Source organism: Felis catus, chromosome D4 (genome assembly GCF_018350175.1).
Source record: "Felis catus isolate Fca126 chromosome D4, F.catus_Fca126_mat1.0, whole genome shotgun sequence".
Taxonomy (NCBI): Eukaryota; Metazoa; Chordata; class Mammalia; order Carnivora; family Felidae; genus Felis; species Felis catus.
In genome coordinates this window covers 79966554-80071427 of record NC_058380.1, presented here as the reverse complement: position 1 = coordinate 80071427, position 104874 = coordinate 79966554, and the positions used below count along the sequence as shown (strand labels likewise).

The following is a 104874-nucleotide window of genomic DNA, read 5'->3' as shown; positions in this document are numbered from 1 at the left end:
CCATCTGATTAAGCCATCATTCATCTCTCTCCATCCCTAATGACAGCCCAGCCATCTCTCTATCTCATCCCAGCCTCTCGCCACCCCCTGCAACATTCCCATCCCTGTCCACCACATCCTTCATTCCTAAGCCAGGGATACCTGGGATGCACTCCACCAATTTCACAAGGGTGAAGGACATTATTCTTAAAAGGGAGAGCTAGGATGCTAATACAGGCCTTCTCGCCAAGTGCACTTGAAGCTACATCCCATGTGGCACCCGGGGCTGGGGTTCCAAGGACCCTTGGGGAATTCTGAGAGACAATTCCAAGCCCAAACCATGGTCTTAGCAGTTCTCAAGGTGCCCCTTACCCATGGCCTGTGCCAGGGCTTGGTGCACAGGATCCCCCCCTTATGTGGCAGAATTAGCCCTCCCTCTTTCCCAGATCCCTATGGTCTCAGCCCCAGGTTCTGTCCCACAGTAGCTGGCATAGTAGCTGCTCAGATGAGGAAACCTGTCCAAGCAAGTGAAGAGGCCACCAGAGATGTCCACACTGAACTGCCTTTCTTGCTCCCCTAACAGAGTAGGGAAAAGCTTTTAAGAGGCCCTACCCTCACCCCAGCCAGATCACATCCATCATCCCCCAAGATCTTATTTTCTTAAGGGAAAAGTGCAGAACTCCCAGAAGTGAATCTATGTGGTCTAGAGGCAAGATGTTATTAAATGCTGAGTACATGTGGTATAGGATTTGGCATCTACTTCTCCTTGCTCATATTATATATGCCTCAATTCTGATCTTTGAATGTCTGCCTCCTCTCTGGTCTTTCTTTTTTCTTTGCAGCTTAAAAAAATTATAGTAAAATATATATAACATAATATTATTTTAACCACTCATAAGTATACAACCCAGTGGCATTAAATACATTCACAATGTTGTGTACCCTTCAATATCATTTATACCCCAAACCTTTTCATGATTTGTAACAAAAACTCTGTGCCCATTAAATGATGACTCCCCCTCCTGGTCTGTTTCTTGATCAGGGACCCTGCCTCCATCGTGGCCATCCCCTGACCTCAGCCGTGTAGTTAGGTAGGTCCTACCTATTTGCCAGTAGTCCATCTTAATGTGATTTTCTGCCTGGCCTCTTGAGGAACACATCCCAACATGACCTACCTGTTAAGATATCACTTTCTTAGACCCCTGATACTGGCTGCCTCTCTTTTACCTCGTTTTGAAAGTGCCCTGTAGATGCTGGCTGCCGAAAGGAATGCTTTCTAAGCATTCTACAAGCTAGGACACTGTCTGTTCCACCCTTGTGGGAGCTGGCTTGCCTCCAGGTCATATCTCCTAGCTCATGCCAGTCTGTACGTCTGCCTAAAGTAACTGAGCTATTGTGTCCTTTTGACAACCATCTTCCCAAACACTTCTCCCTCCTTATCATTCTCCTCCCAGATTGCAATCCCTTTGCTACTTGCCCTGTGTTATTTGAAGAGACTCCATGTGATGTTAAGAGACTTTGGAGTCATATATGGCTCTGCTCCTGGCTTCGCTACTCCAGAGCTGGCTTCGTGGACATGCAGCTTGTGCAGTCACAGAGGGCCCAGCACTCAGAAGGGCCCACACTTCTGAATTTATTAATAGTTATATCTTTGAACCTGTGTCTTATAAGTGTGATGGGGAAATGGAGCATGTAGGTGAACAGAGGAGATATGTGCAAACACATGTGCCCACCGTTCCTTTTCACCCCATTCACATAGAGCATTCACGATACCCCATGAACACAGAATACCAGTGGACCCACAATGCAGTTTAGGGAGACTCAAAGTGAATACAAAGTAAGCATGTCATGTCTATGACTCAACAAGCAGGGTGCTGACAGCCTTTAGAGGCCATATATTCCTTTGGAGCCAGAACTTGGTTTGAATGCAAAAACAAACAAACAACAACCACAATGGCATTCTAAGAAACACAAATGACAGAGGAAACTCATCATATTCTTTCTTGTTCATGTTATTAGCCAATGACTTGAACTAAATATGATGACACAGAAGGAAGGGGAAATGCAGGATAACCCATAGCTCCTTTTCCATTCAGGCTTTTCTTACTCTTCAGTAAGCAAAGGTAGAGAGTGTTGGTAGAATACACACATGTCAAAAAGTAAAATAACAATTGAGTTTGTTTTGCACTGCATTTCCAATGTTCTGATAAGAACAAAGTATACATGCATGTATGAGATCTGAAAAACAAACTGCGTGGTCTTGGTGATTCTACATATGAATTAAGTGCCCTTGTATTAGCATTTAAAACTAGCATCGCACTAAATGAAGATGAATGGTAAAATTCACGCCATTAATTTAAACCTTTGATTTTCCTTGACTTAGAATGACATTAAAAATAGCAAGTAAAAAACACCATTGCAAGTTGAGGAAAAGACCACAGAAGAAATGAAAAGGTTTTTATGTTTTAATACCACACCTTTTCTTAGTTTTTGAATAAGCAGGTCTACATTTTCATCTTACACTGGGACCCTCAAATTGTACAGGTGGCCTTGGCTACTTCTTTCTGTGTGATTCTAGGCTCCCTTCCTTCCTTTGAGCCCTTTCTGATCATCAGGGTCTTTGTGTGTAAAATGAGAACAATGCCAAATCATGCCAACCAACATCAAGTGGCCTCTGCTGCTGAGCAATCATTTTATTCATTCCTTATTTTCTTTCTAAATAACTTCCATGAAGATATCTGTGCAGCAGTCTGGTGAGGGGGAGTCCATGGATAAATGGAGGAAAAGAAAATTCTAAAAAGGGAGCAGACTAAGCCTTTGAGAGGTTTAGCAGTGATTTTTGTAGAAAAATCCATTGAAAAGTTCTGTGATATTTGGCTTTTTTTTTTGTCCAATTAATGGAGACTTCTTCATGTTTGCAGGCAGAAAGAAAGAAGTTGATAAAGCAGGAGAGATAAGATGCTTAAAAAAATAATCATAAGAAGTCCTTACATGTTTGTATGATTTCCAATGCTCAGGGATATCACATTTCAGCATTCCTATAAGAAGGCAAAGTAGGCATTGCTCTCTCCAGGAACTGAAGAAACTAGTTCTCAGAAGGGACGAGAAAAGGGAAGTCTGAGTCTACCTTGGAGAAAGTGTTATGTGTTAGCACTGGCCATCAGCACAGCACAAATTACTCCAGTCTGCTTTGGGATGCGGTTAAGTTACTACCAGCAGGTGGCGCTTTCAAGGAGCTGTCTGAACCTGCTGCTCTTTAAGAACTTAAAGCATGCTTGGAAATTTTTATTTTTTAATTTTTATTTATTTTTGAGACAGAGACAGAGCACAAACGGGGTAGGGTCAGAGAGAGAGGGAGACACAGAATCCAAAGCAGGCTCCAGGCTGTCAGCACAGAGCCCGATGCGGGGCTCGAACTCACAGACCCCGAGATCATGACCTGAGCCGAAGTTGAAGGCTTAACCGACTGAGCCACCTAGGCACCCCAAGAGTATGCTTGGGAATTATTGACTGGTAAGCAAGTGCCCATTAGTGGTGGTACTGAGCACAAGGAGCTTTCCCCAGCATTATATCTTTAGAGAAACAGCTATTCTAGTGTACAAGTTTAGTGTTGCTAGGTAATGGCAGGGATTCAGGGATGCCTTAGCTGCGTCATTTTGACTTGGGTTCTCTCAAGGACCTAAATACAAGATCATCCATCCTTGGATTTGGATCGCCGTGTTCCCTAGGGTGTGGCTTACCTGGTTGTTCTCTGGCTGTGCCTACCTCTAGCCTTGTCAGGTCATCTCCCCAGTCTACCATCTGCCTGGTTGTCTGATCAGCTAGTCTTACCTCAGCACCCCGTGAGGAAGAAAGAACCGGACAGAAGTCAGATTAGTCCTTCACTTAATGTCATACCTATTCCCATGTAGTACCTTTGAGCCTCTGTCTAGAATTTACAATGGTGTGTAAATAAAAATCAGAATGTGTGGATTAGGCTGTATAAAGTATTATAGAGTTTATAAAATGGAGAATCAATTACAAATAGCTGGAGGAGGGGTCAAAGAGAAGCTAAGACTGCAGCCTGGTTTGGTATGTCTCTCTTCTTTTTCCTACTGACCCTACCACAATCAAATCCCCATCTCTGCTAGTTATTAGATGTGTTCCCTGAGGCAAACCACTATATTTTTCTGAGCCTCAGTTTCTTCATTGGTGACCTGAAGGTTATAGCACCCTTCAGAGTGGTTGTGCAGATCAGAGACCATTTGTGTAACTTCATTATCGCAATAATGGATACACGTTAGGAGCTAGTAATTGGTGGCTATTACGTTGTCATTATTTGGATAAGTTCTTTAAAATTTGAGAACATGTCCTCTATGTCTGGCTCTCACAAAGCACCTATTAAAATTCACTAGAGTTCAACAGGTCTTGTTGAGATGGTGAATTAACATTTATGCCCTTCCTTCCTTTAAAAAAAAATATTTACTTATTTTGAGAGAGAGAGAGAGAGAGAGAGAGTGTGCATGCTCACAGGTGGGGGAAGCGCAGAGAGAGAGGGAGAGAGAGACATGAAGCTCTATCTCATGAACTTGTTAGATCATGACCTGAGCCGACGAAATCAAGAGTTGGACACTTAACCAACTGAGCCACCCAGGTGCCCCTATGGCTTTCCTTCTTAATTACTAAACCTCCTCCTGCGAAATAAGAAAATGCTTCAAACAGTATCTTATTCATAAGGGTCAGAGTGAGGAGGACCTTTTTGAGCAACGACTTCTTATGGTTTATAAGGAAAATAGTAGGGTACACATAATCTGCTAATGGAAATCAATGTCATAAACAAAAGAAAATTTTCTTTAAATGCCTTCTAAAAAGGTTCTGGTCCATGGAAACCTTTTTGTGCTCCTTTGCTAAGTTAGGCTATCAGACTCTCAGGATGTAGCAATTAGATAGATTCTTAAGATGTTAGTCATCTAATCCCAGACCTTTAATTGACAGTTGACAAACAAAAGAAGTGGGAAGCAAAATCTGCTGGGTTCGATGATAAAGATAACCTTTCATCCTGAGAGTCATGCTACCATTGGTGTTGTGGTCTGCCCAGCAGCGGCCAGGAAAATAAAACTGTATCAAATACAGATTGCCATGATGCTGTGCACATATTTCCAAAAAAAGAGTAGAAGGTCATAAGTCTGTCCTAGCCAATAAGAAGAACAGTGACCATTCTCAGATTCACACTATGTGTCAAGAACTACATACATGTTTCATATCATTCTCCCATCAGCTCTATGAAGAATTATCATTTGATTTTATAGACAATGAAAGTGGATCTTAATTTGGCCAAGATCCCATCCCTAGATAGGCAGTCAGGATTTGAGGTCGAGCCTGCCTCACTTCAAACCATCCTTTCTTTTTTTTCAATGAAATATTTCAAACTTTTAGAAAAGTACAGTGAGTGATGTATCAAACACCAGTATAACTACTGCGAAACTCCCCTGAATTATTTGTAAAATATTGCCATACTGACTTCAGATCTTCCTTTAAAACAAAACATAAGGGATACAGTCTGTGTACCTTTTTCCTACCCCTTCCCCCATTCTCCTTCCCTTCCCAGACATTACCGTTTATCCTGATGCAGTATTTATCTTTCACAATCATGTTTATGTTATTACTACTGATGTAAATGTCTATAGGCCATAACATTGCTTTGCATTTTTTTTAATTTATGTTCATGTTATTATGGTCTTTGTGTCATTTTGCAGGTTGGTTTTATCAGCCAACATTGCTTTCCATTGCATGAAAATACAGTCATGTATTTACCGTTTTTCTATTGTTCTAGGTTGCTGCCAAATTTTGCTATGACAAATAATGCTACAAAGAGCATTCCCGTGCTAGTCTCTTTAGGCAAATGTGTGCACATTTTCTGGGGTATATACCTAGAGTTTCGACCTTTCCATTATCCTCTTCCAGGCCTCTTGGAGCTTGTGGTGAATTGCTGAGCAATGTTGGGGTAGTGGGGTCTTGGCTGTAGGATACAAGCACAGGATTGTGAAGGAACAAGGGACTTATAGAGGACTTGGTGTTGACAGCCCAAGTCACTTGGGAGAGGAATTTTAATTTGCAGCTAAAGCAGTGGCTCTTGGGCACGAAATGAAAAAGAGATTAGTTTCTCCTTTGGCCTGATCAACTGAAAAACTAATTTCAAGCTGGACTTGGAGATGTTAGTAGAAGTAATGGGAAAGGACCAAGTGAAGCAAGAACGCTTGGAAGAGGTTGTTGGTACTTCAAGTCAACAATTTTTAAACCATGTGCCCAGGGACCCCAGAGTTCCCATTAAGCCTCCTCAAGGGCCACCTGGGGGTGCACCTGGGGGAGACAGGCAGACAGCCTGCACCCCACTGTGCTTCTCTCAAAGCACCTCTACTCCAACTGTTGTACACATTGGAATTTTTGTCAAGACTTTGTTTCAGTAAACTATTGTAGCTAAGTGTTTTTTTTTTAATCCATTTAAATAGGAGCACCTGGATGGCTCAGTCAGTTAAGTGCCCAGCTCTTGGTTTCAGCTCAGGTCACGATCTCAGGGCTTGTGAGTTCGAGCCCCACATCTGCTTGGAATTCTCCCTCTCTTCCTCTCTGCCCCTTCCCCACTCATGCTCACTCTCTCTCTTTCTCAAAATAAATAAATAAACTTTTAAAAATCCATTTAAATATATAGGAAGACAAGTGACTAAGGAGGGATATTTATATATGAGGTTCCCAATTAGTTGTAGTTTGTACCCCAATATTCCCTCTCACGCGGCTGTTATAAATAGACTGAGTGGGCTGCATTCTTCAGTGCTGGTAGCACTAACCCATATATATCCCATATTTCTGATGACACACCAACTTGAGGATATAAATAAGTTAAGAATAATAGTGATAGTATTGGGCTGACTATTTAGGTGGTAGGAACACCTTCATATCATGGTGACTTCCGAGAATAATAATAAGGAATTACGCTATTTGACTGGAGTGAAGAAGGGCAACATTGAGGCTGAAGAATCAAGTAGAATCCGGATCAGGAGGGGCCTTGTGAACTAAGTGAAGTCATGTGGGCTCTGTCCTGAGGGTAGAATCAACATGACATTAGCAGGAAGGCCAGATGACCAGCAAAGTTTCTGCCAGACTTGGATTCTCCTCTTTTAGAGTTGCATATTTGTATAAAAGCTAAAAACTACATGGGGCGCCTGGGTGGCGCAGTCGGTTAAGCGTCCGACTTCAGCCAGGTCACGATCTCGCGGTCTGTGAGTTCGAGCCCCGCGTCAGGCTCTGGGCTGATGGCTCAGGGCCTGGAGCCTGTTTCCGATTCTGTGTCTCCCTCTCTCTCTGCCCCTCCCCCGTTCATGCTCTGTCTCTCTCTGTCCCAAAAATAAATAAACGTTGAAAAAAAAAATTAAAAAAAAAAAAAAAAAGAAAGCTAAAAACTACCCCCGAAAGTCAACATTGTGAAGAAGAATCCACCTCTGAGCCATGTTTAAAAGGCAGTTAAAAAGTTTCAAACACACTTGAAAATCTGTGAATTTAATTTTGGTTTTAGTGGGGACCTCTGAGATCCATTATTTTAAAAAGTGTTTTGGGGGTGCCTGGGTGGCTCAGTCGGTTAAGCGTCTGACTTCGGCTCAGGTCATGATCTCACGGTCCGTGGGTTCGAGCCCCGTGTCGGGCTCTGTGCTGACAGCTCAGAGCCTGGAGCCTGCTTCGGATTCTGTGTCTCCCTCTCTCTGACCCTCCCCCGTTCATGCTCTGTCTCTCTCTGTCTCAAAAATAAATAAAGGTTAAAAAAGATTTTTTTTTAATTAAAAAAAATAAAAAGTGTTTTCTTTCACAGAAATATGCCAATATGTTTGGAAATGTTTGCAAATGTTTGCAAATATCATTTATCACTATTGATTCTATAATACAAGCAAACTTCCTTGGGCTTAAAACACAGATATCTACGATGATTTGAGTATTCTTGCTTTCTCCTAAGTATCTTTTCCCGAAAATGATGGCAAAAGGACTTTGTTTGTTTTAACTTGACCCATCTTTCGTAACCCAGTTTAATCATTTCACAGATTCCCTTTTGAAATAAATGTACTAGATTGTCAGACAATCATGGAAGATTTTTTTTATTACCTCAATAACATGCAAGAAATATTTGTAGTGAAATTTGTATATCAAATTCTCTTTTGTGTGACATTTTTCTAATGAGTTTAGTACTTAAATGTTGGTAAGGTTAAAACCTTATTTATTCAAAGCAAGGAATGCCAATGTGACCCTAAAACATCTGAATAATTGAAAAATGTCTAGAGAAATTGGTTCTGTTACTTTAAAATAAAGTACCTATTAGGAACTAAGGTAGATGAGTACAAATATAAGGAAGATTGTACATAAATTTTTTTCTAGCAAACATAAAACATACAAATCTCAAGGATAAAATTTTATTTCATTCTAAGTTAATAGACTTGTTTGTTATAGGAAGATTTTTTTTTCTTCAGCTCTTCTATTAAAATTATTAAAATCTTCATTGAAAGGTATAAACATGAGTTTATTTTTTAAAAAAGATATTCTGCATCTGAATGAATGCAAATTTGGAATTTGTGTCATATGAATTAATAGATATTGGAGGATATCCATTCCCTGCTAAATAGAAAAGTATTTGATGGGTTATTTCCTGGAAAACAATGCCAGTGTCCTCAGCATGGCATTTTCATTGCCTATCACAATCTTTCCTCTACCTAATGTTCAGCATCTTCTGTAGACTGGGACAGACCAAGGAACAATTCCATAGAGCTTCTCTGAAGATCTGTCTTATCCTTAGGCCATTTCCAGTGCCAATGACACGACCACTCAGGATTTCTCTAGAAAGATTACTTCATGAGCCTTGTCTAAACCAGACCTATCCTAAAATCATCTCATTTTGAAATTGAATCCTGGTGGGTCTCTGTCAGTATCAGAGTATATAGATTTATCAGAGGCATGCTCACAGATTGATACAACTTCAGAGCAGGTGTCCTGGTCAAAAGAGATAAGGCCAAAGGCAAAGAGATCTACTGGCTTCTAGCTTTGAGCCATTCATTCTACTGTCAAATTCCCATGTTAGAATCTCCTTATTTGTATTAATCAAACTAAATCTCTAGGTGTAAATCCCTTTCTAAAAGATCTCCTACCTCTGCATCTGGGCATTAAAGGGTGTTTTTTCAGTTCTGATTTTAGTTTTCCGACTTAAAAGTCCCTCTTTCTGACATTAATAATTAACCAGTAAACTAATGTACCCAAATTCTTCAATCTCAGTTTATTTAAAAGGAGAGTAGCTTCAAAAAGGTTATATCCATGGTTTACTGATACCTCCAGCCATGGGCCTTTGGGGCATACTTGTTTTTTTAATCTTCCTGGGTAAAAGTTGGGGACAGGAACAAACGTAAGTAAAAGAACCCATCTTCATTTATCAATGCATCTTAGTTGTGATGAGTGAAAAATAAATTCAGTAGATGGTGCTAATTTGAAAATAACTTTCTACTTCCTAGAGCACCCGGTGAATAGTCTCACCTCTGAATGAGAAAGTCATGGAAGCATTTTGATTTGAGGAGTGGCTTACAACACAGCAGCTTTATGGGATTGTTATTTATAAAAATCTACATAAGTGATTGTTTGAATTCCTCTTCAGAAGAGCAGAAAATAAACTCAAAATAATAAACTTTCTTGCCATTGATTGCTTATTTCTATTTGGTTCATAATTTTCTTTGTATATTCCATGTACTTATTGTACATAGTAAAGCACATGTTACTTTGAGGTCAATTCTAATACTGTGATTTGAAAACCTATTGTAACTGTTTCTAAATTTATGAATCAATTCTTCACAAATTTTGGTGTTATAGAAATATTGTGCATTTTAAAGTATTTCTTAAAAAATACTGGCTTGGGGGCGCCTGGGGGACTCATTCAGTAAAGCATCTGACTTTGGCTCAGGTCACGATCTTGAGGTTCATGCGTTCAAGCCCCATGTCGGGCTCTGTGCTGACAGCTCAGAGCCTGGAGCCTGCCTCAGATTCTGTGTCCCCCTCTCTTTTTTCCCCTCCCCTGCTCATGCTCTGTCTCACTCTGCCACTCAAAAATAAATAAATGTTAAAAAAAATACTGATTTTGGGGGCACCTGGGTGGCTCAGTGAAGCATCCAACTCTTGATTTCAACTCAGGTTATGGGTCAGGCTCTGCACTGACAGCGTGGAACCTGCTTGGGATTCTGTCTCCCTCTCTGTCCCTCTCCCGCTCGTGCTCACTCTCACTCCCTCTAAATAAATAAATAAATGAATAAATAAATAAATGATTTTGTATCTAGAAATAGCATTTTAGTACTGAAAAGGAACTGGAAAGTATCTAATTGAACCTACTTATTTCACATATAAGGCTAAACCCAGACAGAGGGGAAAGTGACTTGCCAAAGATCATGCTGCTGGAGGGAGACAAAAGCAGGGCTTGTATTAAGGATTCTTTTTTTTTTTCCACTTTGGTTTGCTTTTTCTTTTTTTCATTTTGTCATAAATGTATACATAAATATCGAAAATATAAATATAGGGGCGCCTGGGTGGCGCAGTCGGTTAAGCGTCCGACTTCAGCCAGGTCACGATCTCGCGGTCCGTGAGTTCGAGCCCCGTGTCAGGCTCTGGGCTGATGGCTCGGAGCCTGGAGCCTGTTTCCGATTCTGTGTCTCCCTCTCTCTCTGCCCCTCCCCCGTTCATGCTCTGTCTCTCTCTGTCCCAAAAATAAATAAACGTTAAAAAAGTTTAAAAAAAAAGAAAAGAAAATATAAATATAAATGTATACTCAAGATGTCATAAATTTACAACACTCTCCCACCCCTATCTGATTTTCTCACATGGCCACAGTCTTACCCCCTTCCCTCGGTAGTTTTTATATACTCGCTTTTGAGAGGCAAGTGGCAAAAGTTCAGGGACATTGAGATTAAGTGACTTCAAATTAGTAGTAGAATTAGGACTAGAACCTGGGTCTCATGATTCTGAATTCTTTCTACTACACCGTACTGGCCCTTAATAAGCACCTCCTCTCTTTCTCTGAAAAAATGACAGTGTGCTGTTTACAGCATAGCGAACAATATAATTAATTTGACTGATTGATTCAACAAAATTTATCGAGCACCTACCATGTGATAGGCACTGGGGATGTAATAGGTGGTATAAAGCTTGCATTCTAGTGTGAGAAGCAAATGATGGGTGGATGAATGAACCAATGAATGAATGAATAATATTAGGTGGCTATCAGTACGAGGAAGAAAAAAATAGAGTCAGAGGATAAAGAAATGATGGGGCCTTACCCCAAAGTTGTAGAAAGTGAGAGGAAGCAAATTGTGCAAATATCTGGGGAAAGAGTATTCCAGGTAGACGCCAAAGTCATATTTTTGCCTCTCTGCAAGCTCAGTGGCCTGATCTTCTTTTCTTTTTAAAATATTTTTAATTATTTATTTTGAGAGAGACAGAGAGAGCGAGTGGGGTAGCGGCAGGGGAAGAGAGAATCCCAAGCAGGCTCTCCACTGTCAGTGGAGAGTCCAGTGTGGTGCTCAAACTCACAAACCATGAGATCATGACCTGGGCCAAAACCAAGAGCCAGACACTTAACCAGTTGAGCCACCCAGGCGTCCCTGGCCTGACCCTCTTAAACTGTTGAAAGAAAATAAGAAAAGTAGGATATATTTTTTTAAGAATGGTTTTTTTTATGTAAATAGATTGTGGTACTGATAAGCCAATAAAGACCAGAATCTGTATGAAGGGTGATTCCAAAGCCATCTTTTAGGGACTTCTAAATACTGAATACTTTATGTTTTATCACCACCACCACCACCACATGGACAATTCAAAATTACAACAATATTAAACTGAAAAAGATAAAACTTACGAGAATGCTGAAATTAAAATAGCGTATTTTTCTAGATTTTTCAGATTGCTTGACTCTTGCTATCTAGTTTAGTATAGCAATTGAAATTGTTAACCCAGGAAACGGGCTGCTTGGGTTCAATTCCTAATTCTGTAACTTAACTGTGTGACCTTCGGCAAGTAAATTATCAGTTTCTTCATCTGTAAAATGGGAGTAATAATAAGATCTTCCTCACAGAGTGGTTGTAGCACAAAGTGAGTATATCTATCTACCTATCTATCTATCTAGTTGTTAAAACAGTACCTGGCACAGATTTCAGGAAATGTATCTTATTATCAGCAAAACTTAACTTTTCTCATTTCCTCCTCTTCCTGGGTAAGCATTTGAGGAATTCAGATGATGGTTGGAAATCTGGAGATCTTTCCCCTCTTTTACAATTTGTTTGCTGCCAGATGCTTTAAAAGGACTTAATTGCTTCCAAATTAATTTCATTTGTTACCAAAGACTTCCTGACTTTTTTTTTTTTTTAATTTTTTTTTTTTCAACGTTTATTTGTTTTTGGGACAGAGAGAGACAGAGCATGAATGGGGGAGGGGCAGAGAGAGAGGGAGACACAGAATCGGAAACAGGCTCCAGGCTCTGAGCCATCAGCCCAGAGCCCGACTCGGGGCTCGAACTCACGGACCGCGAGATCGTGACCTGGCTGAAGTCGGACGCTTAACCGACTGCGCCACCCAGGCGCCCCAACTTCCTGACTTTTTAAACGTCATATTGTTGACAGGGGCCCGCAATAATTCTGCCAGGTGCCGTGGCAGGTGGCCTCCAGGCCTGTTCGGCCACTTGAATTAGTCCGTCACTGTGACCTTTTGGGTTGGAGCACACTTTTCTTTTCCTGTGTAATCACACATATGGCTCTCACTATCCAAATTAGCCACTTTCATGAAATATAACTAAGAGTTTATATTTATAAGTGTTCTTTTAATAAACCAATGAAAACACACACATTTAAAAAATTTATTTCAAAAACCTATATAGACTCATTTGCATTCTTGTATAAACCATGTGAGAAACAATACTGGGAATAGCTTTTAACTCATTTTAGTCAAATTAAGGAAACTTAACATTTATCGAGTACTAAGCACGCTAGGTGTTTTCATATACATATTCTCATTTAGTCCTTACTGCAAGCTGGTAAAGAAGGTGATATTTTCACAGGTAAATTATTTTGGTCTTAGAAAGGGTTAGTGACTTTACCATGGTCACTCAACCAGTAGATGACAGACTGGAATTCAATCCCTGGTGCCTTTGTCGCCTTCTTCTTCATTCAGTAAATATATTGACCTTAGGTACATATTCCAGTCAACAGCATTCAGAGTCTCTCTTTGGTGCCGCGGCTCAGGGAAAGTGTTATTAGTAACTTTCTAAATGCTAACTAAATCTCCAGCTCTGTTTCTCAAGTCTTAACTCCAAGCTTCTTCTTCTTGGAAGCCAGGCCGAAATTATCATAGATCACTAATAAACTTTGATTTAAAAACATCACTTCTGAGAAAATGTGCCTATTTGAATTTCTCAAGTGAGATGAAAAAATAAGAAACACGATGAAATGCAATCACCTAAAGATAACGGCCCTTTTTTTATCCTGTTTCAACAGGTATGTCATTTCAGCGCCAAAAATATTCCGTGTGGGAGCATCTGAAAATATTGTAATTCAAGTTTATGGATACACCGAAGCATTTGATGCAACAATCTCTCTTAAAAGTTATCCTGATAAAAAATTTAGTTACTCTTCAGGCTATGTTACTTTATCCATGGAGAACAAATTCCAAAACTCTGCAGTCTTAACAGTATGTATTTATTCTTCATTTTCTTTATACATACAGAATATTCTCAACAAAATGTGTACCAACTTTGAATGTTGTAGAGATTTGGCCATTTATTATCACTCACCACTGTGTAATTATTAAATGATGTCAGTCACCCCTGATAATATGGATGAAACAGAAAACTCTAAATGGAAGAATTGTATCTGCTTTTTGAGCAATGTATGTAAATTGTAATGATCGTATTGAAAAGTAAAATTGTACTAATGCAAAAATATTTGGAAATGAAGTGAAAATACTAGCTAACTGTGAAAATTACCATTACAAAGAAATTGAAAAATATGAATATGCATCTTGATCTGTAATGCACCGCCTACAAAACCCCAACGATGCTATAGAACATTTGTTAGCTTGAATTCCAATATTCTGCAATTATAGCTTCCCAAACTAATAAAATTATTGGTTACCTGAGTGAACAGCTCCCATTGACAAACTGTATCATTCTGGATCAAATAACTTTTCCTTCTATGAAGATATTGTAGTGTACCTTGGTTAGAGTAGTGTTTGCAGCCATTTCTTATTTAAAATTCTCACTAAAAATTACTTCCTGCTCAAAATGCTGTTTTAAATTCTGATATAGATTCAAAAGTAAACAACCAGAAAATCAAAGACAACTAGACGTGGAAGGGGCTCTGAAGCTCATTTAGACCAGTGTTTCTTTAAAATGAGCTCCTTAGGGGCGCCTGGGTGGCGCAGTCGGTTAAGCATCCGACTTCAGCCAGGTCACGATCTCGTGGTCCGGGAGTTCGAGCCCCACGTCGGGCTCTGTGCTGATGATGGCTCAGAGCCTGGAGCCTGTTTCCGATTCTGTGTCTCCCTCTCTCTCTGCCCCTCCCCCGTTCATGCTCTGTCTCTCTCTGTCCCAAAAATAAATAAACATTGAAAAAAAAAATTTTAAATGAGCTCCTTAAAAAATAATTTATATTTGAAATTTTAAAAGAGCTTAAGATTAGAGGGGTGCCTGGCTGGCTCGGTCGGTAGATTGTGCACTTGTGATCTCGGGGTTATGAGTTCAAGCCCCACGCTGGGTGTGGAGATTACTTAAAAATAATAAAATTAAAAAAAAATAAAAATAAAAAACAAAAGAGCTTAAGATGAGAATTATATTGATTTTCAGTATTTTGAATTTATTTCATAAATCTGTTTTGGTTTTATAATTATATAAAACTCATAAGCATAAGAAGATTACACTGGTCTGAGGTTTTACATATTTAAGTAACATTGTAATAAAAATAAATTTTTATTATATTATAAACAATAAAAAGTCAGCACTGAGAGTCCTCCAGAACATTTTATCCATTATAAAATTTTTTAAGTTTATTATTTATTTTTGAGAGACAGAGAGACAGAGAGAGTGCGAGGGGGAGGGACAGAGAGAGAGGGAAAGAGAGAATCTCAAGCAGGCTCCACACTGTCAGCGCGGAACTCGATGTGGGGCTTGAACTCACAAACCATGAGATAATGACCTGAGCCAAAACAGAGTTGGATGCTTAACTGACTGAGCCACCCAGGCACCCCACATTTTATCCTTTAAATGGAGTCTGTATATTATTCAAGTTTGAGAAACACTGATCTAAATAAATTGTAACCAAATGTAGGAAGTTTTTCATTAATGTTCTTGATTGCAAATCCTCTAATCTCTTAAATACTTCCAGTTACTAGGTTTATTAAGAATTAAAATTAATTTCCCAATTAATTTCAGTAGACACTCTTATATCTGATGTCACTGGCCACACATGTGTGGCTGTTACCTTTAAATTTAAATCAATCAAATTTAACTGCAATAAAAAATTCAGTTCATCAGTCACAATAACCACATTCCAAGTGCTCAAATAGCCACATGTGACTGGCGGCTACCATATCGGACAATGTAGATATTGAACATTTCCATCATCACAGAAAGTGCTCATGACTTGACCAGACTTAGATAGTTAATTGAAAGAGTAGATTAAGTAGGCAATCATAAAACTTGATGCATATCTTCGGCATTTAATTTTACATTGTAATGTATCTTTGTTTGCCAATTGTTTGATGTTGTGCCAAGGTCTTTTCTTTAAGCATGGCACCCTGGTTGGAGTGTCAAATCTTATTTATTATGCATTGCACCTTTAACAAATCATCTTTGTTTATAGTTTCTGTTTCTTTAAAGCGGAGAAAGAATGTAAAGACACTTGTAAAGCAATCTGAGTGCAGAGTCTTTATAGGTTTCTACTGTCTTCCAAACTTTGACAGTGATCTCACAGATTTAATTCCACGGCTGTTGGTTTTAGGGATTAACTTTTACCCCATGTTTCCAAAGCCTGAGTTTTCATAGAAACACTTGTCTTTCTTTTATTACTCTTTATGCATTATATTTGCATATCATGCAAACATAGGTAAAGTAATTACAATTACATACACCAAATGAGAAAGCAGGCAGGTCAACCCGTGGGGGCAGAAGGATAGAGAGAGTACAAAGTGATCTGAACATCAGGCAGGATGTGGCACTGAGGGAGTGGAGAGCATGGGCTAATCCAGTGAGCTGATGAAGTGAACGTTTGTTAAGAAGCTTCTACAGTAGCAGCTTTATTAAAGGTATATAAAATTTAAGAAACATGGAAACCAAAAGACTTTTAATTGCTTAAGGCTAAATCCTGACTATGATATTTGACAGTGACACACTTTGGGTAAAATTTATTCAGTATTCTGGCTCCTCTACGACTTTTAAATGGTTAAATACTCATACCCATTTTTTTGTTCTATTGAAATGACAGTAGGACTCAGAAAATCAACAGTTTTTATAACCTAAAAACTATAGTCCATCAACATTTTCTTTAACAGGTACAACCCAAACAGTTGTCTGGAGGACAGAACCCAGTTTCACATGTGTATTTGGAAGTTGTATCGAAGCATTTTTCAAGATCAAAAAAAGTGCCAATAACCTATGACAATGGATTTCTCTTCATTCATACAGACAAGCCTGTTTACACTCCACAACAGTCAGGTAGGGTATAAGATGCCTCTTCCTCTGTGGTGGAGAGGGGGGGATTAACATTATACTGTAGAGGTTTTTTTTACACTTGAAATTAAATGGACACAAGTTTCCCACTTGATCAAAAGAGTCTCAATTCCCAATGACTTCTATATTTATAAATAGCATTTTAATCTAAAATTTATATAGAAATTACTAAATACGCCATTTAAGTATAAATTTTAAATTCGTATGGAAAGTACAAAATGAACCATTATATAATCTGCCCCATTAATTGTTTCCATGGAGAAAAAAGCTTTTTTAAAAATTGCGAAATATTTGGTTATATTTTATTTATTAAACAAGTAGAAGATGTAATCGCAAATATAATTTTGGAAATGAGAAAATAATTTATTATGGAGCCATGTTCATTTTTTAAAAAGTTCCTTTGACTTTGGAGCTATTCCTCAAATTCAGAAAACAAATCCAACCCTAGGGAATCAGATGACTCAGCAAAGAATAAATTAGATAACAGATATATGAATATTAATTTTCTGAGGGACTCTACTTAAGAAAGTTTCTAATAGAATATTGCTTCACATTCGTGGTTCCTCTGTTAGTGGGAGAAAGGGCAGGATAGCAGGCAACATTCTATGACTGATAGATGACTGGATTTATTCCCAGTGAACCAAAAGTAAAACTCAAAAAAGTGTAGGGGTGCCTGAGTGGCTCAGTCGGTTGGGTGTCTGACTTTGGCTCAGGTCATGATCTCACAGCTTGTGAGTTCAAGCCCTGTGTCAGGCTCTGTGCTGACAGCTCAGAGCCTGGAGCCTGCTTCGGATTCTGTGTCTCCCTCTCTCTCTGCCCCACCCCTGCTTGCGCTCTGTCTCTCAAAACTGAATAAAGGTCACATGTCTGCAGTCAGTTGACTCCTCTGTATCTTCTTCTCACCATCGTTAACTTTTGAGTACATCAAAGATAGCATTATAAGAGAGCTACATGTGGGAGGGGAGTTTATGGACTTTCAATAATGTTATTGTTGGTGAAGGACAGGGGGAAGGGTAGAGGGACCAGCCAGCTTTGTGGAAACGCTTTTCACACAGTGCATACTTGCTAAATGTTGGTTGATGTTGGTGATGACAGTAGTAGGAAGGAACAGGCCTAACCATGGCCACTGCAGCAGGAGTTCCTGTTCAGACAAGCTCAGAAAGGAAAGGCCTAGAAAGGGTGGGATATTGCTGTCAACTTGGACAGATTGTCATTGGCAGAGTAATAGCATCTCATGACTCCAGGAAGAGGACTTAGTATGTACATAGAGCCCATAAAGCTTGGGCCCTTTAAAACATAATCATACCTTGGGGTGCCTGGGTGGCTCAGTCGGTTAAGCGACCGACTTCAGCTCAGGTCATGATCTTGAAGTCCGTGAGTTCGAGCCCCACATCTGGCTCTGTGCTAGAAGCTCGGAGCCTGGAGCCTGCTTCGAATTCTGTGTCTCCCTCTCTCTCTGCCCCTCACCTGCTCTCTCTCTCTCTCTCTCTCTCTCTCAAAAACAAACATTAAAACATAATCATACCTAGAAACAGACATATCTTTGCCCTTGTCCTCCTCTTATATCAAAGGACTAATTTAGGAGATTAGACACTCTGGAGCCAGATTGTCTGGGTTCAAACCCCAGCTTGGGCTGTTGTGAGCTCTATGACCCTGCACGTGTTACTCAACCTCTCTGAGCCCCACTTTCCTCATCTGTAGAATAGAGATAATACTAGAACTTACCTCACAGAATCGTTGTAAGAGATAAGTGAATTCATATGGATAAAGCACTTAAGACAATGCCTAGCTCAGAGTAAGCACTAGGGAAGTGTTTTCCATTACCATTTGATCTGTGGAATAGCACAAAGCCTCATTTACACAGAAGAAAAAAAATTACTTAAAAGTCATTCTCTTAGAACTGATTAAATCTTGTTATTTCTAGCTCTCATGTCTTGATCCACACATTTAATCTGAAGATCCTTGAGGGATTTAGTGGAACCATCTTTAAGGCTAAAGGCTTAAGTCTTCAAGGCTTTGTAGGTTAAGGACTTCAGAATATTAGCCAAAATCCTTCAATTCCATACAACCTGTGTCCTGCCTTCCCCTCCAGCTTTATCACCCACCATGCTCCCCCTCATCTGTGGAAACCAGTCAAACTGACCTCTTTCTAGCTGCTTTCTCACACTACGTTCCTGCCCATATTAAAGCCTGTATATCTCTGCCTGGTACACGCATGCCCCCCCCCCCACCGGCCCCGCCTGACTTATTAACACCCACTCGATTCCCACATGTCATCCATAGAGCACAGCCTTCTCTGACCTCTATGACTGCTTCAGATCTCCCTCTTCTATGCTCTGAGAAAGCCAGGCAGTGTCTTTGTATGCTTCTCACCCTGGATTGCACATACACTTGTGATATCACGGGTTCGCTCTCTCCTCCACTCCGTGTCTGATTTGCTTACCGCCCTATCTCCAAGTCTAGCATCATGTCGACACATAGAAGGCATTCAATACGCTTTTTTCAAAACCTAAGAAGCCATTATCTTTGGTACTAAAGAATTATATTGATCTTGCCTCCAATACACTGTTGCCGTAAAGACAAGATTAATTTTCTAATCTAGACTCCAACTGGGTAAAAAGTAGATATGTAGCAGTTGTAGAAATAACAATACTAAAATAAAAGTAATAAGCACTCGTTGAGTAGTTATGATGCGCCAGGCTGTGTAACAGCTTTGTCTCATTTGGCCCTCACAATGCTACAGAATGGATACCAGCAGTTCTGTTTTACAGATGAGGGAACTAAGATTTAGAGGGATTAAGTCTCTCACTCCGGGGCATGCTAGGAAGCAACCTTCCCAGGAATGAAACCAAAGTTTTGGCCTCCAGAGTCTCCAGGGCCTGAGCTCTTAACTTTGTGTGACATACTGCATCTGGCAGCATCCCAGTGACACTCAGTCTGAACTGGGTATGTCCCTAATGCAGAAGGGAGGACACAAGGCGGAAGGGGGATGAGGGCAAGGGGGACAGCAGAGTGTGCATGGTGGGGGAGGGGAGTGGGGGGGGCAGATTTACTGAACATTTTTTACCTTATTTTTTTTTTTAATTTTTTTTTTCAACGTTTATTTATTTATTTGGGACAGAGAGAGACAGAGTATGAACGGGGGAGGGGCAGAGAGAGAGGGAGACACAGAATCGGAAACAGGCTCCAGGCTCTGAGCCATCAGCCCAGAGCCCGACGCGGGGCTCGAACTCACGGACCGCGAGATCGTGATCTGGCTGAAGTCAGACGCTTAACCGACTGCACCACCCAGGCGCCCCTTGACCTTATTGAAACCAATTTTAGAGAGCTTAATGTGGCTTCTTTATGTAGAGCTTTGCATAATACTAACCCTTTAAAAAGATTATGGCTCCACTTCAATTTTATTTTGTGGCTAAAGTTTTGGCCATGAAATGATTTGAGCATCAGTAAATGAACATCGGGGAAATTACAATATGTCATATTGGAAGGAACTAGATCAGCAGGTCTCAAGCAGTTAAGAGTTCAATTCTAAGCAGATGCATTTGTTTAAAAGGCAGGGAGGGATCTATTAGCTGGCGGAAACAAATGAAGAGAACTAATTGTTCCTGAGCCCTTGCCATTACGCATTCAACAATGACAGAACAATGGTAGGATCTGGCTCAATGAATCTAATAATACCACACAATTCAAAGCTGCCATTAGCAACAATAAGGAATACTTTGGGGGCCTTGCTGGTTTTTATAAGTGCAAAAGTGTATAATGTTGAAATCAAACTACCTAATTTTCCACTGAAATCTTCAACTCTTATACGAGACATTATAGTCCCATATAACCATATGGTAGAGATCACTATGAAATTCTTTTTTTATTTACCACGAAATTCTTGATAAACAGTGGCCTAATGTGTGTTCCCCAAAAAGTTGTATGGATATATATTTTAACAAAATGACCTATACTTTATTTTCACTAAGAAAAGTAGCTCTTTAAAGACATCCAAGAGAATTCTCTTTAAAAGAAAATAATCTTCAGTAATGTATATGTCTGTAAACTAACTTTTTCTTTCTTCTAAATATGGATTTTTTCTGTGTAGATTTTTGTGATTGAGTTTTTTTTTAATTATACTCATCTCTTTTAAGGATGATTATTGTAAAAAAATCAAAATACTCTTGTGTTTAATGGAGGTTTTGATAATATCAATTATTCTTACAGTAAAGGTTAGAGTTTATTCACTGAATGATGACCTGAAACCAGCCAAAAGAGAAACTGTCTTAACTTACATCGTAAGTATGTTATTTATTTAAATAATAATTTAGCTCATCTTCAGGATTAGGTGTGTGGTTCCATAACTCTGCCCTAACCCCACACTAACTCATTCAATGTTTGGTAAACGGTTATTGAACATCTTCTGTAAGTATAACATTGTAAGTCTATACCTCGACAATAGATATATGTAAAAAAAACTCATGAAAATTAACTTTCAGCAGTTATGACTTTGAGCTAAACGCTTTAAATATATCCTTCACGATTCCTTTCTTAAAAAGCATCAATCAACCACTAAGAGTTGGTTGACTATTAATTGAATATTACATCTGAGATTTTTTATTTGTACCATTCAAGATAAAGAATTATAATCTGGGCCACTTACACTTAAGAAACTTAGAGTTTAGGGGTGCGTGGGTGGCTCAGTCAGTTCAGCATTCAACTCTGGATTTCAGCTCAGGTCATGATCTCTCGTGGTTTGTGAGATCGAGCCCCACGTCAGGCTGTGCGCTGGTAGTGGGGAGACTGCTTGGGATTCTCCCTCTCACTCTCTCTTTGCCTCTCCACAACTTGCTCTCTCTCTCTCAAAATAGGTAAACATTAAAAAAAAAAACACCTTAGAGTTTGGTAACATACTAACACATGCAAAAAATAGTGTTAAAACATGAGATAAGTAAGGATCAGTAGTTATCAACCCTTTATCAGCCATAACGTGCATAATAGAAGACATGCCTCCTGTGGTCTTACCAGTTTGTGTCACAGCCCTATAAAACTTTTGTGAGGAAGTAACACTCACCCATTAACAGCAGGTATATTAGTCATGGTCTTTCACAATAGGCTGCACGCCCTTTTCTCCTACTAAAAAACCCTGTAAGATGAAAACCTTACCAGAACACAAGAAGGAGTGAACTACAGGGATAACTTGGAATGCTGTATAGCTTACAAAAATCATAAACCTTTAACAAACTTTAACCTCTGACTATGTTATAATGATTTACTTGTGAAACATCAGAGTGTGCCAAGACTGTGGCTGATAACTATTGATATAGACTGTAAACTCCAGCAGTCCAGAAAAGAGTTTAGGATGGCCAAGGGATGGGTCAAGGAAGAAGTGAGATTTGGACTAGGCCTGTAACAATTGAGCCAAATTGAGAGTGGTGGAGAAGACATGGGCAGGTTGCTAGAAAGGAACAACCGAGAACAGAATCAGAGGTGAAAGGAATTGGACAGGAAGAAAGCAATCTGATTCCAGAGCAGAGGCATCCCTGGGAAGAGAGGGGTCAATAAGATCTGAAAGTTAGAACAGGGCACCAGAGGCTTGAATAACCAGACCTGGAAGTTGAGAGTTGATGTAGCAGGTTGTAGGGAGGAACCCCTGTGGATTTACTGAAGAGACCAGGGAAAAGAATGGAGGGCAAATGTGTAGTCATGAGCACCACTATAGTAGAAGTGAAGGGATGTGCAGTAAGGGAATCCCATGCTGGGCTGCTGCAGAAACCTAGGTGCAGGGAGAGGTGTGGTAGCAGCAGCAGCAGCAGAAATGCAGAGAGAGGCCCCTCAGACTGCCTGAATGAGGGTGAGGAGAGGAAGCCAGTGAGAGTGGCATTGACAGCCACTAGGAAGCCGATGTGAATTTACCAGTTTATAACGGGTCTGTGTGGGCTGGCTTGTCCTAAAACTATGAGCCTTTTCCTCTGGAACCAAGACTTGAGTTGAGGAATAGCTCTACATACTGGAGTAGATACTATAGGACAAAACCACACTGAGTATAAACCAAACAAATTATACAGTAGGGCCAATGGCACATGAGATCAGAGGGAAGGCTAAATGGAGGTGAGAGGGAGGGCTGAAGCGATCCTTTTCTGGAATAGAACAGGTTTCAATTAGAAGAACAGACACAGAGGGGCGCCTGGGTGGCGCAGTCGGTTAAGCGTCCGACTTCAGCCAGGTCACGATCTCACGGTCCGTGAGTTCGAGCCCCGCGTCAGGCTCTGGGCTGATGGCTCAGAGCCTGGAGCCTGTTTCCGATTCTGTGTCTCCCTCTCTCTCTGTCCCTCCCCCGTTCATGCTCTGTCTCTCTCTGTCCCAAAAATAAATAAACGTTGAAAAAAAAAAAAAAAAAAAAAAAAAAAGAAGAACAGACACAGATTTGTAAAAGTAGTGGAGAACTTCCTATGTAAGGAACAGGATGAGTTTTCCAATGGCAGCAGGAGGGAGTAAGAAATGAGATCGCAAATACACTGGCCAAGTGGTATTGGGAGTCTGGGAGGGGACAGAGTGAGGAGAGGCAGTGTCAGCTCAAATGCCCTTTTTCTGTCAGAAAACACAAGAGGATGTGGACAGATGCTTTTTATTTTATTTCTCTCAGTCGAGCTTCAGTGCTGAAAAATCCTGGCACAAGGGAGACTGGATGCCAGTCATCCCATGTAGGAGCTGCCCCAAGAAGAGAGGATTGAGGAATCTGATCCCAGAGCCACAGAGAATCTGTATACAGGAAGTGTCCCGAAAATAGTGCTCAAGAGAGATCACATGGAAGCACTGGGTGGGACGAACTCCAGGGATAAAGAACAGCGAAGAAGATATTTAGCTGCCATCCTGACTCTTGTTCAGAATAGGCCTTTGTACCTCGAGGGAAAAACACCTTAAAATCCTGGCTGTGAATTTCACAGTCATGGCACATGGTGGTAAATTTCTGGATTAAGGTCAAAATGGACCTCTACATGTAGTCCAAAGAAAATAAAAAAAAAAACAAAAAACCTCCTTTCAATAATTTTCAAACCCACACATAGAAGGAAATTTATGGGGGAAGCTTTACGAAAACTTTCAAGTTTGATTAACCATTTTGGGTGTTTAATCAAGTTCAAAATGTCCATAGGGCACAATTCTACAAATGTCTTGCTAATAAAAGCATTTTATAGCATGTTTGCCTTGGAAAACTTCACATGAACAGATATGGAATTTGGGTTGTGGTACCTATAAAACCTGTAAGTTCACATTTGGTTAGTGATAACATCAGTTATTGTTACACTTCTTTTTTTAGTTATTACAACAGAAAGTTGAGTGTCTTCCAGATCATTGAGACTAGGATATGCCGAACACCAATATAAACCTCTTTCTCTCTCTCTCTCTCTCTCTCTCTCTCTCTCTCTCTCTCTCTGTCCCTGTCCTCCCTCCCTCTTCTTTCCCTCCTTTCCTCTCTCTCTTTGACTCTCTCTCCCTCCCTCTCCCTGTGGCAGGACATGGAGGAGAGGTTAAAAAGAGGGAGCTTAAACGAACCATATTTGCCTTTCACAACATTTAAGTGATCTTCCTCCTTCATATTTAATTTGGAGACATAGATATTCGTTAGTAAATATTTCCATAAGTCAAAGATAATATAAATCAATTGACTTGTTTAATGTGGCTTATGTGATTTGAGTTTGTTTGTTTTTATTCAAAGGATCCTGAAGGTTCAGAAGTGGACATTATGGAAGAAAATGATTATACCGGAATCATCTCTTTTCCTGACTTCAAGATTCCATCCAATCCTAAGTACTTTAAAATATTTGTTAATATAAGTTTTCTCTAAAAAGCACATCTGGAACTTTTGGTTGTGAGGCAGATAACCAGTCAAATGGAGCCACCTAGTGCTAACAAATGGCGTAAGCGTGAAAGAAAGGAGGCTGTGCAAAACAGTGCCCTTGTCATGAGCACCGGGTGATGCATGGAAGTGTTGAATCACTATATTATACACTGAAACTATTATAATGCTGCATGTTAACTAACTGGAATTAAAATAAAATAAATAATTAAAAAGTAGAAAGACCCTAAAAAATGTTCTTCAACAAAAAGGGCACAACGTAAGTTTGAAACAAAATGTAAGTCTAATGAGAAGTGAGGCTCAGTTTCTGGCAAACAAAAACCTCCCACTTCTCATCAATCCTCTTTGTATATAGAAATAAAAACTTGGGAGAGACAAAAATAGTCCCTAGGATTTTTTTTTTTTATTAAAACCATCAACTCTCTATCCTTCAAGGAACCTAAGAGACTATCAGTCTAAAAGGCTGGTATGGTCCCTTGCCTTGCTCTGAGAGTTATAAAAATATTGGTCCTCCATAGTCTTTGTCTGTGTAGACTACCAGAAGACAGATTTCAAGAGGGAGAGTGTTCTCAGAGCCATTTCTTTTATTTTTTCTTTTCTTTCTTTATTTAGGCCTCATGTGAAAAGGATTTAAGGTGGCGCCTAGGTGGCTCAGGTGGTTAAGTATCTGACTCTTGATTTCAGCTCAGGTCATGATCTCATGTTCATGGGTTCAAACCCCATGTGCAGAGCCTACTTGGAATTCTCTGTTTCTCCTTCTCTCTCTCTGCTTCTCCTCCCATGCTCCCTCTCTCTCTTTCTCTCTCTCAAAATAAATAAGTAAACATTTAAAAAATGGATGTAAGAACAGTTTAAACTGTTCAGTGTAATAAAATGAATTCAATGTAATAAATATTTAGTGAGCATCTTCCTGATATGTGCAAAGCACATAAGGAATGAATACACAAAATGGAAATGAATAATCCACAGTCCGGGTCTTCATGGAAATTATAATAGAGTAAGACAAATAAGTGTACTTGTATCTACCCTATGACCCAGCAATAGCACTGCTAGGAATTTACCCAAGGAATACAGGAGTGCTGATGCATAGGGGCACTTGTACCCCAATGTTTATAGCAGCCCTTTCAACAGTAGCCGAATTATGGAAAGAGCCTAAATGTCCATCAACTGATGAATGGATAAGTTGTGGTTTATATATACAATGGAATACTACTTGGCAATGAGAAAGAATGAAATATGGCCTTTTGTAGCAACGTGGATGGAACTGGAGAGTGTGATGCTAAGTGAAATAAGTCATACAGAGAAAGACAGATACCCTATGTTTTCACTCTTATGTGCATCCTGAGAAACTTGACAGAAGACCATGGGGGAGGGGAAGGGGGAAAAAAAAGAGCGGGAGGGAGGCAAACCATAAGAGACTCTTAAAAACTGAGAATAAACTGAGGGTTGATGGGGGAGGAGGGACGGAGGGGAGGGTGAGTGATGCGCATTGAGGAGGGCACCTGTTGGGAGGAGCACTGGGTGTTGTGTGGAAACCAATTTGACAATAAATTTCATATTAAAAAAAAAATAAAATCAATTTGAAAGTTAAAAAAAATAAATGGCTAAATATAACTTTAAAGCAAAATCTCCTTATAGTCATTTTTCTGACCTCTAGAAGGGAGTTTGCAGTTAATTTGCTGTTTGCAATTAATTCACTGAAGATGTTCTAGAAATGTGAGTGAAGTTGGGGATTTAATTTTTATAATGCATACTTCCTTGAAAATATTACATGCTCTATCACACGGAACTGATCTTATTATTTTATAACTATTATCATTTCTCCAACTTCATCTTGTGCCATTTGCTCCCTAACAGATTTTATTTATATCAGACATGGTAGCCCCTCACGATCACTACTTTTCTACCCCAGTACCTTTGCACATGGTGTTCCCTCTGCTTACAATGTGCTTCACCTTGCTCTTCACAAGGCTGGCTTCCTCTCATTCTTTGGGACACAAAGTAAATGCTCCCTTTTCAAAGAGGCTATTCCTGGATGCACCATCTAATGTAGTCCCTCTCTCTTTCTCTTTTTTTTTTACTCTCTTATTTATTTACTTCATGGTACTTACCTCAATGTTACATTTATTTATTTGCCTCTTTATTGTCTGTTTTTGTCCACTGTTGCATCGTTAGCACTTCAACATAACAGGCACTTGGCAAATATTCATTGAATCGATGATGATGATGATGATGATGATGATAGTCACAATATTAAGTATATTGATTGCATAACCAACATGCAAGATAAATAGCATTTTTCTCATTTCACAAATGAGGTTAAGCAACTTGCCCAAATCCAATTTGCCAGTAAATGGAAAAGTGGGAATTACAAATCTCTTGGACTGTAGCTCTATGAAGACAAATTCTTCCCTTTTGTTCATTTTTATCTCCAGTTGTTTCTCCAGTGCTCAGTAAATATTTTTAAATAGAGGTTGTTAATTAAACCCAGGTCATTTTCCTCTTTAAATGAACCATGCTTTGTCTCTAACCATAACTTCTTTCATGTGAGGTGTGTGCGGTATCATCTGGGTAAGCTCGACTTGTATCTTTCTACAAACATTGTCCTACTATAGTGCGGATTTTAGTATTATGTTAGTATAATTATGGTCTAGATTAATTCAGTTAATCCTCAAGTTTCGCAAGCTCTTCAAATCAAAGCCATTGACTAGATTAAGACAAAATTCCTGAAAAAAATAACAATATATGAAGAACTAATTACCAAACAATTTCTATTGTCCTGAAAATGCTCAATTATTTGTTTGTTACTTAAAGTTCTACACAAATAAAATACATTACGTAGGCTAAATGCATCTCTACTTACTTTCTCCTCTTCATTTTTTTTTTAACATTTATTTATTTTTGAGACAGAGAGAGACAGAGCATGAGCGGGGGAGGGTCAGAGAGAGAGGGAGACACAGCATCTGAGGCAGGCTCCATGCTCTGAGCTGTCAGCACAGAGCCCCATGCAGGGCTCAAACTCACAAACCGTGAGATCATGACCTGAGCCAAAGTCGGACACTTAACTGACTGAGCCACCCAGGCGCCCCATTTTCTCCTCTTTAAAACATGAATCGATTGGATTTCCTGTGGGCAAATTAAAACTACTTGATGACTTTCATAATTTTAAATATTTTGCTTCCACAGATACGGTGTGTGGACAATCCGAGCTAAATATAAAGAGGACTTTTCAACGACTGCAACCGCATATTTTGAGATTAAAGAATATGGTAATTTGTGATAATTAAAAGCTTACCTGTAAAAAAATTAGTGTTTGTGCACTAATGCTTTCCATTAGTGAACTTACGGCAGAATCAGTCCCAGATGAAGAGGCAGCCCGGCTGGCATGGTTGTAAACAGTGGCTGGGGGGGGGGGGGGGGGGGAGGGGGAGGGGGGGAGGGGGTGTGTGCTCATTGTTGGAAGGCCTAGGCTCTGGCTCTAGCATGCCTTTGTTACCCTCCAATAAGCTCACAAACCTCTCTGGACTTGTGTTCCTCATCAGAGAGCCAGAAGAGACCTAGTCCCCCAGGGAGCTTGACTAATGACGGTCAAAAATTATGATTTTAGGAGAAACTTAAGTAGGCTGAGATGAAGTGAGCAGAACCCAGTAAGACGAATGATTTACTCAACTCATTAAAACCAGCTGGTGCGAGGACGAGAGGAATTGGGTTTGCATCCCCCAAGTTCAGTGCTATTTTCCTTCTGGCTCACTAATCCCTAATATATTTATCTGAAAACTTAAGATATTCTTATTTCGGAATCAATCGTATTAATGGACTAATAATTAACATATAAATAGCTTATCTTTCCATTCTTAGAGTTGTTTACTAGAGTATTTATGTGCTTTGATATCAAATTTAACTTTGTTTTGCTTGAAGTCATTTTTTATTCCTCCAGGAGACTCATAATTATATGGAGAGTAAATCCACAGATGTTAACGATTGGCAAACAAAACAGTGACAAAAAATAACTTGTTATGCTGAAACAATTTCAAAGGTTCTAGCCTCTCAATAACCTATAAGCCTACCTGATCCCACTCCCTCCGAGTATGTTTGCTGCTTCTCGTGTATATCTAGAATTCATCCACCTCTTACCATCTGAGGCCATCCTCATCCATTCATCACCAGGCTCCTCCCCCCACCCCACCCCCCACCCCTCCCAGACTACTGCAAAAGTCTCCTAATTGCTGTCCCTTCTTCCAAGCTATTCTCACTTGGTATTGGCCAAAATAATCTTGAAATGCAAATCTCATCATGTTGTTTCTCTATTGAAAAGTCCCCAATAGCTCCTCGTTCCTTTGCTAATCGAAATCAAAATCCTTATTTTGAGCTGGCCCCTGCCTACCTCCTCTGCAGCCTCATTTTATACCATTCATCCTCTTATTTCCCTCCAGCAGTGGTGACTTTGGACACAATGTTCCACCTGCCCAGAACACTCTTCCCCTCCCCCACTACCTAGCCAACTCCTACTCATGTTTCAAGTCTCAGCTGAAAAGCCATTTATTCAGCAAATCTGTTCCTAACTTCTCTTTCCTGGGAAGGATTCCTTGTAATGTATATTGTTTTTCATAACTGTGGTATAGGTGTTTTTCTGTGTAATTATTTGCTTACCACTGTCTTTACTGCTTGACTAATGAGCTCATTAAGGACAAGGTTTGTATCTTTCTGTTCACTGGGATATCCTTGTCAATAGGAGCATGCCTGCCACATAGCAAATAGGTATGAGATGAAAGGATGAAATGTTTTCCTCCACATCATATCAGAGAGAACACACCTGCCTTCATCTTTGGTAAAATAGGGAATGCACCCTAGAGCAACAAAGTGCATTCCTCTTTATTTCCATGTTGTCAGCACAGAGCCCAACGTCAGGCTCAATCCCATGAACCATGAGATCATGATCTGAGCCGAAACCGAGAGTTGAACACTTAACTGACTGAGCCACCCAGGCGCCCCAATTACCCAATTTTCTATTAACAGTTTCACTGGTTAATAGAACTAGAATCTATGGGACCCCTGGGTGGCTCAGTTGGCTGAGCGTTGAACTCTTGATTTTAGCTCAGGTCATTATCTCATGGTCATGGGATCAAGCCCCACACTGGGCTCTGCACTGGGCATAGAGCCTACTTGGGGTTCTCTCTCTCTCTCTCTCTCTCTCTCTCTGCCCCTCCCCCACTCGAGCACTCTCTCTTTCTCTCTCCCTCAAGAAAAAATTAATAAAGAATCCATAAGCCCTGGTACACAGCTTTAGTATAAAGAGAAGGCAGTGCCCTTTTGACAGGTGAAATTCTTTTTTCTTGAGCAATCAAGATACCAGAGAGAGACAGAGAGAGACAGAGAGAGGGAAAGAACTCCTTCCTGTCTACCCTAATTTTAAATTTTGCATGAATGTTCTTTCTTTTAGCTAATTATAAGCTTTCTCTTCTTGACTAAAGTCAAAGTTTTATGTTGGAATTTGGAGACTGGATGGGTTTATCTACAAGACAAAAAAGGGAACTGTTAAATCAGCCAGAATTTTCCTCTTCTATTTTAAACTTAACAAAACTCATGAAGCATATACTATGTTTAAGACTCATGAGAAGCGTGGGAGGGGGAGAGATACAAAGATACATAGAGTATAGCCTTTTTGGTTTTCAAGGACCTTATACTTTAGTGAATAAATGCTGTAATCAAAGTATAAGCAAAGTGCTTCTGGTACACAGAGCTGGATAAACCTCTGATGGGTAGAGTAGGAGGTGTCCCAGAGATATTGCTGATAGTGATGAGAAGGAGGATGATGATGGCAAGATGGATGTTGTATTGATGTCACAGCTTGTCTAACTATACCGGAAAGAAGGCTTCTCTAATTTAAACAGTAAAATTGCCTCTTTGTTTTTATTTTCAGTGTTGCCACATTTTTCTGTCTCAATAGAACCAGAAAATAGTTTCATTGGCTATAAGGACTTCAATGATTTTGAAATTACTATCAAAGCAAGGTAAGAAAGTTTTCTTTTTTCTTTCTTTTTTTTTTTTTTTTTTCAGATTATCCAGTTAAATTGAGTGCTAACTCTTGTTGGTGATAGTTGCCCAAAGTGAAAAGTGTGATTCCTCCATCCACTTTATTGAGATATTGTTGACATGTAACATTGTGCAAGTTTAAGGTGTACAATGTGTTGATCTAATTTGCATATATATTGCAGAGATCTGTGATTTACTGGCAGTGTTTTTCGTGACTTTGGGATTGACTGAGGAAACATCGGGCTTATAGTTTATTTGTTTTGATTTTTGGCTGATTCTGATTTTAGTTTTGTTGGTTACTCAACAGCAAAAACTCCTAAAGTTTTAAGTTCAATGTGTGTGTTTAGGAACCAGCATGACATAAGGATATTGGGGTTGAATGTGAAGACTTTATTTCTCGTCATTTTTTAATGGCTTAATCAACCAGCTAATGCTGCATGACCTCTTCAAGACCCAATGCTTTAAAACCACAACCATTTACAACACAGCTGGGCAGTTCTGCTGATCTGGGCCAAGCTGAATGTAAGCGGTGCTCACCCGTGTGCCTAGGGTCAGTTGGCAGCTCACCTGGGGGCTGGCTGGTCTAGGGAGGTCTTATTTTCATGCCTGGCAGTTGACTTAGATTGACTGAAAGTACAAAGATAATTGGACTATGTGTATCTTTCATCATCCAGCAGATTTGTCTGTAGTAGCAGCAATGCTCAGAGAAAGAATATAGAAGCATAAAAGTCCATCACTTCTACCACGTTATTTGTCCAAAGCAAGTTACAAGACCAGCCCAAAGGAAACAGATTTCTTTTATACCTTTTACCCACAAGGAGCTCCAAAGGTGGTAGATATATGGGGCAGTGGAGAACTGGAGTTAGTTTTGCAAGCAATCTCCCACAAAAGCTCAGGTCATTTAAAAATGACAATATATATCATTAACCAATTTGCATAACTATGTGCTGGGCATCTTTCTAAGTACTCTGTATATATTAGCTTACTTAATCCTTATGAAACCTCTATGAGATAGTTACTATTTCTGTCCCCATATTACAAATGAAGAAACAGAGGTACATAACTGTTAAGTAATTTGCCCAAGATCTCACAGCTAGGAAGTCCCATGGTCTGTCTGGTTTCAGGGTTCAGGCCTTTCAACACTATCCTACACTGCCTTTCTTGGTAGCATTTATTCCTAAAATAGAGTGTTACTTAGTCTAAACCAACATAAAGACTCATTTGACAGAGAATTAACAAAATGATGTCTTGTAGTTTATTTTTTTAATGTTTTATTTATTTTTGAGGGACAGAGAGACAGGGTACGAGCTGGGAAGGGGCAGAGAGAGAGGGAAATGTGGAATCCACAGCAGGCTGCAGGCTCCGAGCTGTTAGCACAGAACCCTATGTGGGGCTTGAACCCATGAACTGCGATATCATGACCTGAGCTGATGTCGGACGCTTAACTGACTCAGCCACCCAGGCGCCCCAACAAACTGACTTCTTTTAATGGAGGAACTTACTTTATGTGTGCAGACCACGGATAAGGGAGGTTAGCTCTAGCTATAGTATTGTTTTCTATGCAGCAAGTTTCCTTTAGCCTCTCTTTAGTTCTAAACTAAAAAAAAGAAATACGAAGTTAGAATGTTAAAAAAGAACTTATCTCCTCTAACAATGAGATTGAGCGTGCTGCTTCTAAAGGTGTAAAAGAAGGTAGGGCACAGTGCTTCACTGATACCAAAATCATCAAGGAAGCAGTGTTTCCTGATCCCGGACCTGAGGTCTTTTGATCTCCTCAAGCAAGATCCGTTTTTTTCCATCCAGCACAGAGTCATAAAAATCCGCACTTCGACTTTATTATTATAGCTTTATGAGGATGAGATATAATAGGGGATGGAAGACACTTTAAAGTGTATCGAGTGCTTTATGTAATTTCGAGTTGTTACATTTGATCTGAATTTTATTATTGTAACCATGTTAGCAAAACAATTTTATGGCATTATTGTTTGGCAGATATTTTTATAATAAAGTTGTCACTGAAGCTGAAGTTTATATCACTTTCGGAATAAGAGACGACTTAAAAGATGATCAAAAAGAAATGATGCAAAAAGCCTTGCAAAACACAATGGTAAGACGTTAAGACACGTGCGTTCACTCGTACCTAAAGATGCATCACAAAGGCTGGAGAAAAGTCACTTCCAAATCATCTAGTCCAACCCCCCATTTTACACAGGTGTGCAAGTCGAAGCTAAAATGCTCTCTTGGCTTCTCCTGGGCCTCAGGATGAAGTCCACTTTGTGTGACATCAGCCTCCCTCACCAGCCTGTCTCCTGCTCTTTCCCCTTTCCCTCTCTCCTGTTCTGGTCACTAGTTCCTGGAACTCTCACTAGTCTCTCTTGCCTCCAGGTGTTTGCAGTACCGCTCCTGCCTGGGAATGCTCTGTCCCTTTGTGGCTTCTGCCTCTTTGTGGCCTGGCTAATCCCTTCCTACTCTTTAAATCTCAGTGTTAACACCCTTTCTCTGAGAAGTCTTCCCTGACTCCCGTCAATTAGGTTGGCTGCCCCTGCCAGCTCTCGAGCCTCCCTTACTGGAGTATGTTTTATACTTTATTACAGTGTTCTCAACCAGAGACGTTGTTTACCCCCAAGGGCACATTTGGCAATGTCCAGAAAACATTTGTGGTTGTCACAGCTGGGAAGGAGGGGGGTACTACTGGCATTTAGTGAATAGAGGCCAGCATGTTGCCAAATTCCCGCAATGTGCAGAGCAGCCCTAACAACAAGTTATCCTGTCCAAAATGTCAACAGGGCTGAGATTGAGAAGCCCTTCTTTACTGCAATGGTTTAGTTGCTTCTCTCTCATCCTCTACACTGAACCCTTTGTGGGTCTGAATTGTTCCCATTATATGCCCAAAGCCAACCTGGTTCCTGGCAAATGGCAGGTGCTCTATGAATATTTCTGAGTGAATGAACTCATTGGGAAGTTATTTGTTCATGGTCAAGAGCTAGTGGTTGCCGGAGCTCAGATTAGAGCCCTGGTCCCCTTATCCCTTGTTCAGTGTTCTTGACACTATACCTCAGATGATAAGGGCTCATGTCATTCTACTGATTCTTGTATATTCTTGTGGTTTGTATCATCTTGTGGTTTGTATTTAGCCTATGTTTTTCCAAAGAGTTCTATTTATTCAAGTTATAAATCAGACACCTCTTTTTAATGTAAGATTTTATGCTGGACACTGAGATTTGAAGGTAAATAAGACAAAAGTCCCTGGCCTCAAGCTACTGGATTTTAGAAGAAAAATAAGGCAACATCTATTTCACTGTTGTGGTTAATAATTAAATAATATGATATGACTTAACTCTATGTCCCTTTACCCATTGGGTGTTTTTAAGTGTACGCAGTGAAGTCCAAATTAAATATCATAGAACCCAACAACATAGAACCCAACTCTCAGGAGCAAAAGTGAACTAAAAGCAGGCCCAGAAACATGGGTGACAACTCAAAGATTAGAAGAAGGAATCTGTGTCAGCTAGTATAAAGAACAAAAAACCGGGGCGCCTGGGTGGCGCAGTCGGTTAAGCATTAAGCGTCCGACTTCAGCCAGGTCACGATCTCGCGGTCCGTGAGTTCGAGCCCCGCGTCGGGCTCTGGGCTGATGGCTCAGAGCCTGGAGCCTGTTTCCGATTCTGTGTCTCCCTCTCTCTCTGCCCCTCCCCTGTTCACGCTCTGTCTCTCTCTGTCCCAAAAATAAATAAATGTTGAAAGAACAAAAAACCAACAACAACCAACCTTGTTGAACCATATAGTGTTTAAGACTCTTCCTATATGTCTACCCAAATTAAGTTAGAAAATAGTATTCTGGGCTCAACTGTAGACTCAATCATTCACTCTACTGGTGACAATAAACTACTCCTCTGATAGTTGCCTTCTATTTAGAAGCTAATAAAGGCAGATTTTGTTAATTTTTCCCTTCTCTGATGTTGGACGCTTAACTGACTGAGCCACCCAGGTGCCCCACCAAACTGAAATACCTCTTTCTGAAAATACCTCTTTCATTTTCTCTGAAATACCTCTTTCTTCTCTGAAATACCTCTTTCATTTTCCCTTTTCAAAAAGTTGATCAATGGAATTGCTCAAGTCACATTTAACTCTGAAATGGCAACTAAGGAACTGTCCTATGAAAGTCTGGAAGATTTAAACGACAAGTACCTTTATATTGGTGTCACAGTCATAGAGTCTACAGGTAAGTTTTCCTTTTCCTTGAATAATATTTAGACAGCATATTAAAAGTATAAATAATTTCTAAAATTCTTTCATATTTTATTTTCTTCCATAGCTAAATATTCCTTTTCATATCATTAAAAACAGATTAGAGTAGAGCTCTGCCACTCTATCATTGGGTCTCTATCACCCCATGTGCAAAAATGGGATAGCACTGCCCAGTTGACATCTTGAGTAGCCTAGCAGGCTATGTGACTTGAACATGTAGCACCCCAATGTTCTCACCTGGTAAGAATAAAAATCTAAATGACATTAGGTATACACAAATGTTTGATAAAATGCTATGCAAATGGAAGATACTGCATTATCATTTAGTCTCCTTATCCGTACAACGATGGTGTTGAACTATATACAACCTAAAGCCCCTCTCAGCTGTAATATTCAGGAATTCTATCTAAAATCAGAGATAATGGTTTTAAAATGGGTACAATAATAGCATACATATAGGGTTGTGGTGAGGATCAGAGAGTCAATATATGCAAAGCACTTAAAATAATACCTGTCAGCTAGTGAATACCATATAAGGTGTTAGCCCCCCTCCTCCCCCTTCCCCTCTATCTTCTTTTCTCCTCCCTCCCTCCTTATTCCTCTCCTGCTCCCTCTTCTCCTTTTCCTCCTCCTCCTCCTTCTTTCCACTTATTACTTTCTTAGCATCCTTAAAACTATCTTAGTGCTCTCAACCCCGACTCCAGTGGTTTGTAATAGTCATTATTACTCCAAATTCGGTCAATTTGTCTTACTTCTGGTGTCTTGATCACTGATGTTCTTTATATTTTCAGGTTTGTATTAAACCCCCAAACTAACTTGAACAAGTTATGTAACAACACTAGCCCCTCCTTTTTGTGGTGAAATGTTAGACCACATGATCCCTAAGGCCCCTTCCGCCTCTTTGTATTTGTCCTTGAAGGGTAGTAGAATGAAGAATGGCAATAATTATCCAGTTATTGAGTACCTTGTATTTATCAAATGGTTGATAGATGTTGGAGAATGATACTCCTTGCCCAGGATATTACTTTTGACCTTATTTTAATGTTTGTTTTTTACTTTTATTCTTTCTCAATTTATTTCAAATAAATTCAGTTCAAGCTACATTTATGAGATATTCAAAGAGTGTTGCTAAACATACAGGCTTACAAATATGAATGCGTGTAATCCCAGCATTCAAGTGGCTTACAAACTCGCATCGGCTGTAAGACAGGTAAACGAAGAATTCTGTTATAAGCAGGGATTCTATTTACCCTCTAGGCAAAGTTCTGAATGCTACTGACCTTCAGAGGTAGGTGAGCTCCTAGATGATTGCTGAGCAACCAAGTATAGCACCCTGAATGTAATCAATCTTGAAGGATAAGTAGGGTTTTGAGGCAGGGATGGTAGATGGGGAGAAGTGGGACACCATCCATAGAGAGGACATACCACAGGTAGCAGGCAAGACTTGATCTTTGAGATTATCTGGCTGATTGTCCAGTTGGCCGAAGTACAGGATATGCATATGGATGTTACGGATGTAATATTGGAAAGGACTTTGGGGATACTGGAGCTTTGTATGTTATTGGGCCCCTGCCAGTGGACTCTCAGGACTCCGTCTACCTCAGGCACTCTTTTTCTGTTTTCCTCTCCATATCTCTCCGTATCCCTGTGCTCTGCAGGTGAATCCCTGCAAAGCTTAGTGCCTAGTCCTTTCCCTCTCTCCATAATCCCTTGTACATATTCAACTGAAACTCAGGCCACTGACAAAAAGTGGTGGCCCTTCCTCACCTTCCTCCCCAGTCCAACCCTGTAGCTCTCCTTGCACAAGCCTTGGATATAAGGCTTTGGAAAACACCTGAGGTCTAAACTTTTCTCTGCACTGCCCCCTTTGAACCAAGACTACTGATAAATGAATGAGTGCAGGAATGGAGCAAGTAAGTGAATAAGTTTGTGGAGACATACACAGGTCAAACAGATCCCCGTAGGGATTGGCATATTCTTAAAAAAGGTCAACGTGATGCATGTCATTTCTTTAGGTGGATTTTCTGAAGAGGCAGAAATTCCTGGCATCAAATATGTCCTCTCTCCCTACAAACTGAATTTGGTTGCTACTCCTCTTTTCATGAAGCCCGGGATTCCATATTCTATCAAGGTAGATGAAGGAGGGAAGGTTGCTGAATATGGTTCTCTTTTTCTGTTTACAGAGAGCATGGGGATGGCAAACAGGGGAGGGAAGCTGGAGAAGGGAATCACAGAGGGAATTCATTTGTAAAACCTGCTCCTTAAGATGCACAAGGAGGTGGGAAACTGCTGGCCAGCTTCAACCTCAGAGTGATTTCAGCCTGTAGGGCAAGTGCCGATATTTAGCAAGTAGTCAGGTAGCCTGTGCTAGGCATTCCCTTAAAAAGCATTGCACTAAGTTATATGTAAATAAAACACCGTAAGTTTATAGTTTAAAAAAAATGCCAACATTTGGGACGCCTGGGTGACTCAGTAGGTTAAGTGTCTGACTTTAGCTCAGGTCATGATCTCAGAGTCCGTGAGTTCAAAACCCACGTCAGGCTCTGTACTGACAGCTCAGAGCCTGGAACCTGGAGCCTGCTTCACATTCTGTGTCTTCCTCTCTCTGCTCCTCCCCTGCTCATGTCCTCTTTCTCTCTCTCTCTCTCTCTCTCTCTCTCTCTCTCTCTCTCTCAAAAATAAATAAAAAGTAAAAATTTTAAAAAAGTAAAAATAATGCTAACATTTAAAATTATTTGGTGGCATGTTCTTCAAAAGCCTTAAAACAGAAATATCACTCCTTGAAAATAAAACCCCTTTCTCTCCCCATTTTCTACTTCCCATGTGTCTTATCTGAGTTTGCACTTCTGTGCTTTTCAGTCTGCCCCTGTGGTCTTTGTATACACCTGTCTCACCTCTCTCTGTGTGATTCGCCATCCTTTCCACTTTGGCTCTTTGTGTCCTTGCTTCTCTGTTTCTCTCTCTCTCTCTCTCTCTCTCTGTTTGCTTCCTCCTTCCTTTTTACTATTTTCTCTCCTCCCTCTACTTTTCCTTTTTAAAATATTGGCAGTATAGCGTTAATGTGTTCATTTGACTTTCTAATTATATTTTATTTAGTGTTTTATATTTCACTATATATAGTACATGTTATAATTTATAATATAAAAAATATAATCATTTTTAAGACGAAAACTTTTGTTCCCTGTTCTTAGCTTAGAAAGCTAGAACAGAGTGTTTTACTTTTTTATTCTTTGAAGATGTGTTGCTATTAAAAATCAACTTTAGTATAATTAAAATGTGTTAGTTAATATTCACTGTGGGTCACTGGCTTTTAAGAGAGAAAGAGTTACCAAGCTAAAGCAAGTTTTGTATGTGCTTAAAGTATCTAAATAGAATTAGGCCGTTCTATAATCTAAGGCCATGCCTCTCTCTACTGAGTTAAATGTGAATAATTTATACTTTGGTGGGGAAGAAGAAAAATTATTTCAGAATTGTTCCGCTTTAAAAAAAAAAAAAGTGATGAGCTGCTGAAATGGATCTGGACTGTTCTGGCAAACAGGTGCAGGTTAAGAATTCATTTGACCAATTGGTAGGAGGGGTCCCGGTGACCCTGAGCGCACAAACGGTCGATGTAAACCAAGAGATGTCTAACTTGGAGTCGAAGAAAAGTGTAACACATTCCAGTGATGGAGTAGCTTCGTTTATGGTTAATCTTCCATCTGGAGCAAGGATGTTGGAGTTTAACGTGAGCTGAATTCTCCTGTTGGACTTTCTGGGACAATGTGTGCTTTTTGACTGTGTGTTTTGGCTAGTGTGCAGAACAGATGCAGCAGATTTTAAACATGAGTCCAGAGAACAGATCCGCAATTTTGCATTCAAAGGCGGGGGTGGGGGGGGGGGGGGGTGAGGGGGGCGGGGAAGGCACCAGAGGCAATATGTTAATCCATTGCCTGGTTCTTGAGGAAGATAAATCTATCGTTTTCTATTTGGGAATTAATGATTTTCTCTTACATTAGCAAGACTTTATTAGAATAGGTATAGCTTCGGAATGTGTATAGCAGTGGAAGTCAGCGGTAGAAACATTCTCTCCCTCACCCCCACTTCTTGTCTTTTTTCAGGGACACAAAGGGGTCACACATGGAAGTCTCCCTTTTTCCTAGCTGCATAAGCCACTCTACTTTAGAGCTCAGTTAACAGGCTTCTCTCTCAGCAACTAATGTTTAAGTTCCCAATCCGCCCCCGCCCCCGCCCCATAAATGATTAGTTAATGCACATTAATGACAGTGACATGCATACATTCACTATCATCTACTAAGCACTTAGGAAATGCTAAGAGCTTTCTGTTGAACACATTTAATACCCAGTTAGTCAGCTCTATGAATTAGAGAATATTATTTTTGCCATTTTGCAGCTGTGGAAATATAGGCTTCTAACCTCTCTTGTGATTAACTTATCCAGAGTTAATAAATGGTGGCTCTGGGATGCAAAGCAATGCATAGCTCACTCCAGAGTGTGAGCTAATAACCCCTTTGATATCAAAGGGGTTATTAGCCATGATATCATTTCTGCCCCATTCCATATTTATAAGTACACTTCCGTGATGCTACTTTACAATGAAACTGGACCAGAAAGTCTGTGCGATGTTCACTCCTGTCCCCAGTCCTCAAGGCCTCCTCTTGCCACCCTTCTCTTACCCCCAATCCCTGCCAACCCATGGGAAGAGGAGTCCCCAACTTGCCAGGACATTTCAGGAAAGGTGCCAATATTTGTTCCGGAAGCATCTTTGCCTCTCCCCTTCACCAGACTTTCCCACCATGGCTCATAACCCCATATTATTCCAATTATTGTCCATAGTCTTTGTAAAGTTACTTGATATCACAGCTGTACAAACATTGGAGTAGTGGAGGGGTTTTTTTTTTTTTTCCTCTTTAGCATCTGGTGTTGTGAAAGTTAGAAATTTATAAAGCAAAGAAAGAAATTTACAAGGTATGTTTCATAAAAAATATTTCATCACAGTCCACATATCTTTTTTGAAATTTCCCTTTTCAGGTCAAGACTGATGACCCAGATCTTCCAGAAGAAAATCAAGCCGGCAAAGTTTACCAAGCAATAGCATATTCATCTCTCAGCCAAAGTTACCTTTATATTGACTGGACTGGAAACTATAAACCTTTGCTTGTGGGAGAATATCTGAATGTTATTGTTACCCCCAGAAGTCCATATATTAACAAAATAACTCACTATAATTACTTGGTAAGTACAGTAATGATAGATTTAAAACTATCTATTCCCCCACCTTGAACATTTCTCTTTGCTTACAGAGGAACATTAGAATGACCCCTTATATTTGTTTTTACAAGGTACTTTCAAGGACATAATTCAATTTGATAATCAGTTTTTTCAAAAACCTTTGAGATGGGTCATGATTTTCATGACCATTTCCCAGATGAGGAAACTGAGGAACAGAGAGGTTAAAACGCTCACCATGGTCACTCAGCTTGGAAGAGGAATATTTTTTTATTTGAACTGGGAACCTCTGACTCCTTATCTGATATGCCCTTTGCCTAAGAGAGCCTGATTACTCCACAGAGACTGATTAAATTTTCACATTACCTCTGCTCTATTTCATGGCCAAAGATTACAGGCCTAAACCTATTTCAAATATGTGCATTTCATTGGCATAAAAGGGAGACTCAAATCCTGCTCTTAAGAGTTGAGTCATATGATATCTACCCCAATTCTACCCTTTAGCAACAGCCCTATTACATCCCTTATATTAAACAAAGGTGGCCAATCAAGCCTATAGGTGAAACCTAGGACAGAAGGTGGGGGAAATCTTAAGGGCTTCCTGACATTGCCAAAGAAATGGAATGAATTATTCCAGTAGACAGGCCAAACAGGTGGTGATAGCTTTTTCAACATTTTTGAGAAAGAAGTTTAAAAAAATAAATGAGGAACACAGATCATATTGATGGATGAAGAATTATGGGACCTGTTTAGGAACTATGTACCAAAACCACATAGGCAGTCTATTTAAGTTTGAGGACAATTTAAGTTTGAGAACATTTTGGGTTCATGTGATTTGTAACTTGTTTTTTAGCCATATGCCTCCAATACAGAACCTAATCTCTGGCTTTAAAACTTAATTCCCAGGGGTACCTGGGTGGTTCAGTTGATTAAGCATTCGACTTTGGCTCAGGTCATGATCTCACGGCTTATGGGTTCGGACCCCGCATCAGGCTCTGTGCTGACAGCTCAGAGCTTGGAGTCGGCTTGGGATTCTGTGTTTCCCTCTCTCTCTGCCCCTCCGCTGCTTGCATTCTGTCTGTCTCTCTCTCTCAAAAATAAATAACATTAAAAAATTTTTTAAAAAGGGCGCCTGAGTGGCTCAGTTGGTTAAGCATCCAATTTCGGCCTAGGTCATGATCTCACCGTTCCCGAGTTCCAGCCCAGCATCAGGCTCTGTGTTGATAGCTCAGAGCCTGGTGCCTGTTTCAAATTCTGTCTCCCTCCCTTTGCCCCTCCCCTACTTGCACTGTCTCTCTCTTTTTCTCAAAAATAAATAAACATTAAAAGAAAAATTTTTTTAATTAAAAAAAAAACCTTAATTCCCAAATAAGATGCACTCTATTCATGCATCTATTTTGTTTTAATCAATAAAACAAAAGAGATTTTAGTGACAGCATGATGACTTTTAATAGATTTGGGGTCAACTCTTAGCTCTCTGATTTCCTAGTTATGTGATTTTGAGCTAAAATCAGTATGACATTTAGTTAATTCCCAAGCCCCAGTCCCTTTATCTATCTACACAGTGGGCGTAATATTCCTATCCAACTGACTTGTGAGAAAGAAAAGAATTAAGTAAACGGAAAGGTTCCTGACCTTTCCTGGTTCCTGTTAACCAGGAACCTTTCTTTCTCTTTAACATACTTTCTACTCCATCTCCAAGCTCCATATTGAAAGCAAAACTTTTGTTTTTTAACATGGTCACTACTGCTGTTTATTTCTAGATTTTATCTAAGGGCAAAATTGTCCACTTTGGCACAAGAGAGAAACTTCCAGATTCATCCTATCAAAACATAAACATTCCAGTGACACAAAACATGGTTCCTTCAGCCCGTCTCCTGGTCTATTACATCGTCACAGGAGAGCAGACAGCAGAGTTGGTGTCTGATTCAGTCTGGTTAAATATCGAAGAAAAGTGTGGCAATCAGCTCCAGGTAAGCCACAAATTATGAGTCACAATCAAATTTTCTTCTGAATAAAGGAGACTATAAATATAACTACTTGTGAAGTTTTGTCTCATGCAAATAACCTTGTCTTTTCTTTTTCAAATGATCTTTTAGGTTCATCTGTCTCCAAGTGCAGATGCGTCGTATTCTCCAAGCCAACATGTATCTCTTAATATGGCAACTGAGTCAAATTCCTGGGTGGCTTTATCAGCAGTGGACAGTGCTATATATGGAGTCCAGAGAAGAGCCAAGAAACCTCTGGAAAGAGTTAAGTGGTGCATGACCTTGGTTGCTGGGTCTTGGGGTGGCCTCTGTATAATGCTTCACAAAGTGTGGCCCCAAGGGTAGGTTGTGGGGAAGAATTAGGGAAGACTGGATCTGCTCTTCTGTAAATATACTCAAAACAATGGCTCTTAGGAAGGTAAGCTATCCTCATGTTAGTCTCTAAAACATTGATTCATCCTTTTTTGTTTTTCCAAGTGTAGCATATGACCATAATGGCAATTATATTACTGGGGCAAAAGTGCCATCAATTTGGACGATTTTGAGATTGAACCTGGAGGCGGGGGGCTTTATAAAGTGGCAGCATAATGGAAGACTGGATAAGCAGCCTATGGAGACTTTTCTGTTTTTTGTTTTCTTTTTTACTCTCATTAAAATCTGGAACAAAAGAATGTGAGACTTATTCACTTCCCCTAAGTTCCCATTTATCTCCCCTATGCCCTGCTAACTATTTTGTAGGCTTGAATTTCTTTGAACAAAAAAGAAAGATAACTATACAGTTAAAACCATTCAGAAAAGAAAAAAAGAAAAAAACATTTGGGATCAAAATTAAAACTGGAATAAGCTTCCCCAAACAAGTTTTCACCCACTTAGAACGTAGAGCCTTCTTCCTCTAAACATAAGAGGTTGTGCTCATTTCTTTTTAGCAACTTAAAAATTAATTTGTCTGTTAATTTAGTCATTCATGCATTTATTTGTTTGTTTGTTTGTTTGTTTGGATCTTATATTGACCACAGCATTCATTCTATGTCCAACACACCATGGGTTAGTTCCTAAGAATCTTCTCACCAAAGCGTAAAACTTAGTTCTTGTTTTAATATTGAATGTGTGTGTGTTTATAAATATAAAAGGACACACTAAAATAATGAAGTTGGGAAATCTGGTCTTTGGCCGTTTGACAGATGAACGATGGCCTGATTTGTTCTACCCATGTGACAGCCAGTACCTTTAATTCTTCAGGGAAATAATTTATACATCTAAGTAGACTCCACATTTTGCCTTAATTCCTAAGAATTATTAAATTAGCTAACCACCTCTGGACAGGTATTTCAAGTCTTAGAGACGAGCGACCTAGGCTGTGGGGCAGGTGGTGGCCGCAACAATGCAGATGTATTCCATCTGGCTGGACTCCTCTTTCTCACCAACGCAAATGTAGATGACACCCGAGAAGATGGTAAAATGTTCAGCTTTTTTTTTTGGTTTATTCTTCAAAATGATTACTGAAATTTACATTGATCAATTCACATTGATACCATTTTTGTAATTGTCTTCCACAAATTCTCTACACTGATCTTAGAGAGACATGACTACGTAACGCCCCAGTACAAAATGTTTTACTGGCCATCAAGATAAAGTACAAAATCTTTAGTGTAGTCCTCAGGGATCTTCCACGGTCTTCTCCCCAGCTCTCTCCAATTATCTTTTGTCTTGCTCTATCTTACCTGAGGTTTAAGCTGTGCAGACCCAAGTGTAGTTCTAGGGGTGGCTCTCTGCTATTTTATTTTATACCTTTAGGCCTTTCCCCATCAGGACTGCTTTCCCTTGTATTAGCCTGGAGAAGCCGATAAAAGAATCCCCTCCTCAATAAGGTTTCTTCCCCATACAGAATTGATCATTCCCTCCTCCTTTCACAGAGAGAATACTGTGGGGACTAGCTCTATTTATAAGTAACACAGTAGCAGGGCATCACTGAATATTCTTCCATTTCATTATGTATTTTGCCTCAGCCAATGCACTGTGAGCTCTTGAAGGACAAGGACCACATCTTAATCATATTCTTTCTGTGGCTATAAAACTGTTCATAATTATATTTGACCTGTTATTCATAATAACAGAGCACAAAGAGCAAATAATAAAAGTAGCATACCCAACAAAAACTTTGCTCACTTTAAATGCTTAGATATTTCTCTGTAATCAGTGGGTCAAAGAGGTTGCAGGATTCAAAGCCAAACTTGGATCAAACAAGTCAAACTAGAGGACACTAGATCATGAGCTCCTCTAAGGTAAGATAAATGTTAAGATGTGTTGTGCACGGTGTCTAGTCAAACACAGGCTCTCAGAATTTGTGGAATACATGAATGACTTATGAATGTTTTAAGTACTTACATAATTTCATGGAATTTTCTTTTTTGTCATTTTAACTCTTTTTTCCTTCTTCTTCTTCCCCTCCTCCTTCTCCTCCTCCTCTTTCTCCTTTTCCTTCTTCTTCTTCCTCCTCCTCCTCTTCTTCTTCTTCTTCTTCTTCTTCTTCTTCTTCTTCTCCTTCTCCTTCTCCTTCTCCTTCTCCTCCTTCTTCTCCTCCTTCTCCTTCTCCTTCTCCTTCTCCTTCTCCTTCTCCTTCTCCTTCTCCTTCTCCTTCTTCCTTTAACAGATAAGCCCTGCAAAGAAATTCTCAGGCCAAAGAGAATGCTGCAAAAGAAAATACAGGAGGAAGGTACTCTAAAAGTTTGATGCAATTATAAAAAGGTTATGATCCTATTATTCAAAAGCTGGAGAGAACGAACCATTATCTAATTATTCCTAATCCAAATGGAATTGATGAAAAGAAAGATATGTACAGATGTCTTAGCTTACCTCTCTCAGAAATATTAATCCAAATAACTCTACAACTTCATTTGGCATAACCTCAGTCTGAGGAAAATAAGTATTATTTCTATCTCTAAAGTTAAAAGGTTAACTTTTTACTTGTTACAAATATTTCCTCTGCATAGACTTCATTTGGCAATTAAAATTATATTCTTCCATTTTCTTCTGACCAAAATCATGATTTGATTAACTTTGGAGTGTACCTAGAAACCTATTTCTTCTATTCCGTGTATTTAACAGCTGATAGTATTTTGGATTATTCTTTGGGAAATCAGTCTAACAGAAATTATTTTTGAACAATTATTTAAATGGAAATATGATCACTGGTGATATTAAAAGAGGAAGAATGTTGAACTGAAAGTCGGTGGCCAGAGTTCAACTAATAATCATGCTTAGGGTAAGATAAGAATTCCTTCCATCTATATAGGAGTTATTTTAATTCCAACCCTAGTTCTAAGTTCTAACAATATGAAAGACACTGAGTAGTTTGGGCACTTATGATAAAATATGAGCACTTATTGGGACGCCTGTGTGGCTCAGTTGGTTAAGTGTCCAACTTCGGCTCAGGTCACGATCTCATGGTTGGTGAGTTCAAGCCCCAAGGCGAGCTCTGTGCTGACAGCTCAGAGCCTGGAGCCTGCTTCAGATTCTGTGTCTCCCTCTCCCTCTGCACTGCCACCCCCCCCACACCTCATGCTCTGTCTCTCTCTCTCAAAAATAAATAAACATTAAAAAATTTTTATTCATATTCATTTTTATACATTCAAATTTATATTCGTTAAAAATATTTTTTTAAATATTAGCTCTTACGATGCCACCAGTGGAGTTCCACAAACCACATCCTATAAGAAAAGTTTTAAAAAGCAGGAGATGTGGCTTAAAGAAGGAAGCACTTATACAGTGCTGATAGCCATCTTCAAATATTTGAAGGCTTCTCCATTAACTTATTTCACTCAAAGGGTGCTGAACCCAAGGTGCCAGTGTCAAAAGTCAGTATTTAGCTTAATTGCAAGAAGCTCTTTAAACATTTAATATGAATGAGAATGATCTGCCTTATGAGACCACATTCTCCCCATTCCTGGAGTACCCAGCTGAGTGTGGGGGGGTCACTCACCTAGCCTTGGCTGTTGCTAGGGGTCCGGGGGTGGGGGCAGGGTCATGTGGCCGTAGACCCAAGGACCCCTCAGGATCCCTTCTGAACCTGGGGTGCTACGACTCTGTGCATAATCAAGGACATTTGCATCATTACTATTTCAGTTGCTAAATACAAACACACAGTATTGAAGAAATGTTGCTACGACGGAGCCTACCGTAACGAAGATGAGGACTGTGAGCAGCGTGCTGCCCGCATTACAATAGGTCCCAGATGCGTCAGGATCTTCAAGGAATGTTGTCTTATCGCAAAGAAGCACCGTGATGAGGATCCTCTTAAAAACATCCAGCTGGGAAGGCTGCGTGAGTTTGACATTTTCTATCAGAATTCTGCTCAGTATGGGGAATCTTGTGTGATCCTGTTCTGCTAAAAAAGGACAGTTTTCATGTTTTATTTAAAATTGAAATTAGACTGGGGCTCCTGGGTGGCTCAGTCAGTTAAGCGGCCAACTTTGGCTCAAGTCACTATCTCACAGTTCATGAGTTTGAGCCCCACGTTGGGCTCTGGGCTGACATCTGGGAGCCTGGAGCGTGTTTCAGATTCTGGGTCTCCCTCTCTCTCTAACCCCTCCCCTGCTCATGCTCTCTCTCTCTCTCTCTCTCTCTCTCTCTCTCTGCCCCTCCCCTGCTCATGCTCTCTCTCTCTCTCTCTCTCTCTCTCCCTCTCTCTCAAAAATAAATAAACATTAAAAAAGAACAAAATTTTTAATTGAAATTAGGAAAAAAAATGCCCATTAGAAGAAAATCAGTTATTGTTTTGGGGAATCAAAGGAGGCATATGTAGTAGAGAACAGAGCGCACAGGGCCACAGTCAAGACCCAAGGGCAAGTGTAAGGCTAGCTCTTTCTATAAACTTGAATCATTATGTATCTCCTCTGAGCCTCAACCTCCTCATTTTTAAAGCAAGAAGTGTAGGCTTAGATGATCTCCAACATGCCTTTGAGTTCTAGAATTCTAGGGTTCTGTGATATTACAACCATTAAAAATTTTGTTGATGCCTATGTTGACCAAATGTAGCAAACAATTTCTAAACCTAGCATGAGGTTAAGTCTACTTACACAAAAGATTAAATCTTCCATTTCAATAAAATATATTTTCAGGATTTAGAAAACTCTCATTGATATGTTTCCAGAACTTTCAGGACTTTCATTGCATCTATATCTAATCAAAACAAAAGGAACAAAAGCAGAATGACAGCTCCTGTTTTCAGAATCTGTTTCTCTTAACAGTGTGTCTTAAACAGCGTCCATCCGAATGGATATATTTCTGCAAACGTAAATTTTTGTGGTCATTTCTTAAAAATCGTGTTATTAGATATATTTAGGCTGTTTTCAGATGTTTGCTTATTTCAAGGAGCATTTTCACAAGCCACCTAGTACATATATTTTTCGTTGTCCGGTTTTTCAACTATAATCATCTGGTTTGGCTTCCACTGCATGGAACTGAGTTTCTGCTATTGCCCCCAATCCACCCCACCTCTCTGGTGCTCCGCTCTGCCCCTCATTCTAGACAGGTTGGCCTCCCAAAACTCCTGTGGGTTTTGCAACTCTGCAAAGGTCTACATGGGTTTCTTTCCCTGCTCTGCAGCCTGAAAACTGCCTGCAGACAGTAAACCTGGACAATTTCAGGGTTCACCAAACCAGTGTCCCTTCTCTCAGGAATCATGGCCCTGGGTCACTTATGCTCTAATGTCTGAAAACTGTTGTTTTATATAACGTGCCTGGTGTTTTTAGTTCCTGGGGTTTTTTTCTTTCTTGATTTTTTTTTTTTTTAAGGCAAAAGAGTAACTCTTATCAGTGCATCTTGGACAGAAGCAGAAATTCTGTCCATTTTATTAAGGGAAGTAGAAATAAATTTCCCTCAGGTAAACCTTCTCTATTTTATAATATAAACACAATTACTGTAATAGTAAAAATGTAAATAACTTTATAGATTGATGAGTATCTTCTATAATCTCAGGAACACTAAACATTTAGCAATTTAAGAAACAAATCATTGAAGATATTTTTGTGCTTTATTTGTTCTCTCAGTACTATTAGTGGAGAAATTCCAAGACCTTTAAAGTTCTATTTTGTGGGGCGCCCGGATGGCTCAGCCCATTAAACGTCCAACTTCAGCTCAGGTCACGATCTCATGGTTCATGAGTTCAAGCCTTGCATTGGGCTCTGTGCTGACAGTGCAGAGCCTGCTTGGGATTCTCTCTCTCCTCTCTCTCTCTCTGAGCCTACCCTGCTTGCACCCTCTCTTTCTCAAAATAAATGAATGAACTCTATTAAAAAATAAATAAAGTTCTATTTTGGGGGGCACCTGGGTAGCTCACTTGGTTAAGCGTCTGACTGGCTCAGGTCATGATCTCACGGTTTGTGGGTTCAAGCCCTGTGTTGGGCTCTGGGCTGACAGCTCAGAGCCTGGGGCCTGCTTCAGATTCTGTGTCTCCCTCTTTCTCTGTCCCTTCCCCGCTTGCTTTCTGTCTCTCTCTCTCTCTCTCTCTCTCTCTCTCTCTCTCTCAAAAATAAATAAGCATTAAAAAAAATTAATAAAGCTCTATTTGAAAATCACTAAACAAAATGTTTCATTGACCTTTCAGAAAGTATTTAAGTTATAGATTAATGTCTGTCCACGTTTTAAAATTTGGCTCTAAATAAAATGCGTGTTGTTTTTTCATAATCACATATACTTTTTCCCCCCAGATATAAAGACCCTGTTACCAGTGAGCAAGCCAGAAATAAGGAGCTATTTTCCAGAAAGCTGGTTATGGGAAGTTCATCATGTCCCCAGAAGGTATTATACTTCTTTGACTTTCCTCTGAAAAATGTGGGAAAATGCAAATATTATGGCCAAAAATCTGGAAACTACCCATTTCCCAATAGTTTATTTAAGAGTTAAGGTAATATTACCATTTGGTTAAATTTTGTTTTATTTGCTTTACCTTTTTTTTTTTTTTTTTTTTAACTGTGTGCTTTGCTCTAGTCATTACTTCCAGGACAAAATTAACTCTTGGTAAGGAAGGGTACTATTCTATTTAATTTCATCCCGCTTCAGTAAGCCTTTGCTCAAATGTGTGCTATATGCTGCAGTGAGCAGCCATCATCTTGTCTTGTCTTTTCTTTTCTGTTCTTTCTTTCTTCTTTTTCTTCTTCTTCTCCCTCTTCTTTTTTTTGGGGGAGGCGGGGAGAGAGCAGGGAAGAGACAGATAGAGAAAGAGAGAGAGAATCCCAAGCAGGCTCCATGCTGACAGTGCAGAGCCCGACACGGGGCTCAAACTCACAAACCCTGAGATCATGACCTGAGCTGAAATCAAGAGTCAGATGCTTAACTAACTGAGCCACCCAGGTGCCCCATTTCATTTATTTATTTATTTATTTATTTATTTATTTATTTATTTATTTATATTTATTTTTGTGACAGAGAGAACAGAGGAAAGGCAGAGAGAGAATTAAGCAGGCATTTTCATCCTGAAATATCTGTATTAGGAAATAAATACTGATTAATAAGAAGAAAGATTCTCTTCTTGTTTTTCAACACACTCTTAGGGAATGCCTACTCTATCCCAGGCATTGGAAACAGTGATGAACAGTGCTGAGTCCCTGAGCATCACTGTTCCTTGGGGGCTCAAAGCATCGACTTTTCAAGCCCCAAGGCCCAACACTGGCATCAGTCTTAAAATGGGTCTCCTCGTCTCTACCCTCGTCTTCTCTAATTTTCCCTCCACAGTGTCACCCATTGCAGCTGACATTCCCCCGGGGCTAGCACTTCCTCTGGTAAGCCTTCCCACCACTCTCCCCCACCCTATCAGTGACTGGGGTAATTACCCCTCCCAATCAACCCTGTTGCCTATATCATACAGTGTTATAATGGCCTGTCTACCTGCTGTCTCCCACATGAGAAGGATTCTTTCAGGGCAAAGACTAAATTCAGATTACTGTTTTATATTCCAGACCTGGCATAGGGTCCAGCTTGTTAGAGGCACTCAAATAAATGTGTTGAATCAATGCACACTGGCTCTGAACTTTTTAAATGATTTATTGGTACAGTTATTACAATGGACTACAATGTATTTACTTAACTGTTTCTTCTACTAGACTATAAACTATTTGAGAATAGGTTTTTATCTCGTACGTGCTGCATATTCAGTATTTAGTGCTATGCCTGACTCAGAGTTGGTGGACAACAGCTGTTTGTTGGATCAAAGAAATAAATGTATAAGCTTAATCTTAATCAGAATTTTTTCATTATGGGGGCACCTGGGTGGCTCAGTCGGTGGGGCATCTGACTCTTGAGTTCAGCTCAGGTCATGCACGGCTCAGGATTGGGCCCTAGTCGAGCTCCATGTTGACACAGCAGAGCCTGTTTGGGATTCTCTCTACCTCCCTCCCCCACCCTGCCCTCTCTCCCTAAATATATATTAAAAAAAGAAATTCTTACTTATGTTGACTTTGTTATGAGCACCGTTAAGATGCATTACCTTTCTTCCCTATTTTAGAACATAGCACACGATAAATATTTTTTCTGTATGTTTTGAGTTTGCGGTGTTTCCAAGGCATCTTTCTGAATTTGAATTCTCATACAAGTGAAATATTTAAAAACAAGAAACAAGTAGGAGAGTTAATGAATCTATTTTTCTGGTTTGATTTTTCCTTAACACCTGATGTCATTTTGCTTTATTGTAAATTTTTTCTTTCTTCTAAAATAGTAGGCAGCAAACATTCTGTTTAGCGAATGGGGGCAAATTGGGCTACTCAATGTTTCACTGTATTTGAATATTAACACATTAATTTTCAGAAGCCAATTGCAATTTGTGCTACCTGATTCTCTAACCACCTGGGAAATTCAAGGTGTTGGCATTTCAAATAGTGGTAAGCAAACTTAAGTTGTATGCTCATTTAAGGAGTGATTTTGTTAGCAAAATGTGGTTTTTTTGTTATAATTTATAAATTCACCCAGGACTTCAGTGGTGTCATTTGTTAAATATCTTTTTAATATACTACAAAAAGACTTGGATATGCCCATATCTCTGACCATATTGGCGAGCATTTTATAAATGCTAATGTCCATTTCCCATTTCCTTTGTTTTTCTCAGTGACTGAGAGCTTGAGTAGAGTTAGAAGCAAATGTATTACTTTTCCCTTGGGCTAATTCCCTTTTGTGGTGATTTAGTGGAGGTACTTTATAAATCACTTCAGGGTTGGTTTCATCTGTTTGTATTTTTTATTTCTTTAAAATCGTGGTTTCCACAATCAAAATTTTATACCCATTAAATAGAGCCAATAATGCATATCCAAAAAGAGATTTGGTACTTGAGTTGATAAACACCCTCATGCCTTAAATAGAATTAAATATTTGTTGGAGAAATGAAGTTTTCTGTTAATACCAACAATTATTGAAATAAAGATCAATGAGTGGAAAATTCAAGGACATGACAGTACAGAGAAAAATATGATACAGTATTCCTTTTTCCTTGAAGGAAAGCAATTCTTAGACGTAGTAGTACTAATAAGGCATTAATAGGAATTCCCTAATATGCCTCTACTTTGCTTTCCCCTTGGACCAAAGGTATATGTGTTGCTGATACTCTCAAGGCACAGGTGTTCAAAGATGTCTTCCTGGAAATGAATATACCATATTCTGTTGTACGAGGGGAGCAGATCCAGTTGAAAGGAACTGTTTACAACTATAGAATGTCTGGTATGCGGGTGAGTAGGCATTTATGGTATGTTCAGATAAATGGAAAAAGGAAGAATTCTCTGATTTTATATGAACTCTATTCATGGAATGATCACATACACACACAAAAACACAAAAATTCAGCTCAGTGAAGGGATGAAGAAAGGCAGACTTAAGACACGTATTCTTGTAACTCCAATTTAAAGAAGAATACAAGTCTGTAAGATAATCAGTATACTGTGGAGGCTCAGAGAAAGGGCTTCACAGGCAGTTCATTTATGTCCCTGGATTCTGAGTTTCTTCATCGTCCTGCATCTAACAGCCCTTTCCTTCTCTCTGTCTTTACCAGTCATGCTCATCTTTGCTTTGTAGATGTCCGGGTCCCCTCTGAAAGTTATTTCAGACATCGCACCGTTACTTTGTAGCTACAGGTCTGCACATCACTGAAACCTCCAATCCCTTGACTTCCTCACTCCTCTGTTATCCATTAGCCCTCTGCTGTCTTTACTTCGCTCCTTGTTCAGGTCAGAATCCATAAACTACCACTATAATCATAAACCACACTAGTTAAAGTCATGTTAATTCCCTGAATTCTCTCTCACTCCTGGGTACACTCCCTGAAAAACTCCAGCCATGGTTGGACCCACCATTTCTCTTCTTTTTGCCGCACACAGCTAAATAGAGAATTACGCAATAGGGTGACTGATTTCATTTGAAAAGCACAGTCACAGAACTTTATATGGGAACTCAGTGTGTCCAAAAATCTAACTATAGTTTTTATTTATTTTTTTAAATTTATGTATTATTTAATTTACATCCAAGTTAGTTAGCATATGGTGCAACAGTGATTACAGGAGTAGATTCCTGAATGCCCCTTACCCATTTAGCCTATCCCCCCTCCCCAAACCCCTCCAGTAACCCTGTTTGTTCTCTATATTTAAGAGTCTTTTATGTTTTGTCCCCTTCCCTGTTTTTATATCATTTTTGTTTCCTTTCTCTTATGTTCATCTGTTTTGTATTTTAAATTCCTCATATGAGTGAAGTCATATATTTGTCTTTCTCTGACTAATTTTGCTTAGCATGATACCCTCCAGTTCCATCCACATAATAACTATATTTTTTAAAAAGCTCTAATTTCATTCTCAGCGGTTTCCAAAAAGTTTGCTTACATACTCTCTAAATGCTGAGGGGAAAGCTATGTACCCCATTGACATATTTTGAATTAGCTTCTAAAATTTTTTATCATAAGTTCAAAAAATATGCTAATCTATAACTTTTGGAATATTTAAATATTAATATTTTAATGAAATGGTTATATCAAATTTCTAAATTATATAGCAGAATCTAAATGCCATAAAATTCCATTTTAATATACCCAAATAAACTGTAATTACCAACAGATTAAATACCAATTCCTCTTTGTGAACACATATTTCCATTTCACTCTCCTAATGTTGTATATGCTATGCTTGAATGTTTTCTATTGATCACCCTCATACTATGATGCAAAAAAAGTAGGTATTTGAAATCAAAATATTTTTTTAAGTTTATTTATTTATTTTGAGGGAGAGAGAGCATGTGCAGGGTAGGGGCAGAGGCAGAGAAAGAGAGACAGTGAGCACAAGCTGTGCGGGAGCAGAGAGAGGGAGAGAGAGACAATCCCAAGCAGGCTCCACACTGTCAGCATGGAGCCCAATGGGGGCTAGAACTCCTGAGCCATGAGATCAAGACCCAAGCCGAAACCAAGATTAACCAACTGAGCCACCCAGGTGCCGCTGACATTGAAATATATTTAAATTCTATGATTATAAGACCCCAAGTGTCAAGTAATTGCTTGAGGATTTAGTTTAAATTGTATAAGGATTTTGATACACATTTCTCCTCTGCCTTAGAATCTAAGGGATTATTTAACACTGTAAAAATATCAGGGAGAGTTTGTATCCAGACAAACATGGTCCAGGCATACTTTCCTTATCATAAAGTGTTTTAATGTAACTGTTCACTGGTGATATTTCAGTTCTGTGTTAAAATGTCTACCGTGGAGGGAATCTGTACATCCGGAAGCCAAGCCATTGGCCACCAGGGCATAAATCCCTCCAAATGTCTGTCCCAGAGAGTAGAAGGTTCCTCCAGTCATTTGGTGACCTTCAGCGTGCTTCCCCTGGAAATCGGCCTCCACAACATCAACTTTTCACTGGAGACTTCACTTGGAAAAGAAATCTTAGTAAAAACATTACGAGTGGTGGTAAGAAAAATACGCTTTTTCTGATTCTTTTTAAAAACACTTTTTTCATAGAAAGGGAATTAAGAGTACACTTAACCGTGATGAGCACTGAGTAATGTATAGAATTGTTATCACTATATTGTACACCTGGAACTAATATAATGATGTATGTTGATTACACTGGAATTAAAATTTTTAAAAAGAAAAGAACAATAACAACAAAAAAACCCAACTTTTTTCAGTCTGAAAAAAATGTCAGCAACTTATCACTAAGTGGTTCAGAAAGAACACAGAGAAGAATAATGTAAATGTAATAAAATGGTAACATTTGTGGGAAACTGGGGGGGGGGAGGTTATCTCAGATTTTTTTTTTTACTATTATCATAACTTTTCTTTAAGTCTGACACAGTGTTTTAAAATTTAAAGAAAACAATGATACTTGCTTATTGTAGAAAATATAGAATACTGAAAAACCACAGAGAAGAAAATTAAATCACTGATAACTCCCACACCCAGAGATATACAGCTTTAACAATTTGGTATATAGCCTTTCAAGCTTTTTCCCCCTAGCACGTTCAGAAGGTCTTAAAATCTATGTGCCAGACATTATGCCAGGTGTTGGAGATATAACAGTAGATAAGATACATCCCATGCATTTACAGTTTAGGATTTATAGTCTACAGAAATTTTCCATTTACAAATGAGTAAACAGGGTAAAAAAGAAAACTATCATCTATTAAAGTACTATTTACCCACATAGTCTGTTGAGTGTTTTCATGTTATTTTCCTAAGATTAACATTCTCACCAAGAGTCACATGGCTAGTTAATGACAGAACTGGGCCTTCTTGGGTCTTCATTCTCTGATTTCTGTTTTAAGCCATGAAATCACTTCAGTAAACATGTACTGACCTATTTTGTCCAAGGCATGCTCTATGCATCCTTGCGTGGTGTTTCCATGCACAGACTCTGAAGACAGGCTCTCTGGGTTTGAATCCTGGCTCCACTGCTTACAAGCGGTGTGATATTGGATAAGTTTCTTGATTTCTCTATGTGTCATTTTCCTCGTCTATCAAATGGGAGTAATAATATCATCTACTTCATAGAGTATTTTTTGAGGTTAAATGAGCTAATACATACAAAGCACTTAGATCAATTACCTGGCTTATGATAACTTCTATTTACGTATTTGCTCTATTATGAAAATAGCCAGAAAATCTTATCCTTGCATGTATGAGTGTAAATATTTAAGCATATTTGACCTTTAAAAAATGATTTTTCAATCAGAAAGTGGTCAAGTTGATCCAAGAATTCAGGTCATATAAATTTAATTATGTTGTTTTGTCATTTGAAGGGGGCATCCAAAATCCAGTGAACAAATTAAGTTACAATTAAATGAGGAACAAGTTAACTGAGGGAGTTAAGTTTAATTATATTCTTGACTGAATGTTTTCTGCCTTTTTAGCCAGAAGGTATCAAAAAGGAAAGTTATGCTGGTGTTACTCTGGACCCAAGGGGTATTTATGGTAGGCAAAATGATTTTGTATTTTATATGTTATCTTTTGCCCTAGAAATTCAAGTGTATAGGTAACCTGAAACACTGTTTTTTAAAATGTTAATTGTCTGGGGGTGCCTGGGTGGCTCAGTTGGTTGAGCAACCGACTTCGGCTCAGGTCACGATCTCACGATCTCACAATTTGTGAGTTCGAGCCCCACGTCGGGCTCTGTGCTGGTAGTGCGGAGCCTGGATCCTGCTTCAGATTCTGTGTCTCCCTCTCTCTCTGCCCCTCTCCTGCTTGCATTCTGTCTCTCAAAAATAAACATTAAAAAAATTTTTTTAATGTTAATTGTCTGGGATCAGAAATACCACTTCTTAGTTCATTGACATTCTTGATAGCATGTGTTATACTGTAATCTGAACGTGTTTAGAACAAAGAAAAATAATTCCATTAGTTTTAGTGCAAAGCATTGAAATAGTAATAATTGCATGATTTCTCTTATATATTAGTCATTTTGTATCTATCACAATAATAATTTACAATACCTTCTTATAGAGCCATCAACCCAAAGAACACCTAAGAAAAAGTCATCTATGTGCTAATTTAACATGCATGATGTGAAAACACAAAAATGCTGATTAATCACTTAACTAACCCATTCCTCGTTGTTCCTGCTTCCCTGATTTTACCCATCAATAAAGATATTCTGAATCTTCTCACAGTTAGAATTTTGCAAACATTTGACATCTAATCAAGGCCTAAGTATATACATACATGAAATAAATATGTAAATATAAATACTTATATTTATAATATATATATGAAATTTAGAATATGTTCAACTAACAATTCTTTTCAACAACAAAGAAGACAGCCTTCCATAGTCCTTAGTAAATGGTTAAAATTTACCTTATTATTGCATCGAATCATTTTCCTTTTCTTTCAGTGATACAGCAATGAGAAAAAAAGTTTACTTACACATCAAGAAAGCCATTTCCTCTGAGAAAGCAAAGAATTCAGACGTTTACATTTAAATCATCTGAGAATCATAAGCATTCTAAGGATGACTTCAACAGAGTAACAAAAAGAAAAATTCATCCTACATGCATATGCTAACTTTTTTCTTTAATTTTATCTTCCCACAGACCTTCTTCCAGCCTGTCCATTGTGAAGGATCTGTGGGTAGAGATATTACAAATCCTGAGGTTTGGGGCCTCGTGCAGTTAAATCAAGCCTCAGAGCCACTGTGTCCTTTGGCTTTCCTTCCTTTGTACCTTTAATGCCTCCTGTACCCAAAATGGCCCTGTCTTACACATCCCAGGTGTGAACATCAGGGCCACAAGATGGGATTGATCTTTTATCTGGAGATAAATCTCTCCATCAAACATCTTGATCAAATAAGTAATATGTCTGTGTCTCTTTCCCATCTTGCCATCTGATTTTTTCCCTTATTGTTTGAGACAATTTAGATTTAAGCAGCTTTGTTACTTTCTGGAGAGCTAAATAGGGTAAAGATGACAAGTAATTCTGTCCAGTTGAGTTTGGAGATTTTATTAAATACTTCCAATATTTATATATTGGAATTTCTATACCAGTATGATACTTTATAGAATTCCATTTTTTAAGTGTTTATTTATTTATTTATTTATTTATTTATTTATTTATTTATTTATTTTTGAGAGAGAAAGAGAGAGAGTGTGAGCTGGGGAGGGGCAGAGAGAAAGAGAAAGAAAATCCCAAGCAGGCTCTGCGCTGACAGAGGCAGGGCTCCAACTCACAAACCTTGAGATCACAACCTGGGCCGAAGTTTGACGCTTAACTGACTGAGCCACCCAGATGCCCCTAAAATTCCATTAAAAAAAAAAAAAGGCTAAGATGTATTTGGAAAAGTAAATGGACAATAACATCACTGAAAATTTGAAAAACTATATGTCAGTGAGGGAGAAGGAAGTGTCAGAGCAAATTGTAATTAAAATTGCATGACATCAGCTTAAAATGAGAACTAAATTTGGAAACTCAGTCCCACGAGCCCTCATCTTGACTTCCTGCTTTCTCTCCCCAACGAGCCCTTTGCCTCCAAATCCTTTCTTCCCTCGGCTGCAGGGAGCCCGTCTCGCCCTCTTTTGCCCTATTTCCTATTTGCCATTTGGGTTTTCTTGTCTATTGATTTTTGTCTCTGATGTGCTTGCTTTGGTAGCACATATACTAAGATTTTTGTCCCTGGTGTACTTTTTTGAGCAATAATTTTAACAGGAATCCTTTACTCTGATACGGTCAAATTCATTATAATTTTACCTTAAGGCTGTTATATATTTGGGGGGTAATCTTTAAGAAGTCTTTCCCCACCCTTAGTTCACAAAGATAATGTTGTATCCTATTGGTTTTACAGATTTAACTCGTAAATGTTTTAATCTCTCTGGCATCTACGTTTTTTTTTTTTTTTTTTACAATTTTTCTAATGTTTATTTAGTTTTGAGAGAGACAGAGCACAAGTGGGGGAGGTGCAGAGAGAAAGGGAGACACAGAATCCAAAGCAGCTCCAGGCTCTGAGCTGTCAGCACAGAGCCTGACGCAGGGCTCGAACTCAGGAACTGTGATCACTACCTGAGCTGAAGTAGGATGCTTAACCGACTGTGCCTCCCAGGGGCCCCACCTCTGGCATCCAGCTTCTTATGTGATGTCTTGATGAGTCTTCTATCATGCTTTCTGACAAAGAGTAAAATTGACTTCTCTTAGTTTTAGTTTTCTCTTCTGTACCTTTTCCATCTGGGAGCACAGTTGCTAATGAGAATTGAGATAGTCAAGGTGGGCATCAGTGGAAAAATAGTGGGGGATCGAATCTAGATAATTTCAGAGAGCCTACTGTCATTAAGTACAATGTACTAAGCATGAACTGTTTGCCAGGCTCTTTGTCTGTATTACTTTCGCCCTCATAAAAACCCTTGGAGGAAAATGTGATTGCCTCTGTTGAACTGAGGAGCACAGTGAGGCATAGAAAGCTGAAGTGTCCTGCCCGGTGTCACGTATGGAGTGAGCTCCTTCTGAACCCCATGCTCTTTCAACCACACCGCAAACCTCTTAAATGTCTTCACTGAGTTTTATTTCAATATTATATCCTCGGCATTTATTAAAGGTTAGTGAAGAAAGAAGTTACCTGAGGAACATTCCTGTCTCGTCTGCAAAGTCCTCTGGCTTGTCCATTGAGTGGCAAAATGTCACTATTTTCTCTTAACATCTGCCCTGTGCCAGGGACTATGCTAAATGCTGGGATTACAACATTTAATAAGAGATGGTTCCTGCCCTCAGAGCTTTCTTGGAAAGACAATAGTGTGTGTGTGTCGGGGGGTGGGGGTCTCTTTGTGGTGACTGCTGTGGGCTCTGCAGTAAAACTTCCTGAGCTCAGATCCAAGCCCCATCTGCACAGCTCTGTGACCTTGAGCAAGTTGCTTTCCAAACCTCAGTTTCCTCATCTATAAAATAAAAATAATGACAATAGACTTGGCATACAGGATTGCTGTAAGATCCAGTATAACAATGCATTTAAGAGCTCGGCAGAGTGCTTGTTCTACCAATAGAATGATAAATGTCATCTTTGTGAAATAAACCAACGATTAAAGTAGAAAAATGCTCTGATACAGGTATGCTAAAACTCTGTTATTGCACATAGAGCAAAAGTGTCTAAGTTAAATCAAGCGAGATTGGAAAGAATTTCAGGGCATGTTTCCCAAAGGAGATAATCTCATGTACCCTTGACTAAGGAATTACTTTAGTTATTTTTAGCTTTCAGTTCTGAGAATAATTTTCTCTCTTTGGACAAAACGGCGTGCTCCTTTTTTCTGGTGGATAAAATTTATATATCCTATTTATTTCCTATCTTGTAATGACCAGGAAGCTTACAGTTAAATTGAATGCTCTATTTAAAGAGATTATATAAGCCTAGGGTTTGATAAAAATCCTTGATTATTTTTAATTTCCTTTTTAGACTTTAATGTTATTATAAAAGAGTCTTTTAAAACAATTCCTTGGAAGCTGGTATATTATAAATAATCTGCTACTGGTGCTCCCTCAAGAATTCTGTGTAAATCCAATAATTTTTTTAAATGTTTATTTATTTATTTTGAGAGAGAGAGGGAGGGAGGGGCAGAGAGAGAGCCCAATGCAGAACTCAATGTCATGAACCATGGGATCACGAACTAAGCCAAAATCAAGAGTCAGATGCTTAACTAGCTGATCCGCCCAACCACCCCAATCTAATTTTTTTTTTTTTAATTTTCAGGTGTCGTTAGTAGACGAAAAGAGTTCCCATACAGGATACCGTTAGATTTGGTCCCCAAAACAAAAGTCAAAAGGATCGTGAGCGTAAAAGGTAAATTGACATATGCCATTTTTATTTCTCATTTCACTTTATGCTTCGCACTACCATCAAATATCCTCGTGATTATTCTGTTTCTCCTCCTCTCTCCTCAGCAGCATATACAAATCCATCTCTACCCCTTCCACCTTCAAAACCTCCAACCACTTTTCCAACCGTCTTCTTCCACTGGCCTGATTTAAATAGAGGTTCATGCTCCCATGATGGAGGGTGGGGGGCTGTCATTGACCCAAAGACTTCTCTAAAACTTTCCATGATCTTAGCGACCACTCTTGCACCAGACAAGGCTCTTCGACATACACGTGGCCTCACCAGGGGTGCACTGCTCTACTGAAACACAACATCAGTCCCAAAGGGGTTCTCTTCCTTCTAGTACATTGGAAGAAGGGGACGCTTTGGTGGGCTTTCCCTCGTCCCTAGCCTTTATAAGTCAATAACATATCATTAAAATAATAGAATGTCCTGACTACATTTTAGCTCAGAGAGAGCCCTGGACTCACAGAATGTTAGTACTGGAGAAAACTTTTAAGTTTATTTATTTATTTTGAGAGAGAGAGAGCATGCAAGTGAGTGTGAGGGTGGGAAGGGCAGAGAGAGAGAGAGAGAGAGAGAGAGAGAGAGAGAGAGAATCCCAAGCAGGCTCCACGCTATCAGCACTGACACAGGGCTCAATCTCACAAAACTTGAGATCATGACCTGAGCTGAAATCAAGAGTCAAATGTTTAGGGGCACATGGGTGGCTCAGTCGGTTAAGCTTCCAACTTCGGCTCAGGTCATGATCTTGTAGTACATGAGTTCAAGCCCCGCATCGGGCTCTGTGCTGACAGCTCAGAGCTTAGAGCCTGCTTTGGATTCTGTCTGTCTGTATGTCTGTCTTTCTCTCTCTTTATTTATCTCAAAAATAAATAAACATTAAAAGAAAAAAAAAAGTCAGATGTTTAACAGACTGAGCTACCCAGGCACCCCAGGGAACAACTTTTCTAATCATGTGCGATCCTATTGGATGTGTAAATACTGGTTTGCCCAACATTGCATGGTAAGTTATGGACAAAGCCCTCACAGTCCAGGCTTTTGCTTTCCTTTGTGGGAGCAATTGATTAATAGGATCTACAATGTCTAAAGCTATCAGGTTGAACGACAACTAATTTTCCATGTCCTCTATGCAGTAACCTGCCCACTACATTATACCATCTTACCACCATATTTGAGTGGTTATTTTTAAGGCTATTCTTCATGTTTCTTTCTTTTTTGTTTTAATTTTTTTAATGTATTTTATTTTAAAGAGAGAGCAGGGGAGGGGCAGAGAGAGAATCTTAAGCAGGCTCTATGTTCAGTGCAGAGCCCCAGGTGGGGCTCAATCCCATGACCCTGGGATCATGACCTGAGACAAAATCAAGAGTTGGACACTCAATCACCTGAGCCACCCGGGTGCTCCTTGGTGTTTCTTTTAAATCCATATTCCTGACCAGATCTTTTTTGTCCCTCCCCAGCTAAGAAGGAATTCAATTGCTTAGATAAAAAGGAAAGAACAGAGAGAGTTGCTCTTCTCTGTATTTAAAAAAAAATTTTTTTTAATTTTAGTGTTTATTTTTGAAAGAGAGAGAGACAGAGTGTGTGGGGGGGAGGGGGAGAGAAAGAGAGAGGGAGACACAGATCCTGAAGCAGGCTCCAGGCTCTGAACTGTCAGCACAGAGCTCGACCTGGGGCTCAAATTCATGAATCATGAAATCATGACCTGAGCCGAAGTTGGACACTTAACCTACTGAGCCACCCAGACACCCCAAGTCTGCTCTCTGTTTAAAATATACCATTACTCAGAAGTTGATAGCAATTGATTTCGTCTACCTTGAGTTTTTGTTTGTTTGTCTATTACAGGACTGCTTATAGGAGAGGTCATGTCTACAGTTCTGAGTCAGGAAGGCATTGACATTCTTACCCACCTCCCCAAGGGGAATGCAGAAGCAGAACTGATGAGCATTGTCCCAGTATTCTATGTTTTTCACTACCTGGAAGCAGGAAAAAATTGGAACATTTTTTCTACTAATTCACTTATTCAAAATCAGAACCTGAGGAAAAAATTAAAAGAAGGTAAAAAAAAATCCATTTTACACATTATACCTAAAGATCTTGTGGTTCTTAAACCAATGGTGCCATTAAACCAATATATAATTTTATGAATTATACAAACACATAATTGTAAAAGCATTTCTACAAAAAGAGAATCGTGAGGTAGATGCAACTACATAAATAAACACTATTTTCTGTAGCATTTTGGCTTAACTTACCAAAATGCCTGGACGAGAAACAAGACATCTGCCTTCCAACCTCTACAGAGCACTTCCTTACTTCTTGAACGAGCTCAGAATGTTCTACTTGATAATTCCCCATTCAAGCAGTTCACATACTTCTTTTGAGAAATTTAACATTGGCCACAGAGCACATGCGTGCTGCCCAACACCGAAGGAAGTTTACCATTCCCAGGAGCTAATAAAGCACTCTGTGAGTAGAGATAGAGGTCAGTGAAGCACTGTGTTCTTTCTCTGGTGCCTCGTAGGGATGGTGAGCATCATGTCCTACAGAAATGCTGACTCTTCTTACAGCATGTGGAAGGGTGGCAGTGCTAGCACTTGGTGAGTATAAAGGTTTTGATTTGCATTTTCATAAAATGGTTGCCTAACTAACTAAAGAATAATGGTCTTAATGGAAAGTCCATTCATCCAGTTGCTCAGGCTAAAAGTCTAGTAATTTTTAATTGCCCTCTTTCTCTTACAAGCCACATCCGATCCAGCAAATACTTTTGGCTGTACCTTCAAAACATATCCTGAAGTTGGCTGCTTCTCACCAACCCCATCACACCATCCTGGTCCAAGCCACTCTTGTTTCTTTCTTTCTTTCTTTCTTTCTTTCTTTCTTTCTTTCTTTCTTTCTTTCTTTCTTTCTTTCTTTTTCTAACTTTATTTAAATCCAAGTTAGTTAACATATAGTGTAATAATGGTTTCAGGAGTAGAATTTAGTGATTCATCACTTATGTACGACCCCCAGTGCTCATCCCAACAAGTGCCCTCCTTAATGCCCATCCCCTCACCCACCTCCCCTCCAACAACCCTCAGTTTGTTCAAGTGTCTCTCATGGTTTGCCTCCCTCTCTGTTTTTATCTGAATTTTCCTTCCCTTCCCCTATGTTCATCTGTTGTGTTTCTTAAATTCCACATATGAGTGAAATCATACAATATTTACTCTTCTCTGACTGACTTAATTTGCTTAGCATGATACACTCGAGTTCCATCCATGTTGTTGCAAATGGCAAGATTTCATTCTTTTTTTTTTTTTTTTTTTTAATTTTTTTTCAACGTTTATTTTATTTTTGGGACAGAGAGAGACAGAGCATGAACGGGGGAGGGGCAGAGAGAGAGGGAGACACAGAATCGGAAACAGGCTCCAGGCTCTGAGCCATCAGCCCAGAGCCCAACGCGGGGCTCGAACTCACGGACCGCGAGATCGTGACCTGGCTGAAGTCGGACGCTTAACCGACTGTGCCACCCAGGCGCCCCAAGATTTCATTCTTTTTGATGACCAAGTAATACATCATTTCTTACCTGGGTTATTGCACTAGCCTCCCCTTGTCTTTTGTCTTCAGCCTTTGCCCTTCTTTGTCTATGCTGAACACAGCCACTGGAGTGACCCTGTTAAAACATAAGTTAGGTCACGTCACTCGAAACGGTTCAGGAGCTTCCCACTTACCCTGGGTAAAAACCAGACTTCTTACTGTGAACTACCCTACCTGGTCTGGCCTCGCCTCACCTCTCCAACTGCATCCCTCACTTCTCTCTTTTATTCCACGCAAGCCCTACTGGCCTCTTCGATGTTCCTTGAACCTAGTGGGATGCTTCCACTTTAGGGCCTTTGCACTGACTGTTCCCTCTGTCTGAGATGCTCCTCCCCAGGCACCAGTGCCTAGTTCCCTTACCTCCCTCAGGTCTTTACCAAAAGTCACCTTCTCAGCGAGGCCTCTGCTAATCATTCTAATCTCATTCTCATCCCAACATTTCATCCCAAGCTTTCCTTTTCTCCTTAAAATTTGTCATTAACATTCTTACTTATCTCACGTGTAGTCTATCTTGCCGCTAGAATGTACTCTCCACATGGGCAGTTCCAAGTGTTCCTCGTGCCTGGTACATACCTGACACATAGCAGGTGCTCACGAAGTGCTTATTTAGTGAAGCATGATAACCTCCTTATTTCTGATGATTTGAAGGAAAGACCATTGGAATTAATTGAAAGGCTACAAGGCAATCTGCTTTCAAAAAATGCTATCATGTGCTGACGAAATATTTTATGAAAACATGGTGTTCCAGGTGCCTTGTAGATTCAACTGTGTGAAACACTTTTAAGGATCTGACAATCTACGGGGCGCCTGGGTGGCTCAGTCTGTTGAGTGTCCAACTTTTGCTCAGGTCATGATCTCATGGTTCATGGGTTCTGTGCTGACAGCTTGGAGCCTGGAGCCTGCTTCCAATTCTGTGTCTCCTTCCCTCTCTGCCCCTCCCCTGCTCACACTCTGTCCTCTCTCTCTCAAAAATAAATAAACATTAAAAAATTAAAAAAAAAGAACTTTACAATCTGGAATAACTGACTTTTATATTATGCCCTTTTAACTACTGACAGTCCCCAAGATTTCATTCTTGACCCTCTTATTTTCTGTAGTTTCTCATTGTGCAATCTCATCCTAACCCATGGTTTCCATAATTTCTACACAGGTGATTCCCTAATTAATGTCTCAAGGCCTAACTTTTTTCCTAAGCTCCAGATCCATATTTCTGGGGATCTGGGAATCAAAGCCCTTCAAACATAATCCATGCCAAATTCATTCTTTTGTTTTTGTTTCCTTAATATGCGGGCAGCAATACTCTATACTAAAGTTTGAATCTTCCCTTTCCTTTTTGTTCTATATCCAATCAGTCATCAAGTCCCATAGATTGTACCTTAGAAGTGGGTCTAACCATGTGTGGGTGGCACATTTTAAAAGACACATAGACCCCTGGAACATGCCGACTGGAGGATACCAACCAGGATGCAAGGGGTTGGTGTTGGTGAGACTGGAAACCAGCACAGCAGCAGCTGGGGACTAAATGCCTGGAGAACAGAAAATCCCCTTTCCCCCCAGAAGATACAATAACCTCTCAGTAGACACCTCTCAGTAAATACCTCTCAAGAGTTCTAGGCAAGCCTGAGTTCAGCCAGAAACACAGAAATATTTGGGTACTTTCCCAGACCCAACTCTACAAGTTCCTTGAGAGAAACATATACACAGAAGAAAATGGTCAGTACCTGAATACTTTCAAAGTATTTTTTTGAGAAATATAAGGAAGATACAAAAAAAGTACGTAGAATAATGCCTCATTCCTTGTAGAAAGAAAAATGAAAATAAATTTCTTAAGTGAGGGTGAAAGTCAAGTGGGCTGACTTTCAAAAGCACCTGAGGGGCCGAAGAGTGGGCAGCTCTTGGCAGCTCAGAGAGAGAGAACGGGAGCGGGAGGAGGGAGTAGAGGCGTTGTGGGCTTATGAATTAGATACTCTTACGTATTCTTTGAGAGATCTTAGTAAAGACTGACATTGCTTCAAAAAGCAAAAACAAAACAAAACAAAAAAACCAAAACACCTCAGTAATCATGATAGTTCAAGCTTCCTTGTGAGGTGGTGAGTTCTGCATCAATGGCATGGCTCAAGGAGAAGCGAGGCAAACACTCCCATGAATGTTGGGGAGGAAAATTCAGGCTTTGGACAAGACTTTAGATTAGACAGCTTTACCCATTTTACAATCTAGAGTTTTAGGATTTTGCTCCTCAATGTCTCAAGTTCATGTGTCCATGCCCTGACTCAAAACTATTTGCTTCACCACTATTGTCTTTAACTTTAGAGTAATTTTGTTTTTAATCATCAGGCACCACTTTTTAGTTTGTGTGCTGGTCAACAATACTGCAATCACAATAGATGTGCTGTTCACATTTGTTGACTGAATGCTTTTGGAGATCTTCCTAAAATCTTCTCTTCCTCTGTGCAATGGTGACAACTTACTTCAGAACTGTATGATTAAAAATATTATTTTCTTTTAAAGAATAAATATTGTATTAACTAAAACACACTATAAATTGGGAGCCCATAGGGATTGAACATCTAAATATTCGTCATGTGATTTTGTCTTAAAGGTTAACAGCCTTTGCTTTAAGAGTGCTTGGACAATTAAATAAGTACATAGAACAGAACCAAAATTCAATTTGTAATACTTTATTGTGGCTGGTGGAGAATTGTCAACTAGAAAATGGATCTTTCAAGGAGAATTCGGACTATCAACCAATAAAATTACAGGTAAGGAAACCACGTATACAGATTAGCAACAGTTTAATTTACAAGTTTGAGTTTTGTTCTCATCCTATTTTAGGAGTTTCAAGAAGAGAAAACATACGTAACCCTTTAAGAAACTCCTGTCATGTACAAGCAAAGAATATGAAAGTTCAGAAAATTCAGTATAGGTCACATGAGTGATGTCTTTGACATCATCTTGTGTAACAGGCATTGGTGGCTCATGGGGTGTAAGTGCTAGAGATCTCAGAACAGGTAAAATGTACTAATATGTCCCCACACCCTTGGTAGAGAACCTGTATGTGAAGTTCAGAGCCCTCTTACAGGTCAAGGCTGCAAGGTGTTGTCATGAAAGGTGAGACTCTATTTACATCCTGTTAGTAAGAGAGATTGGGGTCAGTTTGTTAAACTGCAACAAAGTGTTGTGTAAGGTTAGAATCTACTTATAAACTTGAATTGCAAAGCAATTATAGTATCTCTCCAAAATGTCATTACAGTATCTTCTGCTCCTTAGAATGTTCCTTTAAGATTCAACAGCCTTTTTATTTTATTTTATTTTATTTTATTTTATTTTATTTTATTTTATTTTTTTGCCTGCCCTAACCCAATCCCTCCCTGGCTAACATGGGGCTCATAATGGTACTCTGCTGCACCAATAGCAGATTAGGACTCCCACAAGAAATGGAGGGCAACTGACACCATGCAGGTGCTATTTGAAGAGTAAAATACTACAACAATGTTTTACTTAAGATGCCCACCTATCCATCCATCCATCCATCCTTATTTATTCGACAACCATTCACTGAGCACCTAATACAGGCAAGGATCTACTTTGAGCACAATCTGGGAGGAGGTGTGGGAAGGATGGCCCGCCACAGAGAAACTCACACACTGGTAAGGAAAGTAGGCTCTACATACTCACAACACTAATCTACATATGACTGTGTGTGTTCATTTATTCATACGAGAAACACTTACTGAATGGGAACTAAGGGCTGCATGGTAGAGGCACAACAGTGAACTAAACTAATGTGGTCGCTGAGGCCATAAAGCTTATGGTCTAGCAGAGAAGTCAGACACAAGCAAGTTATTTCAAGCGTGCGATGCATGTTAAGAAAAGGGAAATACAGTTTCACTGAAAGCAGGGGATCTAATCTGGCGTGGGGGAATTGAAGAAAATGACTTGGCCAGGACCCTGGGAAATACGTAGGAGGGAGGCAGGAAGAATGTTCCATCTGACGCAAACAGTGTGCCTGGCATTTTGAGGTGGAGAGGGAGGGAGGTTCACTCAAATAACTGGGGCTGAGAGAGCTAGGGGGTGAGTGGCGTGAAATAATGCTGGAGAGGTAAATAGAGGGCACTTTGGAAGGTCTTATAAGCATCGCATTGGAATGTTACTGCCCTAAGAGGAAATAGCGTGGGAGAACAGAGGCTGGATAGTGCTGCAGAGAGGAGGTGGCATTTTCACAGGGTCTTTTTTTTTAAATAGTTTTTAAATTTTTCCTAATGTTTATTTATTTTTGAGAGAGAGAAAGAGAAACAGAGTGTAAGCAGGGGAGGGGCAGAGAGGGAGACACAGAATCTGAAGCAGGCTCCAGGCTCTGAGCTGTCCGCACACAGCTAGACATGGGGCTCGAACTCACCAACCATGAAATCATGACCTGAGCCGAAGCCGATGCTTACTCAACTGAGCCACCCAGGCGCCCCATTAACTTTTTTTCAATGTTTATTGTTTTGAGAGAGAGAGACACACACACACAGAGTGCGAGCGGGGCGGGGAGGGGGCAGAAAGAGAGAGACACAGAATCCGAAGCAGTCTCCAGGCTCTGAGCTGTCAGCACAGAGCCCAACGCTGGGCTCAAACCCATGAATCGCAAGATCATGACCTGAGCTCAAGTCGGTCACTCAAGCAACCAAGCCACCCAGGTGTCCTTCACAGAGTCTTGAAGGAGGGGGAGAGTTTGTGGTGAAGAGGTATGAATTGGAGCTCCAGAGGGGGGAGATGAGGAGGAGAAAGTCACGTGAACATATGCAAGTAAGAAAGACCCAGATCTTGCTGAGAAATGGCAAGCAGTCCTGCAGGACTGATGATGAAGGGAGAGGGCGAGATTAGGCTCAAAACGGAGATTAGACCCAGGTCATTTTACTGTGAGGACGCCATTTCATTCTGTTTTTAAAACATTGCTTACTTGTAGGGTACCTTGCCTGTCGAAGCCCGGGAGAACACCTTATATCTGACAGCCTTTGCTGTGATTGGAATCAGAAAGGCTTTTGATATATGCTCCCTGATGGTAAGTAAGAGTTTCCTTTCTCCAACACCCATCCTCTGTTTCCTAACCATTTAGTGGGAGGGGCCACCTTGAAAATAAATTTAGTTTCAGGATCAAAGGATTTCAGAATTATGATAGGTATTAGAGACCCTGGGTAAGGTGAATTCAGTTGTCCAGTGTCACCGGCCAGCAAACTGTGGAGCTGACAGTAGAACCAGTAACTTGTGGCTGACATGGGAAAATGGCGGTGTCTCCTCTGCCTCCTGCCTGCATCTCTGGTAATGTTCTGATACGGATGTGACTGTTACCCTACACCCAAGGCATCTCGTATTGTGGAACCTCTGAGAACACACGATAGCCTGTCTGCTTCTTTGGGCTGTGCCATTTCATTTGCTTGGAAGTTGTGGGGAGAGAGGAGAGGCTTCGCCTGCGTGGATCAATGTGAAGGACTCCAAGGGAGCAGGAGCTTCCCTGATCGGGGGAGAGACCATCCCACACTGAGGTCAAACGTGCCTGCTTACAAATCGGAAGGGAATGAGACATGTCCTTCAAACCAGCATAGAGAACAGACATGGAAAATCCCAAAGGGGGTTATAGGGTCTCAGCCACAGAACAAAATAATGTTTGTAGTTTTTTCCAAGAGAATTGTTATTTATACTTAACGAGGCAAAATAGTCAACAAGGACAAGTTCCCAGGGGCCTAGAGGACAAGTTGACACCCACTGGTGCGTGAGGGAGGGGCAGTGGAGCTGGGACAGGAGAAGCCAGGAGAGCCGACCACGACATCACTCCGGCTTCCTCCTCACACACTTAAGTCGGGACCGAGTAATAGAGACGATGTTCCCAGGAATTCTTAGGATCAAAAAGCACTTTGGTAGCTTTTGGTTCTTTTCCTGCTATTTATGGTTTTCTTTAGTAAAACTCTGTTTGAAAATGTGAGTCTGTCCCAGCTCTGCTGAGGGGGAGTGGTGAAAGTCTAGGCCTGGCTTCTCCTTCCCAGGGGCTGCACCTGCTGCGGGAAGCAGAAACTAAAGGCGAAAACGTCTCCAGGGATGCCCTTTGCCAGGGGCAAAAGGCCTAACCCGGTTTGGACGAGCACGTTTTCCCTTCTGAGATTAGGCTCTGCTCCTTCTCCCAGAGGGCTTTGTTCCAGTGAGACACCATCCACTTCTATGAGGACAGTCTTCTTTCCACCCTTCGCCTTGCCTGCCCCAGGATGGTGCCCCCCCAGGGGTGGTTCGCATCAGTTGACAGGTTGAGGCTTGACAAACTTAGGTACCCTCTGCTCTTGTTTCCAGAAAATCAACACGGCCATCACTAAAGCTGACACCTTTCTGCTTGAAAATACCCTCTCAGCCCAGAGCACCTTTACACTGGCCATTGCTGCTTACGCTCTTTCCCTGGGAGATAAAACCCACCCGCAGTTTCGTTCAATTGTCTCAGCCCTGAAGAAGAAAGCTTTGGTTAAAGGTATGACTTGTTTCACACAATTTTTTCAGCAAGCGTTTAAGCACGTAGAGTGTGCTAATTCTGTGCAGGAGGTTAGGGCAGGCAAAGTTGAGTAAGGCACGGTGTCTGCCCTCGAGAAACCAACCGTCACAATACGATATATTAAGTGCTGTTATTCATTCACGCAGCTTATGTACTGAGTACCTCCTATGTACCAGATACTGTTCCAGGTTCTGGGGATAAAGCAACAGACCAAAATAAAACAGAACAAAGCAAAAAAAAAAAAAAAAAATCCAGGTCCTTGTGAAACTTACATTCTAGTTATGGGGAGACAGACAAACATGGTAAGTAAAATACTGCATACAGTGAATAGGTTGGATGATTGATAGGAAGCAAAATAAAGCAGGGAAAGGAGACAAGGAGAAGGGGTAGTTTGTAATTTTAGATACAGTGGTCAGGCTTGAGCCTCACTGAGAAGGTGGTACTTGAGTAGAGACCTGAAGGAGGTGAGGAAGCAAGCTGGTGGATATCTTGAGGAATGTTCCTGATGGAGAAGCCGCATGTGCAAATGCCTGAGGCAGGAGGGTGCCTGGAGCTCCGTGAATGACAAGGAAGGTCATATACAGCCTTGGAGGTCATCACAGGAGCTCTGCAAGACCCCTGTATACAGTTGTGCAATGTAGACAGCCCCCACCCAAGCCAGTGAACTGAGGCTGAAATCCAGCCCGTGCATCCCGCTGCCATGCATCCTAGTTTGGGTCTGCTTCTGCCCAGAGCAAAAGGTGCCTGTGTCTCATTCACATCAAGGTACTGGGTGGGTGGAGGGGAGGGGGGCAATGGAAGCACTAAACCTTTAACTTCTGCTTTGAGTGAAAAGGGAAGGCATTGGAGGATTTTTTATCAGAGGTGTACTGATTACCAGTTTATTGCACTTTCCACTCTGGCTTATGTTGTACTGAGTTGGCTATATATGTATTTCATTTTGAAACATAAAGATACCACTTCCTATAGGTCAAGAGTAAAGAAATGGAAAGAGGGTAGCAGTGATCATTGGCCAGTGTGCCCGTACCAGCATGGATATGGTTGGGTACTTCTGAGCCCTCTTCTGGCTGAGGTTTTCTGAAAGCTTAATAAATCTAACACGAGGTGTGTCACTGTTTACAAGATTTTTTTTCTGTCATCGTTTAAAAATGACTGAATCATAAAATACACCTCGAAACCACTTGTACAGTGTTTTTAAAATAACACAAAAGAAATGTCTTGGGTCTTGTAAGATAGGGATCATAAAGTCATAGAATTGAAGAGCTAGAAGAGATCTTAATAATTCAAATAATGTTTGAGCTGCAAGTATCTTTAAAAACCAAATCTTTTATTCTGAATACAGCAAATCTGAGTCTCTGAGAGGGAGGGGAAGCATTACCCAAAGTCATGTAAATAATGTAATTATGAATTGTAAACAGATACATCAAAATTTTGACTAATCTTCAAAAATAATTTCCAAATATGCCTCACTGTTTTTTAAAATATAATTTGCGCAAAAAAGGACTTAAAGTGACAGTTTAAATTACTACAGTAATAACAAATATAATTTAGAACCTAATTTATGAAAAGTGCTACATATATGAAATTATCTTTAGTGCTTTAAACTCGAAGAGATTAAAAAAGAATGAACTAAGATTTTGGGTGTGATCTCAATTTCTAGGTTGTAGATTTTTTTTCTGTCAGGGAGAAAAGTTCTTCAATTTATCTCACCGTGTCAATAATAACAATAAAGCTTTCTATGTGTATGGTGCTCTCTGGTTGATAAAAAGTTACATTTGGTATCTCATCTGAGTCTCACTGCAAGGAAATAAGTACTATGTACACTTTAGGTATTAGAAAATGAGTCCCACAAAACAAAACAGAATTCTTCCAAAATGACATGGTCATTTCCTGGTAGAGCAGAGACTAGAACCTGGGTGTACTGGTTACCAGTTGGTTACACTTCTCCCTTTACGGTACTGCTTCTCCCCAGTACATGCGGACTTTGCATGATGACCTTTTTGAGTAAAGACAGAACTGTATTAAGAGATCTTATTACATACTGGTCACCTTGAAGAAGTTCTTCTTACAAAAGAGTAAGAAACTTCTAGAAATCAGAAGGCCACTACCAGTAAAAACGTCTAGAAACCTGCTAGAAGTATATCAAATTCACATATATTTTTTTAAATTTATTTATTTATTTTGAGAGAGGGAGAGAGAGCGAGAGAGCACAAGCATGAGCAGGGGAGGGGCAGAGAGAGAGGGAGAGAGAGAATCCCAAGCAGGCTCCGCACTGTCAGCACAGAGCCCGATGTGGGGCTCCATCTCACAAACTGTGAGATCATGACCTGAGCTAAAATCAAGAGTCAGACACTTAACTAACTGAGCCACCCAGGCGCCCCTCAAATTCACATTTTTAATCACATTAATGAATGTGATTTGTTGATGTTCAGGCGATCCAGTCATTTATCGCTTTTGGAAAGATGATCTTCAACAGGAAAGCACATCCACACCTAGCCCCAGTACAGCACACGTGGTAGAAACCACTGCCTACGCTTTACTCACCAGTCTGAGCTTGAAAGACATAAATTACGTTAACCCAATCATCAGATGGCTATCTGAAGAGCAGAGGTACGGAGGCGGCTTTTATTCAACCCAGGTAACATTTCTCTGTCTGGTTTTACCCTCCTGAAGACATTTGCCCTCCTCCTGCACGACATGTGCCACATTCATTCTGTCGCCCATGCTTTCGTCCTCCCGCCAAGATCTAAATAAATGACTAGAGTCAAAAGACCCTTAGAGATTATCTGCAGTGACACCCTTCTCCTACAGCAGAGGAAGTCAGCCCCAAGAGGTTCGTTCATGGAGTTAGTGGCACAGCCAAAATTAAAACTCACATCTCCTGACTCTAAATCCACTACTTCCTCTATGATTCTTAATGATCACGAAGGGCTAGTAAGGTTATCAGTGATTCCATCACATCCTATGTAATGAACAGAGGCCACCGTGTGGACCAAAGTACTGATATTCCCTACCCCCCAAAATCAGTAAAAAGTGAGAGAAATACTGACTGTTACGGTTTGCCTAGCTACCAGTGTAAACTCATTTATGTATGTATGTTTTGTAGTTATTATGTAGTTGTATAATATGCTCTGTTTTCAAAGATGAGCTCAAACGTTAGCATCTTCTCTGTTCCTTGAATGTTTGGATGATCGTAGAATGTGTTTATAAAATTTAGAGCTAGAGGGGTCCTTTAAGGTTACTTTAGTGATTATCTAATCTGAGGAGGCAAATGAATTTCATCTTGGAGACAAGTGTAGGCTTAGCAGGGAAGAGTGTCCCATTGATTATCATGCCATGTCACAGGCAGACGGGGTAGCCACGTGTTTGACGCCTCTGATCTAGTCAGTCACATTTCCCAATCTTGCACATGAGGAAGATGAGACCTAGAAAAATAAAGTTCACTCATTCATTCCTTCAACAAATACTTGTTCAGTAGCTACTAAATGTAATGGATGCCAAGAAATCTTACATTACAGTGGTAGAAGCAGAAAATGAAAACGGAATAATAGAGAGGGAGAACGTTATTTATGGCCTCACTGTGGAGTTATCTAAGGTGAGACTTAAGGATAAAAAGGAGACAGTCATGCAAGGATTAGGAGGCATTCTGCAAAGAGTGACTGGCCTGAGGTCATGCACCCAGGACACCTGGAGAGCCTGGAACTGAGGCCACACTTCCTTCCTCTCCCTGCCAACAGCAGCATCCTTACTGGGGAGGGAGAGACCTCCACCTAGGAGCCCTTCACCAATTTCACTCAGTCAGCTGGAGTTTCCCCACTGGTCAGTGCATCCTCACCCTCTCATAAGAAAGCAGATTTGTAAATACAGGGAAGGTATAAATGAGCTAAACCTGTTTTTGTGCCTTGCTGATTGCTGACAGGATACAATTAATGCCATCGAGGGCCTGACGGAATATTCACTCCTGATAAAACAACTCCACTTGAACATGGACATCAATGTCTCTTACAAGCATAAAGGTGACCTCCACCGTTATAAGATGACAGAGACGAATTTCCTTGGGAGGCCAATAGAGGTAAATTAAGGACTTTTTATAAAATTTTATAACTGGGTGGGCCCTTTGAAGTCATGTGTTCCCCTCTTACTTTACAAATGTATCTATTTACTACTTAAAAATACATTGAGTACCTGCTATGTCCCGGGCACTGGGAATTCAAAAGCAAAGTGTATGAAGAAACTGGGTACTCGGGGAGACTGCTGTTTTAACAGACAGAAAAAAAATTAGAGCCTTGGTAGGGACATGGAAGGACAGAGCAGGGTCTCCTGACCCAAGGTGAGAGGTAGGAATTTGTCAAGTGCGTCCAGATGCGCAGGTTAAATCTGGGAGAATCAGGATGAGTTAGCAAGGTGAAGAAAAGGGGGAAAACATTCTAGTCAGAGAGAACAGTATGCACAAAGGTGCAGTGGTAGGAGTGAGAGGGAAGACACGTGTGGACATCCACCAGTGGTTCCACGTGGGCCTGTCATACACACAAAGTATGGCCAAACTGAGGGATTGGCCTTTGGGTCCCCTGACAGCTTACCCCATGTATCCCTGCTGGATTTTTTTTTTATGAAAACCTCAATGGCCTGTGAAAATTTCCCAAAGTAAAGGACACGTTGGAAGAACTAGTTTCTGTGTCAATAAGAGTAGATGCTAGTAAACGGCTGCTAACATATATTTTTCTAATTACCACATTTCAGATTATCTTAGGTCATATTTAAATACACAGATGACTGGAAATAGTTTTTAACTGTCTACATGCTCTACAAATCCATGTTTGGGAGAAGTAAGTAGGCATGAGAAATAAAATTGAACGCGAAAATTAAAAACAATTGGCCCACAGATAAAAAAAAAAGATAGGTATGGATATGGATATATAGACAGAGATATAGACATATTCCAACACTTGAAAGTCCAGAGACCTCAAATAAAAATCTGCCTCCAAACTCTTAAAAAACCAGACGATCAGGCAACAGGGTGTTGGCCACAGCAAGCACTCTTCAGTCGGTCCCAGTTTCTGGCAGTCACGTGACGTGTGTGTGTGTGTGTGTGTGTGTGTGTGTGTGTGTGCCCTTTGTGTGCCCTTGCTTGGTGCCTGGGCCTCTGCAGGCACGTGTGCTTATGGCCCCCAGGGTTGGTAATGTGTCTCCTTTCTCTGGGAGCGTGTAGACTTCTCCAGAGGTTCACATTCCAAGCCGATGGTCTAAGATCTCATGAGGAGCTCTTGACCTGAGCGGCAAGATAGGCCCACCGGAGATGTAACTGCAGTTAATTCTCCTCTACAGGGCTAATGCTGTAAGGGCCTCTTGCCATTTTTAAATAACTAAAACTCAGCCCATGACGCTGTCTTTGTATAAAACTCAGGCTATGAGTATCTAGTCTGGAATATCTCTATGCCAGCATTTCCTGAAATGCATTACCTAACAAAGGTTTGGTGGTCAAGTTAGTGTGGGACACTCTAGTTTAAATGAAGTTAATCAAGTTTGTTCATAGAGGATTCCTACCCCACCCTTCATATGTATATGAGTAATTGTGGTGACCCTGGGGAAGAATGGGCAATGGAGGGACATGGGGACGGGGGCAGGGCAACAGTATTCATTTCCCAAACTTATCTGTCACTCAAGTTCATAGAACCCATTCCTCATGCAGCATCTTGATGCACTGGCTTTTCAGTAAATGCTGCTATCTTCCATCAGGGAGAACAAGAGAATTGGCCTTGTTATCTACATTTACTAAAATCTAGAGGAAGGGCTGACAACTCTTCATGCACACCGAATCCCCTTTGCACTAGTGTGCTAAGTGAGGGAAGGGGCAGCCCGCAGCCTTGGAGCGAGCAAGAAACCTACTCTTTGGGCCTCTTGCTCAGGATGGCCTCTCCCACGCCTTCCACACATCAGGGAGCATTTGTACAACAGGGCTTCTCCGGAGGGGAGGCTTTCTTAACCCAGTCCTGACCTTCGCTCTCCTCCTGGAAGGACGGAAGAAGAGTGTCAGCACCTAAGGATCTGGCAGGCTTAAGTGAGGTCCCGGATGGGGCAACGGGGTTTGAATAAAAGACCAGTGGAAGTGGAGGAGATGAGCCTCCTCCTGAGGCACTGAAAGGGATTTATTCCGTTGGCAAAAGGAGATGAAGATCCAGTTCTATCATAACCATATATAAATGAAAACATAACCCAAAGTGGCCTCTGCTGTGTTGGTTTTGCGGGCTTGCTCGGGAGAGCTCAAGACGTGGTATTCATACGGACAAGGGAAAAGGAATTTCCAGCACTTCTAGCGTCTGTGTGCACAGGATCTCCACTGTCTTATCCATTGAATCTCACAGAAGCCCAGAGAGAGGAAGCTGGCAGGTGTCAGGCTACTTTTCATTGTTCTGTCCTCCCTCCCTATTGAAGAAGAAAACAAAGCACAGTTTCTCATCCACCTTTCCAGGTGCCCCTCAATGATGACCTCGTCGTCAGTACTGGGTATAGCAATGGCGTGGCTACGGTGCACGTAAGTATTTCATTGAGAGCCGATTTCAACCATATGTCTGCTTGTACTAAGTAACATGAAAGAAAGTTAGGGACTTTGCCACAAAGTTACAGAGATCTAGGCTTGGGCAACCAGGACTAAAGTAGGATTCTTTTACTCATTCTTTTTAGCTGTCTCAGTAGCAATCCTCACAATTTCTTTTTGCAGATGGCTACGTTAATCCTTGTACGTATATAGTCTTTGTATTTGTGGAAATTATATATATATATATATAATTATACATATATATATAATTTTATGGTTCTGTAGTTGTATGTGTGTATGACGCATGTGTGTGATTATACACACATATATATCCCTGCTTTCTATGGTTAGTAACATAGTCACGCAATTCTCCAGCATCATTGCAGATTGATGAATATATGTAAGGACTTAAGTTTCTATTATTTTAACTGTAGACTGCATGCACATACACAAACAGCTTAGAGAAACGTGTGACTGACTGCCGAATGGCTAAGATGAACTAACTACATATTCTAAGCATCAATTAGATGCTTACTGATGATTTCAGTTATGCTCTTATCTTTGGCATGTCCATTCCATCTAAGACTTTATGAGATTGCATGGTTGGGTTGGTGGGGGAGACAGACTGTGCATTTCTCTGTCACTTCTAGTTGCTCTCAGTATATCTACTTCTGGCAGCACCTCTGTCCTTCCCTGCACACCTGTAATTTGTCATTTACTACGGTGGCATGGGGGTTAGGAGAAAACCATACTTCCTGGCCTTGAAGTGTTTTGCATGAAATTAGAGTAAACAGGTTCCAGGACAAGAGGCTTAGGAACTTTTCTATACAGTAAAGTACTCAGATTTGACCACATGGGATTTGGCAAGATTCTGCCTGGCTAGATGTCATTTTTTTTTTTTTTTTTTTTTTTGCCTACTTGGGCTTCTCAGGTATGTTTCAAATTATAGAGTTTGCTAAAAGTCCAGCTGTTGGGAAATGAGTCTTTGCTATACCCCATTTGTACTGGATTGTGGAATCAATACTTTGGGCATTTCACCTGCAGCAACAGTACAGCCATGATGCCTTCCCCACTGTCCTGTTTTTTGTTTTTTATTCTTAAGTTAGTTAACATACAGTGTAGTCTTGGCTTCAGGAGTAGAACCCAGTGATCCCACTTACATACGACACAAGTGTCCTCCTTAATGCCCATCACCCGTTTAGCCCATCCCCATCAACCCTCAGTTTGTTCTCTGTATTTAAGAGTCTCTCTTATGGTTTGCCTCCCTCTCTGTTTTTATCTTATTTTTCCTTCCCTTTCCCCCATGGTCATCTGTTAAGTTTCTCAAATTCCACATATGAGTGAAGTCATGTGATATATGTCTTTCTCTGACTTATTTCACTTAGCATAATATCCTCCAGTTCCATCCATGTTGTTGCAAATGGCAAGATTTCATTCTTTTTCATCACCAAGTAGTATTCCATTATATATATTTGTGTGTGTGTGTGTGTGTGTGTGTGTGTGTGTGTGTATACATACCACATCTTCTTTATCCGTTGATAGACATTTGGGCCCTTTCCGTACTTTGGCTATTGTTGATAGTGCTTCTATAAACATTGGGGTGCATATGCCCCTTTGAATCAGCACTCCTGTATCCTTTGGATGAATTCCTAGTAGTGCAATTGCTGGGGCATAGGGTAGTTCTCGTTTTAAATTTTTGGAAGAACCTCTACACTGTTTTCCAGAGTGGCTGCCCTGCCCTGTTTTAAATAGACTGTTGTCCACACGTCCCAACGTAGGTAACAACTGTGGTTCAGAAAACCAGTACTTCTGAGGAAATCTGCAGCTTTCATTTGAAAATTGAAGCCCAAGACATAGAAGGTAAAACAGAACGATACACGCTGTAATTGTGTGCCTTTTTTTTTCTACCTGTGGCCTTCACATCCCTCTCCTGGTGGGTTGGTTCTCTCCTCCACTCCAAAAGCAAGCCCCCTTGCACCCTGAAGTACCCCTCTAACCTTCGCTCTGGGGTCAGGGTACATGCTCTCCTCTGCCCTGATAGCTTCCATTTGCGGCTCAAAGGCCTGTTCCTCCAGGAAACTTTCCGGCCACCAGTGAATCCAGGCATCGGCCCTTTCTCCCTCCAACCTTCTGCAAACACGTTACCTTCAATAACTCCTTCCTTAAATCATAACTTCTTTGAGAGCAGGGAACTGTTACAGCTATTGGTATTGTCAGCAGCCATGAATTGCCATTAAAATCACCAGCACCGCCAGCTTCCAAATCAAAAATCATGTTTAAATGTGTTCAGGGACCTTTTCGTTAGTTATTCTGTTGCGACAGGGCACAAAACAGCTAAGAATGGTTTACTCTCATTTTTTGTTTGCTTGTTTTTTGTATGCGCAGCTTCCAGCTACAGACGCTACAGCGACTCAGATTACAAACGCATAGTAGCATGTGCCAGGTAAGCCTGTTTCCACAGAGGGGAGCACAGACTCAGGGCCTCACTTGTGCCATGGCATTATCTCTTTACATCTTTTGGAGTTTTAAGATGGCCGGAAGATGCAAAATTGTGCGCTTGTTAAAATGCAGAACATAACGGGTATTCTTAGCTACTTTGTAGAACAGCTTCATTTTTGCTCATAGTTTTCCCTCCCACATTTGGCCTTCTTCTAATTCAAACACTATAATATCGATTTTTTCTGTCTTCCAGAAAGGTAGAGAGGAGATAGAAGGATGAGGAAAAGAAAAAGCAAAAGATTTTCTTATAAGCAGCTTCTACTCTCTTACTTAGATCCCCAGAAAATTCCCTAGCCATTATCAGCCAGTGGTTCTCAACTCAGGCTGCACATGGAAGTCAGCTGGAGAGCTTTTAGAACTATCCAAAACTCGGGACGCCTGGGTGGCTTGGTTGGTTAAGCGTCCGACTTCAGCTCAGGTCACGATCTCATGGTCCGTGAGTTCGAGCCCCGCGTCGGGCTCTGGGCTGACGGCTCAGAGCCTGGAGCCTGCTTCAGATTCTGTGTCTCCCTCTCTCTCTGTCCCTCCCCTGTTCATGCTCTGTCTCTCTCTGTCTCAAAAATAAATAAATGTTGGGGTGCCTGGGTGGCGCAGTCGGTTGAGCGTCCGACTTCAGCCAGGTCACGATCTCGCGGTCCAGGAGTTCGAGCCCCGCGTCGGGCTCTGGGCTGATGGTGGCTCAGAGCCTGGAGCCTGTTTCCGATTCTGTGTTTCCCTCTCTCTCTGCCCCTCCCCCGTTCATGCTCTGTCTCTCTCTGTCCCAAAAATAAATAAACGTTGAAAAAAAAATATTTAAAAAAAAAAATGTTAAAAAAAAATTAAAAAAAAAAAAAAAAAGAACTATCCAAAACTCTAGCTCACCCCCAGAGGTTATCCTGATGGCAGCCAGCGTCGAGAGCCACCAGCCCTCCACAGGCTAACTCCAGAGCCCCGAACTGGCCACTGTAACAGTTTCCTGTTGCTCCTTGGTAACAATTTACCAGAAACTTAATGGTTACAAAGCCCAGATTTATTCTCTTACAATTCTGGAGGTCAGAAGTCCTGCCTGAAATCAATGGGCTACCTTCCTCCTAGAGACTCTAGGGGAGAATCCACTTCCTTGCCTCTTCCAGATGCTGGAGGCAACCATCTCCCCTGCTTCTTTCCCTTATAAAGACCCTAGTGATTACACTGCCCCCCCCCAGATAATCCAGAATAATCTCTTGATTGCAAGACCCTTAAATTAATCACATCTGCAAGTCCCTTTTGCTGCATAAGGTAACGTATTCACAGGTTCAGGGAATTAGGACGTGGACATCTTCAGGGGCCATTATTCTGCTCACCATATCCACTATCCTAAAACACTTCTAAAAGTGTAGGCTTTTGAAAATATGTGTACGTATCTTAGTGCTCACATAGAGTGAATCAGTCAGTGGCAAAGCCATGTTAGAGCGCAGGCTTCTGCCTCCTTCCTTTCATTACCCCTCAGCACTTCCTGTTGGGCTCTGTTTCCTTATTCTTCATATTCTCAATAACTGATTTCTGTGGTTGGTACTCTGCTGATTTTACTGATCATCACATGTGATGTCAAAGCACTCAGTATGGATAACTCAGAAATTCCATCGAGTTGTGTCATAGATTTGAGATGAAAAGGATTTTAGGGATGATATTGTAATCCCTTATTTTAGAAATAAAGAGGGGCGCCTGGGTGGCTCTGTCCGTTAAGCCTCCGACTCTTGGTTTCGACTCAGGTCATGATCTCACAGTTTGTGAGTTTGAGCCCTGCATCAGGCTCTGCACTGACAGTGCTGGGCCTGCTTGGGATTCTCTCTCTCTCTCTCTCTCTCTCTCTCTCTCTCTCCCTCTCTCTCTCTGCCCCTCCCCTGCTCATGCGCTCTCTCTTTCTCTCCAAATAAATAAATTAACTTAAAAAAAAGTTTAGAAATAAAGAGACAGAGACACAAAGAGGTGAGGTAATCCGCCAAGTTGTCACAGAGTTGGTGGCAAAGCCAGGGCCTCAAGCCGCAGACCCTGACACCCAGTCCAGGATCTGAGCCACCTCCTCCAATCAGTATAACCTGAGCCCACTGACCTCAGGGAACAGCACACTGCTTCCCACTGCCTCCTTCCCAGCCATTGCCAATGCTTGCCCAATCTCTCTCTCTTCAGGATTCCCTCACTGGCCAGTCTGCTCACGATATCTCCTTCCATCCCTGTCCAGTCTCTGCCCTCTGTTCCCTCTCAAACATCCTTCCTCATTCCCTCATGTCTTTCTGCTAAGAAGGTTCCCCTTTCCCTTCCTCCTAACTGCCATTTCTGCTCTTGGGTACCTCTCTTCTGGGGGAGTTGTCTTTATATTCACAATACTTGTCACAGGGAGAGGTGAGCAAACTTGTTCAGGGCAAAGCCAGAGTCACGGCGTGGGACCCTATAGTGGGCGCAAAGGAGGGCTCTCTGATAGTGGAGGAGGCCACCTGGGGGGGGGGGGGGTAGCCTCTGCTGTAAAGTCCTCACGTGACCTGTAGCAAACCAGCTCACTTCTCTGGGCCTCTTCTGTAGGGCAAGGATACTGAACTATCTCATCCCCAAGTGTTTTCGAGTTCTTATGTTCCACAGCTGTGCAATACCTACAAAGGCTCTTATCAAAACCTCATTCACGAGAGGGGCACCTGCGTGGCTCAGTCCGTTAAGCTTCCGACTCTTGATTTCAGCTCAGGTCGTGATCTCACAGTTTGTGGGTTCAAGCCCCACATCAGGCTCTGCACTGATACCGTGGAGCCTGCTTGGGACTCTCTCTCTCCCTCTCTCTCTCTGTCCCTCTCCCCTGCTCGTGCTTTCTCTCTCACTTTCAAAAATTTAAACTTAAAAAAAACCAAACTCATTCATTTGAATTCATTGACAGGAGGCCTAATTCCAGATTGCTAATATACAAAAGAAGGCAAATGGAGATGTAATATTGAATTTTCTATTTTTTGACTTTTACAAATTCGGAACAGAATGTTCAAAAAAGCCAGGTGGAGTATGCTTTGGCTCTGTAAAGCTGAAGTTAGGTTGGATAAAGTCCAAAAGTAACTGTGTAGTACTTACTTATGTGAAAAATTCTCTGCCATCCAATACTCTCTCTCCTGATTAAAAACAAAAAACAAAACAAAACAAAAACAAAAACAAAACAAAAAAAACACACCAGCATACAGTTTCTGTATTCAGGGGGTCTCTTTCCTGTATTTAGCTTCTTACAACCTCTCTGTTGTATCCATAAGAGAAGAAAAAAAGGATTTCTCTTCTCTCCTCTCTGAACAAAATGCCTTTGGGGGAGATTGCTGTCTTTGGCAGCAGGCAAGGGGCTTCTTGAAAGGAAGGTTTCTGTTCCATGGTTGAAACAGTCACCATGGCAACCAGTCATCAAGGCTCCAGCAACTTTTCATAGACATTCTCCATTCAGGAGGCCCTTTTCCATTCTGTTGACAGAGTATTTGCATCTGTGAGCAAGAGGTCTCTGCTTCTGGTGATACTCACCCGCCCAGTTACGGGGAGATGTCCAGATATCATTTTATAGTTCCACATTGTCTTACAGTCTGTTGTTAATTGTTAATTTGGTGAAGAATGGGGTTAAATTTCTGTAACCAGAGATTTTATAGTATCTTTTACGGTAACTATTACATGCAAGACATCTAATGGGGTCTGCCCTGATTAGGTGCAATTGGGGGAAAGGGATCCCTCGCCACCTCTATCTCAAATAAAACCTCCCATTTAATTAAAACTCATTCCTTCAGGTGAGATCAATTTATCTGCCCCCCTACGACACTGTCTCCCCCATTTCTTCCTTTAATCCTGATTGATCTTTAAGCTCCACTCTCAAAAGTCTGGCTACCTGTCAAGCATCTTGAGGTGAAGCTGGGACCTGAAACTCAACCTTTGCAGAACCACACTTTGCCCCTGTCCCTGGGCCCCAGTCCTGGGGCCCCTTTTAAATCTTCTAATTCTGCTTAATGGTAGCATCAACCTCTGCCACTCAAAACGAAGCCTTGGAATTATAAAGATAAAACTAACACACAAGTTCATTCTTCTTCACAGTTTATTTTACAAATAAGAAAATGAGCTCTAGAAAGGGAGAACAATTTGTGGAAATGTCTCAGCAGAACTGGGTGAATCCCAAGTTTCCTGATTCCCCAGTTCAGTGTTTTTTTTCTCTCTCTCTTATCAGAAAAACAAAAAATACTTAAACACTAAATCTCCCATTTTACCCCCTTTGCCTTTTTCCTTAGCTTCCTCCCAAACACAATTCCTAGCAAAGGATAGTCCTCAAACACTTTTTTAAAATAAATTATCTAGGGGCGCCTGGGTGGCGCAGTCGGTTAAGCGTCCGACTTCAGCCAGGTCACGATCTCGCGGTCCGGGAGTTCGAGCCCCACGTCAGGCTCAGGGCTGATGGCTCAGAGCCTGGAGCCTGTTTCCGATTCTGTGTCTCCCTCTCTCTCTGCCCCTCCCCCGTTCATGCTCTGTCTCTCTCCCAAACATAAATAAACGTTGAAAAAAAATTTTTTAAATAAATAAATAAATAAATAAATAATCTATTGGGGCACCTGAGTGGCTCAGTTGGTTAAGCACCTGACTTCAGCTCAGGTCATGATCTTGTGGTTTATGGGTTCGAGCCACGCATCAGGCTCTATGCTGACAGCTCAGAGCCTGGAGCCTGCTTCAGATTCTGTGTCTCCCTCTTTCTGCCCCTCCCATGTTTGTGTGCACTCTCTCTCTCTCTCTCTGTCTCTCTCTTAAAAATGAATGCACATTAAAAAATTTTTTAAAGAATAAATTATGTATTGTGGAAAATTTAGAAAACACAGAAAAGCATGGGTAAGAAAAAGAGATCATCACTTATAATCTCACCATCCAGAGAAAGTAGCTGCTAACATTTTAGGTATTTCCTTCCAGTCTTTTCCTAAACATGCTTATTGAGTCTTTTTTCAATATAGAACTAATTTTCTTTTTCAAATGTGCTCTGTTAGAAAAAAAAGAACTAGAATAGAAATCAAGAGGTTTATGCAGCTCTGGGGTGAACTAGTCATGTGACCTTGAACAAGTACCTTACTCTCATCCTCAGTTTCCTCAACTAGTTAAAGAGCTTGGACTGAATGACTTCTATGGTGTTTTCCAGCTCCAGAATGGTGGTCCATTTAAAGTATTTGCCAAGTGAGCAAAAGTTAGAATAGATGACTCAAAAGTCTCTTGCAACTCTAAACTTTAGAGATTGCAATGCATGTATTATAGAGAGGCAAGGAAGTGGAGGCCCAAATTAAAAAGTAAAACCTACTAAGAAATAAGACCTTTTCTTGAAGAATCTTGTCCACATATCTATTGCATTTCCTAATCTCTAATTTGTTTTAGCTACAAGCCCAGCAAAGAAGAATCATCATCGGGATCTTCCCATGCAGTGATGGATATCTCTTTGCCTACTGGAATCGGTGCAAACCAGGAAGACTTAAAAGCTGTAAATGTTGTCTTTTACATATGGTTATGGATGTTTGGTTTTCTTTACTGCATTATTTTACAGATAAAGCTGTTTTCTTTCCTTTTAATATATCACTTTCATGGAACCACCTAGAATATTCTTTCCAAACCAACAATCTACCTAAGCTTTGATTTTCCAAAGTAAAGTGGGGACATATGTGTGCATGGTCTGAACAAAATGTGAGTGCATATGATAACATGTCCAGACTTCTTCAAGAAGAGGAGCTGCTTTTCAGCTTTTTTGAATAGTGGATTACATCCCCATGTCTAACATCCCAATATTGGATGAAAGCATTTAAACAAAAAGATCAACTTTGAGAAAAAAAATTTTTTCAAAGGTCATGAAATTAAATTCAAGCCTTCTCTTTCCTCTCTTAGCTTGTGGAAAGGGTAGACCAACTATTAGCTGATTACCAAATCAAAGATGGACATATTATCCTGCAACTGAATTCGGTAAGTTCCACCTCCCACTGTCCTCCGTTTCCAGTCACTATCCAAAATCTACAGGCTAAAAATGCTGAGTCTCTTCTCTCCCATTAATTTCCTCAAACCTTGAATTTGTCGGACAGATTCCTTCTGATGAGTTCCTTTGTGTTCGGTTCCGGATATTTGAGCTGTTTCAAGTTGGGTTTCTGAATCCTGCTACTTTCACGGTGTATGAATACCACAGACCAGGTAATCAGCTTGACTCGAAGATTTCTGCAGAGGATGACTTTGCCTTCGTTACACTACTCACCGCATCTCTCGTTTTTGGAGAAGCCCATTTCCCCCGCCCCCCTACTTCTTTCATCCTCCAAGAATCACCTTGTCCACTGATATTCTCATCACATTTTGCCAAGAGCTCCGTTGTAGCAGTTGTCACATTGCTTTGTTGTTATCTGTTTGCATGTCTTTCTCACCAAACCCAGATGGAATGACCCCCACTTTTGATCACTCAGCCTCTAATACTAAGTGATTGGAGAGCTCTTTGGGTCACAGGGCAGACAAGTCCACATTAAGCAGTTCTACTTATTCCAAAAAAAAAAAAAAATTCTTAAAATGAACCAAACTCTCATATCCATTCATTCTAGTTGTGTCTTCTGGAATCACATGGAACATACTAAGCCCCACTTCCCCTGTTCTTCTCCAGCCTAAACAATTACAGCTCTTTCGATTGACTCTCATGTAACACAATTTATTTCCTCTCATTTATGGAAGCACCAAATATTTTAATTCTAAGAAATAAATATGGAATAGTAAGTTTCAAGCATAGAAAGGGAAGTCTTTGAGGGAGGGTGGAAGGGGCCCATGCCAGGAGAGGCAATTCACAATTTAACCTCCCTGCACCTAAGTTACAAAATCGAAAGGTTTGGGATACGTGATATCCAAGTTCCCATGGGAGACTCACTGATCCATGAATGTATTGAGAGTTAATCAAGCCACTTCTCCTAACTATGTTTTCATTGCCACAGATAAGCAGTGCACCATGTTCTATAACCCATTCGATGCCAGACTGCAGAAAGTCTGTGAAGGAGTAACATGCAAATGCATAGAAGGTAAACTTCATTTAACATGTTTAGGCTGCATGCTTGTTTAAAGCAGCCACTCATAATCCAGGGCTAATCTGGGGGAAGCTATTTGACAAACTCATTCCTCAGAAGTAGACATATAATCTCAGCTGATTGAAAGCTGATTCCTTTAATATGATAAAACTACTTCTCAACAACTCGTGAACATCCTGATAGCTTCTACTATACAGAGCGGGAGAAACACCATCTAGACAATTGTTGGATATCAGAGGGATAGCATGATGCGAAATTTTTACTTTTCACATGGTCTTTTTAATGTAATAGGACCACAACCTAAAAGAACAGAGGCTCAAGACTGAGCCACTAGCTCCTCTTTCTTTTTTTTTTCCCTTGTCCTTCCCACTTTGTGATCTCTCTGTTTATTGTTCAGTTACCTTCAGTCTTCTGTAAACCTAAGACAGTCTTCTTGATCAAGAAAAAGACCCAGAACCCAACAACAGTCAACAACCGATTCCATGTGGGTCTGAGCTGGTTTGGGGTTTATTTTGTTTTTCAGAAACCTTAACATCTATACATTTCTTAGGTACCTACTATACCATTTTATAACCGTAAATCAGTCCAGGTATCATCTTGGTTCCTTCAAGGCAGGAAGGGAATGGGAAAATTTTCCTCCTTTCTTCCGTGAAAACATATACATTTCTAAAGAACTGAATGTGGAGTGACTGCCCATTCTAAGCCTTCATGTTCAAGATTTTGTTTGTGCTTGTGTCTGTTTTGGTTTTGCTTTGCATAATGTTTTACTTTGTGGTAGAGGAGAAAATGGACAGGTTGTAGGTGTCTGGTATTTGTAAGGTTATACTGGATTGTCTCAGGACTCATGAGAACTGTGTTTAATGCAAAGGGAGTGGCTTCTTCTTTACGTTAACCTAACTTTTAGCACTTTTCGCAAAATCCAGCTGACTGCGGACAGATGCAGACAGAATTGGATCTGACAATCTCTGCAGATACTAGAAAAGAAACAGCATGTAAACCAGACATTGCCTATGGTAAGTTCAAAGGTTCAATGTAGAGTTCCATTAAACATGAGATGTTATGAATACGTGATCAGTTAGAAAGATCAACAACCTTTCACAATGATTATATCTGTGAATACTGTACTCCATGTGTTCCCTTGAAGGAAAATGCCATCGATTTTTGGCATTAACCTGCAAAATCATTCATCCTTCAGGAAAGAAATGTAACTTTCATTTAAAATGATTGGCGTGATGTACACACCTGGCCAAGACACTTTACTCCGATAGATCACATTGAATTAAACATATTGAATTAAACTGAACTAAAATATAGTTAAAGAAAACTTTTGAGAAGCCAGGAAGATGGAAGATTTCACTAGCATATTCTTCCAGTCAATAAAGCAGAGGGAGAGACAGGTTCGGGGGCTTGGAGTTTTTTCAAACTCCCTTTAAAGACAAGGTAAAAATATCGGTACTAAATCATTTTAAATGTATGCAGAACTACAATCTTTCACTTCAAAAGGAGCATCTCCTTCTGGTAACCCGGAGCACAGAGCTAAATCTGATGCCCAGTATGGTTGTAGTCTTGTTTTCTATCCATAGTTTCTAATGTTTATTTATTTCTGGTGTGTGTGTGTGTGTGTGTGTGTGTGTGTGTGTGTGTGTGTGTTTTGAGAGAGAAAGAGAGCATTTTGTGCACTATCTCAAACCATGTGTGTAAGTAGGGTGTTATTTATAAATGAAAGATAAGTATATCTAATTCAGCATTTTGTGTTTACCAACTGTTTTCATATATGGCTCCTCAGTGGGGCCCCCTAAGACTTCTTTGAGGTAACAGAGAATTATCTATATTTTGCCAGTGAAGAAACTGAGGCTCAGGGAGACTCAGTAATTTGTTCAAATTTATGCAAGAAGTCGGTAGGAAAATGAGGATGCATCCTGGTCTCCAGTGTCATTTCCATTATATTATACTGACCTCTCTTAGTGGAAAGGCAGCCATCTCAGGATGAATTGGGTATGGTTTATAGTCTTTCTTTTTTTTAGAATTCATCTTGATCTAAAAAAGCTGCCTAACTCAGCCAAGACCCACTGCAGGTTTTAAAACACGTTAAGATTTGAATACTATATTGTTTAATAAATAAAAATTTCACCAAATTATTTCTTCCCTCCATTTTAGAACTATTTTAACTCTTGAATATCAAAAACCTGTTTTAACACATAGAATAAATGCAACCTGGATGTAGTTTATTGTTCTCAAGAAAAGGCTTATCTGGCTTTTTTGAAGACTATGGGTTGATATTAGAATAATAAAATAAAAACGAAATAAAATATTTCCCTCTCTCCACCTATGTCCAGAGCAGGTACGTTGCCCATATGCACCATAGAGACATAAATCTGAAATTCGGGACATTTTAGAATCTGTTTGAAACTACTAATTCACTCAGCTTTTGTTCTGGCACAATGAGTTCGTTCATCTAGCTCGCTAGCATCTAGCTCGCTAGCTAGAATCCCCAAAATGGGCAAACCTTTCAGATCATTCACTTCAACCCCACCCAAAGCAAAAATGAGATCTTTTCTTAGGCCACATAGATGGGATAGATCTCTTTAAGCTTCCCATTCCAAAAGTGAGATCAAATACCATGGATTAAAAGCTAACGCCTGAAGGAAGAGAAACCAGGATAGAGAAGGTCTCGTGTCAGAAGCAAAGATGAGTCAGAAAACGGAATCCTGTCAAAACCCAAAGATCAAAGCCAGTGTAGGTAGGCAAGGGATCAAGGCAAGGAGACAGGAGGCCCACAGGGCAGGCCTGAATGGTACATAAACCCTCTGTGGGCCTATGGAGAAGGATCTCCTCCACGTTCCCCAGGGGCGTGACCCCACTAATCTTAAAGGATCAGAATCTGAACACTCCACCTAACAAAGGCATATTTTTGTCTGTTTAGTGTGCTTCTGTCTTTTAATTTAATATTGCTCTTATCCCAATCAGCCCGTTCTATAACAGTGGCGAGGGCAAATGGTTCTAAGTAGAATGGAACCATGAGTCATTATCAGAATCTAGGAAGGCCTTTTGGAAGAAATGAGATTTACCTCAGGGTGCCCGTAAAAGCTTGCTATGCTTCCTTTCTCATTTGTTTGACAAACTCTGGCTTCTACTGGACACGGCATTAGTGATATTAAGCACGAATTCTTGTGTTGTTTCTTCTACCAGCTTATAAAGTTCGTATCACATCCATCACCAAAGAAAATGTCTTTGTGAAGTATACGGCAACCCTCCTGGACATCTACAAAGCTGGTGAGAATTCATTCATTTATTCTTTCACTCCACCAATATTTAGTACTTACTATGGGCCATTTTATTAGACACAGAGAAAACAACTTGAATAACACAACCAGAGTTCCTGCCTTCATAAACCTTATATTCCATAATATAAGGAGACACGTGTTTTTAAAAAGGAAATGAAAAAAAACCAAATTAAACAATTATTAATCATAGCCAGCACTATATTTGAGATATGGAATTAGTGTGGGAAGCTTCTGTATTGTGATAACAGACGGCATCGTTTAGGGGTGTAGCCATTAAAGGGACGGGGCAGAGAGGGAACCAAATATGAAAAGGCCCGAGACAGCAAGCAACTAGGCACCATCAGGGAACTGATGAACCCCAGGGGGTGACTGGGCTATAATGAGACAGGGAGAGCCTAGCGTGAGAAGAGGCTGAGAGATAGACAGGAGCTGGGTCATACAGGGATTTATAAGGAATGGCAAGAAATTGGATTTTATTCTAGAAGTCCAAAGGGAAGCTAATAAAAGGTTTGAGGTAGGCAAATAGCATGATCTGATTTATGATTTTATTTATTTTTTTTTTTTTAATTTTTTTTTCAGTGTTTATTTATTTTTGGGACAGAGAGAGACAGAGCATGAACGGGGGAGGGGCAGAGAGAGAGGGAGACACAGAATCAGAAACAGGCTCCAGGCTCTGAGCCATCAGCCCAGAGCCTGACGTGGGGCTCGAACTCACGGACCGCGAGATCGTGACCTGGCTGAAGTCGGACGCTTAACCGACTGCGCCACCCAGGCGCCCCTGATTTATGATTTTAAAAGATCACTCTGGGGGTGCCTGGGTGGCTCAGTCGGTTGTGCATCCGACTTCGGCTCAGGTCATGATCTCACTGTTTGTGAGTTCAAGCCCGTGTCAGGCTCTGGGCTGACAACTCAGAGCCTGGAGCCTGTTTCAGATTCTGCGTCTCTGGCTCTCTCTGCCCCTCCCCTGCTTATACTCTGTTTCTGGCTCTCTCTCTCTCAAAAATAAATAAACATTTAAAAAATTGAAAAAAAGAAAAGAAAAGAAAAGATAACTCTGGCTTCTTCTGTTGGAGGGAACACAAATAGAAAGAGGGAAACCAGTTAAGGACATCTGTGAAGTGCAAAGGCTTGGGTTAGAGGTTCAGTGAAGATAAATGAGAGTTTCAATAACCAATAGAATAAAATGAACTTGTATGTAAAATAACACATAAAACATTTAAAAATATGTTCCCTTTTATTCTCTAATTAAACTAAGCTATAAATGTTATAATGCTGCTTGTCAGATTACATAAATTACCACACAAATGATTCATTAAATCATTCTTTTTTAAATGTTTATTTATTTATTTTGAGAGAGAAAGTGAGAGTATGTGCACACGCCCAAGCTGAGGAGGAGCAGAGAGAGGGAGAGAGAGAATCCCAAGCAGGCTCTGTGCTATCAGCTCAGAACCTATGTGGGGCTCAACCTCAGGACCGTGAGATCATGACCTGAGCTGAAATCAAGAGTTGGACACTTAACCAACTGAGCCACACAGGTGCCCCCATTAAATCATTCTAATAATTCCAAATAAGTTTTTTTATTTTTAGAAATTGTCAGTTTTATTTTGCTTGCCTCACTACAGAATTGCCCATCTGAGCTTTGATTTGACAATGAGGAACCACCTCAAACATTTCCAATTACATCTTTATTGCATTGATAGTCTTTACACAACCTATAATCTCAATAAGTAATTTCTCCTATAGTGACAGTATTGTTCATGGTAATGAAGTCTCTCTCAGCTCAAGCTAAATTGGTAGTAATTACATTCAAAATGTTTCTAGTCCTTTGGATACTGTCTGACATTTTTCATATTCAACATATCTCTATTATCAGCTAAATCATAAAAACAATGTACTGAAATGCCATGTTTAGTTTTCCCAATTTTCTTCATTTTTATTCCCCTTCAACCCTCAGTTTTCCAAATGTCATAGGCAAAACTGTAGACTTCATAAATTTTTTAAAAAACTGAAAAGTTTGTCATATTTTTAACTCTTGTCACTAAAACAAAAATATTTTCATAAATTCACTTTTCCCTTAAGTTGACTTTATTTTGTTTTATATCAAATTTATGATCATTCTTGATTTTATAACAGCTCTTGTTCCACTTTTGTAGTTTCCTTTACTTATTTTTATATGGTTTTATCATTCTGTAATCTGTGAGCTTATCAAAACTGAAATATCTTTTCTTGAACAGCTAAAGATGGTATTGACAAAATTGCTAGACTATCATAAGCAAATCACCAAAAAGTATATCTATCCACTTTCTAAATATTTGTTCCTATAACACAATTGTGTACATAATTATGTATCAAAGCGAATCTATCAAACTCATAATTTCCAAACTGCCTTCACGATTCTAGCACTACCAGCTGCCCATCAAAATCCCAATATTTTCCAATTTTGATTATTGCAATTGTTTTCATTATTACAATTTTTAAAGCTTTCTTATTACTTACTTCTGTCTAGTGTGTATTAGATATGTAGTAGTAAACACTAAATTTATTAAGACAATATTTAAAGTGATCTTTTGCTTGGCTCGTATCTTTATATTGTCCAGAGACACTTGATATCTACTTGATACATAATTCAGTCAAAGCCAAATTGAACAGCTGGGAACTTCCAAATTTTTGCTGAAGCCCAGACTCCTCTTTGGCATTGCATCTGCACCACTAAGGAGTTCACATGAATATTCCTCATTGACTCCATTCTCTCAAACAGTTGTTCAGTTATTCCTTCCAGTACCTTGATAGCAATAAAACCATTAAGCAGTCTTCGAAGTCGGCAGGGTTTTTTTTTACATTATTTTAAACACTTTTGATGTTAAGTGCTTGATTTTCTCAATAATTATTGAAATTTAAGGGGCGCCTGGGTGGCTCAGTCAGTTAAGCGTCTGACTCTTGATTTCAGCTCAGGTCATGATCTCATGTTTCATGGGATCAAGCCCCACATCGGGCTGTGTGCTGATAGTGCAAAGTCTGCTTGGGAGTCTCCCTCTCTCTCTGCCCCTCCCCCACTCTCATGTGCTCTCTAAATTAATTAATTAATTAATTAATAAACAAGTAACATTTTAAAAGAGTTTAATAAAAAAATATTGGAATTTAATTTTATCACCTTATTTAGATTTTCCAAAAAGCTGTGCTCTCATTTCAGTAGATATAAATTTTACAATAAGTAGGACCATAAATCTAAATTGCAATATGTTTATATTGATTTTCTTTCTCTTTGGATATTCTATCAAGAGTTTTGAGGGGCGCCTGGGTGGCGCAGTCGGTTAAGCGTCCGACTTCAGCCAGGTCACGATCTCGCGGTCCGTGAGTTCGAGCCCCGCGTCAGGCTCTGGGCTGATGGCTCAGAGCCTGGAGCCTGTTTCTGATTCTGTGTCTCCCTCTCTCTCTGCCCCTCCCCCGTTCAGGCTCTGTCTCTCTCTGTCCCAAAAATAAATAAACGTTGAAAAAAAAAAAAAGAGTTTTGAGTCAGAAAATGCTTGATCATTGTTAGCCATAGACTACAGTTGGATTCTAATAATACTTTCCAAATATTTATTTGGTGGATCAATACTCTGATAAAATGCTTTTCTGGTTTTTATTGTTTCAAATGTTTCATTGTATGAAATTGATTTAGCATGTTATTCTGTTTTTTTCTCATTGATGATCACAAAGTTTGTTTATTTGAACCATGATCGTCATTCTGACAAAACAGGTGTTTAGCACTTCGATCGTTTCACAGCCCAACTTTTGAGCACCAATTGCATCCAGCTTTCATATTATAAGCAATAATAAGCCATTCCTATTTTTACTGAAACAATCAAGTGCTTTTCATTCCAGAAATGCAAGTTATTTGTTTTATTTTGCACCGATTCTTGCACAGAATCAAAAGACATTCCAGACTGTTCTCAATTTTGTACAGTATCAGATGATTCCCAAGCTATAGTTCTTTTAAATTTTTTTAATGTTTATTTATTCTTATTTATTTAAATTTTTTTTTTGTTTTTTACATTTATTTTTGAGAGAGACAGAGACAGAGACAGAGCATAAGCGGGGAGAGGCAGAGAAAGAGGGAGACACAGAATCCAAAGTAGGCTCCAGGCTCTGAGCTGTCAGCACAGAGCAGAGCCCAATGCAGGGCTCAAACTCACGGACCACAAGACCATGACCTGAGCCGAAGTCAGACACAATACCAACTGAGCCACCCAGGTGCCCCTAATGTTTATTTTTGAGAGGCAGAGAGCAATGAGAGAGAGAGGGAGACACAGAATCCGAAACAGCTCCAGGCTCTAAGCTGTCAGCACAGAGCCTGATGAGACCATAACCTGAGCCAAAGTCAGGCACTTAACTAACTGAGCCACCCAGGTGCCCCCCAAGCTGTAGTTCTTTTTAATATAATTTCTTTTCTGTTCTCCTGTCCATTCAGAAGATTCACATTTATGACATTTAAAAGGAAATGTTAAGAAAATTTTGCATAATTTATTATCTCTTCTTTCTGGGTGTTTATTTTTTAATATATACAAATTTTAAATGTCTATAAATATCAAAACATCACACATTTACCACTTACCCAAGAATTGCTGCACACTAACAATAAGCCAAACTAAGACCTACACTATTTAAAACAGAGAGCAATTATACAGTTCAAGGATAATGACAAGTTGGTGTTTCCCCTAAAACACAGGGTGCTTGGAGTGAAGATATAAATGGAAAAAAAAAAAAAAAAAAGATCAGTGATTGTTGAGCCAAGGTTAATTATTCCCTCTTTCTGAATATGCTTGAAACTTTCCATAACCAGAGGCTTTTAAAAATAATGATAAGGCCGTGACAGGGGCTGAGTTGGTAAACAGTGCTGGGAATATTGTTTAGATATTGCTGCCAGGGGAAGTCATGTATGTTTTAATGGTCATCAGGATAGCTGATGTGTGCACACTAGTTAAAGAACACTAATTAAAGTTTGCTATTGATGTAGTTACTATTATGTACATTATGTATTATGATGTATGTGCTATTATGTACAGGATAACTCTGCCAGAGTTTAATAACTGATCATCAGTCCTGAATCTATAGCAATGAATCAGGCCCAGTCCCTGCTTCAAGAAGCTTCCAGCCTAGGTGAAGATACATGTGGGGTGAAATACTGTGATAGAAGCTCAAGTATAATGGGAGTAAGGGAGAGACAGAGAGATATTTATGAGAAAGAGCCTCTGGGAGTGTTTACTGGAAACCTTGAGAATTGATGATGCGTTTGAGGATGGGTAGAAATTTAACAGGACAACATGGGGAGGAATGCATTCCAGGTAGGAGAGATAGCTTCTTGCCAATCTCTGAGTTCTTTGGGAATCCCAAGTTATCCTCCTTAAAATTTTCCAAGTCCTTCACACATCTTACATTTTTCTACAAAGTTGTCCATTGCCAGCTACCAAATACTTTTTTGGTATTTTGGGGATTAATATTGTTTAACTATAGAGACGTTCTTTTAATACCTGTTTCTACAGGAGTTACAATAACAAGCACTTACATAGCACTTGTTGTGTTCTAATCACTTTTCATATATATGTTAACCCATTTAATCTCACATCAGTTTCCCAAGATGGGTTTTATCATCACTCCCATCTTTCAGATGAGGGATCTGAGCCTCATTTGTCCGGGTCCACACAGCCAGCAAGTAGCAGAGCTGAGGTTTGTCCCAGAGAGCCTGATTCCAGATTCCAGAGTCTTTAAAAAAAATTTTTTTTTCAACGTTTATTTATTTTTGGGACAGAGAGAGACAGAGCATGAACGGGGGAGGGGCAGAGAGAGAGGGAGACACAGAATCGGAAACAGGCTCCAGGCTCTGAGCCATCAGTCCAGAGCCTGACGCGGGGCTCGAACTCACGGACCGCGAGATCGTGACCTGGCTGAAGTCGGACGCTTAACCGACTGCGCCACCCAGGCGCCCCTCCAGAGTCTTAACCATATAGACATTGTCACTTTCCAATTGCCACTCGAGATAAACATATACTCTTGAGTAAATAGCTACGAGGTACTGGAATTGCGAGAGTTTATAATCGTGACATTATAACATGAATGTGATAACCTTACATGTGTGTGCCTCTCAGGAGAAGCTGTTGCCCAGAAAGACTCTGACGTCACCTTCATTAAAAAGGTAACATGTGCTAACGCTGATCTGGAAAAAGGAAGACAATATTTGATTATGGGTAAAGAAGCCCTCCAGATAAAATACAATTTCAGTTTCAAGTAAGTCATTTTGGAGTCCCTCTGATCTTTCCTTCAAAACTAGGTGTAATTTATTCTTAAATACACTATATGTTTCTCATGTGTCCTGCTGTTAACCAACAAACCATTAGGAGCATAAATAAAATAATGTGAATTTACACTTGACCTTAGCCAAAAGGCCAAGAAGCAATGAAACAATGAGAATTGGAAACAAAGAACTACTTATAACCATCAGGGTAGCTGGGAACTCACTGATGGATAAACCGAGTGAGCACCTGGGTGCGTAGGTGTTTCTGAAGGCACCCCTCCGACCCCCTCTCCGCCACATCTGCCCCCTTAATAAGTTCTCAGACTGTTCTGTTTGTAAAGAGGGAGATGTTTAAATATGCATCTTATGATCTCTTCTTAAAAAAATAGATCTTGAAACAGATGCCATTCCCGCCTTTAATCGTGGGGCCCCAAGCAGCTTCACGAGATTTGAGGGTTTGTGGCCCTTCCCAGGGGGAGGCCGGCCCAGCAGAGTCCGGCTGACACATGGGGTGAGCAGCCTGAGTGCCTTTGAATTGGGCTCTTTGCTATTCATTTTCCTTTTTTCTCGGCAGGTACCTCTACCCTTTGGATTCGTCCACCTGGATTGAATATTGGCCTACAAACGCAATGTGCCCATCATGCCAGGCGTTCTTGGCTAATTTAGATGAGTTTGCTGAAGACATTTTTCTAAATGGCTGCGAAAACCCCTGAGGAAGTTCAACCATGTAGGGTTTTCGCTGTGGACTCCTGTTGTGGAAGTGTCTTCCTTTTCTTTTGTTTCTTCTTCTTCTTCTTCTTCTTCTTCTTCTTCTTCTTCTTCTTCTTTTTAACATTCACAGCTGGTCTTATTTGGAAAGCTCACTTTACTTAGAATTAGTGGCACTTTGCTTTTAGTAGAGGATGATTTTAAGAGCTGTAACTTTCTGAAATAACACGGCCTTAGGGGGCATGGAGACAGACACCCGTTCCAAGGTTATCGGACACCAGAAGCAATAAAAATTGGACCGCCTCCTAAAACCTACCGCTCAGGAATGTCTGCCAGGGACCAAAGAATAGCCCCCATTGAAATGGAGTATCTTACAATAACATGGCCTTTGCTTGAAAGAAAATACCGAGGGGCAGAGAGCTGGTCATTAAAACCTGACTTTGCTTTCAAAATGTGGGAAAAAGCGAAGAGGCCTATTATTTTATGCGAGGCCAGCTGGACCCACACAGATGGGCAAGTTGAGAGGCAGAGACCTGAGAAGGCCCAGCCTCAGAGTCCTCAGCAAACTGAGAAGGTGGGAGCATTTGCCCCTGTGGCTCCCCTTCCCCCCGTGGGGGTCCCATGACTCCCTCCCAGCGCCTGTCCGTTTCCCCCAGGGTCTCCCTCAGCAATAATCACCCTGGGAGGCAGCCCGCAGTGCAGCACCTGGTGAGGAGAAGCCAAGTGGTGATCAGGAGACCTTCCTGCTGGGCCCTAACCAGGTCTTGGAGCCGTGTTTGAGCTTTTCTAAAAGAGGGTCTATAACAGGATGTTCATTTCTTTTTTTTCTTTTTTAATGTCTATTTTTTGAGAGAGAAAGAGAGAGACAGAGCACAAGCAGGGGAGGGGTAGAGACGGAGGGAGACACAGAATCCGAAGCAGGCTCCAGATTCCGAGCTGTCAGCACAGAGCCCGACATGGGGCTCGAACCCACGATCTGAGAGATCATGACCTGAGCCAAAGTGGCCCGCTTAACCGACTGAGCCACCCAGGTGCCCCAAGTGACCTTTAGATCTTAGGAAAGAATTTTCCCAATAGATTCCCATTTAATGTCTCAATAATCTCACAAGGTACAGGGATTATTATTATCCCCAATTTATGGAGGAGGAAATGGAAGCTCAGAAAAGTGAAGCAATTTTCCCAGCCTGGTAAGGGGCAGCAGTGGAGACCAAGCCCCAAGGCTTTCCCTCTGTCCAGACACATCCCTCTTCCACATCATGACCATCACATTGCTTGTCAGGTTTAATTTTCTAAGACCAAGGTAGGATGCAGTTGGAGTTTCTTAGGTATAGTTTAACGAACTCCATTGAAATCTCACCAGGAAACAGGAAGATAAACTCTGGCTGTAACAGTAACAGTGACTGTAACGCATTCCCTTTTTGTAAAATCTGCATTTTACCAGTTAGGCAGAACTACACGAGGCTTGCAGTGTGCCTTGTAAGTAATACTAAGATTTTCCACTTCCAGGAGCTGAGAATTTATTTTCGTTAATGTCAAGGCTCACATTGTGGGCACTCCCTTGGCAAAAACAACCATGCCCCGACTCTCTGCCAGCAAGGGATGAGGCCCCCCTCCGGAGCTGACCTGAAGCGTCTCCTGTCCCCCTCCTGCCCAATGCAGGATGTATGGAGCCGACCGCTGCAGTGCTGGGAGGCACAGGTCTCTCTCTTCCCCAAGCACTGTGGCAAATAGGTTGGGCCACAGTGGCCTAATTAACCCACGATATCTCAGAGCTTTCAAACATCAAATCAAAACTTTCTGAGTTAGCCCGGCACCCTTTAGAAATCCACCAGCATACTTCTTTAGTGAGGCTTTCACAACCCCCCAAACAGGCTGGGGTCCCTGCTCCACCCTGAGCAGCTCTTCCAAGGCACTTGCAACTATGTCTCCAAGCAGGTATATTGTTTATTCAGCGTGCAGCTTCCTAGCTCCACCGTCAGCTCTGTGTGGGCAAGTCTGGATCTGTTCTGTTCACCGCTGTCTCTGGTGCCTGGCACAATGCTGGACGTGTCACAGGGACTCATTAAGTGTCTGCGGATTCCCGCTGAGTATGGGGCATCAGAAAGCCCAAATTCTAGTCTTGGCTTTGCCCCTGCAGGGACTTGGGACAAACCTTCTCATCTCTTTGGTGGTCTGTAAACAAGGGAGTGGAACATTCAAACGCCTTTCTACAGCTCTAAGAAGGTATCTCATAATCTTATGTTGGGAAACAGAAAACAAAACCACATGGCATGTAAGCAAGGCATGTATTTCTTTCTGGAAATAGGAAGGGAGCTCAGAGAAGTGAGTGAGTGTGTGAGCTAGAGGGCTTTCCGCGCACCTCTTAAAGACCGGGCGGGATTTGGGTAGGGAGAGGGAGGCAGAAGGATCTTTCCGGTTGAAGGGAAAAGCATGAGGCAGGTTTCCCCTTGAGGCAGTAAGAAGATTTAGATGCTACAAATGAACGCTATTCATTTTAATGGCTAGATGTTTATTTTTTTTTTTAAGTTTTTACTTTAATTCCAGTTAGTTAGCATACAGGGCTATATTAGTTTTGGGTAGGTGATATAGCGATTCAGCTATATGTTTGTGTTAACATATATTAGAAAAACTACAACTAGCACCTCAAAACCACGATATACAATTTTTTTCAAAAATAAATGTATCTGTCAAAAAATAAGTCTATTTAAGGAAAAGTTTTAAGTAAACAAAAGTATAGGTTGTTCTTGGGAAAATCATGAGGTTGGCATGCACAAGATTGACGTTTAGGAAGCTCTGTCTTAAGAAAATATGTGGAATTGACAGTGTGCCAAGCTTGAGACAGGCAGCCTCACTCCATTTTCCTCAGTGAGGAATCCTGAGCCAAAGTCATGTCCAGTCTTACCTCCCAGCCCCGATGATGCTAATTTATTCAGCAACATCCAACAAACATGCCCTGATTGGTAACTGTAGTCTAAGCCCAACTCTAGGCGCTTGGTACCCAGATCCCCACCCTGATGGAACTTCGATCCCGGACGGAGAGACACATCATGAACAGTAAAGACAATACCTGGGCACCTGGCCCTGACTGTCTGAAGGGGATAAGAACTATGAGGAAAAGAAAAGGAGAACAGAGTAAGGGAGCCGAGGAGTAGCTGAGGAGGGGTTTCCGTTATCAATAGAGTGGTCTGGTCAGAGTGGGCTTCAAAGTGAGATGTGAGCAGAGGCTTGGAGGTGACGAGAGAGGGAGCCAGGTGGCCACCTAGGGGAAGAGTGTCCCGGGCAGAGGGAGCACTGAGTACCCAGGCCCAAAGCAGGAGCAGGCCTGGTGTCTTACAGGAAGAGCAAAGAGGCTGGTGTAATAGAAGGAGAGTGAGGCATAGGGGAGGTGGGTGGAGATGAGGCCAGAGACTGCATAGAGACCAGATCAGGCCTGTCACGGACAGGGTATTTGCTTTCCACTTTACTCAGAGGGAAAGGGGAGCCATTGCGAGGTTTTGAGCAGAGGAGTGCAGCAGGAGGCCACTGTTGTAAAACAGACAAGAGATGTTGCGTCAACCAATCGAACGAGGCAGAGGTCATTGACTCTGCAATGAAAGAGAACACACAGCACGGGAACCATAGAGCTTCTCAGAAAAGGATGTTAGATAGGACTTACTACAGGATTTGGGCTTGTGGTGAATTATTTTAGGGAGGGTTTAAGGAAGGAAGGCTTTGCTCCGGATTGGATGCTGTCAGGAAGCAGGAGTAATCTGCTTTACTTCCATAAGCCTCTGTCTTCTCATCTGAAAAATGGGAGCACTCAGATTTCTTATCTAAGTGGAAGGAAAAGAAGTAGCAGTCACTCACATTAGCCAGGAAAGGGGGAGGTGTTTGCTTATTTTTGGGATTTGGATACTGTTCCTATTTTCTGCTCAAACATGATTATGGCAAAGTTTAGGCTTTTTTTTTTTTCTTTTTTCCCATGTTGATCCATTTTGTGTGATGTTTGTGTTCTGTGACATCAGACACAGACAACAGGATAGCCTGACTCTGAATACCAGGTCAACTCCTACGGTCACCAAGCCCAGCTACCAGTCCAGCACCCAGCTGTCTTCTCTCACATAGACTCTTTTTCCTAGAAAATGCACATTCACAAACAGTGCCCAGATCTGCGTCCGATTCCAGGAGCCCCTGTGAAAGTCCACGCATGGGCCCGACGCCTGCCTCAGGAGCCGGGATTTCAGCTGCCCGATGGGAGAGGCTCTCAGAGACATAAGGCAGCTCCGTGTCATGTTTGCAGAGGTTTCTCTGCTCCTGAAAACAAACTGATTCTGCACGCTTGGTGTCATGTGAGAAATGAGTCACCAGGGACATGATCTTTAACTCTGATGGGGAGATTGAAATGTGGCTTTATGGTTCTGAATCAGAAAGGAATTGAGGAGGAAGGAAGGAAAGAATGAAAGAGAGAGGGTGGAGAAGTGCAGGAAGGGGAAGGGAAGGAGGGAGGGAGGGGTTTGTTTTAAGACAAGATGAGAACTCCATTTCTAAGAACCTTCTGGATTCTTCTCAGCTGGCAGGGTCCCCACCCTGACAGACATGTTGGCAGAAGCAGATCTGTTCCTTGGAACACAATGTCCACTCCTTCACTGTTTCCATCATTATAATCAGATATGTGTGCATAACACACACAGAGACTCACGAATTATATGATCTGAAATGTCCAAGCCAGGAAGGACCTAGAGCCCATCGCATCCAATTCCTTCATTTTCACCTGGGAAAACAGGCCCAGAGGAGCAGCCTGCTGGTGGTCAGAAGGCTGTTAAGTGGAAGGCCTGGGACACCAGCCCAGGGCATCCGACTCTTAGCCCAGCGTTCTTTCCGCCACACAGATGAGGGGCGGTTACAGAGAAATTGATTTGGGCTCCCTCCAGAGAAGCATTTTCTTCCAACCAGAGCCCTTCAAAGACAGAGTAGGCTCTGGTGGAGGAACCAAGTGTCCCATCACTAGCCCCTTCCGGGAGTGTTACAGGAACCATTCGATGTGGGAGGTCTGCCCCGAGGATGCCCACTGTGCCTTCGGCTCGGAGAGGTCATTAGTAGAAACGAAAGCATCTGCTTTACTTCCGTAAGCCTCTGTCTTCACATCTGAAAAGTGGGAGCACTAAGAATTCACCCTCGGGAGGATTTCTGCGAGACTTCAGCGGGAGAGCGCACAGAAAGTGATGCGCACAGGGCCTGGCATGACGAATGTAACTTGGGGTGGCTAAGAACACATCCCTGGCACGCCACGGATGGTGACATTAACACGTTTCTTGCCCGGCGCCACACTGATTGCATTTCGTGGAGCACCTATCGACATTTCACGGCCCTGGGATGATTGCCACCATTCTTACTTTTAGGAAGCAAACAGCCGAGGGTCTGGGAGGCTGCATTGCCCTAGGTCACACACCTTCACAAGTGGTCGGGCATCTTTTGGGCCCCGGGGCCCAGGCTCTTAGCCACCGAGGTACACTCTTCCCTCCTGTTAGGGCCTGGTGTCCCCTCCCACCAGCTGGGCCTCACCGGCCAGCACAGGTCAGAGCCCCCTGTGGGGCCCAGGGCTAACAGTTTCAACAGAGGAGATGTGAGAAGTCAGGACTATCCTAGAAAGAGGGTTTTCTGTTTGGCTGGAGTTGGGGTGGTCAGGTGTGTGTGTGTGTAAGAGACAGACACAGGACCTGTTACTAAGGGGAAGTAACTATGGTGAAGAAGTAGAACTGCTGTTGTTTGTGACCTCGGGAATGTTCCTGAACATTCTTCTGTGAAGACAGAGTAGCATTGTCAGCCTCGGAGGGTTTCGAGGATTAGAAATAGTACCTCAGTGCCAGCCCAGGGAACACAGTCTGTGGTGGCCAATGGCAGCCAGCCGGCTGTGGGGTTTCTACCCCTCGTAACTCTCTGTGCCTCAGTTCTCTCTTTTGGAAACGAGGTGAGCCCTTCTCCTGGCTCAATCTACAGGGTGGTTGCACGATGAAATCAGATCAAACACGTGAAAGAATTTATAAGCTGTAGGATTTTGAATAAATATGGAAATAGCATTAATAATCAAAAGCATCTTTGTGCTAAGATGTCAGAGGCAGAGGCTGCCTGACGTGCTTTTAAAAGACTGGGAAGGGGTGTGCTGCCTTAAAAAGCCGTCTCCCCCAGGGCCTCAAATTTTCCTGTTTGGGCTTTATTCCTTTGATCCGAGAGGCTGTCTTAGGTCAGCATCCCCATCACCCTGTGGAAATGCAGATTCTCGGGCCTCACCTCAGGCCCACCGAACAGAAACTCTGAGTGGAGCCAAGAAATCTGTATTTTAAAAAGATCTCCAGGAAAAGCAGAGTTGTTTTGGAGCTCGTGGAAACGCGGGCTCTGATTCTGTAGGTCTGGAATGGCCCTGAGATTCTGCGTTTCCCAGATGATGCCTACAGTGCTGGTTCTCAGACATAGCAAGGTTCTAGAAGTGTCCCATAAAGTCAGGATTTTTGCATGAACGGAAGCAACCCCTTAACAGCCAACACTTTAGTTAAGAGTAATGGTGCCCGGGCCTTTCGGGAATGGGTTGCAGGAAAGGCTGAGGGATTCTGGCAGCCAGAGAAACACGAGGCAACAATGAGAGATCTTAAGAAAAAAAGAGAAGGTAGGGGGTCATTAAGGGAAACGTAGGTTACCCTTGTGGAATGTGTTCAGGGCAGATCAGAGCATTCATTAAATCCATTCGCTCACTAAGTGCTGTCTATATGTTAGGCACTGTCTGTGCTTTTTGCATTCATCAACTCACTTAATCCGCTAGAAACCCAACGAGGCCGGTACTTTCATTATTACCATTTTACAGAGGGGTAAACTGAGGAACAGAGAAATTAAGAAATTTGCCCGTGATCACTCAGCTCGTAGGTGGCGGAGGCGGGATTTAGAACTGAGGCAGCCTCACCCATTAGCACTAGACTCTTCTGCCTCAAATATAGCGTCTGCCATCAGGAAGCTCACAGTCGTCCCGTGAGGAATAAGATCTAGGAGGAGTAATGGCCAACACTTGGATGACGCCAACAATGTGCCAGGCACAGTTCTGAACGCCTTACACACATCTGCTATTTTAGCCCATGCGGCAATTTTAGGAGACAGGGCAGGGCACTGCTGAATGGGCCCGGCTGTGTGCAGAACTGTGCAAAGCAGGTGCACAGACGCCGAAAGTTCCAGACTCCAGGTTCTAAGAAGAAGAGCTCCAATCCAGGAATAACCTTTGCAAAGGGGCCTCCAGTATACCGGGTGCAAGCCCCACTGTGTGTGCTCGGCTTCCACACCCTCTCCGCTTCCCCACCTGGCCTCCAGAACTAGGCCCCGCTGTACCAAAAGGCAGGTGTAACTGCCAGCTACTCCGCTCAGCCTGGCTCCTGCAGCTGCACCCAAGTTCATGCAGCGGGTGAGGCCCCCTGCGTGTGCGGCTCCAGGCAGGTCTGTAGAGCCAGGCTGTTGACCCTCCTGGAATGGGTGGCCCGCTGAATGGTTGGTCCCTGCTGCCGCTGAGGCCTGACCCACCCTTCCATCCCTGCCATCCCAACTTGTGTCTCACGCCCTCCGTCCCTCCCTCCCCCACACACCAAAAATCACTACCTTGGCACGTGGGATTCAAAACGTTGCCTAACAAATGAAAACTGACCTTACATCTTTGCAAACCACTTCTGGCAATACATTTTATGAGCCAAAATATGTTTCTATCCCTTGATCCAGGAATCCTCCTCCTCTTGGATTATTTATAATAAAATAAATTTCCAAAAGTGGGTAGGGAGAGGGGGAGTTCATACACAAAGATCTCCTGTGCGGGATTAATTATTCATTTGATAAATATTTATTGAGTTCCTCCTGTGTGCCAGACACAGTTCTAGATGGTGGAACCAAGATAAACAAGGTCCCTGCTCTCCTAGGAATGACATTTTAACTGTGGAAAAAGACAATAAATACCTACATAAATGAGAAAAATAATCTATTTACAAAATTCTCTGCAGAGAATTAAAATAAAGGTCTGTGGTAGAGAATAACTCGGTGGCTGCTTTTGATTAGGTGGCCAGGGATGGTCTCTTAAATGTCACTAAATAAGACGACCTTTAAGCTGAGACCTCAGGACAGGAAGGGGCAGCCATATGAAGGTCCAGAAGAGAGTATTCCAGAAAAGGAGGCCAGTGTTCCAGGGAACTGCAAGAAAGCTGATCAAAGAAAGCAAGTGATCCAAAATGAGTTCGGAGGAGGGGGAAGGGCCAGATCAATAGGATCTTTCAAGCACGGGTGAGGTGTTTGAACTTTGTTCAGTAGATAATAAATACTAAGCAAGGGCATGAGACCAGATTGTGGATGAGAAAGGGGCAGTTAGGAGCTCTTGCCACTGTTCCCGTGAAAAGGGATAGTAGCTTGAACCGGCATGGTGGAAACGGAGAAGAAGTTGATGGATTTGCGATATTTTTGGAGGCAGGGCTAGAAGAGTTTGTGGAAGGAATTGGGATGGGGTGATGAAGGCAGAGAAGTCAGGATTACTCATGGATCCTCGACTTGAGCTACCGTTGGGAAGACGGGAGAAGATCAAAATTTGG

General features: G+C 40.9%; 1 protein-coding gene across 2 annotated transcripts; it reads left to right on the top strand.

Moving 5' to 3' along the window:
* Positions 1 to 9253: 9253 nt before the first annotated feature.
* Positions 9254 to 100607, top strand: C5 (complement C5). Of its 2 annotated transcripts, XM_045042934.1 has the most exons (41): positions 9254 to 9391; positions 13512 to 13704; positions 16561 to 16723; positions 20948 to 21018; positions 24438 to 24529; positions 27765 to 27847; positions 30499 to 30589; positions 32604 to 32718; positions 34707 to 34833; positions 36875 to 36990; positions 38398 to 38583; positions 39888 to 40091; positions 41849 to 42058; positions 42185 to 42337; positions 43397 to 43526; positions 44724 to 44786; positions 46196 to 46393; positions 48781 to 48871; positions 50873 to 50946; positions 51644 to 51783; positions 53772 to 53999; positions 55442 to 55502; positions 59752 to 59841; positions 61723 to 61935; positions 62402 to 62477; positions 66053 to 66212; positions 68402 to 68497; positions 69775 to 69946; positions 72400 to 72605; positions 73887 to 74039; positions 76437 to 76499; positions 78281 to 78362; positions 78888 to 78945; positions 84366 to 84468; positions 84867 to 84941; positions 85058 to 85163; positions 85940 to 86023; positions 86953 to 87042; positions 89219 to 89302; positions 95439 to 95577; positions 96159 to 100607. In XM_045042934.1, the coding sequence occupies exons 1-41, from the start codon at positions 9327 to 9329 to the stop codon at positions 96295 to 96297; spliced, it is 5043 nt and encodes a 1680-aa protein (XP_044898869.1). In that variant the 5' UTR covers positions 9254 to 9326; the 3' UTR covers positions 96298 to 100607. The 2 variants fall into 2 exon arrangements, with proteins under 2 accessions (XP_044898869.1, XP_044898870.1); XM_045042935.1 differs by lacking the exons at positions 62402 to 62477; positions 68402 to 68497; positions 69775 to 69946; ... (11 more) ...; positions 95439 to 95577; positions 96159 to 100607 and having other exon boundaries at positions 66053 to 66186.
* The last annotated feature ends 4267 nt before the right edge of the window (positions 100608 to 104874 follow it).

Bases quoted from the DNA above. Each gene is read 5' to 3' on its own strand.
- C5 (XM_045042934.1), top strand. From the start codon at position 9,327: ATGGGCCTTTGGGGCATACTTGTTTTTTTAATCTTCCTGGGTAAAAGT. The intron at 24,530-27,764 runs GTACTTTAAAAT...TTGCTTCCACAG, and splicing joins AAGATTCCATCCAATCCTAA to ATACGGTGTGTGGACAATCC. The intron at 36,991-38,397 runs GTAGATGAAGGA...TCTGGCAAACAG, and splicing joins GGATTCCATATTCTATCAAG to GTGCAGGTTAAGAATTCATT.